Below are 144179 nucleotides of genomic sequence, written 5' to 3' on the forward strand. Positions count from 1 at the left end.
TACCCACAGTTGAAGGTCAACTTGATTTTTCATCTTTTTTGGCTTTTGATTCTCTGATGTCCTCCTGGATATACTATTGATATTTTGGACTTTGGATTTTGGTTTTTGCTGGTAAGATCTTATCAGAATGGGATTGTGTACCTACTCATTCTTTGTTCGTACTGACCACCTCACTAAGGCTGACCTAAGGAAGCTTTGCAGAAAATGGGGCCTTCCGGTAGCAAGAAGATCTACTAAGGCGGAGATGCTACATAACTACATAGTCTGGGGGGAGGAAAGATGGGCAGAGAGAGAGGCAGCAAGAAACCAAATGACTAAGTACCCCTCAGATGAGGAGGAGGACTACGCACATGAGGAGGAAGACTGCTCACATGAGGAGGAAGACTACTCAGATGAGGAAAGAGACCCAGAGATAGATGAATGGCTCCGAAGTCAAAGGTGACAGGAGCAACAATTAGAGGAGTATCTTGCAGAGGTTGAGGCAAAAAGACTCTTATCCCTGGAAGAAGAAAATATTGCAGCTCAAGAGCTGAGCTGTAAAGAGCTGAAACTGGAGGCCGGAAGGGCTGGGTCCAGTTCAGATGGTGGCAGCAAAAATCTTGCATTTAGTACTGCTGAAGAAGGGCACAAGCCCAAAGATGTGGTGCCCAACTTGAAGAAGGGAGTTGACACACCCCAGGCGGTTCAAGGGTATGAGGTAGTTCCCGTTATGCACAGGGTCCCTGAGAAGGATTGGGGAACTGGCACAGGTAGTCATATTCCTACTGGGGGGAGGGACACTTTACTGACTCTAGCAGAGAGTGACAGAGAAAAGGTTTCCCCCCTGGTGGACGTCCTGGATATAGAGTGTAGAGACATCCCAGAAGAGTATGGGTTGAGTGTCAGGGACAGACAGATACTGTCTCACCAGTCTCAGGAGGGTGAGGTAGAGTGCTTTTCCAAGGTTGAGTTACTGGGTGGTTGGGTGAAGGGTACTGTGGTTAATACATGTAAAGGGCAGAATGATGTAATTGCTGGAGAGCATATGTCTGGACCTTATTTTCCAGAGCTACGCCAACACTAGGTGGAGTGTGAGTTCTCTGACCCCAGGGAACTTACAATGGAGGCAGACTTCTGGGTGAGTACCAGAGAGTCTGAAGAGGCATTTGGGGGTGCTCCTGAAGGGAGTGGTCTAGGTGGTTCCCAACCGAGTGAGGTGGGAAAGGATTGTAGTGTCCCAGGTAGGTTCCAGGTCCTAGAGGGTTCCATGAGGGAACACCAGGAGGGAAGCCTAGCTTGTACCGTAGGGCCACCTTTTGAGGGAAGCCCCGCAGTGTCAGAAGAACTTGGGGGGGTGACTGTAGCCAGCATCCCAACAGTTCTGGTGTCTGGCAGTACCCCTCCTAGTGAGGGGGTGCAGAAGTCCAGACATAGGGTTGAGAGGGGGTTGCAGACCCCAGTGGAGGACCTTGAGAGTCAGGGGACAGCTCTGAGAGCAGAGCCCCCCAGGAATGACCCAGGTGAAACCGTTTCTGGTTTGGGGGAAACCCAGACTCTGCCGGATGGGCAGAGGTCGGGAGACCTGCCCCAACCAGACTCTTGTGTAGCCCTTGGGGACGGTGTGTCCCTTGTGGGGGGTGAGAGTGCCCCCCAGGAAGTCCTGGCATGCCAGGCAAAGATTCAACCTCAGGGTGGTGACTCTGGGTTGGATACCCAGGTTCAGAGGTTAAACTCTGACCTGGTGGGAGGTAGATGTGCCTCCCAAGAAGTCCTGCTGTGCCAGGCAATTGTCCAACCTCAGGGTGTTGACTCTGGGTTGGATGACCAGGTTCAGAGGTTAAACTCTGACCTGGTGGGGGGTAGGTGTGCCCCCCAGAAAGTCCTGACGTGCCAGGCAATTGCCCAACCTCAGGGTGGTGACCCTGGGTTGGGGAACCAGGCTCAGAGGTTAAACTCTGACCTGGTGGGAGGTAGGTGTGCCTCCCTGGAAGTCCTGGCCTGCCAGGCAATGGCTCAACCTCAGGGTGGTGACTCTGGGTTGGCTAACCAGGTTCAGGGGATAAACTCTGACCTGTTGGGGGGTAGGTGTGCCCCCCAGAAAGTCCTGGTGTACCAGGCAGTTGTCCAACCTCAGAGTGCTGACTCTGGGTTGGATAACCGGGTTCAGAGGTTAAACTCTGACCTGGTGGGGGGTAGGTGTGCCCCCCAGAAAGTCCTGGCGTGCCAGGCTAATTGTTCAACCTCAGGGTGGTGACCCTGGGTTGGAGAACCAGGTTCAGAGGTTAACCTCTGACCTGGTGGGAGGTAGGCGTGCCTCCCAGAAAGTCCTGGTGTGCCAGGCCGTTGCCCAACCTCAGGGTGGTGACTCTGGGTTGGATACCCAGGTTCAGAGGTTAAACTCTGACCTGGTGGGAGGTGGGTGTGCCTCCCAAGAAGTCCTGCGGTGCCAGGCAATTGTCCAACCTCAGGGTGTTGACTCTGGGTTGGATGACCAGGTTCAGAGGTTAAACTCTGACCTGGTGGGGGGTAGGTGTGCCCCCCAGAAAGTCCTGGCGTGCCAGGCAATTGCCTAACCTCAGGGTGGTGACCCTGGGTTGGGGAACCAGGCTCAGAGGTTAAACTCTGACTTGGTGGGGGGTAGGTGTGCCCCCCAGGAAGTCCTGGCGTGCCAGGCAATTGTTCAACCGCAGGGTGGTGACTCTGAGTTGAATGGCCAAGTTCAGAGGTTAAACTCTGACCTGGTGGAGGGTCAGTGTGCCCTCCAGGAAGTCCTGTCGTGCCAGGCAATTGTTCAACTTCAGGGTGGTGACTCTGAGTTGAATGGTCAGGTGCAGAGGTTAAACTCTGACCTGGTGGGGGGTAGGTGTGCCTCCCAGAAAGTCCTGGTTTGCCAGGCAGTGATCCAGTCTGAGGGTACGGACCCTGGGCTGGAAGACCAGGTTCAGGGTGTCCCCCCGGACCTGGAGGGAGGGGCTACTGATAACAGTGCCCCTACCATGTTGTCTTCTGAGGAGGCCACTCCTAGTTGGAGGGTGCTGGACCCCAGAAGGGAGGGCAGGGGGAGGGAAGCCTCACCCCGGGCCCTAGTCCAACCTGAAGGTACAGACCCCCGGTTGGAGGGCCAGTTGCAGGTTAACAGCCCTGCACTGGTGGAGGAATGGTACAGGGCGACTTCTGTAAACACCCTGACCATGTTGGACTCTGGGGGTACCGCTCCAGGAGGGAGGGTACAGAGCCCCAGAGGGGAGGACCAGGTTCAGGCTGTCATCCCTGACCTGGTGGAAGGGAGAGTGGTTAAAGGGTGCCCAGCACCTGGGGCTACCGCCCCCCACTCTCCACAGCCACAGTAGTTGAACCAGAACCTCAGTGTTTATGCGCTCTCTGCTTTTAAAATAGTCACTGCATGCTAGTGACCATTTTCACCAATTCTGATTGGCACACTGGAACACCCTTATAAGTCCCTAGTATATGGTACCTAGGTAACCAGGGTATTGGGGTTCCAGGAGATCCCTATGGGCTGCATCATTTCTTTTGCCACCCATAGGGAGCTCAGACAATTCTTACACAGGACTGCCACTGCAGCCTGAGTGAAATAACGTCCACGTTATTTCACAGCCATTTTACATTGCACTTAAGTAACTTGTAAGTCACCTATATGTCTAACCCTCACTTAGTGAAGGTTAGATGCAAAGTTACTAAGTGTGAGGGTACCCTGGCACTAGCCAACATTCCACATTGTTCAGGGCCATTTCCCTGGACTTTGTGAGTGCGGGGACACCATTACACATGTGCACTATATATAGGTCAATACCTATATGAAGCTTCACAATGATAACTCCGAACATGGCCATGTAACATGTCTAAGATCATGGAATTGTCCCCCCAAGCCAAATCTGGTATTGGGGTGCCAATCCCATGCATCCCCAGGGCTCCAGCATATACCCCGGGTACTGCCAAACTAGCTCTCTGGGGTTTTCTCTGCAGCTACCGCTGCTGCCAACCCTCAGACAGGTTTCTGCCCTCCTGGGGTCTGTGCAGCCCAGTCCCAGGAAGGCAGAACAAAGGATTTCCTCTGAGAGAGGGTGTTACACCCTCTCCCTTTGGAAATAGGTGTTGAGGGCTGGGGAGGAGTAGCCTCGTACAGCCTCTGGAAATGCTTTGGAGGGCACAGACGGTGCCCTCCTTGCATAAGCCAGTCTACACCGGTTCAGGGATCCCGCAGCCCCTGCTCTGGAGTGAAACTGGACAAAGGAAAGGGGAGTGACCACTACCCTGTCCTTCACCACCCTAAGGGTGGTGCCTAGAGCTCCTCCAGTGTGTCCCATACCTCTGCCATCTTGAATGCAGAGGTGTGAGGGCACAATGGAGACCTCTGAGTGGCCAGTGCCTGCAGGTGATGTCAGAGACCTCTCCTGATAGGCTCTTACCTGCTTAGGTAGCCAATCCTCCTCTGAGGGCTATTTAGGGTATCTCCTGTGAGTTTCTCTTCAGATAACGAATTCAAGAGCTCACCAGAGTTCCTCTACACTTCCCTCTTCGACTTCTGCCAAGGATCGACCGCTGACTGCTCCAGGATGCCTGCAAAACCACAACAAAGTAGCAAGAGGACTACCAGCAACATTGTAGCGCCTAATCCTGCCGGCTTTCTCAACTGTTTCCTGGTGGTGCATGCTCTGAGGGCTGTCTGCCTTCACCCTGTACTGGAAGCCAGAAGAAATCTCCCGTGGGTTGACGGAATCTTCCCCCTGCTAATGCAGGCACCAAACTTCTGCATCACTTGTCCTCTGGGTCCCCTCTCATCTTGACAAGCATGGTCCCTGGAACACAGGAGCTGGATCCAAGTGACCCCGACAGTCCAGTGGTCCTTCTGTCCAAATTTGGTGGAGGTAAGTCCTTGCCTCTCCATGCCAGACAGTAATCCTGTGTACTGCGTGATCTGCAGCTGCTAGGGCTTCTGTGCACTTTTGCAAGGATTCCTTTGTCCACAACACAGCCCAGGTCCCCAGCACTCCGTCCTGCATTGCTCAACTCGCTGAGTTGAACACCGGCTCCGTGGGACCCTCTTTTGTTGTGTTGAGATGACCGCCGTGCTCAGATTTCTTGAATGCCTGTTCAAGTGCTTCTGCGGATGCTGCCTGCTTCTGCGTGGGCTCTCTCTGTTGCTGAGCACCCCCCTCTGTCTCGTTCTCCAAGGGGCGACCACCTGGTCCTTTCTGGGCCCGGACAGCACACAATATCTTCAACCGCGACTCTTGCAGCTAACAAGGCTTGTTTGTGGTATTTCTGTGTAGAAATAACTCTGCATCCTCCAGCATACCGTGGGACATCTTCTGACTGAAGAAGAAGTTCCTAGCACCTTCAGTTGTTGCAGAATCTTCAGCTTCTTCCACCCAGAGGCAGCCCTTTTGCACCTTCATCCATGGTTTAGTGGGCTCCTGCCCCCCTGGACACTTTCACAACTCTTGGACTTGGTCCCCTTCCTTTGCAGGTCCTCAAGTTCAGGAATCTGTCTTCAGTGCGGTGCAGTCAGTTGGTGCCTTTGCAGAATCCCCTATCTCGACTTTACTGTCTTTTGGGGGTAGTAGGTTGATTTTACTCCTACTTTTCAGGGTCTTGGGGTGGGGTATCTTGGACACCCTTAGTGTTTTCTTACACTCCCAGCGACCCTCTACAGACTACACTAGGCCTGGGGTCCATTTGCGGTTCGCATTCCACTTTTGGAGTATATGGTTTATGTTGCCCCAGGCCTATTGTGTCCTGTTGCATCCTATTGTGTTCTACAGTGTTTGCACTACTTTTCTAGCTGTTTACTTACTTGATTTTGGTTTGTGTGTATATTTTATGTATTTTACTTACCTCCTGAGGGAGTATATCCTCTGAGATACTTTTGGCATATTGTCACTAAAATAAAGTACCTTTATTTTTAGTAACACTGAGTATTGTGTTTCGTATGATGTAGTGCCATATGATATGAGTGGTATAGTAGGAGCTTTGCATGTCTCCTAGTTCAGTCTAACTAAGCTGCTCTGCTATAGCTACCTCTTTCAGCCTAAGCTGCTAGAACACTACTAATCTACTAATAAGGGATAACTAGACCTGGCACAAGGTGTAAGTACCACCAGGTACCCACTATAAGCCAGGCCAGCCTCCTACAGGAATGCTGGACAGTGAGGAATACCCTGACCCCTCACACAGTCCTGGACTGTCACCATCTAGCAGCCCCACCCAGGACACCATTGACACCCCTACCACATACCCACCAACATCAGGCCAGGGCAACTGGACCCACACCTGTGTATCCAGGCCACAGACTGGTGGAACACAAAGACAGAGGCCACAGTCACCACCTACCAACAGGCAGGCAAACGATGGCCCTAGTACAAGTGGTACCGCCAGACCTGAGGGGTTCAGTCACAGGGGGCTAGGCCCAGTGGGAGGGCATCAGTGGCCCAGGGGGGAGGCCACAGGTTGGATGCAGCAGCCCAGGACGTGATCTCTGAGGTCCTGAGAGCATACCACCATACCCAGGACAGATTGGCCCAGATTGTGGCCACCCTGAAGCAGAATCAAAGGCTGCAGAGAGCCCAACACCAAGAGACCTGGATCAGTGGAAACTGCACAATACCACCATGGTCAGCATAGCAGGTGCACTGCTGCACCTTGTACCAACCCAGACTGAGACCTCCACAGACCAGGAAGCCCATACTACAGGCCAAGATACAGACCGGCCAACAACAGCAGCAGCAGCAACTGGATTTGTGCCACCATCTGAGGACACACAGGAGACCTGCATCTCAAACTGTACAGGCCAACACCAGGCATTCAAACGGTCCCTCAGGCCCAGATATGGCACTGGAACACCCGCCAAGACCAAGGCCCCTTCTAAGAAGTGACTCTGACAAGAACTGTCCTCCAAGTGTGCCACTGAACCACCATCCACACGTTTCAATAACAACCCCAAAAACCGTAAATAACAGATGGACATATCACCACTGCCAACAAACGCTGAGACCATGTTCCCAATATGGACATCCACCAGTAGCCCACTCCCATCACTGTAAAGTGCATAATGGTATCCCTGACATCAATAAAACACCTGTTCACCAATTTAAATGTCCCCTGTCATTATGTTGAATCAAATGGAAGTGTGCATGCAATTGTCTTTTAAATCTTTTATTCATATCTTAATTGCAGGAATGGCACCGCACGCATAACATGGGGTTGTGCCAACAGAATTGTCAAACAAGTTGTCCATAATGTCACATGTCCCATATAAACCTGGTCACAGTGACGATGTCTATAGACCCAACACCCCCATAGAGGATAAGGCATACTGACAGTATCCCTCACAGACAGCATCAAGTAGTCTCACATAGTTACTGGAAGTACAGTTGGATCAGTTGGTTCCTGGAGTGTACATCTTCCCCCTCCTCATCATCACCATCACTCTCATCCCCTCTCTGTGGTAGCTGGTCTGGAAATACAGCCCCCTCCTCCTCCAAGAGGGGAATATATTTCCTCACAGCCACGTTGTGCAACATGCAGCAGGCCACCACTATTCTACAGACCTTTTCAGGCTCATAGGCCAGGGATCCCCCAGAGATATGAATGCATTGGAAACTAGCCTTCAGGAGACCTATTGTGCGCTCTATCAACCCTCCTAGTACGTCCATGGCCCTCATTGTAATTCCTCTCTGCATCTGTCCTAGGATTCCTCACTGGTGTCAGGAGCCAACGCATGTTGGGGTAGCCAGATTCACCTGCAAAAGAGGGCAAAATAGGACTGTCACAGGCAACCCTCAGTTGCAGACAGCCTGGCTGTCTGCTATGTGCCAAAAAGTGTCAGACACACTTACCTATGATCCATCCTTTGTCCCCTTGTAGTTGTTCCATCATGTGTGGCACACTGCTGTTCCTCAGCACAAAGGAATCATGGACTGATCCAGGGAACAATGCATTCACATGTGAGATGTACTGGTCTGCAGTACACACCAATTGAATGTTCATGGAATGAAAGTTCTTCCTGTTTCTGTACACCTGTTCACTTACTCTTGAGGGGACGAAAGCTATATGGGTTCCATCGATAGCACCTATCACATGGGGAATGTTGGCAAAGGCATAAAAGTCTGACTTGATGGCAGGGAGGTCTGCACTTTGGGGAAATCTCATATAGGACTGCAGGTGTCGTCCAAATGCATTCAGGAGTCTGGACAGTATAATGATAAACATTGGCTGTGAAAAACCTGCACCCATGCCCACTGTCACTTGAAATGACTCCTGGCCAGGAAATGGAGTGCAGAGAGCACTTGCACTTCAGCAGGGATGGCATGCTGATTCTGATTAGCCAGGCTCAGTGCTGGATCCAGTAATGCACAAAGTTCTTGACTTGCAGCACGGTTGAGTGCGTAAGTGATAATGATGTGACACTCCGCCATGGTCCCCAAATCAATAAGTGGTCTGTACACCGATGGGGCCCTCCGTCGCCACATGGATCTGTCCCTAGGAGGAGTTGAGAACACATGTGAGGAACACACATACATCTGCTCAACATGTTGAATATTCAGCACTGCTGGCATACAAGTCGCTGACACATATGCATAGTAGGATGTTAAACTCTAGTGACATGTCCTCAATGATACATCAGGACTGTTGTGGTTAGTAAATGCATATTTGTTCATGCCTATGGGGGTTGGGGACTATAGGGCCTGCATGGGACAAATGAGAAATGAATAACTGCTTAGTAATGGCCAAAATGTCTGCCAGCTGTAATCCAGAATTGTTGTCGTGGAAGTGACCTGATACCCCTAGCGGTTGTCGTAATAGCGTAAGGCGGTGTTCACCGTCATGCGACCATTCATTGGTTAACATGGTTGTCAATGGGGAATAGTAGCGTATCATGATCGCCGCCGGCAGTGACGGTGCACACCACCGCAAAGCGTACGCCATCTCGTCACCCAAACTTCACTTGACTCCCGGATTACGATCATGCAGGTACTCCACTGAGTGCGCTGCTGTGTCCTGCCTCTGGTCCTGGAAATGGCACGAATGGCAGGGGAAAGGGCCCTGACCTTCACCACCAGGGAACTGGACAAGCTAGTGGACGGGGTCCTACCCCAGTACGCCAAGCTCTATGGTCGACCAGAGGTACAGGTGAGTAGGTGGATTGGGGGCATAGATGTGTGTAATGGTGGTAGATGGCTGTAAACATGTGTGCACGTTTGACACTGCACAGTCATGGGATTCATGACATGCTGCATGTGTGTGGTCCTGTTATGCTGTTGTGAGTGTCTGGCCCATAGGGGAAGTATAGCCAGCTATATGTAATGGCCATTGTCTGACCTCTGTGTTACTTTTTCTGTGTGTCCCATATAGGTCAGCACCCATCAGAAGAGGGGACTCTGGCATGCCATCGCCAGGAAGGTGCGGACCCTGGGGGTCTACAACCGGCAGAGCACCCACTTAGGAAGCGGTGGGAGGACCTGCGGCACTGGGCGAGGAAGACCTGCGAGGGCCAGCTGGGGAAGTCCTCCCAACGAGGAAAGGGTGCCCGTCGGGCAGTGACCCCCCTAATGCGCCGCATTCTAGCGGTGGCGTATCCAGACCTGGATGGGCGCTTGAAGGCTGCAAAGCAGACACAAGGGGGTGAGTACAGAAACCATTGTATGCCTCCTTGATGGATTGGTGAGTGTGCTGTAGTATGTATGCTGTCTAGTGACAGGGACTCTGACTGATGTCATTTTAGATAATGGCTCCCATGGGAAGTTAGGTTGTAAGGGTCAGGTCTGCAATACTTCAGGTCCTTCTGTGATGTTGGAAATGGCTGTAGAGCAGGGTTCTGGCCACTAGTCAGGGGCATAGCCATGTGTATAGCGGTAGGTGCTGCATGGTGGAATATTTGCAGGGTGGGTGTATGTGTGAACCAGTTATGTACCTCAATTCAGCTATTTACAAGTGTCTCTCCTGTTTTGTCTCCCCATCCCTGTTCTCTTGTGTTGTCTGTGTACATCAGCATCATCTGGTGAGGGAGCTGAGGCACCAGCGAGTGGGGTTGCAGCGGCCCACGGTTCCACAGAGGCTGAGTCGAGCGACACCAAGGGGACCAGTGGGTTGGAGGACGAAGAGAGTACCACAGGGGAGGCAACTACCACTGGAGGTAGTGACTGTGATACCTCCGCCGATGGGAGCTCCCTGGTGGTGGCGTACCCCAGTGGTCCCACCCATTCCGTGTGATCTTCTGCCACCCCATACCATCACTGTCCTCCCATTTTGTCCCCATTGAGTTGTCTGTGCCCGCTCACCCAGAAGAGTGGGTGTCTCCTTCGCCCCAGGCACCTCGTCCCCTGCCCCAGCCAGCCCTGCTGCCCTCACGGAGGAGGCTATTGACCTCCTGAGGACCATCTCTGTAGGGCAGACATCGACCATCGTCAATGCCATCCAGGGGCTAGCATCAGAGGTGCAGCAGACCAATGCCTACCTGGATGGCATTCACAGTGCCGTGTCTGGCCTACAGAGATCTTTTCAGGCTCTGGCCTCCTCTTTGATGGCAGCCAGTTTCCCTGGTCATTCCGTCCCCCCTCCAACCACCTCTACCCCTTCAAGCACCCCACTCCCTTCACCCATCCTAAGCACTTAATCTGACAGCCATGCACACACCTCAACACACAAGAAGCACACTGCAAAACACAAGCACCACACTTCCCACCACAGGCATGCACATAGCCAACATACACAGGCACACACACCAATATCCACTTCCCCCAATGTGTCCACCTCTTCCGTCTCCATGTCTGTCACCTCTACATGCACACTCACAGGCACTGCACCCTCATTCACTGTTGCTGACCCCATTCTGGCAGTTACCACAACATCAGACATCCATTCATGCACCCCAGACACCCACCTGCACTCACCACAACGACTTTGTTTGACACATGCAGCACACTCACCAGACTTGCAGACACACTGACAACATACATTTACACTGGCAGCCTGTCTTGTCCCACTGTGTTCACCCTCCTGACTCCCAAGACATTCAAAAGTTCCAAAACACCCACCCAACACACATCCACCACACCTCAGCATACTGTACAGTCACTTGCACCAACTTCACGCACACCTACACCTGTCATGCCCACTCCCTCTACCTCCACACCCACTCCTTCCTCCAGGTCCACCCCGATTGCCCCTAAAAAACTTTTCCTATCCCGTGTTGACCTATTCGAACCCACTGACCCACCCCGTCTTGTCCCGAAACGTGCCTACCTCCTTGCCCTATCCACTCCTCCCACATCAAAGCCCACCCTTGTCCGCCCTTCCCATTCCAATGCTACCTCCCCTGTGACCCCATGCTGGCCGAGGTACATCTGCTGCACCCCAGTCCAAGGCCGCTCCACCAGCTTCAAAGACCAGACCCAAGCCCCATCCACCTCCCAAACGAAATGCCAAGCCCCCTCCCTCCCAGTCGTAAGTCCTCACCCCCACCACCTCTGCCCCTGTTCCATGAGGTGCCTGGATGCCCCATTGCTGCCCCTTTGAGGTGGAGTACTATTTGCACTTTTGGGAGTCAAGTTGGGGCCATTTGGGCCTATCAGACTTCGGACTATGGACTGGCCATTGGCTTTCTGTTGGACTTCGGTTGCTCATGGAGCTTAATAAGATATTTTTGGTACTGTGTCACCCAAATAAACTACCTTTATCTTTGGTAACACTGAGTATTGTCTTTACTTGTGTATAAGTACTGTGTAACTATAGGTGGTATTGCATGAGCTTTGCATGTCTCCTAGTTCAGCCTGAGCTGCTCCGCTATAGCTAACGCTATCAGCCTAAGCTGCTAGAACACTACTACATTTCACTAATAAGAGATAACTGGATCTGGTATAAGGTGTAAGTACCCAAGGTACCCACTACAAGCCAGGCTAGTGCAAGGGTGCCCTCACACTTAGTAACTTTGCACCTAACCTTCACCAAGTGAAAGTTAGACATATAGGTGACTTATAAGTTACTTAAGTGCAGTAAAAATGGCTGTGAAATAGTGTGTGCACTATTTCATGCAGGTTGCAATGGCAGTCCGTGTGTTAGGGTTTCTCTGAGCTCCCTATGGATGGCAAAAGAAATGCTGCAGCCCATATGGATCTCCTGGAACCCCAATGCACTGGGTTCCTAGGTACCATATACAAGGGACTTATAAGGGGGGTCCAGTATGCCAATTAGAATTGGTAATTGTAGTCACTAGCCTCTAGTGACAAATTTAAAGGCAGAGAGAGCATGAGCACTGAGGTTCTGAGTAGCAGAGACTCAGTGACACAGTTAGGCATTACACAGGCATACACATTTAGGCCACAAACTATGAGCACTGGGGTCCTGGCTAGCAGGATCCCAGTGAGGCAGGCAAACACATACTGACATACATGTAAAATTGGGGGTAACATGCCAAGAAAGATGGTACTTTTCTACAATGCCAAATTTGCACATATCATTTTAAACAATGCACTGACCCTTGGACTGGTTAGCATTCCCCAGGGCACAATCAGAGTCGGAAAACACCAGTATCAGTTAATAAATGGGGGGGGAAAGTTAGGGGCTTCTGTAATCAGCCCAGTTTTCTCACACAGGAATTAGAGTCCTATGAAATGGTCTCCCCTATTGTTTTAGCTTCTAAATTTGATCACAAATTGAGAGTATGGCCCTGATTCTGAGTTTGGCAGTCTCAGGACCGCAATGTTGGTGGTAGTGTTGTACCGCCAACAGGCCAGTGGAAAAGACGGCCAAATTATGACAATGGTAGCCTTCCCAACACAGTACAGCCAATCCACTGCCGGCACCGCCAGTGCGGTCAGACCAGCGCGGACGGTGGTAGCCACCAACAGGCCGGCGGACACCATGTTCCTACTGAGCAGATTACAAGGCTGCACAACGCCAAGGTTTCCACCGCAGTCGCATTAACACAGAAACCCTGGCCGAAAACAACTCTATGAAAGGAGACACTCACCTTCTGGAACACATACACTTCTGGAGCCACCATGGAACCTGAACTGCATGTCCTCCTACTGCTTGCACAACAACTCCGGAACTAGCGACTACGACAACAACCGTGAGTACACACACCTACCTTACACTGTAGAGAAAAGCCAAAGTACCCATGCACACACAACATTCAAATCCTGGACGGGTGGCAATGGCGACACACACACGTTACCTTACACTGATACGCACATTCACACACAGCCACATACACACATGCACACACATACTACACACACCACGGCCAACACACACGTACAACACACACACCAACCCGCAGACACACAGCACAGGCACAGTGGAACACAACAATACACAACACCACCGATTCACACAACTACACCACAACCTCAACAACATAAAGACCACGGCAAGCAACTACAATACACACCTCCAACTGACACTACATACATATAACAACAGGTAACAACACCTGACAAACAATACACACAATCACACAGGCATATAACAAAACATACATCATACCACGCTAGCACACCACACAATGCTTCTGATATATCCATCACCACACACACACGCACGCACACACTACAACCACACAAGGGCACACAACACCACTATTACACATGTCAACACACACAATACACGAAATACCAGCATACATGCAAGTTCCAAACACAAACATTTCCTACACACAATACACTGCCATCATAGTGGGATAAATGCCAGGGCCACACCCTCACATGCTGCCCAGACACAACAGCCAGCACAACCAACACACACACATATGTCACTCACACACAAACCAAAGCAGTCAAGGCCAAAACAGCCATGTGGAAAGAAAGGCAGGGCAAATATGTGACCATGAAACCAACAACTGGTTGGCCCAGATATATTAAATATATAAATATGGCAATAAATACATTTTTACAATATATAAGGCCATAGGCCAGTCCAAACAGCAAAGTGCATAATGCACAAATAGCACTTCTGTGTGCCCCTACACGACTCCTGACTGCTATATGACCTCCACAGGGTAGCGGCATCTAGGGGGCAGGCAGGCACCTCAGAGATTGGGGGGTGCAGACCAAGGCTTTGGGCTTGGGTTTGGGAGGAGGTCATTGGGCTTGGGCTTGGGAGGGAGAACTAGGGCAAGCTTTAGGGGAGGACTGGTAACACTCGGAAGGGGTCTACTTCTTGGCAGGGGGAGGGGGGTGGGTACTAGCAGGGGGGCAGGGGAGGACTTGGAGGAAGTGGAGGTGGAAGGGCTTGACTTGGGGAGGGACACAGACCATTTGGTCACCTTTTTAGACAGACAGGGGCGGTTGTGGCAAAAGGGTTTGGGAATGGAAGGAGAGGAGTGGTTGGAGGAGGTGTCTTGGTGGGTGTCTTGGGTGCATGTGCGTATGAGGAATGCTTGTGGGTGCTGGGTGTTTCTGTGTCTTGGGAGGAGGGGGGAGAGGTGCGGGGACATGCCATGCTGGATGGTTGAGTGTCTGTTGGGGTGGTGTCTGCAGGTATGGATTATGTGCTGCATGGGGGTTTATTGGTGGTAGTGGCTGCAGACGTGGTGACATGGTGGTTGTCTGCGGGTCTGCTGTTGTGCTGACTGTGGGTAGGATAGGAGTTGTGGCTGGATCGGTGAATGTTGATGTGGTGTCTGCAGGTGTGTTTGGTGTAGTGTCTGTGAAGGAGTAGTGGGGAAATCTGTGCAGATACTGGATGTTGGTGTGTCTGCAGGTTGGTGAGTCTTGTGGTGCTTGTGTTTCTCAGCTATAGCCTTGGATGTTGAGGTGGGTGAATGCTTGTCTGTCTGTGTGCTTTGGCTGGATTTGGGATTGGGAAGAGGTAGGTGGAGGGGTGACGGAAGACAAAGGGTGACTGGCTGCCATCAGTGTGGAGGCCATAGCCTGAAAGGATCTCTGTAGGCCAGCCAGTGCACTGTGAATGCCCTCCAGGAACGCATTGCACTACTGGACTTGAGTCTCCATCCCTATTCACAGTGGGAGGCCACAGAGATGAACCTCAGAAGGTCAATAGCCTCCTCACTGAGGGAAGCAGGGCTGACTGGGGCAGGGGGCAGAGGTGTCTGCGGCGAAGGAGATGCCCACCCTCCTCAGTGAATGGACATGGACAACTGGGCGGGGAGCTACAGGGAGGGCAGTGGTATTAAGGGGGGTGGCTGACAAAGATGGTGCTGGGATGGTCCCAGAAGGGTCCGCCACCACAAGGGAGTGTCCACTGGTGGAGGATTCTGAAGATGATAGTGAAGATCCGGTCTCCCCCGTGGCATTACCCTCACCCTCTGTGCCACTGGGTCCCATTCTTTCGCTGGTAGCAGCACTCTGGGTCCCGTAGCCTGCAGCATCACCATAAGCCTGCACCCTGTCTCCCTTGCCTGCCAATGCTGAGGCACACAAATAGAGAGAGAGGCAAGAGGCAAGATGGTTAACAAATACCTCACATACACACATGTTGACATGCACATCTGTAGCAATATATCTCCTGGCTAGGCTATTTCTGGTGCCAATACACATCCCACATCATGTAACAACATGTCACTACTACCCACCCCTGTATGGCAAGCCACATACCCACATCTAAATCTAAGTAAGTCAGCACGACTGGAGTCATCCACATGATCACCACCTGACCTAACACTCTGTACAGAAAAAACAATAGTGTGCTCGTAACTGATGTAGCCACTAAAAGTTGGGCACACCCATACAGGTAACATCTGATGTGTAGAATACAAGTCAGGGGAACAAGCATGTGATAACTTTGACTTAATAGCAGAGGAACATCTGCAGACACAAAACACATATATACCACTACTATTCTTGCAACTAAGCACATCTACAATGGCACAGATGGCACATATTATACATCCATACTCAATCACTGAGTGCAGTGTCACATGGACAACATACAATTCCATCAGACATGCAGTTTCAATAGTTGGATTTCACAACATGATAACACCATCATCACTCACACCATTCCAGACATGTGATAACCTGTACCTAAGTCCAGACAACACACATGTCAGACGTAAAAGACATGTAAGCATTATGCATGTGATAACTTTGACTTAATAGCAGAGGAACATCTGCAGACACAAAACACATATATACCACTACTATTCTTGCAACTAAGCACATCCACAATGGCCCAGATGGCCCATATTATACATCCATACTCAATCACTGAGTGCAGTGTCACATGGCCAACATACAATTCCATCAGACATGCAGTTTCAATAGTTGGATTTCACAACATGATCACACCATCATCACTCACACCATTCCAGACATGTGATTACCTGTACCTAAGTCCAGACAACACACATGTCAGACGTAAAAGACATGTAAGCATTATGCACACAAGGACCAACATGACTGCAATAGCAATGAAAACAGATCCCACAACTACATAGGGCAGCTACAGGAAAGAATGAACAATAAATATTTCACATCAATATCTCATGAGTCATATAAAAATCACCCACCTCAGCTAGGCCAAAAGTATCAATCATTGTCCCACTCCATCAAATGTGCCCCCAAGTAACCATTGAGACAAAATGTATGCTGCAACTAAACAATGTTGCACTGTAATTGCTAGGGCATTTGCATACATGGCTTTCACATTACATATTGTCAAAGGCAAGGTATGCATAGGCACTTACCACCTTTAGTACTATCTCATTGGGTACAAGGTCATATCCCCACTAGTCTAGCACATCGAAATGCATGATGATTGCAATCATACAGAATCAAACACACACATCAATTTATCCTACTGTTGCAACTTTCACATACCCCTTAGATATAAGATGAACATAATATGGGAATACAACTACCAAGCCATACGTTAAGTCCTATACAGGCCATACCTGTGGTGGAAATGAAATGGCTGCCTCACAGGGAATCAATACCAGTACCAGTACTTGATGTCTATAGTCCCTGTGCTAAAATGAGAGCCACCCAGTTGCAAATACAGGTGAGCAACACAGATGAGAGTGGACTTACACCTTAGAGCCATTAATGCTCAAATGCTAATGGATGGACCAGGTCATACACAATGGATAGGGTGAGACACAATCTCACAGCCATAGAAAAGGCAGGATGGAGTCATACATGTGCCAATGTCATTGGACCATCTCCACACTCAGACATGGAGATGCCTTGATGCAGGAGATGTACATTCACTGACAGCAAACCATGAAGACACATCTACAACTAATACTCAGGCCGGGTGGGTACTACCCATGTCCACTAGTCTACATACATGTTGCACAAACTACACTGTCATAGAAGCTACAATGAGGCACCTAACACCATACAACCAGACCCAAGTCCCAGGAGACAGTCAGTTCTCACCCCCTTGTGGATGCTGTTCTGCCCTCAAACACCCATCCACCTCAGGGTAGGCCACAGCCAAAATGTGGGCCATTAGGGAGGTCAGGGTCTGATGGGCACCCCTCGCTTGTTGGGATGACACCCCCAGCTGGGCCTCCACGCTCTTCTGGGCCCAGCATCTAAGGTCCTCCCACCATTTGCAACAAAGGTGCTCTGCTGGTTGTGGACCCCCAGGATCCGTACTTACTTGGCAGTGGCAAACCAGATCCCTTTCATCTGATGGGTGTTCACCTGCATGGATGACCAAGACAGAAGGAGAAAGTCATGTACACTGGCATCATACCAACAGCAGTGGGCAAAACACATCTGTCTCAGCAAGGGCCCACACATACCCATCCTCTCTGCCTACATGCCTTCACTAAATGTCCTTTGCATGGATATACTCCCTCACCGGTTCACTTGCACGATTGACCGTCACACACAACCACTATCACACATGACTATGGCATTGGACTCACCTGCTCCTCTTGTGCCTCATATAGCTGTTCATACAGGGGTAGGACCTCCTTCACTAGCTTCTCCAGCTCTTCTGGAGTAAAGGCTGGGGCCCTATCACCTGCAGGATGTGGCATGAGGGCTCCCAGAGACAGTACACAGCAGCTCAGGTTGTGGAAGTCTTGCTAGCAAAAGTGTCATGAGTTAAGTGACCAAGGCTGCAGCAAATGGCAGTCACTGCCACCACATACAGAACCATCTCCACCGGTGGTCATTGCCATTGGCCCCAGTCCACCACAGACAGCAATGTTAACCAATAGCAAGTTGCACAGCGGTTGCGACCGCCATGACGACATCTGCCGGCAGACTTAGGTCACTTCCAACTGTCCACTTCAGCAGAACAGGAAGCTGCCATTTTGTGCACACATAAACTATGGATGTCCTAAAATATGTACGCCATAAACAAATACTCGCCCAAATGGCGGCATGAGTATATGTTGTGCCATCATGGTAATACAAAAAATTGTGACAGTCATGACACATAACATGGTGTGGCATTATATATGATGGTGGCCATGGTCAGATACTCGAAGGCAGGCACATAGGAGATTAAACTATATTGGTATATTGCATTACATATCATTTGATCAGTGCAGGACAGCTCAGTCTGCCACATATGGTACATTGCACATGTGACATTTGTCCTATATGTCTTAAATGTACGGCAATGTGCTGTAGAGATGGTGTGCATAGTGCTTCAGCCTGGCTGTTATGGTATGTCAGCAGTGCTACTCATGCCCTACAGTGATAGGTGCGGGTTATTTTGGGTGTGCTTACATGTGTCAACTGTTTTACTTAATGTACATTCTCTCCTATCAACCTAGATACCCTGCCATGAGGAGAATGTGACAACCAACAGTATATTATCCACTAGTTGACCTTGCAACCATGGAGGACAGGCATCTCATCCAGACCTATTGTCTGAATCGTCATACCATCATTGATTTATGTACACAGTGGGAGCCATATCTCTTGCCAGCCATACACAATCCCTATTGCATCCCTCCCACAGTACAAGTCTTGTCAGTGCTACACTTTCTTGCCACAGGCTCATTTCAGAATACAGTGGGCATAACTGCAAGGATGTCTTAGCCCATGTTCAGTCTGGTGTTGAAGGATGTGTGCTTTGTTAAAGCACCTGGATAACTACATCAGGTCCCCCCAACATGCAGACTTGGCCTACAGCTGATTGATTGATTGATTGATGTGAAGGGAGACTTTTATGATATGGGACACATTTCTCATGTGGTAGGGACCATTGATGGCACTCATATAGTCCTTGTCCCTCCCAGTGTCAATGAATAGGTGCATAGGAACTACCACTCCATAAATGTTCAGATGGTGTGTCTGGCAGACCAGTACATCTCAGAAGTCACAGCCAAGTATCCTGGATCGGTTCATGACTCCTACATTTTGAGGAACAGCAATGTCACACACATGATGGCACAACTTAACACAGAGAGGACCTGGCTCCTTAGTATGTATTCATAATAAGGTGTTTCACTATTATGGCACCTGTCATCACTATCCGCCTGTCGCTGTACTTGTAATTTCACTGGTCCTACATTTATGCACACAGGTGACTCTGACTAGCCTAACATTCCTTGGCTGTTGACACCCGTGAGGTACCCTGCCACGGAAGGTGAACACTGTTTCAATAAGGCCCACAGGAGGAAGAGACATGTAAATGAAACAACATTTGGCCTTCTGTTGGCCAGATTCAGGTGCCCTCTACTTGGCTCAAAAAGTATGCCAGATAATCGTTGCCTGCTTCATGCTCCACAAGCTCGCCCTGAGACATCAGACACCATTGCTAGCTGATGAGGGTGAGACTGCTGGACCAGTGGCTGAAATGGCAAGTGATGAGGAGGCAGAGGAGGAAGGTGCAGCTGACTCTAGGACATAGCTCAGCAATCAGTACTTCCAGTTACATACAGGTATGTTTGAATGGGATTTTCAAGCCTTGTTTGTCCACAATCATTGTTGACAATAGTCCTCCTAACTTGGTTAATCAGTGGGGTTGTTATATGGTCCTTTCCCAATGTGTGACATGTGGGAGCTGACTGATAGAATGTAAGGAACAGAGTAAAAGTGTTTCAGCTCTAACAAGTGTTTTCACCGCAGTTTCCTACATTCACATCTCAAATGGACAAACCAGTATAGAGCTATGTTAGCTTCTTTCTCCTGTTCTCATGTTATTCCCCTGACTGTGGTATCTTACTCAGAGTCTCTGATACCTATGGTTGGAGGCATTCATTGTCATTAGCCATTGGTAAGTGATAGCAGAACAGCTTATTGAACATGACAGTTGGGATGTAAAGGGGTTAGTGTGAATAATCTGTGACTGGTGGTGCACAGGTATTATCTGGGGGCCCTTGCCTAGGAGGTATGCTGGAGTGGGCATGACATCAATGACTTGCATATGTGGTATGCGTAGCATCATGCCTTCCTTCCTGATGGCACTCTCTGTCATGGAATTTTTGCAGGTTGGAATACTGACTACATCCTTGTCTGGGCCAGGATTTCAACTTCTCTGACATCTGTCCTGGGACATATCTGTTGTACTGTGTCTCCTGCAGAGGAAGCCTCCCTCTGCTGTTCATTACACTGCCTATTGGATGTAGGGGGGCATTACCAGACCACAATTGTCATACATGACATCAGTTGACGTTTAATTACAGACACATTATCTATGTTCTATGGTTTTTATTATGCATATCATGATACTGTAAGGCAAAACAAAGGTGCACACATTGTCCAGCAAGTGATGAGTGAGGTGATGGTACACGGTATCATCAGAGTAGGTACTACTGCAGTTGGTTGCACAGGTCCAGTGTTCATGTGCCTTTGGAAAATGGAGTAATGTCACTGAACAGTTAACAGGGTGTCTCAGTAGCACACACAGGAGACAAATCAGGAGCGGTTCACTTCCTGGCACTGGGTTTGGTCTTGGCATTAGATCCGGCCAGATGTCTGGATGGACGTCCATGTTTGTGGGGCAGGGGATTCTTCAGCTACAGCTGGAGCGGTGTCTGAGGCCCCTTGCAGGACCTCCATTCCACTAGCTGCCGGTAATGTAGATGGCTTGGATGTTAGGTTGCTAGCGGAAGGGGCCTGCTGGTGGGTGGAGGAAGCAAGAAGGGTTGCGTTGATATCCCTGAGCACCCCTGCAATGGAGGCCATGGTGGCATTGTGGGACTGCCACTGCTGCATGACCACCTGGTGGTATTCCCTCTGCATTCTTTGGTTTTCCCTCAACATGGTGATAATCTGGCCCATCCTGTCCTGGGATTGTTGGCATGCCCCCAGTGCCTCTGCCCCTGGCACGGTGTACCCACTCCCAGTGTCTGCAGGACCTTAATTGTCTGGGGTGTAATGGGTCAACTCAGGTCCCTGTACTGTGGGGCACACAACAGTATGAATAATCCTTGGGACACAGGTTTGTGGACGATGAGTTAGCTGTGAAGTTGATGCCACAGGGTTGGGGGGGATTGATGTGGGTAGGGTGAGGCAGGGATTTGTAGACTGACCAGGTGTCCCAGATGGGCCAGATAAGTCCTCAGTGTCCAGACATCCAGGAGTGTTGTCCTCAATGGGGCCTTCATCCTGAGGAGGGCTGGCCGTTTCTGGTACCCTCTCTATGGTGGCACTGGCAGGGGTGCCTGTGGATTGAGTGACAGACAGAGTTACATATAGAAAGTGTGTTTGGGTATCTGTTTATCAGATACACACAGTAGCTTAGCATGATTCCCAGCAATGGCAATGGCGATGCTCCACAGCATACCATTGGTGGTAGATAGTAGTCTGTGACATGTGTACCATATTCCATGTTGGTTGGTGTCAATCAGGTTTGATAACTATAGCTTTGTGGATGTGTTCAGGTACCTACTGATAGTTCACATGACTGCTCAGCACTGTTACCTAGTGACTAATCAAGCTTGCTAGATGTGACCTGAAATGACTGGACAATTGTAGTATGGAGTATGTGAGTATGCAAGGTTAAATGTCCTGTTTGTGAATGTTTTGCATGTGCATGGAGTCTGCCATCTTACATTCCATACCATGGTGAGTCCATTTCAGGGTTGGAGATCTGGATAAGTGGCATTTGGATTGTTCACAGAGCTGCAGCTGTGTTTAGCCTTGTTTGCAATTTTGGTGTGCCATTGGATTGCTGTCATTTCTATATAGTGGTCCTCATTCATACCATCTAGCTGGTATAGCTAGTACAATTGTCATATGCAAGGGATGTGAGGTGAAGTCCACATTCCAGGTTTTCACATAGATGGGCTAGTGCATTGTGGGAGTCATAGTGATAGTATTAGCCAATGCTATCTATGCCCTTGGTAAGAGCTGTGTGGGCAGCTGGGATGGGTGGAGGTGTGGCATGCAGAAGGGGGCATTAGGTAAATAGGTGGGAGGTATAGTGAAGCATGCAGTGAATTGGGGAGTGTTTGGGTGGTGAGGAAGCATGCAGTGGCTAGGGTAGGCCCCAGACATGGGTCCCTTGCTTGCTGCGCCACTGGATTCAAGCTAGCCTGGTTGATGAAGGGTGATACCCTGAAACGGGTCCCAGGATGCTTGAATCCTCTCCAGGGAGGACCTGGCTCGGCAGTTCAGCTAGACTGCCCCAAAGGGAGCAGGGTCAAGACTGATTTGCATATAGCTGGGTCTGAACTGGGGTGACATGACAAGCAAAATAACGATGGATTAAGCCCAGATCTGTGACTGGGGGAGAGTGTTTGAAAAGTTTATTTTATTCTGTGATATTGCCATGAGAATTGTGTGACATGAAAGTTGTGGGTACTTACCAGAGTCTAGTCAGCCAAGTATTCAGTTCAGGCCCTCAGGATGCAGAATGTCCAAGAACTTCTCCTTCCAAGATGTGAACTGAGGGGGAGGAGATGGGGGCCCACCGCCAGTATTGTGAATGGTGATCTGGTGTGGTGATGCCATGGAATGTACATTCCCCCATGGGTCATTCCACCTCTTCGTGATGTCCTCCCTTGTGCGTGGATGGCTGCCTACTGATTTGACCCTGTGAACTATTCTCTGCCACCACTCCATTTTCCTGGCAGTTGAGGTTTGCTGGACCTGTGCTCCAAACAGTTGTGGATCTACGATGACAATTTCATCCACCATGACCCTCAACTCATCGTTCGTGAATCCTGGGTGCTTTTGTGGGGACATGGTAGTGGTTGTGTTGAGGACGGGGGTGTTGTGTGCGTAAAGGTGCAGTGTTGGGTTATTGAAGGGGCTGTGGGTCATGTGTTGTGAGTGTTTAACACTTGTGGTGTTTGTGTGTGCTTGTTATGTGTGTATTGTGTTGGTAGTGCAGTTGTGTGGTTCATGCTGAGTGAGATGTGTATGTATGCCTACAGTGTATGGGTGCTATATTAGTGTATTTGCCTGCTCTCAGTATCTCTATATGTGGTCTGAGTTGCAAATCATTGTGGGGCGTGTGGGGGTGTTATATTGTGCGGTGAGTAGGTGTCTGGTGTGTGTATGTGTGTCAGGTGTGGGATAATCAAACTGTCCAATGTGGTGTTATCTTCCGACAGAAGTGAGTACTGAGCGCGGCAGTTTGGACTGCCAATGGTTTTCCACTATGAAGAACCGCTGTGGTGATTTGTGGCTCGTAATGTGGTGGGTTGAATTGTGTCGGGCTGGCGGTGCTGGTGGTGGAACCACCTCTTTCCTGCCCTTCTGTGTCCTGGCGGTGTCAGAATTTCAGGTGTTTTTTGGCGGCCTTCACAGTGTGACTCTTAATATGGCGGTTGGATTTCCGCCAACATGGCGATCTTTAGATGGCCACCATCATGGCGGTCTTGCCAAAAGACCCTCAAAGCCATAATGAGGCCCTATGTGTTGATTAGGGGTGTTAAATACTAACTTTGAGAGCGTCAACTACCTAACATTAAATAAATGGTTGCCACTTTCGAAGATCCAAAAATCTTTTCAACTTTGCTCTGCATACTACCAGGTACCCTTGTCTGAAAAATCCTGTTGATTCATAGCTTTCCTCATTCCACAATACAAACAAATGCCCTTCAGGCCAGCATCTGATGCCTTAGTATTTCAGCATTTTATGTTCCATATATTCAACAATATGGAATCCTTCATTAAATGTTTCCAGGATGACATTTATTTTTTTCTTGAAATGAGTCAGAGCATTTAAGTCACATTGAATTGATATGATTGAGGTTTCAGGAAAAGGGACTTATATTAACGGAGCAAAAATGTAAACTCTTTCACAACAAGGTTGACTATTTGGGACACACCCTTTCAGGAGACAGCATTCTTCCAAAATAGAGCTTATTCAAGGCAATCCTGAAAGCTCTGCCACCTTATAACGAGAAAAAATATTGGGCCTGAATACAACTTTGGAGGAGGTGTTAATCTGTCCCAAATGTGATGGATATACCACCAGCCGTATTACGAGTTCCATAGGATATAATGGACTCGTAATACGGCTGGTGGTATATCTGTCACTTGACCCTCACTTTTGGGATGGAATAACACCTCCTCCAAAGTTGTAATCAGGTCCATTATCTTTTGCAGGATTGTTTGAGTATTACAGCAAATGTCTGTGTAAATGTGCTGAGAGGATTGATCCTTTAATGTCTTTAATAAGAAAGGGAGTTGAATTCAAATGGACTGAAGAAAAGTAAGTTGCTTTTGAAAATATTAAGCAAGACATTGCAAGTGCAACGACCTAAAAATCGTTTTGTGTAGGAAAAAAGTATAGTTACTGTAGATGCAGGTATGTATGGAGTGGATGTGGTACTCTCTCAAATATCTGCAAATGAAGAGTGGAATTTTTCCTTTGGCTCAAGAACTTCATCAGGAGTTTAATGTAGATATGTAGCAAAAGGAGCTAGTAGCTTGCATATGGACAGTGGGACATGTCAGACATTATGGTGGTCATTACAACCTTGGCGGTCTTTTTACAAGACCGCTGAGGGACCGCCGTGCGGAAGACCGCCAGTGGTGGCGGTTTGCCGCTCGGCCTATTATGACCGTTGGCAGCTCTCCATCCTTTTACGGACGGAGAGCCGCCAACAGCCATACTGGCGGGAGGCGGGGAAGTGGAGGTTGCTCCACCTCCACCGCCACCGCCACACCAACAGAACACCGCCCAGCGAATCACGTCCTGTGATTCGCCGTGGTGGTGTTCTGTTGGCGGTGTGGTGTTGGCGGAGCTGCCCCCATGGCTCCCGTCCCCTCCCGGAGGATCGACAGAACAGGTAAGTCGATCGTCCGTTAGGGGAGGGGGGTGGAGGGGGTGTTGTGTGTTGTGTGGGTGCATGGGGGTGTGCGTCTGTGCATGTAGAGGGGGTGTGTGAGTGCGTGTATGCTTGCGGGGGTGTTGCGTGTTTTGGGAATGAGTGCATGTTTGTCTGTGGGTATGTCTGTATGGATGTGTGCGTGTATGTTTGCATGTGGGTGTGCGTGTCTGACTGTGTGTGTGGATGTAGGCATGTATGTCGGCGTGTGTGCATGTATGTGTGTAGGTGGTGCCTGCGTGCGTGTCGTGTGGGTATGGGTGATGTGATGTTGGGGGTCGGGGTGGGGAGGGGGACCCTGCCACCTTTGGGGGGTGGCAGGGGTGGTGGGGGGTGTAGGGGAGGGAGTCGGGGTGGGGGTTGGGGGAGACCCCTCTCAGTGCCAGAGAAGGAATTCCCTGGCACTGATAGTGCTTACCGCCATGGATTTCATGGCGGTTCAAACCGCAGGAAATCCACGGCGGTAAGCCGGGTCAAAATACCGCCAGCGGTATAGTGACTGCCGCCGGGCTGGAGACCCGGATCTCCAGCCCGGCGGGCGGAACGGAGATCCGGCGGATGACCATGGCGGTAACCGTCATGGTCATAATACAAAAAAAAAGACCGCCAGCCTGTTGGTGGTCTTACCGCCGCTTCTACGCCTTCCGCCAGGGTCATAATGACCCCCTATATCTGGGGAAGTAAATTTGTATTAAAGTCTGACCATAAACCTTTGGTTAGAATTTTATCACTTGACAGTGATTTGAATTCTACAGCATTGATATCTAGACTAACTTCTCAGTTGCAGGAGTAGAATTTTGTAATCTAATATGAACCCTGAAGAAAAATGTAACCTCCGTTTTTTTTATCTCGGTTGCAAGGATGAAAATGCTCACTCAGTAGCGTGTGCTCTGCATGATGCTATTAAAGGAATTCCTGAGGCTGATTGGCTGGAAGCAGATAAAGATGACAATGTTCTCAAATCTGGTTGGCTATGAATAGAGTTTGTGCTAGCCATAGAAAAATTCTGTTAGAGAGTCTTCGTTTCTGGTTAGTTGAAGATAAAATAAAGAAGAAAGGGTTTCTTGTGTTCAGAGGTAGTAAATGTGTTCTGCCTTATGGCATGAGGGAAAGGATCATTTCAGTGGCTCATCAGAGTCATCTAGGTATGTCAGCATGAAGAGATTGTTGTGTTTACATTTTGGTGGCCAGGCGTCGATAGAAGGGCAGATTGTTGGGCGAATGTCCACGGTGCAACACTACTGAGTAAAAGTATGTTAAACTAACGTGCATGGAGCTATACTTAAAATGGCTACACAACAGGGGTACCCCACTTTTCAGGACATCCTGACATTTGGAATTACCAATTTAAGGTAGGTATTGCCAGTGACTTTACCCCAGCTTCTTTGCTATTCCACTATCGTTAATGCTCAAAGATAATGTGCAAAAGAATATATTTAGTAACTGTGTTACATTAATCCTAACTATACTACAATTTATATCACTTTTTTAGTCCACATTTATTCACTGGTTGTCATGTATGTTTATTTAAATTGTATTCAATTTTCTTTATTCATTAAGGGGTAAGATATGTTGCAGTCTTGTTGTCACTGATCAGCCTTTCAAAACCTCGAGTGCCCCGTTCACCTTTATTGTATGAGGTTGAAAAGGAGATGCATTCTGTTCTGTTTTTCAGAGTATCTCATGCATTCTTTGACTGTATTGGATTCCATTAGCAGTAATGAAGTTTGGCAATTATGAAGCATCATGCTGAATAAAGATACCTGGCATCCTTCGCTCTTCTCTGTTGGCTGCATTATCTGTTATCTGTTGCCCTCGTGTGATCTTCTATAGCTCTGTATCCAATACTTTATTTACTTTGTCTACCCTGCCTCCAGTGCCTGCCAGAGTCCCTGGCAACAGCAACAGCAACACTATCACAGAACAGGTAAACAGTATCAGTGAAGTCTCCTCTCTAAAATAACAAGTACAGTGCAGTCAACAGCAACCATGTAAACACCCTGGCTTTTTTAATGCATATGTTTCTGCATGGTTTGAGGTTTGGTAAGTGCATGTGTTGCATAAACTGAGGGCCTGAGTTATGAAAAGTTAGTGCTTCCTTTACGTCATTTTTTTATGCAAAAGCAGCGCAAACGTACAAAATATTATTATATTTTGTAAGTTTGCGTTGCTTTTGCATCAAAAAATGACGTAAAGGCAGTGCTAACATTTCATAAATCAGTCCCTAAGTCTTTGGCTCAGCTGTACAAATTATGGCCCATATTTATACCCAGTTTGCGCTGAATAGCGTCATTTGTTTTTACGCTAATTCTGCGAACACCTAACTCCATATTTATACTTTGGCGCTATACACATCTAGCGCCAAAGTTATGGAGGTAACGTCGTTTTCTGGACGTGAAAACCTACCTTGTGTCAATGAGATGCAAGGTAGGCATTCCCATCCAGAAAAGGACAAAATGGCCTCTGCGCCTATTTATCCCCGTGCTAAAACCCAGCACAGGGAGATAGGGGCCTTAAATAATGGCGCTAAGCTTGCTTAGTGCCATTATTTAACGCCTGGGTATGGGCAGGCGTAAGGGGACCTGTAGATATATTTCCATGGTCAGAGACCATGGAAAGTGCCCACAGGTGCCCTTCCCTGGCCCCAGGGACACAACAGGATGGGGGACCCAACCCAGGTAAGCCCTGGTATGTATTTTTTTTTTTTTTTTTTTCCCGCTTGGGGGCCTTGACTTGGGGCCCCCTGCACGGTGCTGGCCCCAGTGGCCATGCCCAGGGGTGGTGGGCATGGCTCCTGTCTTTACAAAGACAGGAGCCATGTGCATGGGCGTTGTGCACCAGAAAATGGCGCTACACTGCTTAGAGGCATTTTCCTGCCTCTAAACAGTGTAGCACCATAATTCGGTGCACAAACCCTGGTTTCTCCTATGCCTTCCCTGCCCTGTAAGGATCCTTTCTAAGGACGCTAACAGGGCATTAGCGCGACTAGCACCATTCCATAAATATGGCGCCAAGCCGGAGTCTTGGAATTGCACTAGCCGACGCTATACTTTTTCACGCAAAACTGAGCTAATGCAGTTTTATGTGAAAAAGTATAAATCTGGCGCTATGTTTTCACACCCATGCATGGCACGAGTGATCTTAGTTCAATACACCAGCACTGAATGTGAAAAACAGGTTATGATTGTCCCGCAGAACTCTGCAGAATATATAAATGAGGTGGTGTCTACGCTTTTGGGCTACAGACAGGAAGCAGTGGTAACTCAAACAATCATTCATTAATGATATACACACTCATGATCACTAAAAAAACAGAATATGTATTTCAGTACATTTATTTTAAACTAGTTATTTTAAGATGTGAGATCTAGTGCACATGATACTGGTAACATCACAGGAGATAATAAAATTTAGCTAGGCTTTTCAGAAAAAGTGAAAACAGGGAAAATGTATAACATCACAATATATAGCCCTTACACCCTCACTGTGCTATCTCTAAGAGCTAAGCTAGTTCTAGCAGATGAGTAAATATAATACCTGAGTTTCATAGGTGGTGTGCATAACTTGACAGCTGGGTTTGCTGACTATTTGGAATAGCTTGTCAGCAATTTTGAGCCCAAGGCCAAGAACTAGGAGATTGTGTCTGTGCAAGAATATGATCCTGGCACCAGTTTGTGAAGGCAGAATACAATGCTTCACAGAACTTCGGGGAGTCTTCTTAGAGTCTTCTTCTGTCAAGAGGAAATTTGGTGCTGTGCTCATATAGATCTGCGAACTGCTTCTAGTTGAAGGTTCTCTCCAAAAGAAGTGGTCAAGTGATAGTCCTTATATATTGTATCTCATCTGATATGGAATTTGCAATGTAACCTGTTGAATGTTTTCACATAATCATATAAATCAGTGGACGTGCTAATAAGATGAAAATACTTCAATATAGACTACATTTTTTGTCCTATGGTTGTTATTTGACCTTGAAAAAGGCATCTGTCCCAGAATGATGTCGCACTGGGGATTTTGTTGTTGCCTATTTCTGAATGACCTGACATTTTCACATTTCTTGGAGTAATAGGCAGAGACAACATCTGAATCAAAGGCAGAAATGTTGATGGTTCTGCAGAAATTGGTGGAAATGGCGACTCCCATTACCTAAAATAGAGAAGATGACAACATCTACTACCTAAGAAGGATTTGATGCCTATTTTTAAATGAAGCCAGACCGTAGAAAAGTATGGCAGAATGACATACAGAGCCTGATTTACAAAGGTAAACTTACACTTTTGTGTAAGTATGTGACTATTTGCTATTCACAAAGGGAATTATTAGTAGTATTTTTACAAGTGCAGAATCTCCATACATAAAAAGGATAGGTCTCTTGAAAAGCAAACAATCGTAAACTTACACAACAGTATAAGTTTCACTTTATAAAGCAGGCTTGCAGTATCTGGGCCAAAGCTAAACAAAGTGGACAGGCTCACTAAAATGGAGATTATAACTAGAATGGAACCTGTCCTATATGTGTTTTTAGAAGCTGAAACTAACAAAGAAGAAGCAGAAACTAAAAGGAAGAAGCCTAAAAGCAAGTGAATAAAATAGATAAAATAATAGAATTATGGAGGGAAACAGTTGTAAGACTTATGGCATCCCTGGAATAATTTCTAAGCTACATAGTCACTAAATTATCACTGAATGTATTTTTGCTTGATCTTGCTTGTTAGACATATTCATTGTGCATTTAGAGAATAAATGCATATGCCAGAAAAGTGCAGTTGATGAAATAGCTATTCATCACTTGTTGCATGTTCAATAACACATCTTCAAACTGAAATAAAAAGAGGTGTCTGCACTAGAAGACACAAGCCTTCCAAAACATGGATGGCAGAGTAAGTAAAATGGTTAAGTATAGATGTTTGAGTATGATCATCTGTTATTTCAGCACCAAGAAGTGGTGCACTTGTGCTTACAAACACGTGCTATGTTATGTCATGTTATGTTATGCTATGCTATTCTGTGATAAGTTATGTTATGCTATACTATGCTCTGATTTGCTATGTTATGTGTGAAGTAGTAAATGGATCTATTGATACATGAATAAATGAATGGATAAGTATACAGTGGTGTCAGTTGGTGTCCAGCTGGGTGAGTGTGAGGCTACATGGCTGGTGAATTTTTGTTTTGATGAATTCTGAATTTGTGTGGCCCAAATGATACATAAATTAATGAGAATGTGGGTGAGGAATGCATGTGAAAAGAAAATGCCTGTGTTTTGATGGGTATTTGTGCAAGGATGTTTGATTATTAGCTTGTATGTATGTTTGTATTAAAGATCACTTTGTATGAGTGTGTGCCCAGAAGAAAGTATATGTGGATGGATTGGTGTAAATGACCTTGCTCCTACTGCATTCAGAGCTAGTCTCCTTGTGCATATGCCTAGCTGTAAAAAGGAGCTAGTGACTTTGAAGTTCATGTACATCTACCTGCTGGGTACGGAGGAACACGAAATCTCTGGGATGGGGTAGCACCATTATCAAATCTCATCAAGAATCCTATTATTGTACAGTGACTCAGAGGTCATATGCCAGTAATTTAAGATTCAACAATGACCAAAATAATATCTTTGATATGGCACAGTGACGTGGCCACTGCTGGCTGTAAGACACACTTGTAACAGAAAGATAGGCTATCCTGTTTTAGGCTAAAACCTACATTAACTGATAAAACCCCACTGAAATAGAAATAACCCATATCAGTGTAAACATATTAACACCAATAAACACCTGCATAATCAGAAACTAACATGACATTCAAAGAATGGAAAGTGAGAGAAAATTAGTAATCTACTTTTGTTATTCAAGGTAGCAGCAAGAAAGATTGGTCTAAGATTATTCCGCTTGAGCTTTGTTCTTTAGGGATGTCACTAAAATATATCTTCTTCTTCCTTTTGTTTCCTTGAGTTTTTCATGCTTCGATGAACAGATCATGGTGTAGAACCGTGTTTTAGGTCTGGTCTAATTATTTTATGTACGATAGAACATCTAGGGATAGTAAAATCATATTTAATCTTTTGGCAGTGTTTAATTTCTTCATTGATTAGTGATGGCTGACTCAAGAATCGTGGCCAATATTTAATATTAAATTTACAAACAGACACAGAATGGATAAAACCCTTTGATACATCAACCCTCCTTTCTGACAAGTCAGTGGTTATAGCAGGTCACCCCCCAGAAACCCCATGCTTTAAACATTCAATTTTAAAGGTACCTGTGAAACAAAATGCTGTCAGTATTCACATGGGATATTGGTGAAAATATGCCACAAGACTCCATATACCAATAATCGCTGAAACCATGACTGCAAGGTGTCCCATTGATATGCATGATATCTACAGCTAATCCTGGCTTTTTCGCAACTGCTGGGGTTTTTGAGCCCCTAGTCATATTGTTAGCAGCAAAATTGTAAGACTCCGGATGCAATGTGATGTCTGTTAAATTGCCAGGACACATTTAAAATGAGAGATTTGACATGGGGACACTTGGTAGTCATGAATGTCCACAAAATAGCTGCACCACCTTAAAGTAGTCGAATGCAGACAATAATTCAATATTTTAAAGGCTTCACAAGGTAGTATGCTGTTGGAAGCATTGATCCCCCCTACAATGTCATAATATTCATTAAGGAGTAGGTGAAAGACCCCAAATGTATCCAGAAACTTGTTTATTAAAATATAGTGCTGTAAACCAGAGCGAGTGAGTGTGAAGGGTAATGAGATGTAAGATAGGGCAATGAGAAGTGAGTGTGAGTGAAATACACAGATGCTCTAAACAGTTTAACGTAAGTCCATTGGACACACTGTCCATGGAACGACACTAAGGCCCATATTTATACTTTTTGACGCTAAACTGCGCAAACGCAGTTTAGCGTCAAAAAATGTAGCGCCGTCTAACGCCATTCTGAAGCGCCATGCGGGCGCCGTATTTATGGAATGGCGTTAGCCGGCGCTAGCAGACCGGCGCTGCCTGGTGTGCGTGGAAAAAAACCACGTAGACCAGGCAGCGCCGGCGTAGGGGGAAAATGGCGTTAGGGCGTCTTAAAATGGGGCAAGTCAGGTTGAGGCAAAAAAATCGCCTCAACCCGATTTGCGCCATTTTTTTCGACGCCCAGACGCCATTTAAATGACTCCTGTCTTAGTAAAGACAGGAGTCATGCCCCCTTGCCCAATGGCCATGCCCAGGGGACTTATGTCCCCTGGGCATGGTCATTGGGCATAGTGGCATGTAGGGGGGCACAAATAAGGCCCCCCTATGCCACCAATTTTTTTTTTTTTAAATAAAAATTTATACTTACCTGAACTTACCTGAATGTCCCTGGGATGGGTCCCTCCATCCTTGGGTGTCCTCCTGGGGTGGGCAAGGGTGGCAGGGGGGGTCCATGGGGGCATGGGAGGGCACCTGTGGGCTCATTGTGAGCCCACAGGCCCCTTAACGCCTACCCTGACCCAGGCGTTAAAAAGTGGCGCAAATGCGGGGTTTTTTGACCCAACCACTCCCGGGCGTGATTTTTGCCCGGGAGTATAAATACGACGCATTTGCGTCGCCTTAATTTTTTTAGACGGGAACGCCTTCCTTGCATCTCATTAATGCAAGGAAGGCGTTCACGCAAAAAAATGACGCTATTTGCCCATACTTTGGCGCTAGACGCGTCTACCGCCAAAGTATAAATATGGCGTTAGTTTTGCGCCGAATTTGCGTCGAAAAAAACGACGCTAATTCGGCGCAAACGGAGTATAAATACGGGCCTAAATACTTTGAATGCATCTCCTTTAATTAATTATGTGTTTCATACAAATCACTGCAAAAAACAACATATTTTGTAAACATTGGAAAAACACATTGTGGCCCGTATTTATACTTTTTGACGCTAAACTGCGCTAACGCAGTTTAGCGTCAAAAAGTTTAGCGCCGGCCAACGCCATTCTGAAGCGCCATGCGGGCGCCGTATTTATTGAATGGCGTTAGCCGGCGCTAGCAGACCGGCGCTGCCTGGTGTGCGTGGAAAAAAACCACGTACACCAGGCAGCGCCGGCGTTGGGGAAAATGGCGTTAGGGCGTCTTAAAAATGGTGCAAGTCAGGTTGACGCTAAAAAATCGCCTCCACCCGATTTGCGCCATTTTTAACGACGCCCAGACGCCATTTACATGACTCCTGTCTTAGTAATGACAGGAGTCATGCCCCCTTGCCCAATGGCCATGCCCAGGGGACTTATGTCCCCTGGGCATGGTCATTGGGCATTGAGGCATGTAGGGGGGCACAAATCAGGCCCCCCTATGCCAAAAAAAAATATAAAAAAAATTAAAATGTATACCTACCTGAACTTACCTGAATGTCCCTGGGATGGGTCCCTCCATCCTTGGGTGTCCTCCTGGGGTGGGCAAGGGTGGCAGGGGGGGGTCCCTGGGGGCATGGGAGGGCAGCTGTGGGCTCATTTTGAGCCCACAGGTCCCTTAACGCCTGCCCTGACCCAGGCGTTAAAAAGAGGCGCAAATGCGGGGTTTTTTGCCCCGCCTACTCCCGGGCGTGATTTTTGCCCGGGAGTATAAATACGACGCATTTGTGTCGCAGTCATTTATTTGGACGGGAACGCCTACCTTGCATCTCATTAACGCAAGGAAGGCGTTCACGCAAAAAAATGACGCTCTTTCCTCATACTTTGGCGTTAGACGCGTCTAACGCCAAAGTATAAATATGGCGTTAGTTTTGCGCCGAATTTGCGTCGAAAAAAACGACGCTAATTCTGCGCAAACGGAGTATAAATATGCCCCTGTATGTCCATTTTAGGGGTTAGGCTTCTGGATAAACACTTACAGCACATATAGCAAAAGATTTAGAAAATACTGAGAAAACACAACTGAAATCCACGAAAAATAATAAAAACAGAACAGCCTACATGAAGAAGAAAAGTGAGTTATCTCAAAATGATGTGCAACATGTCGTTGATGTGCACAGTCAAGGTCCAATGTCAGACATGCAACTGTGACTCTTTGTGATTGTTTTAACCATGTGCCCCGATGTAGCAGGACATTCATTATTTTCAGTGCTTCAGAATGACACAATATGAAGGAATAGTTGAACTAATTGTTGGGATGCTACTGGCTTGTCAATAGAGCATACTGTATATATATATATATATATATATATGCAAAAAACAAAGGAGAACTCTGGGAAGTTCCCAATTTTAGGTGGAGAGCTGCTCTAGTAAGGAGCACCTTGCAACACCAGCGACACTCTAGATTTGCTCACCTCAAATGTCTGCTTATCTAGCAAAATCTTTAAGCATAGGATTAGCACAGTGCTATCCTCGCCGAGCTAGATAGTGACAAAGTCTTTTGCCATTTGTACAGCAAAATCTTTAAGCATAGGATTGACATAGTGTCATCCTTGCCGAGCTATAAAATGACAAAAGCCATTTACCACTCCAGGCACAGTATTACAGCTTTGGACTGGTCAAATACCATCCAAGCCAACCTGGAATGAGTAAAGCAACCCCTGACACGTGTTTCGCTCTCATTAGAGCTCTTCAGAGGAGTATAGCTTTGTCCAGACACAAGGGAGCACCCAGTATAAGTCAAACCAAAACCCTTTCAGGGATAGAGCGACGCATAAATTATGCAAAAAACAAAGGAGAACTCTGGGAAGTTCCCAATTTTAGTTGGAGAGCTGCTCTAGTAAGGTGCACCCTGCAACACCAGCGACACTCTAGATTTGCTCACCTCAAATGTCTGCTTATCTAGCAAAATCTTTAAGCATAGGATTAGCACAGTGCTATCCTCGTCGAGCTAGATAGTGACAAAGGGGGTGATTCTGACCTTGGCGGTCTTTTCGCAAGACCGCCGAGTTACCGCCGCGGTAAAGACCGCCGACCGCGCCGGTATGCCGCGGCGCGTATTCCGACCGCTGGGAGCGTTCCGCCGGAAAACCGTCAGCAGCCACACTGGCGGTCGGCGGGAAAGTGGAGACTGGTCAACCTCCACCGCCACGCCAGCAGAACACCGCCCACAGAATTACGACCCACATTTCTGTGTGGCGGTCTTCTGTTGGCGGTCTTCTGTTGGCGGTCACGTCCCTATGGTTCCCGTCGCCTCCCGGAGGACCAACGCACAAGGTAAGTTGATCGTCCGTGAGGGGAGGGGGTGGGGGGTGTTGTGTGATGTGTGCGTGCATGGGGGTGTGTAGAGGGGGTGTGTGAGTGCGTGCATGCGGGCGGGGGGTGCTGCTGTGCCTATGGGCAATGTGTGTAGTTCGGCGGGTGCGCATGTTGGCATGTATGTGTGCAGGTATGTGCCCCCGTTGTGTATGTGTGTGTGTAGGGGGTGTGCATATGTGCATGTTGGGGGTGCGTGCATGTCGGGGGGCGTGTATGTGCATGTCGGGGTGGGGGGGGCAGGGGGTTCGTACCACCTCTGGGGGGGTGGAGGGTGTGGGGGGAGGACTCGTGGGGGGTAGTGGGGGGTGGGGGAGACCCCTATCAGTGCCAGGGATGGAATTCCCTGGCCCCGATAGTGCCTACCGCCATGGTTCGCATGGCGGTTCCCGACCGCCAAAAATCGCGGCGGTAAGCAGGGTCATGATGCGGTTGCCGGTCTTGGGTCGACCGCCGGGCCGGAGTGCGCAAACTCCAGCCCGTCGGTCATGACCGCCGTGGCGGTCGGAGTGGGAAAGTGGCGGTCGATCACGGCGGTGACCGCCGCGGTCAGAATGCCATTTTTTGGACCGCCGGTCTGTTCGCGGTCCGACCGCCGCGGTTAGAATCACCCCCAAAGTCTTTTGCCATTTGTACAGCAAAATATTTAAGCATAGGATTGACATAGTGTCATCCTTGCCGAGCTGTAAAATGACAAAAGCCATTTACCACTCCAGGCACAGTATTACAGCTTTGGACTGGTCAAATACCATCCAAGCCAACCTGGAATGAGTAAAGCAACCCCTGACACGTGTTTCGCTCTCATTAGAGCTCTTCAGAGGAGTATAGCTTTGTCCAGACACAAGGGAGCACCCAGTATAAGTCAAACCAAACACCCTTTCAGGGATAGAGCGACGCATAAATTATGCAAAAAACAAAGGAGAACTCTGGGAAGTTCCCAATTTTAGGTGGGGAGCTGCTCTAGTAAGGAGCACCCTGCAACACCAGCGACACTCTAGATTTGCTCACCTCAAATGTCTGCTTATCTAGCAAAATCTTTAAGCATAGGATTAGCAGAGTGCTATCCTCGCCGAGCTAGATAGTGACAAAGTCTTTTGCCATTTGTACAGCAAAATATTTAAGCATAGGATTGACATAGTACTCATTCCAGGTTGGCTTGGATGGTATTTGACCAGTCCAAAGCTGTAATACTGTGCCTGGAGTGGTAAATGGCTTTTGTCATTTTACAGCTCGGCAAGGATGACACTATGTCAATCCTATGCTTAAAGATTTTGCTGTACAAATGGCAAAAGACTTTGTCACTATCTAGCTCGGCGAGGATAGCAGTGTGCTAATCCTATGCTTAAAGATTTTGCTAGATAAGCAGACATTTGAGGTGAGCAAATCTAGAGTGTCGCTGGTGTTGCAGGGTGTTCCTTACTAGAGCAGCTCTCCACCTAAAATTGGGAACTTCCCAGAGTTCTCCTTTGTTTTTTGCATAATTTATGCGTCGCTCTATCCCTGAAAGGGTTTTGGTTTGACTTATACTGGGTGCTCCCTTGTGTCTGGACAAAGCTATACTCCTCTGAAGAGCTCTAATGAGAGCGAAACACGTGTCAGGGGTTGCTTTACTCATTCCAGGTTGGCTTGGATGGTATTTGACCAGTCCAAAGCTGTAATACTGTGCCTGGAGTGGTAAATGGCTTTTGTCATTTTACAGCTCGGCAAGGATGACACTATGTCAATCCTATGCTTAAAGATTTTGCTGTACAAATGGCAAAAGACTTTGTCACTATCTAGCTCGGCGAGGATAGCACTGTGCTAATCCTATGCTTAAAGATTTTGCTAGATAAGCAGACATTTGAGGTGAGCAAATCTAGAGTTTCGCTGGTGTTGCAGGGTGCTCCTTACTAGAGCAGCTCTCCACCTAAAATTGGGAACTTCCCAGAGTTCTCCTTTGTTTTTTGCATAATTTATGCGTCGCTCTATCCCTGAAAGGGTTTTGGTTTGACTTATACTGGGTGCTCCCTTGTGTCTGGACAAAGCTATGCTCCTCTGAAGAGCTCTAATGAGAGCGAAACACGTGTCAGGGGTTGCTTTACTCATTCCAGGTTGGCTTGGGTGGTATTTGACCAGTCCAAAGCTGTAATACTGTGCCTGGAGTGGTAAATGGCTTTTGTCATTTTACAGCTCGGCAAGGATGACACTATGTCAATCCTATGCTTAAAGATTTTGCTGTACAAATGGCAAAAGACTTTGTCACTATCTAGCTCGGCGAGGATAGCACTGTGCTAATCCTATGCTTAAAGATTTTGCTAGATAAGCAGACATTTGAGGTGAGCAAATCTAGAGTGTCGCTGGTGTTGCAGGGTGCTCCTTACTAGAGCAGCTCTCCACCTAAAATTGGGAACTTCCCAGAGTTCTCCTTTGTTTTTTGCATAATTTATGCGTCGCTCTATCCCTGAAAGGGTTTTGGTTTGATATATATATATATATGTATATATATATATATATATATACACATATGTATATACATATATGTGTTTATATATTTATTTATTTATTTATTTTTCATCTCAATGCGGCCACACACTGCGGCTCGCTCAACAGTTGGTGCGATGCGGGAAAGCCGGCCGTGCTTTCAATAATTATGTAGAACAAAGAGTTCTGGCAGCGCACTCCGTTAAAGAGAATGTTCCTATTTTATTGGTGCAGTGAACAAACAAAGCAACGCGTTTCGACTAAGCAGTCTTCTTCACGGTTTAAAAGTCCTTTCTTTCTGTTGTTATTTATACTTTCAAGATTAGTGAGCTTTTACAATGCATTCTGGATATTGCAGTACATTGTTTTTTTCAAAACACAAAACTATTCTCTTTATACCTATTTATAATAATTACATGGGGGGTTATTACAACTTTGGAGGAGGTGTTAATCCATCCCAAAAGTGACAGTAAAGTGACGGATATACCACCAGCTGTGGTACGAGTTACGAGTCCATTATATCCTATGGAACTCGTAATACGGCTGGTGGTATATCCGTCACATTTGGGACGGATTAACAGCTCCTCCAAAGTTGTAATAACCCCCATGATCTATAATATAACAGATTTCTTATGTGTGCCTCAATGCATTTAACTGGTAAATCATCCACATTTTTTTACAAGAAAGGAACAACTCATTAAAATAATAAGTCTATTCTTAAAAATAAATCATCAGTTTACTCGAAGATGGTAAGTCAGTTTCTACAAGATAATTACAAACTTCAATAATAAGTGTCAACATTTAATTACTTAAATTGTGACCAATTTTGAAAAACAACAAATTCTTTTTTATATTATAGTTGTTAAATTTCAGTATTTTTGATCATCACTAAAATGACACTTTTGATAACATCATTGATAATGTCACTATAACATCATAGGTAAAATTATTGATCAGATAACTGTTTTTGGCGGGGCACAAGTTATAGTTACCTTACAGAGCAAGTTGTAGTTACTTGAAATAACTTTAACAGAGGAATTTTGCACGTTTAAAATGTGAACCTAACTATAACGTCCCTGTAACCTATTTTTTCTTTAGATTTCCATGGGGATTTTTGCATGCTCAGATTAAATATAATCAACGCCATGCACAGCCTACAGCCAGGCCCGGTGGCCAACCCTCCTGCATACACCCAAACCCAAGCTGTGCATAGCCTTCAACCATGCACAGCACAATGTTTTTTTTCTTCACTTTTTCTCTGCATTCTTTGATACACCAGTGGATCTGCAGATCCGTGGATCTACCCGTGGATACGCAGATCGGATGAAAAAAAATAATAGCCATTTTTTTGCCCATGAGTGGTCCTTAAGGGATTCTTCTATGTGTCCTATTGGGTCAGGACACCTATATCCGATCACCTATATATGTGTTTTTCAATATTCTATTCACTTCCCCAGCTGATGTGACAAAGAAAATGGTGACCACAACTTTTCTGTAAGGTTGTGGCCATCCAGTCAGGGCCTTGCTTTTCTCCTGGATCTGTGGATCCGGGTCCAGATCCACAGAGGATCTGCGTCCCTATATATCTATAATGTTTAAGCTTTAATATTTCAGAAAGTACTGAACAGATTTACACCAAATCTCACAAACATGCATTCTGGACCAAGAGCTAGGTTTCTGTCAAATTTGGTGAAATTCTGTCCAGTGAATGAGACTGTAGTTGTTTTCAAAAATTTGAAAAATTCCTTTGACTTAATTGAGGAAATAGTGTTTTTGGGCTTCTCCTTATTCTCTGCCCCCACTTGACAGATCACCCCAACACTTTCAAGACAGCAGCTGAACTGAACAAGGTGTAAGTTTTGACAATTTCATGAAGGTTCATCCAGCGGCACCAAAGGTATTGGGAAAATAAAATTTTTGTCTTAACTATAACTTCCTAGTGGCAGCAGCCAATAGATAAAATATATTTATATTTATATATAGAGTTGGAAAGTGTAAGGGCAGGTAAGTACCTATATTTAGCAATAGGCCACAAACCCCCATTAGGTCCAGTCTGGGTCTCAATTAATTAATGCCAGGTCAAACCTTGGTAGCTTGGCAATGAGCAGTTAGGCTTAATTTAGGAGACAGGTGTGTAAAGCATTTAAAAATAATAAAACAGTGAATAATTAAAACATAAAACACAATAAAAATCCAACACCAATTTATACAACTAGACTATATTTTTATCTTTAAAATGACACTATAATGATACAAATCCAATAAGGCGAACCGGCAATATGATTTTTTATATATTGAATGTTTTCTAGCACATAGAAATCAAAAGCGCTAATCTGGACATCTGGTCACACTTGACCGGGGCAAAATCAAAAGTTGAGGCTGACCGCGATAGAGCCCTGCTCGGCTACACTGATTGGGAGACCTCGGTCAAGGCTTTACCTTCGGCCTTAGAAGAATTTTTAAAGATCTCTCACCAACCGGGACAACATCACAAGTTGAAACCGACCTTCCTGGAGTTCTCTTTGGATACGCATCTCAGAAGGCCTTGGTGAAGAGGTCTGTATTCGGACTTTGATGATTTTTCAGGACAGAAATCTTAGTCCGGGACAAAGTCAAAGTTGAAGCCGACCTCGCTGGAGCCCTCTTTGTATACAACTTTTCACCTTTGAAACTTTTTGGGAGATTTTCCTCTCCAACGTCGGACGACCCTCCACAGCAAGCTGATTTAGAAGCAACATTGTTGGATTGCCTTTCCACAAGCCCCCGGTGAAATCCTAGAAGTCTGGGGCTCTGGAGCTTATCAGCAGAAATGACCTGTAAGTCAGGCCGGTTTGTGGTTGACGTTGGCCCTCTTGACTCATTATGTTGGGTCGGTTTACTGATGGAGCTTTTGTCCAAAGTTGCTCCAAACCTCTCTAAACTTCTGGCTCTTCTTCCAGAAGATTTCCGAAGGTTCTTTAAGTTTCCACAACTCACCCCAAGGTTCCAGAAGCTCTGAATTGCTCCTTGGTGGTAGGACTCTAACTCCCAGAATGCATCTGGTTCAATCCAAAAATGACCACTAGTCACTGGTCAGCTGGTTAATTTCTTCAAGGCTTGATGCAGGGGACTCTGGTCAGCTATTTTCTACCTGAATCATACAGGGAGTTCCTTCTTGGAGTTGGTGAAGTCAGGCACAGTCCTTTTCTTGATGAAGCCCAAGCGTGCAGCTGGTGCAGTCCTTCAGAGTGCAGTGTCCAGGTGCAGGCCAGAGGTCCAGCAGGGCAGTCACTGTTCTTCTTGTCTTGTTCCTTTAGGGATCTGAGGTGGGGTGAAGCTGCCTTTAAAATGACACTGGGCACCCCAGCAGTGCACCAACGGGTACACTACCTATGCTGGAGTCCCTAAACCTACATGCCATACCATATTCTAGGGACTTATAGGTAGGTTGATGCAGCCAATTATAATTAGCCTAATGTGCATAATCCATTTTACACAGATCCCTGGCCCTGGAACTGATGACCAGTACCCAGGGCACAGTCGGAATCAGTAACCACCAGTATAAGTCAAAATGTTTGGAGGTGACCCAAAAAAAAAAATATATATATATATATGTGTATATATATATATATATATATATATACATATATATATATATATATATAACATAAATGGAACCTTCTCCTACAGATCGGAGCCTGGGGACCCACACAACAAATGCAAGAGGCACAGCTCCAGTAAGGCAGCAAATATTTATTTTGAATATTATTTCACATCAACAGGGTAAAGAAACTGATTGATACATTTTGGCTGTAGCCTTCCTCGGGGGTTATAGAGTAGGTGTATACAGAGGAGCCATTTTTAAAGTGGTCCAGCACCCATTTCCTGTGCTAATTAAAAACACGTTATCTGGGCGTTCCATAGTATACATTAGTTTGTAGATTGTTACAGTGGACATCATGCCTACCGGGGGATCAGAGCCTTCTCACAATGTCAAGTTTACAGCAAAACACATTTCATCAGCCTATTGATCTCCTCTGCTCATTCATCTTGTAAATAACACTTGATCCCCCTTATAACTGCAACCTAGGAAGCAGCTAAAGAGTACAATATATATATATTCACTTAAAAAAATAAAGGTTACAGGGACTTTATAGTTAGGCTCACATTTCACTCCCACAAAACCAGTGGAATTCAGCAGTTACAGTTACCTGAGCTAACTATTACTAGAGCCTCCGTAATGCACTGCTTATGACCTCACATATTACATCACTGATGACATGGTCAGTGGCATCACTGATTACATCTCATTTAGTGAATTTCTACATTTTTTTTAATTCTATTTCCTAACTGTAATGTCACTGTAACCTTTGTTTTTCAGTGAAATTTTATAAGGTTTCTAAAAATAAATTTCCTAACGAGAACATCCCTGCAAAGTTTGTTTTTTTCAATGAATTTCTAATGTTACCAGGTGGGGTACGCAAGTATTGCCTGCAAAGAGTTCCAGTTGCCCATTGCCAAAACAATTTTTTAAATATAATTGCAAATTTTGCTATAACACAGATGTTGATACTCATAAATAAACATATTTTAGTTAGTACTTGCCATTAGTAGTTTATTATTATAATGTAGAAACTCACATTTCTGTAACAAATGTAATATTAAAACACTCTTAAAGTACACACCTGTTATCACAATGATGTCGGTATTCAGGGTGACATCTGTGTTTGAGACGACCATGTGACCTAAAACAAAGAGATGTGATTGGCGGAGACACTTTTCATTCATCTTCTCAGAAAGTTCCATCATGTTTTCTTCCTTCTTGAAGATTCCACTGCTGCAAGGATTATCTTTTGAGCTCTCCTGTACTTTATTGTGCAGAACTGTGTTGGATTCTTTTTTTTGTAATTTTTTATGAAATAAAATGGCATCACGTAGAAGTGAAGAGGAGAAGGAACTTCATCAGGGTCTGGGGAGAAGGAGTTACCAGCTACTGCAGATGATTTTCCTGATAAGGAACCACTGGCTAAAAATACAAAGCATAGCATGTATTTCTTTCATCATACCATCAGGTGAATCAAAAACAGTGGCAAAAGTGCACATTGTGCAATAAAACCCTATTGAGGGACAGTGCAAACAAATATTCATGTGGCACAACTTCTATGCTCCACCTCTTGAAAAAGATCATAAAATTCATTTTAGAATGGCATAGAAAGAGAAGGATGGAGACCAACTGTTCACCTCCAGGGCTGCACTACCTGTGGCTGGAGAGAGAGTGCAGTGAAAGTAGAGAGGCAGAGGCTAGTAATGTCACCAGTGTTAAGGAGAGTTGGTACTTATTGCTTTGACTTTACCCTCATAGCTGGTGAGCAGTATGTGGATGTTATTTTGATTGCAGCAAAGAAACACACCTGTTAATATTTATTATAATTACCTTCAGCTTTTGAGCAGTTTTTCTTTTTGACATTAAACGTTTTATTACCCTTGTTCCCATTTTAGTTCACAAAAAATATCAAAAAATACATAGAAGTAAAAAAACAAGAAAAAAAAACAAGGTTCTAGAACAAAAGGGTTCTTCTCAGAAATACCCTTCATGGTTAAAAAATGGTACAAAAAATCATAGGTTGTATGTTTGTATATATGTAAGAAGTACTGCGTGTGTGGGTGACTAAATAAGTACATGATTATGTATGGGTGATTGGCTGAGTGCATCAGTGCATGCCTGAGTGAGTGATTAAGTGCATGAGAGGTGCATGGGTGACTGAAAGTGTCTATGAGTACGTGTATGGGTGAGTGAGTGGGTACATGAGTGGCATATGGATGAGTGACTGAGGACATGAGTGGTGTATGGGTGATTGACTGAGTGCATGAATGTATGAATGGGTGACTAAGCAAGTGCATGAGTGCATGTATGGGTGAGTAAATGGGTGTATAAATGGCTCTATTGGAGAGATGTGCACTGTGCAGAAAGTCCAAGCAACCCCACTTTGGTATCCACAGGTAAAAAGCAGACCAGCTAATGGTCTTTTTTTGTGGTAGTGTGGGCGAGCAGCTATTCTTATCTTGGAGATGTGCTATGCATTTGTTGTACTCTACAGTATCAATAAATGTGGACACACACTCAGAAGAGTAACTCAAGGCCAATTTACAAAAATACTTCAGATGTTTAGAAAAAGAATGAGGCCAAGCTCATGAATATATGATAAGTACTTTTTTAGTTATAATTTTTTGAAGTTTTGAAAATGTTCTGCTTTTGTGCATAATTACTCACCTTAGGAATCAATAGGAACATTTTAAAAATGCATATAAAATCAGTCAATGCTCTCAAGTCTCACCTTCTAGTTTTAGGTTGAGGTCGGCGAGATGTCTGGTAGGCCAGTCAGAGAAGTTCAGACGAGATGGTGCACAATGGAGAGGGGGGCCACTTGGAAACACACTGCACAGACGGACTTAAAGGTAAGCCCAGTGGGTCCCCTTGGAGGTCGCAAGGAGTTAGGAACCCCTATGGCACAACTAGTTTGTCAATGAAGGGGCCAGGGAGGCCGGGTGCAGCATAGATACGCCAGCCAGGAAACGTGCAACTTGGAGTCCTTTGAGCCAGTAGCAGGTCATTTGGAGGGTGGATTTCAGATCAGCAGAACCCCTCTGGGGTAGTTTTGGGTGTCCTGAAGTTCCTCAACTGTTGCTTGCTTCTGGATTTTTGTGAGTCCAGAGTGGAATCTGCTTCTGGGTGTCTAGCATTTGGGGTCCAGTACTCCAGGTTATGTTACCTCTCAGGCCCTGAAAGTTGTAGTACCACCAAACGTGGCACACTGGTAGGTTGTGTCCTTCTAGTCTTTTCTGCAGATTCTGTTTAGGCTGCTGGATTCACTTCATTGATCAGCAGCCAGACAGTGAAATGGACTTCACTGGTTCCTTGCCTTCAGGGTACAGGAGAGTGATACCTTCACTCTGAGGGAGGTTTTTGGTAATTTTCAAAAGCTTGGGGGTTCTCTGGTGTTTTGTACAGTCCTTCAGGTTTCAAGGAGACACAGCAACGGCAATTGTCGAGTCCTTTGGGCAGCAGGCAGGGTTTGGTGCCTTTTTCTTTGTGCAGCAGGACTTCTGTTCTGATGCCTCAGGTCTTTGTTCCTGGTCTTCTTATGTCCATCAAATCTGATCTGTTGGTCTAGGGATGCCCACTAAATGCTGCAGTTGGGGAGTTTTAGGGGGAGTACGTAGGGTGGCTACATCCACTAAGTGACCACTTCTTGTGGGAAAGGGTCACATTCGTAACCCTGATTGACTATTTTACTGCCATCCGAACTGGAGGAAAATGAAATGGAGTGGTCAATTCACCTGCCACACTTTAGGGTTGGTGCAAGCTGGGGATGGCCATTCCTCCTATCCTTGCTTTCCATTGGGTGGCCATTTGCTGCTAGCAGCAGAGGTGGGGGGAGGAGGTGTAACACCTCCATCCAGAAAAGGCTTTGTGTTCTAGTTCCTGAGAGCAAAAGGCTCTCAACTCAGGAGTCAAGAATCATGCCTGGTGGTGGCAGGCATGGCAGGACCTGTCAGTAAACATGCTGGGACATTTTATAATACATCCAACACTGACATCAGTGTGGTTTTAATATTCTGAGTTGTTTGATACCAAACAACCGAGGGTTAAGAGAGGTCATCATGTAGCTTGGGAACTCGTAGTGACCAGTTTCCAGCACATGCATGTGCTATGGCTCCCCTGTACTCTTACTATGCCTTAAGTTGTAGCAAAGACACAGTAGGGGCATATTTGCTCATGCACATATAGGCCCTTACATGCATTGTGGTGCATCCTGCCTTAGGGCTGTAGGGCCTGCCAGAGGGGGTGACTTATCTATATTGCACACAGTGTTAGTGGACACAGGACCCATTCATAGTCAGTATCATGTCAATTTTGCAACCTTGGGTACACCTTGTCATGCACTTGCAATGGCAGCTTGTGCTATCTCTCAAGGTGGCACAATCGGTGCTGAAGCTCTGGGGGTGCATCTCAAGTACTCATGCCCTAGGTACCGGGGTACCATTTACTAGGGACTTACAAGGGTAGCTGATGTGCCAATCACAGTGCAGTTTTGGAAAAGAGATCTGGCCCTAGGATACTGTTTAGCGGAGGCCGTAGGGCACTTACTGTTCGAAAACACATCATGGTACAGGCAAAGAGTGGAGGGCTAGCCATGAAAATGCGGCACTTTCTCACACTATGCCCACCCCCAAACGAAAGTGGATAAAACTACCCTTCCCCTGGGGAATCTTCATCCTCCAAGTGGAAGAACCTGGAAAGGCCATCTACATTGGCATGGGTAGTCCCAGATCTATGTTCCACTTCAAAGCCTATTCCCTGTAGAGACAGGGACCACCTAGAGAGTTTGGAGTTTTCACCTACCATTTAATATAGCCACCTGAGAGGCCTGTGGTCTGTCTAAACTATCAAGTGAGAACCAAACAAGTATGGCCTCAGCTTCTTCAAGGCCCAGACCACAGCAACGGCTTCCCTCTCTATGGCATTCCATTTATGTTCTCCTGGGGAGTAGTTGTCTGCTTATAAAAGCAACACAGTGGTCCTGTCCTTCCTCAGTTGTCTGGGTTAGGACTGCTCCTATCTCAAGCTCAGAGGCATTTGTTTGGACACTAAACTTCCTTGAGTAATCTGGAGCTGTTAGGACCAGGGCAGAGCATATTCAGAGTGCCAAAAGCCTATTGACAACTCGCTGTGCAATTAAGTTTTGAGAATCTTTTTGCAAGTAAGTTCTATGAGGGGGGCATTATGGTGTCATAATCTTTCACAAACCTCCTATGGTACCCAGTCAAGCCAAGGAATGCCCTGACTTAGGTCTGGGTAGTTGGACTTCCCAAGTCACAGTTGTCTGGACATTGGGCTGTAGTGGTTGAACTTGACCTCCACCTACCAGGTGGCCCAAGCATACAACCTTTACCTGCCCTGTCTGCCAATAACTGGCCTTGATAATGAGGCCTACTTTTTCAGAGCCTCAAGGACCCTACCAAGGTGGATCAGGTGATCCTGTCAGGTGTAGTTATAGACAGCAATATCATCCGTGTAAGCTGCACTAAAGGATCCCAACCTAACCAGGACCTGGTTCACCAATCTCTAGAAGGTGGAAGGTGTATTCTTTAATCCAAAGAGCATCGCACGCGAACTGGTAGTGTCCATTTGAAGTGGAGAATATAGATCTCTCTTTTGCTCCAGGGGTCAGGCCTACCTGCCAGTACCCGGATTTAAGACCAAATGTATTCAGATATTTGTGTGCCACTAATCTGTCAAAATGCTCATCTGCCCTAGGAAGTGGATGTGCATCAATTTTTGTTACTGCATTGAGGCCCCTATAATCAACACAGTACCTCATTTCTCTTTTCTTACCCTTAGAGTGAGGCATAGGAACAAAAAATCCTGGGCTGGCCCAGGGACTCTCAGATGGTTCAATGACACCCAAATCTAGCATCCTGGTTACTTCAGTTCGGGTGCTCTCTCTGACATGGTCTGACTGTCTATAAATTTTATTTTTGACAGGAAAGCTGTCTACAGTGACCACATGATGAGTACACCAGCTGGTCCTACCAGGGGTCAGTCAAAATAGGGCTTCAGGATATTGACATGAATGATCTTCTTGAGGTTCTTACAACTGCGAAGGTCAACCAAGTAGGTGACCTCCCCTTTTCTTTCAAGGATAGGCTAGGGTCCAGACCACTTATCCTGGAGAGCCGTAGGAGCCACTGGCTCCAACACCCATACCTTCTGCCCTGGTTGTAATTCCACCATAGCAACTTTCTGGTCATACCAGTGCTTCTGGACCTACAGGGTGACCTGAAGGTTTTTGCTTGCTTTCTCCATGTACACAGCCATACTGGACCCAAGGCCAAGCACATAGTACACAATGACCTGTCTGGGCTCTTTGAGAAGCCTCTACCAGCCTTCCCTTGCAAGACTGAATCAACCCTTAAGAGGATGCCCAAACAAATGTTCAAAGGGGGAAAACCCTACTCCCTTTTGTGGTACTTCCCTGTAGGCCAGAATTAGCCATGGAAGTAAGACATCCCATCTCCTTCTGAGTCTTTTAGGGCGTCCTCCAATCATGCATTTCAATGTTTGGTTAAGTCTTTCACCCAAACCATTGATCTGTAGGTGTTATGGGGTTAGTGAACTTATAAGTCACACCGGATTCCTGCCACATGTGTTTTCAGTATGCAGACATAAAGTTTGAACCCCTGTCTGATACTACCTCTTTAGGAAAGCCAGCCCTAATAAAAATACCCAGGAGGTCCTTGGCCACTGCAGGGGTAGTGATTGTCCTAAGAAGAATAGCTTCAGGATATCTAGTGGCATTAGCCACTGCCACTAAGAGGTATCTATTTCCTGAATCTTTCTGAGGGTCAAGGAGGCCAACAATATCGAACCCTACCCTTTTGAAGGGTACCCCAACCACAGGTAGTGGGATTAAGGGGGCCTTCAGATGGCCTCCTACCTTACCACTGGCTTGACAGGAAACACCGGACTAACAAAAGTCCTTTACCTTTTGGGACATCAAAGGCGAGTAAAAGGAATTTACTAGCCTACTCCACGTTTTGTTTTGGCCCAGGTACCCAGACAGGGGAATGTCATGGGCTAGAGAGAGAAGAAACTCTCTGTACTGCTGAGGTAACACCACCTTCCTGGTTACAATAGGCTTGGGGTCTCTGGCCTCAGCATACAGAAGTCTATACTTCTAATAGACCCTGTTGGTACCACTGACATTACCCTGTTCTTGCTGTGCAGCTTACTGCCTCAGGAGTTCGAGAGTGGGAGAGGTTTTCTGTATCTGACACAGATCCTCCCTAGAGGATCCACCTGGGCCCACGAATTCTGATTGGTAAGGACCAAGCTCTGTAGGCTGAGCCTCCTCAACCACTAACATGTCTTCTTCCTGGGAAAAAGGGTTCTGACTTGGAATCTGTGTACAAGCTGGTCCCTCAGGCTTCTTGCCTTTTCTTTTGGAGAGTTGCTCCATTGTTCCAGGATCCAACACCTCTTGTTCACTTTGGAGTTTGCTTTGTGCTCTGGTTTTGACACAACCCCATTTTGGGATCTCAAGCATTGCTGCATAGGTCCTTAGTTCTACTTCAGCCCAGGGAGAATTTTCCAGATCATTTCCAGCCAGACAGTCTCCAGGAATGGATGTGGACACAGCCACTTTCTTCTGTCCGAGTACTCCACCCAGTCCAAAGATACCAAAGCCATAGGATGGTTCTTTGTGACATTTTCAGCATTGGTGACAATATACGTTTTGCCTATCAGGTACTAATCTGAGTGTACTAGGTGCTGGGTCACAATAGTGACACTAGACCCAGTGTCCCTTGAGGCTTCTACCTTAGTCCCATTAATCAAGGGGTGCTGCCTGTATTTTTGCACATTAGTGGGCCATGCAGCAGAGGATAGGTCTCCCTCAGTGACTAAAGTTGACTAAGTGGGTTCACTGTCAAGATCAGTCCACAACTGTGCTCCAACATGAGATTAGAAACTGTATTTACTGCAGGTGGACTAACTGCATTCTTTTGATTTTTACAGCTAGAGTCTCCAGTTTGGTGTCCTGTAGCTTTATAATTATGGCACCAACCCATTTTGGGATCAAAGTGCTTCCCTTTAAAACAAGGAGTCTCTGGGCCCTGCCTCTTGAGCAGGTTTTTGGGGGTCTGATGAAGACTATGCATTTGTTTTTGTTCCCATCTTTCCCTTGGGAAGACTTTTTGGCCTTGTTCTTGTGGTATCCCCCACCAGTGGTAGTTTTGGTTACCCTTGCTTTGGCCCAGTGGTCTGCCTTCTTCTCCAACTCTAGAGGACAAAGTGGACCTAGGTCTACCAGATAAGTGATGCAGTTCCTCATTATAACAATTACTCAATATCTGTTCTTTCACAATTAAAGCGGAAATCTCATCATAATCATGTACCTTGTTACCTTTTAACCAGCCACCCAGCATGTTTGTGGAAAAATACACACATTCTACCTAGGACTGACTCTGAGTTTTTTTTAGTCTCCCTGAGTTTTATTCTGTAATTTTCAGTGGTAAGTCTAAAGTCCTCAATCAGGGTAGCCTTCATGAGGTCATGAGACTTAGCATCTGCCTCATTCACAGTCAGGAGTCTATCCCTGCATTTACTTGAGAACATTTCCCACAATAGAGAGCCCTAATGTTTCCTATCTACTTCACTTGCTACGCAGGCTCTCTCATAGGTAGAAAACCATTTTTTAGGTTAAAGGATTTCTCTTTCTCTCTAGTTATTTGCATGCTGCCACCAGCGATGGGTCCTAGGCCTAACTCTCTTTTTTCATCTCTATTTCCAAAAGTTGAGCTTCTCATGCCAACCTTTTGGTCAACCTTGCCAAAGCCAAATCCTCCTCTGAGGGGGCTCCAGCTTCTGAGATAGAGGATCCTAACTCCTCCTCCTCATTTGAGTTTTCTTGATTTTCTGAAGATTCTCCTCTTTCTACTGGATTTTCAGTCTCATATTCTGCCACGAGTCTTCTAAGGGTTTCTGTGGTAAAATGAGCACCAGAGTTAATTTTGTATGCTCCGCAGAGAGCTTTTTGCTGAGTGCATTTATACTCCATCCAGGGAGTCAGGTTGAGCTCCTGAAGATGGTTCTCCACATCAGACATTTGATCTTACTAAAGTTGGGAACTGTTTAACAATTGTTAAAAAGAAATTCCAAGTCCTAACTACAGTAAAGTATTTTAACATGTTTAATTACTATGTCAGGGACCTAACCATGGCCAGTAAGTAGTGTGCTTAATACATTTTTTGATTGATTGATTGATTGCAATTAATTTAAATATTTTTGAAAAATAGTCAGATTGAAACAAAATTGCAATTAGGCTACAGACAATTTCTTAGAGTTATTCATGTGATCAGTTATTGACAAAGTGGTATCAGCAAATGCAAAGTCTTATATCCCACCACTGCCACCGAATGTAGGAGGCTGGCTCTCTATGTAGTATACGAAAATGATGAGCACTGTGCAGGGAGTTCAAGAAACCCCACTTTGGTATCCAGAGGTAAAAAGCAGACCACCTAATGCTCTGTTTTTGTGGAAGTGTGGGTGAGCAGTTAGACTTATCTTGGAGATGTGCTAGGCACAGTATCAATAAATGTGGACTCACACTTGTAAGAATAACTCGAGACCAATTTACAAACATAGTTCAGATTTTTATGAACATTTTAAGACCAAGATCATCAATTTACTATAAGTACTTTTTATAATTATGATTTTTCAAATTTGAGAAAATATATGATTTTTCTGCGTAATTAAACACAATAGAAATGAATTAAAAAATCTTTACAAAATCATGTAAAATCAGGAAATGCTTTCACAAGTGTCCCTTCTCTTTTTTAGGATGAGATCATCAAGGTTTCCTGTGGGCCAGCCAGAGAAGTTTGGGTGGTTTCCAGTTCAAGTGGAAACAGCGACTGAAAGTCTTGGAGCTGGTGCACAACGGTAAATGGACCTACTTGGAAACACCCTGCACAAGTGGACTTAAAGGTAAATCCGGTGGGTCCCCTTAGAGGGTAGAGGTTGCAAGTGTTAAGGGACCCTTAGAGCACAGCTGGTTTGAATATACAGGGTTCAGGGAGGCCTGGTGCAGTGCAGATAGGTCAACAAGGAGTTGTGCATCTTGGTGTCCTTGGAGCCAGGAGCAGGTCATTTGGAGGGTAGATTGCAGGTCAGCAGGGCCATTCTGGGGGATGGTTCTTGTGTGCCCTGAAGTGCCTCAAGTGGTGCTTGCTTCAGGGCTTTGGAGAGTCTGGAGTGGACTTTGCTTCTGGGTGTCCGACGTTGGGGGTCCATTACCCAGGGTAATGGTACGTCTCCCGTCCTGAAAGTATCAGTGCCATATAACTTGGAAGACTGGTAGGTTTTTTCATTTGGGTCTGCTGTGTGGATTTTGGTGGGGCTGCTGAGTCTGGTTTATTGGTCAGCGGCCGGTCTGTGAACTGGACTTCACTGGTTCCTTGGTTGCAGTTTGCAGGCGAGTGATACCTTCAATCTGCCACTTAGTGGGTGTAATTACCCTACGGTAGGTGGCACATTAGCTTCTACCAGGTACTCACCCTGACCCCCCCTAAATGTAGTATTTACTGGGCATCCCTAGATCAGATTCTATGGACACAAGAAGACTAAGAACAAAAAAGACCCTAGGCACGAGACCTGAAGTCCTGCTGCACAAAGAAAAATGATCTAAACCCTGCCTGCTGCTCGTAGGACTCGACCATCACCGTTGAGGTGTCACCTGGAAACCTGAAGGATGCTACCAAACCCCAGAGCACCTCCAGCCTTTAGAAAATTGCGAAGATCCTCCCTCAGAGAGGAGGTATCACTCTCCTTCACCCTGCAGGCAAGAAACCCATGAAATCCAGTTCACTGACTTGCTGCTGACCAATAACTTATACCCAGCAGCCCAGCCAAACACTGTACAATAGCTCCATAGGACAAGTCCTACAACTGTGCCAAGTTTGGTGGCACTAGTACTTCCTAGGGCTGTGGTGTACCAGTACACATGGTACCGAACTCCCAACAATATACACCCAGTAGCAGAGTCTATCCTGGACTCCCAAAAGTACAGGAGCAAGCACCCATCCAGGGACTTCATGATACCTGGGATCTACCTCCTGAGCGTCCCTGCTGACCTACAAACCACCCTCAAAGCTGTCTGCCCCGGATCATGAAGACTCCAAGATGTATGACACCTGGCTGACCTATCTGCACACACCTGGCCTCCCTGCCCCCCCACTAGCAACCCAGCTGTTCCCTCATGGTCCCCAAGCCCTTGCAACCTCTGCCCTCCAAAGAGACCCAGCAGACTTACCTTTAGGTCCCTCTGTGCAGTGTGTTTCTATGTGGCCCCTTTCTCCTCTGTGTCAGCTCCAAGAACTTCAGCCACTGCTCCCACATGAACCAGGAACTGGCCGAACATCTCCCGCTGGACCATTGGTCATCTCCACAACATCGACCTAAAATCAGAAAGTGATACTTGTGAGAACACTGCCTGATTTGCTTTTTGTAATGTTCCCAATGATTCCTATGATGTGTAATTACGCAAAAAATAGTACATTTTCTAAACTTTGAAAAATCATAACAAAAAAAAGTACTTACCACAGAATGATGATTTTGGTCTTTAATATTTCATAAAAATCTAAAGTGTTGTTATAAGGTGGTCTTGAGTTATTCTTTGGAGTCTGTGTCTTCATTCATTGATATTGTGAGTACAACAAATGCTTAACACATATCCTGGATTAGCCACATGGAGCTGTCATCAATGCTTCAATGCGGCGGGTGCAGCAGGCACCCATCGTGCATTTCACTGCCTATTAATCAGGCAGTGACAGAGCTGTGTATGGGGAACCCTGCAGTGCCCATGCCAAGGGCCCCGGAGCACCCCTCCCACCATCCTTTCCCTGGCAGGGGAAACTGACAGGGAAAGGCTGGAGAAACACGGGTTCTTTGTCGGATAGAGAACTCCACCATCATCAGGCTGCCTGGTGGCAGTAGTCTGGAGGTGGCGGTGGGCCACCTGTGGTGGTCTCCCTGTGTTAGTAATATGGCGGACCAGACCGCCATGCCGGTGTTGGTCATTTCCGCCACCGCCAGCATGGCGGTCGAGAACCGCCATGTTCCTAATGAGGGCCAGAGTCTTTTTGTTCCTGAGACTTCAAGGAACAGGAGGCAAGCTCTATCCGAGCCCTTGGAGAGCACTTCTCATCACAGCCAAAGAGCAGCAAGGCAGCAGGGCAACAACAAGACATCAGTCCTTCACAGAAAGCAGTCAGGTGAGTCCTTGGGGCAGCCAGGCAGTTCTTCTTGGAAGGTTGCATATTCTGGTTCAGGTTCTCTTCTCCAGGAAGTGTCTTGGAAGGTAGAGTGTCCACCTCAGACGTGTCTAAGTTGGTAGGGAAAGAGGCCCTGTTTAAGTACCTAAAATGTTCCCTTGAAGTGGGGGAGACTTCAAACAGTGGCTTAGAAGTGCACAAGGTCCACTTTCAGTTCCATCGTGTCTGACAGGGTCCCAGTAGGGGGTGTGGCAGTCCTTCGTGTCAGGGTAGGCTACTGTCCTTTGAGATGTAAGTGTCAAGCCCTCCTCCCTCCCAGCCCAGGAAGACCCATTCAAAATGCAAATGCATGCAAGTGAGGCTGAGTGTCCTTTGTTTGGGGTGTGTCTGAGTGAATGCACAAGGGAGCTGTCAACTAAACCTATCTGGTGTGGATTGGAAGGCACAGAAGGATCTAAGGGTGGAGAAATGCTCACTCTCTAAAAGTAGCATTTCTAAAATAGGAATGTAAAATCCAACTTCACCACTAAGCAGAATTTTGTATCACCATTCTGGCCATACTAAATATGACCTTCCTACTCCTTTCAGATCAGCAGCTACCACTCAAACAGTATATGAGGGTAGCCCCAATGTTAGCCTATAAAAGGAGCAGGCCTCACAGCAGTGTAAAAATGAATTTAGGGGTTTTACACTACAAGGACATGTAAACTACAGAGGTACATGTCCTGCCTTTTGCCTACACAGCACCCTGCCCTATGGGTTACCTAGTGCATACTTTAGGGGTCACTTATATGTAGAAAAAGGGGAGTTTAAGGCTTGGCAAGTACTTTTAAATACCAAGTCAAAGTGGCAGTGAAATTGCACACATAGGCACTGCAGAGGTAGGCCTGAGACATGGTTATGGGGCTACTTATGTGGGTGGCACAACCAGTGCTGCAGCCCACTAGTAGCATGTAATTTACAGGCCCTGGGCACAGGTAGTGCACTTGACTAGGGACTTACAAGTAAATTAATAAGCCAATTGGGTATGAGCCAATATCACCATGTTTTAGGGAGAGAGCATATGTACATTAGCAGTGATTAGCAGTGGTAAAGTGTTCAGAGACCTAAAGCCAGCAAAAATGAGGACAGAAAAAGAGAAGGAGGAAGGCAAAATGTTTGGGGGTGATCCTGCAGAAAGGCCATTTCCAACAGTTTGTATAAAGCATCGTCTTTGAACAGTGGGGAAAAAACAATCAATGGAATGTAAAAAAAACAAACCTGCACAGTATCTCACTACAAATAAGTGATACTATGCAATGCACTCGCTACATTTCATTAATTAGTGTTTTTTTCTAGACTTACTACAGTAATCTAAACAACGATATCTTAAAAATATTACTTATATTATTATATCTGGTACAATATCACAAATAAATATGAACCACTTTTCAATTTTAGAGATTCTTTGATAACAGCATCCCTGGTAGGCCAAATTCCATCTAGACTGGTAAAGATCCATGTACGGAAAATCCCACGCAGTAATTCTATTCCATAATTAGGACATTGAAGTTGGTTGGAGAAACAAACGGGGACAATTTTGTAGTTTTGAAGGCAGTTTTTCATTATTGGAATATGTCCGCTCAATTTCAGACTTTAATTGGAGAGTGTTGTATTGGATTGTTATATTAACTCCTTTCTGAAACATAAAAGAACTGGTGAATTTTGAAGATCTTTTAAAAAAAATATTACCCTTAAAAGGATGAATAATGTCTAAAAAAGAAGTGAACCATGTAGATGAAAAGCTGTATGCCACTTCTATAACCAGAATTCTTCCGTAGAACTTCTGTTGAAAACAAAAAAGATGTGAGTTCAGTAATTTGAATGGAAGTTTTGGATTGTATTTTAGGTTGATGTCATTGCGTTCTGTCCTTCCATTTTACTCCTTAAATAGACAGTGTAGTAACTCCTTCATGAAAGATGATAGCCAAAGTAGTAAAAGTTCTTCCTGAAGGTATATTTGTCCAGATTTGACGTTTGTAATCTGAGTTTCTAATTTGGAACCATCTGCAATGCATCATTGTAACATTACCATAAGGTATTGCTCAGAAACAATGGAGAAACAATGTCTGATCTGCAGTTTGGGCATGTCATATTTTAGTTAGAATTTCTATACAATTTGTTAAAAGTCACAGTTTTAGAATCTGGTAATGTTCAGTAAATACATTTTTCAGATTGGTTACAGTGCTAAGCGTGAAAGAGCAGTCTTCGCAGTCATGGTTCCATTTGTAACTGACGCCATATAAATCATCACATTTACTTATTTTTGTCCTAAGGCTCCAAGGATGATCATAATAAATTCTTGTGCATCTTGTTGCATTTTGAGAGTAAATGTTATTTCCCTGTTACCTGTATCCAAAAGATGTTGGATTCCTGAAGCAGAATGGATTGCACTTCTGTCAGCCATTAAACGTTGCAACAAATTACAAGTGTGGAACACATTCTCTTATCTGAATTTTGTTCAATTTGACTTACTACATGTGTTAAATGGAACAGTACATTGAGAATAACGTTTGCATAGCAGTTGACACCTGAACTGTTTTCCAAGTGGTAACCTACAATTTCACTGCCATCTTCCAATTTTCACTTCTTAGCACTGTCTGTGTTCTGTTTTTGTGCTTTTTTTTCTTGACAGTCTGTTAACTGTTTTGTAATCTTCTGCTTTGGACAGATTATCTGTTTCTCATAATTAGGGTACTGGTCTAAATGAGGAGCGTATGGAGTCCTTAACCAATTCTACTCTCTTGCAGAGCTTGTATCAGCACTACATTTCTTCTCATTGAAGCCAATCAAGAACAAACCAGAAAATGTTCTAATTCGCAAAAATGCTACATATGACATTCCTTCTCTGAATACCGAACTTCCAACATTAACTAAAGCTGCATTTACACTAAAACCTTGGGATTTATAGATGGTTGCAGCATATGCCAGAGAGAGTGGGAATTTTTGTCACTGGATATCTAAGTATTTTACATCAGCCAATCCTTTTCACATCATCTATTTGATAAATTTTTATAGCCAAATATTCTACCCCATTTAAAGTTGGAAAAATAATTAAATCAATAACTTTACCTAATGCACCATTTACTAAGTTTTCGTCAACATTTAAATTATGGCACAAAATAACAATTTTTACAGACACGTAAATTATTTTTGAATCCTGCTGTCTTAGATACTGAGGCCCGTATTTATACTTTTTTAGCGCCGCATTTGCGCCGCTTTATGACGCAAAAATGGCGCAAACATACAAAATACAATTGTATTTTGTAAGTTTGCGCCGATTGTGGGTCAAAAAACGACGCAAATGCAGCGCTAAAACAGTATAAATATGGGCCTGACTCTCTAAAGAAGCTGTAGTTTCCAAACTCTCTTCTTTCTCCACTTGTAGTAATTTTTCTTTAAAGTTGGAGCATTCTTGAAGAGTTGGCAGTAAACAGACTATAGATTTGTCTACTTGAATGAAAGAACATTAGTTCTGGTGTTGTAATGTTAGATGGGAATAGTATATTGATAAGGCAACTTTCTAAAGTACATTTTCCCTCTCTTGTGAGCACTTTCACTCTAATGCCTTTCAGTATATCTCGATTTCCCAGATCAGATACTTGGTGCATATTTTTCACTAATTCTTTTACTCAAAGTTTAACCACATATTCAAGTTCCCAATACTTCCAAGGGGAATTCTTGCTTTCTTACACAGAAATGTTTTGAATTTATTGGAGTAAGTTGGAGTAGGTTACCAAACACAATTCAATGGTTTCTTCCAAAGAGTACATCATAGTTTTTTCTTAAAATCTGCTGTATCATTAAGTGTATGAAGGCAATTATTATGTTTGTACCATGCTGACTTCATCAATGACAACAAGCTTTAATTTATTCAATTCTCTTGATACTTCATGGCAAGCATCACTACATAATTTCTGACATTCCAGTTAATTGTCATGTTCAACAGGTAGCGTAAGTAGTCACCATAGAGTAATTATTTTCAAGTTATGTGCAGCTAAACCTATTGGTGCTGTTACTACACATGGCAAATTTGAATCTGTAGCCTTCTGTAGTTGAGAACTTTAATTAGAAAGATGTTGCCAGTGCCAGCTTGACCACTGATGCATAGTAATATTAGTTTATATGAAAAACAATCATATTGTTTCTTCTTGTGAAGAAATCCATGCCCTATTTTATCTTTAAATTCATTGTAAATTTATCTCTGTTCATTGTTCAGCTGTCCCACTAACTTTTCAAAATCCACAGTTTCCTCACTTGCCTGTTGCATTGCAATCTCCACCTCATTCATAGCTATAGCTGCTTCATTTTGAATTATTGGTTCTCCAAGAGGATCTTGACTTTCTGGTGAAGAACTTTGGCTGCTTTGTGAACTCTCCCCAGCTATCTCAGCATGAAGGATTTCTTCCTGTTCAATTTATTCTTTTAACATCTGCAAGTCATTGGAAACAGAGAACACTCAACACTGTCTTTTGCAGCTTTAAATGAGTATTCATAACAGTCATAGGCCATCATTTTGACATTGGCGGTAAATCCCACTTACTGCCACGCTGACCGCCGCCAACTTACCGCCGCCGCAGTGGATGTCCGTTCACCATATTATGACACACACACACACCAATCCGTCAGTATTCAGCCACATACACAAATCCGCCACACCAAAGATCAGTGCAAAAGTGGCGGTATCAAAACCCACACCGTTACGCCAACAGATCAACGCCCACCACAATATGACCCATGAATCACCACAGCGACCATTCAACGGCGGTAATCCATTTGCTGTACATACCGGTGCGCTCACAATGGACACCTACATACAAAACAATACCACATTGGACAATTCAAACAACACACACCTGACTCCCATACACACACCACACCCACACCACCATAAAACACACAACCACATTACCCACAACCCTCTATGATTACAAACCATTGCCAGCAGAGAGACACCAAGACCAATGACACAACTAGAGCCACAGACTATTAACACCTATACACCACTCAAGCACCCCACATAACACACCCCAACACATCACCCAACACACCCTCACCAACACACCTCACACAACACCCATGGCACCACAAAGACACCGTCATTTCACAGAAGAGGAGTTAAGGGTCATGGTGGAGGAAATCGTCAGGGAAGAGCCATAGCTATTTGGAGCACAGGTGCAACAGATATCTATAGCTAGGAAGATGGAGCTGTGGCGCAGAATCGTGGACAGGGTCAACGCCGTGGGACAGCACCCTAGAACTAGGGATGACATCAGGAAGAGGTGGAATGACCTACGGGGGAAGGTATGTTCCATAGCAGCAAGACACCAGCTCGCTATCCAGAGGACTGGCGGTGGACCACCACCTCCTCCCCCACAATTCACAGCATGGGAGGAGAAAGTCTTGGCAATACTGCATCTTGAGGGCCTAGCTGGAGTCGGAGGAGGACTGGACTGCATGCCATCACATACCCTCACATTCACCCTCACACCATCACTCCACCACATCCCACATACCCCACCATTACAACCCACTCCTCCCAATACCAAGCCCTGCATGCTGTACTGATGCGTGAACACCCCTCACAGCCATGCATGGGCACTCATCACTGAAGTATGCACACCATAGAGATTTAGCTATCCCACCATACACTAACAGACACAAGTGAAAGCTGACAGGGCAAATCCAACCATAGCGGGGAGGCCATGGATGTAAAATATGTCAGACACAGAAACCATAACACATCATTTACATCAACACATATACCCAAGCCAATGTCAGCGGAGAGGAAGTGCAGGCACTATCCAGTCCCACAACAACAAAAGAGGCCCACAGTGATGACAGCAACTCTGGTCTTCAGGATCTGGATGACCTACCTGCCCATCAGGGACCACTGGAAAGCTGGTTACCCAGGCCCAGTCACACACCAGCACAGAGCCTCCTCCATCAGGAAACATCACCACAGCAGCCATCCAGCGTACCCATACATCCATCCCCAGGACACATCAATCAGCAGTGTGTCCACCTCTACAGGGACCCCAGGGCACACCTCACCGAGACAATCAGGGACCTGGGGTCAGTGTTCAGGGGACAGAGGCACAGGCCACCAGGGACACTGGGAGGATTGCTGTGCACCAAGGGGAGGACAGGCCCAGAGAACCACCTCTCCAGGAGGCACTCGCCGAGATCCTGGGAGCCTATCAACATTCCCAGTACACGATGGGCCAGATCCTGGACAATGGGCAGGAGATCAGGCAGCTGCAGGAGGGACAGTACCAGAGGATCAGGGAGGACTTGCAGGCCATTAACAACACCCTGATATCCATAGCAGGGGTGCTGGCAGACATGGCCAACATTACGAGGGAGGCAGTCTCACACCAGTGGGTCCCTGCCACTAGCCAGACATCTGAACAGCCTTCCACCTCCGCTGCCGCTAGTGGCCAGGAGGCCCTGCCACAGGATTCACAGGCCACCAGCACCCCTCTCCTGCAGAAGGTGAACCACCCCGCAAATGTTCCCTGCGATCCAGACAGAAGCCAGAGACAATTGCCAAGACCCCACAGGAAATGAGACTCTCCTGATTGTCCCCCCTGTGTCCCACTCAGTCACCTTGTCCACCTTTAACTGCAATTGTTCCCCTTCCTATGTCCCCTTGGACAATCCACCTGTGCTACAAACACACTGGAAAAATACCCTGGACTTTCCTCCATCATCACCCCATCCCATAGCACTTGCCCCTCTATTTCTTTGCACTTCAATAAACACCCTTTGAAAAAACAAAAACGTTTGGAGTATGTCATATATATCAAATATGTATTCATTGATACAGGTATATAAATTGCAAACCAACTGTACAGAGAATGAGCATTGACTAATTACCTGTAGCTGGTTGTAGTGATCACACCAGGAGTATTTGTCAAATCACCAACACCTGCAAAAGGTGGTGCCAGATGAAATAGTAAGTGGGCATAGAGTGGAAAATATCAGCATGCCATTGCAAAACAAATTACAACCAAAGTCATTGAAATGTGAAGTAACACTGTCCTACCTTTGTGTCATTGGAAGTGTTGTCGGATCACAGATGTTCTGTTCTCCTCATCCTCATGCTCTGCCTCCTCATCCTCACTGTCCACAGGGTCTACTGCTGCCACACGGGCATCTCCAGCCTCCTCCTCCTGCAGGAATGGGACATTGCATCTGAGGGCCAGGTTATGCAACATGCAGCATGCCACCACTATCTGGCAGACCTTCTTTGGTGAGTAGCACAGAGAACCACCTTTTTGATGGAGGCACCAGAACCTGGCCTTCAGGAGGCCAAAGGTTCTCTCAATCCATCTGGTTTGCCCATGTGCCTCATTATAACGATCTTCTGCCCTTGTCCTGGCATTCCTCACAGGGGTCAGCAGCCATGATAGTTTTGGGTAACCAGAGTCACCTGCAGATATTGTGGGACAACATTTAGCCACACACTATCCTATATGGCCCACACCATACCCATACACCACCATATGCTAGGTAGGAACCAGGGCTCACCTGTTAGCCACACCCTGTGCCTCTGTAGTTGGCCCATCACATTCAGAATGCTGCTATTCCTCAGGAGAAAGGCATCCTGCACAGAGCCAGGATACTTAGCATTGACTTGGGAGATGTACTGGTCTGCCAAGCACTCATGGAGTGGAAACTCTTACGATTCCTGGACACATGTTCATTCTGCCGGGGAGGGAGACAAATGCAATATGTGTACCATGAATTGACCCAATTATGTTGGGGATATGTCCCATTGCATAAAACTCAGCCTTCACAGTGGCCAAATCCTAAACCTGGAAGAAAAACAATGTAGCTGCACATGTGTTTTATCAGGGCAGACATTACCCTTGTCAGCAAGTTTGAGAACATTGGCTATGACATTCCTGCTGCCAAGCCCACTGTCACTTGGAAAGAACCAGTTGCCAGGAAATGGAGTACAGATAGAACTTGCACAAGAGGGGGGATCCCAGTTGGGTGACTGATAGCAGATATCAGGTCAGGTTCCCACTGGGCACACAGCTCTGTGATTGTGGCCCTGTCAAGTCTATAGGTGAGGATAATGTGCCTGTCCTCCAGTGTTGCCAAGTCCACCAGGGGTCTGTACAAGGGGGTGTGTCTCCATCTCCTATTCATCCGCAGCGGTAGCAACCTAAGGGACAAAAGAGTGAGGAGCCTGTCACAAACTGAACAATGGAGCTACAACAGTAGTTTGCATCCAGTAAACATGTAATGGGTCAGTGTGATTTGTTCAGTATGTGCTACTTTCTCTTGTGACGCAGCATTATTCCATGCCCCCCCTTACATGGCGTCCGCCGCCCTGTGTAGAGGGACAGGAGGAAGTGAGGTAATTCCGCTGAGGTTGTGCGCCGTTGTGGGAGGCGGTCGGGAACCACCATGCAACTCCTCTTTGGTTACCATTGGGCCCTCTGGGATACAGTGGCCAATGGTGATCTACACCGCCGCGGACGTGACTGCCATTTTCTATCATATTCCTCACTTGCTACCTGACCTTTCATAGGAGAGGACCTACACTGCATGTTCTGCTGTGACCTGTGTCTGGAACTGACCATGGCCCGTGTGACTGGGGAAAGGGCCCCAGCCTTCACTTCGGAGGAGTTGGAGAGACTGGTGAATGGGGTCCTACTCCAGTACGAACTTCTGTATGGGCTTCCAGACCAACAGATGAGTACACTGTGGGCATGATGCATGTGGCATGAATGTATGGAGTTGTTTGTGTGAAGGCCATGTGCAAAGGGGGTGGGTGGATGTCCTCTTTGTGGCATACAGGTTGTGTGCTGGCCCATAAGTGTGGAAATGGTGATGGAAACGGGTATGGTGGGACATATGTGTAACAGGCAGGACTGTTTGCCTAATGGTATTTTCTTGTGTGTGTTACCTTTGCAGGCCAGTGCCCATCAAAAGAAGGGTATAAAGCGTGCCATCTCCAAGGATGTGTGGACCCTGGGGGTCTATGGCAGGCAGAGCACCGACTGTCACAAACGGTGGGAGGACCTGAGACGCTGGGCACGGAAGATGGCGGAGGCCCAGCTGGGGATGGCCTCCCAACGAGGAAGGGGTGCCCGTCGAACCCTGATCCCCCTGATGGCATACATACCAATGGTAGCCTATCCAGAGCTTGATGGGGGCTTGAGGGCATCACAGCAGCCACAAGGGGGTGAGTACACTGGCCATCATTGAAGGAAACGGCTGGAGAGGCGGTATCTGGGTGGTGGCTGTGTGTCAGTGGGTGCCCCTAGGCCAGGCCTGTCATTACAGCGTAGGTCCTCTGGTGGCTAGGGTTCTGAAAGGATAATCCTGCTACCTAGCTCGTAGGCATCCATTACTGGTGAGGGGTGCGTGGGTCCCAGGTGTGCTGCATTTGGCGGTGTGTGCCCCTCCCCATATCTTGGTGGCAAGCTATTTCTCCGCTAGTGCTATGGCATACTGAGTAGGCCTGTTTACTGGATGTGAGGGTGCTCTGTACGCCAACGGTGGTGTTGGTGCAGTCATTAACCCAGTGTATTCTTTGTCTCTTCCCCCCTTTCTTTTTTGCCATCCTGTCCTTATGTGCATTAGCATCATCTGGTGGAGGAGCAGAGGCACGGGCAACAGAGGGAACTGCATCCCACAGGACCCAGGATGCAGAGTCCACCAATGGTACTAGTGGGATGGAGGATGAGGGGAGCACCACGGCGGAGACTGGAGGGGACAGTTTAGACACAGATACCTCCTTCGATGGAAGCTCCCTGGTGGTGGCGGACAATTATGTGACCACCCCAGCTACAGGTACAGCCTCCACTTCCATACCAGCATTGCCCTCCCAGCAGCCCCTCATTGAGTTGCGCGTGCCTGCTCACCCAGGAGGGTGGGCATCTCCTTCGCCCCAGGCACCTCACGCCCTGCCCAGTGAGCCCTGCTGCCCTGAGTGAGGAGGCTATTGACCTCCTGAGATCCATCTCTGTAGGGCAGTCAACCATTGTGAATGCCATCCAGGGTCTGGAAGCCCAGATGCAGCAATCTAATGCACTCCTGGAGGGCATTCACACTGGATTGGTGCCCCAACAGAGATCGATTCAGCCCACAGCCCACCTCCCCCACCCAGATACCTCCACTGCACGCAAAATCAGTAGAATGAGGGTGTACTCACCCCCTTGTGGCTGATGTGAGGCCCTCAAGCGCCCATCCAACCCCGGGTACGCCACCGCCAGGATCCTGAACATCAGGGGGGTCATGGTGCGACGGGAACCCCTCCCACGTTGGGAGGCCATCCCAGCTGGGCCTCCGCCGTCTTCTTGCTCCGGCGGCGAATGTCCTCCCATCTCTTACGGCAGTGGGTGCTCCGTCTGTGGTAGACCCCCAGGGTCCGGACGTCCTTGGCGATGGCACGCCAAATATCCTTTTTCTGGTGGGCGCTGACCTACCTGAATTGTACAGGGGGAAAAGAAAAGTTATTACCAACTGCACCATCACAGTCATTGGCCTCCATCCCTAACCTTGCCATGTGCCACATGCACTCACCGTCGTTTCATGCATGCCTCAATCTCCCACGCCATCTTTCATCCACCCCACTCCACACAGGCATAGCCCATACAGCATGCTCCCAGTGTACTTACCTGTTTGTCTGGAGGACCGTAGAGTAGCGTGTACGAGTTTCTCCAACTCCTCCGATGTGAAGGCAGGGGCCCTTTCCCCAGACAATCAAGCCATTGTCTCTTCCAGACTGAGGTCACAGCAGCACTTGCAGTGTAGGTCCTCTCCTGTCGAAGATTGGGTATCGAGTGATTGAACAGATAGAAAATGGCGGTCACGTCCATGGCGGTGCGTACCATCACCGCCGGCGTACATCTTCATTGGCCCCTGGGACCCATAGGGTCCAATGTTAACAAATGCAGAATTGCGCCACGTTCTTCGACCGCCTACCGTGATGGTGTACAACGCCAGTGCAGTTATCTCACCTCCCATTGTCCCACTTTACAGGTCAGGCAGCCGCCATTTCAGGGGCCAACATTGCTTAATTTCTAACTGCGTCACACATACCTAGGCCTTGCCTCAACACTCATACAGGTCAAATTTTGGGTTACGATTCGTGTTCTGTGTATGCTGTGGATACGTACCTCTGAGTTGGTTGACTCTTTGCTCGCTGTTGTCCTTCATATGCACCACCCGTTGGGACATGTGAGGAGTTGGCGGCATCCTCCAGTGTACAGACCGCTGGTGGACCTGTCGACAATGGAGGAAAGACATTTGATCCTCACCTACAGGCTTGATCGTGCCACAATCCTGGAACTGTGTGCCCAGCTGGAGCCAGACCTGATGTCAGCTATCCGCCATCCCACAGGAATCCCCCTCAATGCAGGTGCTGTCAGTTCTCCATTTCCTTGCAAGTGGTTCATTTCAAGCAACAGTGGCCATAGCATCAGTTGCTGTGTTGTCTGCCCTGCTGAAACACATGCAGAGCTACATTGTTTTCCCTCAGGTGGAGGAGTTGCCTACAGTGAAAGGTGACTTCTATGCCCTGGGACATATCCCCAACATCATAGGTGCCATTGATGGGACACATGTGGCTTTGGTACCCCCCGAAGGAGTTAACAGGTGTACAGAAACCGGAAGAGTTATCATTCCATGAATGTGCAGGTGGTGTGTTTGGCCGACCAGTACATCTCCCAGGTGAATTCCGAATTCCCTGGCTCAATGCTTGACACTTACATCCTGCGGAATAGCAGCATCCCTTATGTGAAGGATCAACTCCAGATGCACCGTGTGTGGCTATTAGGTGAGCACCTGGAAGCAAGTCAGTGGGAATGGTTGTCTGGGTCTGGGGATATCCCTACAGGTTAGTGTATGTCTAACAGTTGTCCCTCGCCATTTGCAGGTGACTCTGGTTACCCCACCTGTCATGGCTACTGACCCCAGTGAGGAATCCCAGGACAAGGGCAGAGGAACGCTACAATGAGGCCCATGGGTGAACTCGGCGGATTATAGAGCGGACCTTCGGCCTCCTGAAGGCCAGGTTCCAGTGCCTCCATATGTCAGTTGGATACCTATTCTACTCACCAAAGAAGGTGTGCCAGATCATCGTGGCCTGCTATATGCTTCACAACTTAGCTTTGCGATGACAGGTGCCTTTTCTGTAGGAGGATGGTCCAGATGGCGGTGTTGTTGCAGCTGTGGAGCCTGTGGACAGTGAAGACGAGGAAGCAGAAGAAGAGGACATGGACAACAGGAACTCGGTGATCCTGCAATATTTCCAGTGAGACACAGGTAAGAATACAAACCTGCTTACTACATGTACTTTACCACTACTACCTCTCAACTGCCTGTCGTTTTCATCCAGTGTATGGTCACTGAGTTGTCACTTTCCCTTACGATTTCACAGATGTGGGTCCCACTGTGTGACATATGCTTTGTTTCCTCATGGACTAGAGCTGTGTGACATAGGTATGTTGACATTACATTTGAAAGAGCATTTTGACACTGTAATTGCTAATACACTATTTCGAAATCACTGACTGACTCCAGATTGTTTTGTGCTTCAAGGGTGTTTATTTAAGTGCTCAATATTGGAGGGGGTTGTAAAATGGTGAGGGGTGATGGTAGAGGAATGTCCATGGCAGAGTCCAGTCTATTAGTCTCACAGGTGCATTGCCCAAATGGGCATAGGAAGTGGAGCTGGGGCAGTTTGAGGATGGACAGGGTGACAAAGTGGGACAGAAAGATAACATTCAGGGTGGTCTCATTACTTGGCGGGGATCTTGGCTTCGTTCTCTGACTTTGTCCTGGATCTCAGGGACCGTTTGCGGGGTGGTTCACCCTCTGCAGGGGTTGGGGTGCTGGTGTGGTGGTCCTGTGGCGGTTCCTCCTGTCCACTAGCGCCGGCGGAGGTGGTGGGCAGTTCATCGTCCAGGCTAGTGTCAGGGGCCCTTTGTTGTGCCACAGTGTCCCTCCTGGTGTTGAGGACTTCCTTCAGCACCCATACAATGGTGCCCAGGGTGGAATTGATGGATCTGAGTTCCTCCCTGAATCCCAAATACTGTTCCTCCTGCAGGCGCTGGGTCTCCTGAAATTTGGCCAGTACCGTTGCCATCGTCTCCTGGGAATGGTGGTAGGCTCCCATGATGTTGGAAAGGGCCTCGTGGAGAGTGGGTTCCCTTGGCCTGTCCTCCCCCTGTCGCACAGCAGCCCTCCCAGTTCCCCTGTGTTCCTGGGCTTCTGTACCCTGGACCGTGTGCCCACTGCCACTGCCCCCAGGTCCCTGATTTTCTTGGGGTGGTGGGTTTGCCTGGGTTCCCTGTAGTGGTGGACACACTGCTGCTTGACGTGTCCTGGGGACAGAGGGATGGGCCCGCTGGGTGGGTGCTGTGCTGGTGTTTCCTGAGGGGGGAGGCTATGTGGTGGCACATGCCAGTGTCAGGGGAACCAACTGTCCCAAGGTCCCAGATGGGCCGGGCTGGTCATCTTGATCCAGTTGGACAGAGCTGCTGTCATCACTGTAGGCCTTTTCTGTGGGGGGAGTGGACATATCTGGAACCTCCTGTCTGGTGACATTGGGTAGGGGTCCTGCAGGGGTGTAAAGGCATGTTTATTGCACCTCTGTGTGCCATTGTGTGCAATGGGTGAGTGACCCTGTACTCCAGTGATTGCATTCTTGTCTAGGAAGGACCTAGTGTAATAATTGGTTTGGGGTCTGTGTGGGTATCTGTTGTGGACATGCTTTGGCGATTGGTGTCCATGCTTTGGTGTTGCATGCAGGGCTTGGTGTGTGGGATGTGTGGGATGTGATAGTGGGACATTTGTGAAGTATTGGACTGATGGAGGTGAGGGTGGGGGTATGTGATAGCATGCAGGTAGAGTGGGGGATGTAATAGTTAAGATTTGACTTACCAGAGTCCATTCCTCCTGCTACTCCTGCGAGGTCCTCAGGATGCAGTATAGCCAAAACTTGCTCCTCCCATGTTGTTAGTTGTGGGGGAGGAGGTGGTGGTCCGCCACCAGTGTTCTGTACTGCAATCTGGTGTCTTGAGACCACGGAACGCACCTTCCCCTGTAGGTCATTCCACATCTTCCTGATGTCATCCCTAGTTCTTGGATGCTGTCCCACCAATGGAATACCGTGGTTGAAAGACTGCCGCGCGGATTCGTGGGTCATGATAGTGTGGGCGTATTCCTGTTGACATGACGGTGGTGGTTTTGTTATCGCCAGTTTATCAATGACCTTTGGTTTTGGCGGATTCCGAGCTGTGGGTCGTAATAGATGTAGCGGAATTCTGCCGCCACAGCGGTGTGTTGGCGGTCTTCTGCACGGCGGTAGGCGGGATTTACAGCCAATGTTGTAATGAGGGCCTATATCTATTTACAGATTATTATTTTCTGCTGCCCTCACTAACATCTACTATTTTTTACGCCGATGAGCGCATTTGACAGCATTTCTTGTTTTGACATATGAGCAATACACCTACATTTCAAGATGGCCGCCGTCTTTTCCTGGATTTTATGTAGATTTATGGGCACGCTTAGTCCTTTTTCTATGTTTTTCCCGAACACATGCTGCTGTGAGACATCCAGATTAGATTATAAAAGCGGCGTCCATTCGGGTCGCTGAAGGCTTGACAAACTTGTTCTACCAAGTCACAGGATGAACTGGCAATAGATGCAGTGATTACTTAGTTAATCACTGGTCTTATGGAGAAAGTAGGTTTTGCCACTGTTGAGGACAGGGAAACTTTGTTGGTGTTGAAATAGTGTTTGAGGTTCATACAGTAATTTTATTCCTGTTGTTTGGTCTTTGTAGAGTCAACTAGTTCCTCCTACCCCTGTAATTGGTTTTTGGAGTTTGTTGCCAGTGGTTGGCATTGTGAGGTAGGATCTGCATGAGTAATATATAGGCTATTATCCATTATTGATATATATTTTGCATGGTGTTTTAGACTTGCTTGGGTGCGCACTTGGGTTTTGCACATTAATTTTGTTTCTTTCTTAGATTTTTTCCATAACATTCACGAGGTTTGATGGTTGTGTTGTTTATTTTCTTTGTCACTTTGTGGAGTAGTGTCTGTTTGTCACGGGAACGGACATGACAATCCCTGTATTGAACCAAGGGGCAATAACCATACAGGATTCGGTCGTCAAGCAGGTAAGTGATGTTTATTGGGTATTAATTGGAATTGTGCCTGTGGGGTTGTTTTTTCTCTTTGCTCTTCTTGTCTTTGTCTGTTGTTGCTACGCAGGTCCCTGGATCTTATTCTTCTCCTTGGTTCCCTCCGTCTCTTAGGTCTCCCGGGAAGCGCATGTGGAGCGAAGCAGAAAGATATCGGTAAGTGGTTTATTCCACTCGTTGTTTCCCCCTTATCTGTTTCTTGCTTTCACTCTTCTTATTACTTTTCTTTCTTTCCTGGCCTCTATCCTTTCGTATATCCTATGTTTTCCTGGTCTGTTGGTCTTCTCTTTTCTTTCCCTTCCTGCCAGCGGCTTTTCCTTATTCTTCTCCTGTCTTCCTCTTTCTTCCTATTCTCATGCTTCTGTGGCCCTGTTGTCTGATGGTGTATGCTCTCTTTCATTTATGACTTGTGGCTTTGTTACTGCATTATCTCATTTGTGGTTTTTCCTGGAAAATGCCCCTTTTCCCCACCAGTGATAGCAGACAGTAATTTCCCAGTGTTCGGCTCTTGTTTTTCCCCTCCCCTTTTCTACCCTCCGTCCACAACCCCTTGTTTCTCCATATCCACTCCTCCCGTCCTTTCTTCCCTCAATTCTGTATTTCAACACACCTGGCTATTCCACGCTTCTCCAGAAGCGTGGCAGGATTCTGAGCCTTCCCGGGTCGCCGCAGTACTCAGACCACCGTCTGCCGCTTCATCGTCCTCTTCTCCCCTGTTGGGGGGAAGCCACTCTCCCGACACCAAAATCCTCTGGTCTTGATTAGCCTCCTCATCTTCCTCTCGTCCCCTTTTCAGTTCCGCATCGTCCTCCTTTCCGCCTTCCTCTGCCGACCTTCTTGTCCCTCCTCCTTCCCGCGTCGATCCTGAAGCACGCTGCTCATTGGTGGTTGCCCCGTGGTGTTCCTGTACACCACAGGCACCGGCAGCACAAGTCAGTCTTGTATGCGGGCAGGTTGCGGCCAGCCCGTCACATACACTCCCCCTAGAGAGCGGCTGATAGAGACTCTCTGCTGCAGGATATCGGGATAGAAAGTCAGCGTTCGTCATTTGGTTACCTGGGGAGTGTTGTATCTGAAAGGAGAAAGACTGTAGTGAGAGGATCCACCGCAGGATACTGGAATTAGTTTCCTTGTTGTGAGCGAGCCAGGTTAGGGGAGCATGATCGGTTACAAGGGTAAAAGACCTGCCTGTGAGATAGTATCTAAGTGACTCCACTGCCCATTTAATTGCCAAGCATTCTTTTTCGATTGTGGGATAATGTTTTTACCTCAGGCGGAGCTTCCGGTTGATATACAAAACGAGATGCTGTGTCCCATCACCTTGTGCCTGGGAAAGCACAGCCCCAGGACCCACATTGGAGGCGTCAGTTTGTAAAATAAAGGGCTTCTGAAAATCCAGGGAACACAACACTGGACCCGAAGTTAGTGTTGCCTTTAGTTGGTCAAAGCTTTGACGTTCTGACTCAGTGAGAGGGGAAAGGGTGTTGGGACATGACTTCCGTAGAAGGTTAGTAAGTGGTTCTGCTAACGTGGAAAATTGTGGAATGAACCGTCTGTAATAACCCACCAGACCTAGGAAGGCTCTAATGTTTTATTTCTTCCGGGAAAAGGGTATGTTCATGATGGCCTCTATTTTCTCTACCTGTAGTCTGACCTGACCTTCCCCCAAGACATAGCCCAAATATTTGATACTGGTATGTCCCAATCTACATTTCTCTGGATTTGCAGTTAGATTAGCTGTTCTCAAAGCCTGCAAAATGTTGCCTAAATGTTTCATATGTTCTTCCCAGATCATACTGTGTATAACAATATCATCAAGATATGCTGCTGCATATTGACAATATGGCCGTAGGATCCTGTCCATGAGCCTCTGGAAGGTGGCTGGTGCCCCATGAAGCCCAAACGGAAGGAACGTGAATTGATAGAGTCCAGATGGTGTTGCGAAGGCAGTCTGTTCCTTGTCCTCAGGTCTCACGGGTATTTTCTAATATCCTTTTGTCAGGTCCACTGTGGACATATATTGGGCTTGGCCTAGTCTCTCAAGAAGTTCATCAATATGTGGCATTGGGTACGCATCAAAGTGTGTCAGCTCGTTGACCCGTCTGTAATCCACACAGAAACTGGTGCTTCCGTCCGGTTTGGGTACTAGTACGACAGGGGAACACCAGGGACTAGCTGACGGTTCAATAATGCCAGCCTCTAGCATGGACTGGACTTCCTGTTCTCTTATTTCCTTTTTAGCTTCCGGGATACGCTATGGTCGCTGTCGGGATACTCTATCTATTTTAAGCCGAATGGGGTATTGCACTAAGTCCGTTTGACCTGGACTCTTGGAGAAGAAATCTTGGTTCTCATCTATCAATTGGGTGAGCTGCCTACGACAGGGTTCTGTGAGTGCAGGTTTTATCAGAGGGGACTGAGTCCCATAGGGGATTCTTGAGGGAAAGGAAAGGTAGGGGATCTCCTCTGTGGTATCATGTGTAATATACCTGAGGGGCTGCTCACACGAGGGTTCCTGCAAGTTCTGAAGGAGATTTATGTGGTATATTTGCTCCCTTCCTGGTCCTTGTGGAATGGCTAGTTTATAGGTGGTGGGATTGATTTGTTCAATAACATCATAAGGTCCCTGCCACCGGGCCAATAATTTGTTTTCACAACTAGGTAGCAAGACTAACGCCGTGTCTCCTACCTTCAAACTATGATAAACACTTTTAGCGTCATACAATTGTTTCTGTTTCATCTGGGCATCTCGTAGGGTGGTGTGGGCCTCTTCCCACACCGTGTGGAGATTTTCTCTTAATTTGCTTGTGTACATCAAAAGATCTTTTACTTCTTCCTCTGTTTTTTCCCACTGTTCAGCCAACATTTCTAGCAGGGTATGGGGTTGTCTACCAAACAACAACTCGAAGGGGTTATGTCCCGTGGAGATCTGAACATGGGTGCGCATGGCGTATAATACGAGAGGTAATTTCTTCTCCCAATCTTTCCCCGCCTCCGAAATGCTTTTTCTGAGGAGGGATTTAATTGTCCTATTATACCTCTCTACTACTTCATCTGTTTGGGGGTGATAAACAGATGTCCTAATTTGTTTTACCCCAAGTGATCGGCTCACCTCTGTGATGAGTCTGGACATGAATGGAGTCCCTTGGTCGGTAAATATTTCTTTAGGAAAATCTACCCTGGATAAGAATTCTATCATTGCTTGTGCAATGGCTTTTGTGTGTATGCTGGGAATGGGGATTGCTTCATGATAACGGGTGACATAGTCCACCAATACCAAAACATATTGTCGTCCACTGATCGAGGGTGTGAGGGGCCCGATAATATCCAATCCTACTGTGGAAAATGGGGTGTCTATGATAGGAAGGGGTTGGAGAGGAACTGGTCGGTGAGGAGAGGGGTTAAAGATTTGGCATTTTGGGCATTCTGAGCAATGCTTACTTATCTCCCCAAACACTCCAGGCCAATAGAAGAGCCACAGTACTGCTTCCTCCGTCTTCTCCCTTCCAAGATGCCCTTCCTCATTATCCCCATGAGCTAGGTGTAAGACCTGCTGTCTATGACTCTTGGGGACAACTAGTTGTAAGTCTTTCCCTCCCGCTATGGTGGGTCTCCTTTACAGTAGGTTGTTTTGTATTATGAACCTGGGACCGACCACATGATCATCCGGATTCAAAGCTTGATGCCATGCATGTTCCAGGGAGGGGTCATCATGTTGACTCTGCCGGAAATCCCCTGTAATGGTGCAAACACTACTGGCAGCTTCTGGGATGTCGGATTTCGGGGCTTTCTGAGTCTGTATATAGTTTTGCCGCTGTTCCCTTTTTTGCTTCCTACTGGGGATAACTCTGGGTCTTCGGCTCTCCTCCACAACTGCTCCAGTAGGTACCTCCTCCCACCAAGTCCTAAGGATGTGTTCCTGTCCTGCTTTGGTTAAGAGAGAGGGGAAGTCCTCATAGTCAGTCCCGAGGATGATATCCTCGCCCAGATGGGGAAGTACTCCCACCCGTATTGTCTCATTTTGTCTCTCCAATTCAGGCGTACAGTGGCTACAGGATAATAACTTTGATCCCCATGTACGCATGCGATTAATACCTGTGCCTGTGGATCCTCTTGACCTGGCAATACTAACTTCTGCCTGATTACGCTCTGACTACACCCTGAGTCTATTAAAGCTGTTCTTTCAACGTCATTGATGAGGATCGTTAGGGTATATTTCGGTCTCTCCCCTCGTCAACCCGATCTCCATGGGTTCCTCAGTATCTTTTTTTAGCAGGCAATGTCTAGCGATATGGCCCCATTCGGAGCAGTGGTAGCACTGGGGTCCTGTGGTCGGATAGCTGGGAGACGCTGTTGCTGCAGGCAGGGAACGTTCAGGACCATGTATCATCACTGGTCGTTGGGTGGTACTTTTTGCTATGGTTGGGTGGACAGGGGAAGGGAGAGGATTCTGCTGGATGTAGCACGGAAACCTGGAGCCCGGGTGTTGTCTGACCCAGCTGCGCATGTTAGAGGGTAAGGCATCCAGATACTGTTCAAGAACTATAGTATCAAACATTTCTTCCCGGTTCTTCTCTGTCGGATGTAACCATCTCCCTGCTGCACGCTGAACTCTATAGTATAAGGTGCGAGGGTTCTCTTGATGCTGCCATTTGATTTGGCGGAACCTGGTGCGATAGCTTTCACTATCCAGCCCGACGTGTTCCAAGATAGTTTTTTTTTTTTCTCTGTAAGGAAGAGTGCCATCTGGGTTAATAGCTTGGTAGGTGGCTTGCAATGCCCTGTGAGTAGTGGCGCTATATACTGGCCCCGTTTGTCCTCCGGCCAATTTGCCGTGCTGGCAACTCTTTCAAAATTCAAGAAGAATGAGTCTGGATCTTCCTGTTCTTGATACAGCTGCAGCACACTACTTGGTACATTTGGATGAACCTTTGTATGGGCAATGGTATCTGTAAGTTTCCCCAGGGCTGTTTCGTGTACCAGCTGGTAATTCGCTATAATTGTGGCCTGACTTTTGAGAGCTGTCTGCAAGGCCTCGCGTTCTTCCTTGCACTACATCCTCTTCCATTACCTCCATCACCATCACGCCTATCACTCCACACCCCTCACTGGCAGCCGCCACCCCTACATCCATGCACACGTCCCCTGTGTCCTACCTCACTGTGTCTGTGCCTCCTCCTCCCAAAGTACACAAACGCAAGCACTCAGGCACCCAACAGCCATCCACCTCACAACAGCATCTAGCCCATCCACCACACAGCAGACTGACACCTCGTACAACCACTTCCTTTTCCTCCACTCCCAAACCTTCACCCTCTTCCCACCCCAATGTCCCTAAGAAGCTTTTCCTCGCCACCGTTAGCCTCTTCCCTACCCCACACCCCGTCCCTCACATCGGGCCAGGGTTGTCAGAACCCAGGCGAACACCTCAGCCAACCAGACCATGGCCACTGTAGTGTCGAAAGCTACTGCAAGTGGGAGAGGCTCCAGTGAATCAGGCAGCAGCGCTGAAAGTGTGCCTGCACCAGGTGCGTCAATGAAGGGAAAGGAGGCACCACCACCTGCCAAAGGGGAGGGCAAGGAGGCACCACCACCTGCCAAAGGGAAGGGCAATGGGCTTGCACCAGCATGCAGGATTGACCGGAGGCCTGGTTCTTGGACTGATTCTGAGCCCCTACCACCAACCATGGTGGTTCAACCATCAGAGGCTACAGGGGAAGGGCTGAAGCCTCCCCCCACCACTGCCAGCACCGCCACCAGCACCACCACCAGCACCGCCACCAACACCACTGCCAGCAGCAGTAGCCCCAGTGGACAGCTATCCAAGGTTGCAGGGGAAGGGCTGGAGCCTCCCCCCACCACTGCCAGCCCCAACACCAGCACTGCTACTGCCACCACTGAACAGCCATCACCGCCTGCGGGCAGTGTGTAGTCCTTCCTCCATGGGCAGTAGTGCATCCTGGACCCTGCAAATTCTGTAGGTGTGACACCCAGGTGAGAGACTGTGACCCTGCACTCCCCAAATGCTTCATCACAGGGCACAAGGACCCCTCTAGAACCAGTGGAAGAAGCCATCCACTCACCCCATCCTTGCCAGGATCAACCACACTGGGCACAAGGCACCCTCCAGAACCAGTGGAGAAGCCACCCAATGAGAGACTGTGGCCTTGCACTCCCCAGGACCAAGCAGTGGGCAAACCACCCACCATAGAGACTGTGGCCTTGCACTCCCCAGGACCAAGCAGTGGGCAAACCACCCACTACAGAGACTGTGGCCTTGCACTCCCCAGGACATCTCACAGGACATGTAGCCCCCTCCAGGACCAGTGGCACTGTATCATCTTCCGGCTGAGATGCCCCCCCACACCCCCATCCCCCTGAGGTACCTGTGTATTTTCGACCTAATGCCCCTGCAGAGTTATCTCCGTGTTGTTACAGGAGTGAGGTGGGGCCTTGGCCTATGTGTTGTGGCCCTGTGGCCCACGGACATTGTGGACTGGGCTGTGTCCCTCCATTTGTAAATATGTATGTAGATTTTGAATTTGAAGTATGTACTTATACTATTTTGTCTTATTACACTCACTTTAATCAATTCCTTTTGTCCTTGCATTATTCCTGAGGGGTACGGGGTGGATATGTAATGTTAGTGCATCTGGTTGTTTGTATGGTGTTGGGGTGGGGGTGTTGCGTGTGTGTGTCACTCCCCCCCTCCCTTGTGTGCTAGGCGGCAGTACTCACTGTGGTCGTCTTCGCCAGCGTTGATGTGCGTAATGCAGGAAAAGGTATACAGGCATGGGGAAGATGTGCAACTTGGGCTCCATTGTGTTGTGGTTGTTCCCCGAGTCTCTAGAGGTGAGTCGTTTCCCTTCTGTTTTCTGTTTCTGCCATGCTTTTTATGTTGTTGGTACCGCCCCAGAAAAGGTGGCAGATAGGCCTGTCTTAATACAATGGGCAGGACATTTCTTCCGCCTAGCTGTTGGCGATTACCGCCATAGTGCTTCTTGCTACCGCCGTGGCGGTCGGTGTGTTAAAGTGGCTGTCTGTGTGAGCGTTTTCCGACGTGGTCATAATTCCATTTTTGTTACTGCCAGCCTGTTGGCGGTATTACCGACGCTTTATCACCGACCGCCAGGGTTGTAATGAGGGCCACATTTTGAACACTTTGTTCTTAGAATTAACTGTAGTTCACATATCTAAAGATTGAGTTCATTGGTGAAATGGTTTTTTTTGCTCTTACCAGATAGATTTATTAGTCTCAGCCGTTGTGAAAACTATTGGCAACCTTTTCAACTTTGCACTGTCTGATACTGTGGAACTCAGCCAATAAAAATATAGCATTCTAATTTTACTATTGTAAACCAGTTCTGAATGGTTAGTATGTGTCAACTCTTTCATGCACTTTTCTAAAGAATCTCAGCATGGCAGATGTTTTGTCCATATTTGCATCATAATTGCGATTACCGCAGTGAATTTGCAAAAAAGGGTGTTCAAAAACATATAGAGCTTGATTTTTTTATGACTTCACACTACAGTACAATTCATCAGCAAATCTCACTAGGAAGTTAAACTCTTATTAATCATTAATGAGTACCAGTGCCTTAAATTGAAAAAAAGGCAGAACTTTCTCTTTATCACCCTTCCCTTAACACACTCTTAGCACAGCCTTCATAGCAACCCACTACAAGCAGTAGGTCCCAAGTTCACAGTACATTCTAGAAGGGGCATCCTAGTTACAAAAAGAGCTACAGTAGATATGGGTCATTGTACAGACTGAAAAGCATATCTAAGACTATATTACAATGTTTTATTTTTACCAGATCCAATCATAGACCAACTTACTAATCCTCTAAAGACACTACCTATTTTTTCACTAGCACATTTACAGCATTCAGTTAAATATGTTTTTTATTCAACCTGAAGCACACCTCCATTTTAACTACCTTTCATTTTCAAAACTACCTCATTTACCCCAGACGTTTCCTGTCTGCTACTGCTGCTTCACTTCAAAATGGTTAGAGTGTGGATTGTGGGCCACAACTATGTTTTTGGGATAGGGAGGCTGTTAAAAAGAATGGTATTGACAGAGACTTGGGTTTGGCTAATGTGGACATTATTTGGATTGGCCAGAGAGGGATAAAGTGATATTAATTGCTCCCTGTGGTTTAAAGCATTAGGGATTCCCAACCACCTGATCTCATGATTGAGCACTGAAGTGAGAATGACCTAGGCAACTGACTGGAGTAGGACTGGAAACCGTAATGAAGGATATCTTTGCACAACTATTGTCACTTTTCCCTCACACTATCTTGGCATACTCCTGCAGATGCCAAATGCAGAAATGGAAGTGGTCAAATCATTTCTGTCCACAGATTGACAAAGTCAGGAAACATTTTGATAAAAATGTTCTGCATTCCTTAGAGACTACCACATAGACTGTGTTAGAAATTGGGTCTGTAGATGGCAGATGTATGCATCCTGTCCAAGTAGGGACCACAATCCTGTGCTCACTGTCCGGTCGCTTGGCACAGAGCAGGCAGGCTTAACTTAGAAAGTAATGTGTAAAGTATTGTATGCAATAACTCACACAGTAACACAGTGAAAAAACACAAAAAGATATTCCACACCCATTTAGGAACATGAATAATATTTATCTGAATAAAATAAAAGCAAAACAACAAAAATCCAATCTGCGCAAGTCAAGATATCACTTTTAAAAGGTTTAAATGAGTCTCAATCCCTAAGAATCAATGGTCGAATCCTTGTAACACACAGTACCCTGGATGCATCAAAAATAACAAAGCAGGGGGGCCACAGAGGAGATGCGTTGAAAAGTAAAGCAATGTGCCTTTTTTCCGGCATGGTAAAGGCGATGCGTTGTTTCTTTCCATGCTGCTAGTTGATACATTGGATTTAAGGAGCGCAGCCTTGGTTCCTCACTGTGATGCAGGGATATTTTGATGCCCAGGGATGAAACCCAGCACATGTTGAGCAGATGCAACAGGTATTGTATCAATCCGGCAGCTGATGCAGTGATCTTTCAGCTGTGGAGCAGGTGCTGAGTAGATCTTCTAGGTGTTGTATCAAATATTGCAGGCGTTGCATCGATTTTCCAACACCCTAGATTATATCTTCTTTGGTGAAGTCTTTGATAGACCTGAGACCTCAGAACAGGAGGCAACCCCAACTCAAGCCCTTGGAGAGCACTTGAGGAGGAAGGCAGAGTCATTCAAGCAGAATTAGGAAGCAGCCGGGCAAAAAGCAGACCAGCAGTCCTTCCAGTAAAGCAGTTCAGATGAGTCCTTGGGGCAGCCAGGCAGTCCCTCTGACAGAATCCAGTTGTAGGTCCAGAAGTGTCTGATTTGGTGGGGTCACAGACCCAGTATATATACATCCAAAAGTGCCTTTGAAGTGGAGAAAACTTCAAAGAGTGGTTTTGAAGTTTACAAGTTCCCCTTTAAACCCACCCTTGTCTGCTAGGATCCCTATGTGGGGTTAGCAGTCCTTTGAGTGAGAGCAGGCCACTGGCCTTTGAAGTGTAAGTGGGAGCCCCTCCAACCTTCCTGCCCAGGGAAACCCATCTCTATGCAGATGAATGCGGTTACAGCTGAGTGCCCTGTGCTTATTGCTATCTAGATTTAATGCACAAGGGGTGCTGTCAACCAGCACAGACAAGATGTGGATTGGAGAAAGGCTGTAAGGCACAGATGGCACTGAGTGCAGAGAAATACCTACTTTCTAAAAGTGGCATTTCTGAAATAGAAATGTAGAATCCAACTTCACCAGTCAGTAGGATTTTTCACTGCCATTCCAACCATACCAAACACAACAAGTCTATTACTCTCAGATCAGAAATTTCCACTTAAAGGTTTATAAGGGAATTTCTAATGCTGGTCTATGAGAGGAGCAAGCTTCACAGTAATGAAAAATGACTTTAGTAGTCTTTCGCTAACAGGACATGTAAAACCTATATATATGTGTCCTACCTTTTACTTACATAGCACCCTGTCCCATGGGCTACCTAGAGCCTACCTTAGGGGTGAGTTATATGTAAGAAAAGGAGAATTTAAGGCCTGGAAAGTAGTTTTAAATGCCAAGTTGAAGTGGCAGAGGAACTGTACACATAGGCCTAGCAATGGCAGACCCAAGACGTAATTAAGGGGCTACTTATATGGGTGAACAATCAGTGCTATAGGTCCACTAGAAGCATTTAATTTACAGGATGGAAATGGAGGGAGGTAGGCAAACAGTTGAGGGAAGACCACCCAAAGGCGGTCAGGTTTAACAGGCTGTGTCTACAACAACAACCTGCGTTTTGACATGGCTGGTATCTATAGAAGTGACAGTGTGCACCTCACAGATGAAGGCATCAGGGGTGGTTCTTTCCAACCTGAAACTGTGGATCTGGTCTTACACGTTGCTGTCACATACTCACAATGAACACAAAGGCTTTTCTGAGGGCCACCCTATTGTCCAAATGTTTGCAAATTTTCTACATTAAAATATATATTTTAAAAACTTTTTTAATAAAATATTTGCATTGCAGTTATTTTTGTGAGATAGTTGCGACTACACAAAACAAAAGCAGGCATTCAATAGACACCAGCCCATTCAAAATGTATAACTATATATATAAGAAATTTTCTACATCACACCATGGGCATCACTTTCTAAATATCTTCATAAACACATCTATCAATCTCTGAGTGTGTCTGTGACTGCCCATATAAGAGTTATAGTGTGTCTGTGAGTGGGTGTGTCACTATAAGAATAAGACTGTGAATGAGTGCATCAGTGTATGAGTCTGCGAGTGTGTACATCAGTGTCTGAGTGGGTATGTGAGTGGGTTTATGAGGGTCTTAATGGGTCAGTGAGTGGATGCATGAGGGTCTGAGTGGATCTCTGAGGGTCTGAATGGTTCTGTGAGTGAGTGCATGAGGGTCTGAGTGGGTCTGTGAGTAGGTTTGTCAGTGTCTGAGTGGGTATGTGAATGGGTGTTTCAGTGTCTGAGTGGGTCTGTGAGTGGGCGCATGAGAGTCTCAGTAGGTCTGTGAGTGAGCACATGAGTATCTGAGTCGGACTGTGAGTCGGTGCGTGAGGGTCTGAGCTGGCCTGTGAGTGGATGCATAAGTGTGTGAGTGTGTGAGTGGATGTGTGAGTAAATGAGTGGGTCAGTGAGTGGGCACATGAGGGTCTTAGTGGGTCTGTGAGTGGGTGCATCAATGCCTGACTGGGTCTGTGAGTGGGTGCATGAGGGTCGGAGGGGGTCTGTGAGTGAATGAATTAGTTTGTGAATGTCTGCTTTTCATTATTTTCATTATTTTCCGCTGATATTCACAAATTCGTCACATCATTATACGGGGGCCGCGCAGAGCATTGCAACGTATTCGCAAATATTACAAGTCATGAAAAAAAAAAACATTTTAAGGTCATAATGTCACCCTGAAAGAGCCCTAATTAACATCTCTGAGGTCAGGGTACTTCCACCCTGACCCCTTATACCACTTTTGCTTTTAGATTTCAGGCCCAAGGCACCATGTCTCATTAACTAAAATGGCAGCTGAAAATTTCTAGCCAGGTTGCAGCCAGCCAATCACAGCATTCCTGACTTTCCCAGCAGCGTGCTCAATCGCAAATATGGCACAATCGCCGCAAAAACATTGTGATTGATTTGCTGCCATAGATATACAAATTTATTTTCCTTTTAATTTCTCAAAAAGTACTGAATGGATTTACAACAAATAATTAAAAGTGTAATCTGCGTACCAAAGCCTACCTTTCTGCCAAATTTAGTGTAATTCCATTCAGCGATTTGGGCTGTAGTCATGTTCAAAACTCCTGTGGGAGGTGATGGTCCCCAGGGCTGTGGGGGTTCTGCATGGCCCCCCACTCTAATGTTGCTTAAAGCCTCAGGGAGGGGGCAGTCCCTGGGGCTGTGGGTGGGCCCCGTGCACCCTGAATTAATGTTGCTGAAAGCCCTGGGGAGGTGGCGGCCCCTGGGGTTGAGGGGGATTCATGAAACGGTGCCAAAGATATATGCAAGTCAAAGAATAAAAATGCTTTTTCTATGGAAACATGGTCCTAACTATATATATATACTACTTGTTAGACTTTGTTTTTGATACTCTGAGCACTTTACCACTGCTATCCTGTGTTAAAGTGCAAGTGCTCTTATGTAAAATGTATGTGTAATTGGCTTTCCATGATTGGCATATCTGATGTACTTGTAAGCCCCTAGTACAATGCACTAGAGGTGCTCAGGGCCTGTAAATCAAATGCTACTAGTGGGCCTGCAGCACTGGTTGTGCCATCCACAGAAGTAGCCCTGTAAACATGATTCAGACCTGCCACTGCAGTATCTTTGTGTGCAGTTTTAAACTGCCAAATCGACTGAGCAAGTGTACCCACTTGCGAGGCCTAAACCTTCCCTTTTTATACATGTAAGGCACCCCTTAGGCAGGCCCTAGGTAGCCCCATGGGCAGGGTGCGGTGTAAGTAAAAGGTGGGCATGTACTTATGTGGTTTACATGTCCTAACAGTGAAATACTGCCAAATTCATTTTTTACTGTTGCAAGGCCTATTTCTCTTATAGGTTAACATTGGGGCTGCCTTTCAATCATTCAATCAGGGATTTGTATAGCGCAGCTATTCACCCGTGAGGGGGAGTTGGGGTGGTGCTGAGGATCAGTCAAAAGTGCCAGGTCTTGAGGTCTTTCCTGAACTGTGACAGGGTGGGAGATTGCCTGAGGTGGACGGGGAGGCTGTTCCAGGTCTTGGCAGCGATGTGGGAGAAGGATCTTCCTCCGGCTGTGGTTTTCTGGATGTGGGGGACGTTGGCGAGAGCCTAGTTGGTGGAGGGGAGTTGTCTGGCGGGAGTGTAGAAGGAGAGTTTGTGGTTGAGGTAGGCTGGTCCGGCGTCCGAACAACCTCACTGACCTGGTAAGTGCACTGCTCTGCCACCGGGTAGCTCCACCGGCAAGTGAAGCCCTTCTCTTCCCTGAATTCTTACCTCTATCAGGAGTTTGAGGCCCTCCTCCACCCACAGTCTTCTGCCTGCGCCTCATCCCTGGTGTCTAGTGGGAGAGCTCTGCTCTTCAGCTAGGCTGCCCTTTGCCTTTTTCTCTTTGCCTCTTTTTATTTTTTGTGTGCTGTTCCATTTGTGCCTTTCGCTTTCTGCACTTTTTCCCTATCTTACACCACTCTTGCTCTCCCCCCTCTCACTTCTAGCTGTTGCTGCCCCTGCGGCCCTGCCCCCCTCCTCTCTCTCATTCACCCTTCCCACCGCTGTTACCCCCGTGACCCGCCCCCTTTTTTTGTGCCATTTCCCGCTCCCAGCTGTCCTCTCCTCCCCCCTTCCCTACTTAATGGCAGCCGCTGCGTGGTAGGAAGAGCAACCTCATTGACCTGGTCAGTGAAGTGCTCTGCCACCACACAGCTCCACTGGCAAGTGAAACCCTTCTGTTCCCTGAACTCTGACCTCTGTCAGGAGTTCAAGGCCCTCCTCCACCCGCAGGCTTCTGCCTGCGCCTCATCCCTGGTGTCTAGTGGGAGAGCTCTGCTCTTCTGCTAGGCTGCCCTCTGCCTCTTTTCTCTTTTTTCCGTCTTTTTATTCTTTGTGTGCTGTTCCTTTTGTGCCTTTCGCTTTCTGCACTTTTCCCTCTCTTCCTCATTTTTATTCCCGTCACTCTGCTCTTTCTCACATCACTCTCGCTCTCCCCGCTCTCTCACTCCCCATCTCGGCTTCTTCACCCCTCCTCTCTCTCATTCACCCTTCCTGCCGCTGCTGCCCCGCAGCCCAGCCCCCTTTTTTCACACTGTTTCCCGCTCCTGCCTCCCAACTGTCCTCTCCTCTGTCTGCGCCCGTCCGTGGCACGAATGTGACCAGCATCAGGATCCCTGGTCCTGCCACCCACCACTTCTACACATCATCACACTTAACCCAGGACGCAACAACAACTACAAGCAAGTATGACAAGCCAACAACCCATAGTCCTTTCAGCTGCCTCCGCTGCGGCCAAACCTACACCACCACCATGATCTTGGACCGAGCACAACCCACCTACAGCAACACTCTGACCCCGAAAACTCTGAAGTGCATTCTCAATGTCAATTCCCTCAACCGAAATCTGGGACCTCCTTGACAGCACCACACCGGATGTTGCGTTTCGAATCGGGACCAACACCACCCTAGGCCTTGCCATCGCCATCCCCCAGGGATACAAGATCACCCGGAAAGACCACTCCAGCCGCCCTGTGGGGGAATCGCCATTGTCCACAGGTCAAACCTCCGCCTGAACACACACTCCGAAGACTCAGAAGAATCCACAAGCCTGATGGAATACCTCCACTTCAAGCTACACACCAGCCCGACATCCACCATCAGGGGAACCCTCATCTACCACCCTCCCGGACCATGTACACCCTTTGCTGACTCCATCACGGACTGCATCTCCACACAAGCCATCACAGTCACCAACAACACCTACATGGAGACCTCAATTTCCACCTGGAAAATCTACAATACCTTAACACCGCATCGTACCTAGACAACTTCCACAACTTGGGACTCCGGCAGATTGTGACGGAGCCAACACACTCAGCAGGACACACCCTCGATCCCATCTTCACCACAGTAACCTCCGCTACCTTCAGTCACACCACAGAACTCCCATGGACTGACCACCGATGCATCCATTTCACCTTCAACACTCTCACGGTCATCAGACCCCAACACCAACCATCATATAGAAACTGTACAAGAATAACCGACGATCGCCTAACCGCCGCCCTCACCATCACCGCCCCTACCATCACACACGATGATGACCCAAACACCGCAGCACGTACCTTCCACAAATGTTTCCTCGACTGTGCCAACACCTTAGCCCCCCTCAAAAAGTACAACAGCACCCACGCAAAGAAAGCCAGCTGGTTCACCCCCGAACTCCGAGAATCTAGACGCACTTGTCGTCCCCTTGAAAAAACCTGGAAAAACACCATATCCACAGAAGCCCAGAGCAACTTCAGAGCAGCCACTGCTGCACACCACAAACTCCTCAGAAACACCAGAAAGAAAGCTATTCAAGACAGAATCTCCTCACACGCACACCACAGCAAGGAACTCTTCAGCATCATCAAGGAGTTCGCCCTACCCAACAGTGAATCAACGGACATCCCACTCTCACAGGATCTCTGCGACAGACTCAACACCTACTTCCACCTCAAAATCAAGACCATCTAAGAGAGTTTCAGCATGGACAACCTACACACAGAACCCCTTATAGCAAAACCCGACACCAACAAGCCAACAATCTCCACCTGGACCCCCCTCACCACCGAAAATACAATGAGAACAATGAGATCCATTCACTCCAGGGCCCCCACGGACCAATGCCCCGACCACATTTTCAACAGAGCTACAGACACCATTGCCCCCAAGCTCTGCCTTACCATCAACCGCTCAATAGCTGCTGCCACCTTCCCCCATGACTGGAAACACGCTGAGATCAACCCCCTCCTCAAGAAACCCTCGGCAGACCCCACCAACCTCAAAAACTTCACACCCATCTCCCACTCCAATTTCCTGCAAAAGTCATCGAAAAAGCAGTCAACAGCCAACTCGCCACATTTATAGAAGACCCCATCCTCAACATCTCCTAATCTGGATACAGGAAAAACCATAGCATCGAAACAGCCCTCCTCGTCGTAATAGACGACATCTGCTCCCTTCTGGACAAGGGAGAGATGGCAACACTCATCCTGCTAGACCTCTCGGCGGCATTCGACACAGTCTCTTATCACACCCTGATAAGAAGACTCCATGAAGCCAGCATCAGAGACAAGGCCCTCAACTGGATCCAATCCTTCCTCTCTGGCAGAACTCAACGAGTGAGACTCGCCCCCTTCCTCGCAGACCCCACACCCACCACCTGCGGAGTGCCCCAGGGATCCTCCCTTAGCCCCACATTGTTTAACGTCTACAAGGCCCTGCTACCCACCCTCATCAGAAGCTATGTAATTAACATCATCTCCTACGCCGACAACACCCAACTCATCCTCTCCCTCTCCAACGAACCTGACAAAGCCAGACACAACTTCCATGAAGGCATAGAAGCAGTCGCCAACTGGATGAGATACAGCTGCCTTTAACTGAATGCCAACAAGACAGAAATGCTCACTACACCCCCCACCAGCCAAGCCCGCAACCTCGGAATCATCCTGTACTCCAACCTCAGCATGAACCAGCAAATCAACTCAGTTACCTCCACCTGCTTCCACACCCTCCGCCTCCTACGCAAGTCCTTCAAGTGGATCCCCCTCGAACATAGAAAGACTGTCACACACGCCCTGATCACTAGCAGACTGGACTACGGCAATGCATTCTACATTGGAATCAACAAAAACTCACCTGCAAGCTACAAAACATCTAGAACGCCGCCGCCAGACTGGTCCTCGACCTACCTCAACACTGCCACATCTCGCAACACCTGCATACACTGCACTGGCCTACCGTAGGAAAAAGAATCACCTTCAAGATCCTCACCCACCCAAACAAAGTCCTCCACAACACTGGAACAGCCTACCGGAACCAGCGACTTAACCTACACGTACCCCACAAGGCCCTACGTTCAGCCCTGCTCTCTCTCGCAGAAGTACCCCACATCAGGAAAACCAGAACAGGAGGAAGCTCCTTTTCCTACCTCGCAGCCACCGCTGGGAACGCCCTTCCTCTCCACATCACACAAACACCTCCCTCCTTAGCTTCATGAAGGAACTGAAGACATGGCTTTTTCAATAACCACCTCACCGCTATATGCTACTCTTCCCCCCCATTGCCTTGAGACACTAACGGGTGAGTAGATGCGCTTTACAAGTACTGATTGATTGATTGATTGGTTGTGTAGGGCCCTGTAGGTGTGGGTCAGGAGCTTGAAGGTGATTCTCTTGTCGCTAGGCAGCCAGTGTAGGTCTCTTAGAAGGGCAGAGGTGTGGCTGTGTCATGGGGTGTTATTGATGAGACGGGCGGAGGCGTTCTGGATGCGTTATAGTCTTTTCCACATCTTGGTGGTGGTGCCAGCGTAGAGTGCATTGTGGTAGTCGAGGCGGCTGCTGACAAGGGCCTGGGTGACTGTCCTTCTGGCTTTGGTGGGGTCCAATTGTCGATTTTTTGAAGCATGCACAGGGTGGGGAAGCAACCTGATGAGATTGCGCTCACCTGTCGGTCCATTGAGAGCGATGAGTCTAAGATGACACCAAGGTTAAGGGCATGGTCAGTGGCACGGGGGCGTTTCTGAGGGCGGTGGGCCACCAGGACTCGTCCTAGGCGGAGTGTGTGGAGAAGAGGATGAGGACTTCTGTTTTGTACGAATTTAGTTTGAGGTAACAATCTTTCATCCTGGCGGCGACTACTTCCATTTCTTCATGGATATTGCTCTTGGTGGTGGTCAGTTTGTTGGTGAGGGAGACTATCAGTTGGGTGTCATCAGTGTGGGAGACAATGTTGAGTGTGTGGCTTCTGATGATGGTGGCCAATTGGGTCATGTAGAGGTTGAAGAGGGTGGGACTCAGCAAGGATCCTTAGGGGACGGCGCAGCTGATCTTGGTGGCTTCCGACAGAAAGGTGGGGAGTCGGACTTTCTGTGTTCTGCCGGTGAGGAATGAGGTGAGCCATTGGAGTGCTGAGTCTCAGATGCCGGCGTCTCACATGCCTTTATGTATTATTAAAGTGCAGATTCCCTTTGGGAGTAGATATACATTTGGAGTTTGGGGTCTCAGAACTCACAATTTAAAAATATATGATTTAGAGAAGTTGGTTTTTACATTGTGTGTTTTAAAATGCCACTTTTAGAAAGTAGGCATTTTTTTGCTTAAACCATTCTGTGACTCTGCCTGTTTGTGGATTCCCTCTCTGGGTCAGTTCACAGTTAGGCTATTTGCACCTCTCTCTATTCAGTGACACAAAGGGAGCTGGGGTGCAGCCTGCACATCCTGATGAGACATTTGGGCTAAAGTAGAGGGAGGAGTGGTCATTTACACCTAATTGGGCTGTGCCCGACCTCACACAATGCAGTCTCCAACCCCCTGGTGTGTGTCTGGGGCCTGGTCTGGGCAAGACAAGATCTTACAAACAAGAGAGACTTTCCTTTGAAGTTTGCCTACTTCAAAGGCAGAAAGGGGCATAAGAAGAGCACCCAAAACCCCTGAAGATTAGATCACTTCTGGAATCAAGAGGAACCTCTCCCAAGGAGAAGAGTTGAAGAGCTGAGGAGAAGTGCTGCCCATGCCTGTAACTGTGCTTTGTTGGGCTATCCTGCAGTTGCTGCTTCTGCCTGTGAAATGAGACAAAGACTGGACTTTGTTGTGCATTCCTGCTTGAGAAGACTCTCCAAGGGCTTGAACTGAACTTGCCTTCTGTTGTTGAAGTCTCAGGGCTATCCAAGACTTTCCTTGCCAGGACCTGGACTCTCTGATGAGACTCCTGCCCTGCCAAGTGTTGCCCTATTTAGTTCCTGGGACCTTGAAAGGTGAAGTTGGTAGACAATAATTATAGATACACACACAGACCACTGTACGGGGAAACATTCGATGCACCTTCCATGAACCGGCTGATAAACTATGCACCACCGGCTTTGCGGCTGAAATCAACGCTCTACCTGCATCACGGCTGGAAGTTTGATGCAACACAGCTGGAGAAATGACATGCATCACCCACTAACAGAGACTGATAATGACGCAAACGCCACGCAGAATGCTTTTGTGATACAGTGCGACCGGATTTTACACACATCATCCCTGGGCATCAAAGTCAACCCGCCTCTGTGTAGATCCGAGGTGCCCCGTCCGGAAATCGACACATCGCTCTCTTGCGGGACGAAAATGACACATCACCAACCCAACCGGAGAAGGAAAGGACACACGGCCTCATTTGCGAGTAAGAAATCAACACATCGCTGACTTTTCCGATGGAGTCTGACTCGCTCAGCTTTATTTTTGACCCTAACCAGGTACTTTGTGTAACAACAGCATTCTCACTGTTTTTTAAGGCTTAAGACTTAGGTCCTCATTATGACACTGGCAGTAAGTCCTGCTTACCACCATGCCGACTGCTGCCAACATACCGCCGCTGTGGCGGTATACCGCAACCCATATTATTACCCACACATAACAATCTGTCACTGTACAGACACACACAAGTCAGCCAACCCAAAGGTCAGTGATAAACTGGTGGTAGCAAAACCCACACCGTTATGCCAACAGAACTACGCCAACAGCATTATGACCCACGAATCACCACGGATGACATTCAACTGCAGTAAACCATTGGCAGTACATACCACTGCACTCAAAATACACACACATTAACAAAACAACACTACATTGGACAATTCATATTACACACACCTGGCACACATACACACACCACACCCACAAACCCACACCACTATAAAACACCCACCCACATTACCCACAACCCTTTACGAGTCAAAAAAATGACAACAGAGAGAGAGGCACACCAAGAGCACCCACAGAACTATAGCCACAGAACACCATCACCCATACACCATCCACGCTCCTTACAGCACACAACCTAACACATCACCCCACACACCCTCACACACACCACACACACTACACCCATGGTATCACAAAGACACCCCAGGTTCTCAGAGGAGGAGCTAAGGGTCATGGTGGAGGAAATCATCCAGGTAGAGCCACAGCTATTCGGATCACAGGTGCAGCAGACATCCATTGCTAGGAAGATGGAGCTATGGCGGAGAATCATGGACAGGGTCAACGCCTGGGACAGCACACAAGAAGAAGGGATGACATCAGGAAGATGTGGAACGACCTACTGGGGAAAGTGTGTTCTGTGGTAGCAAGACACCAGATAGCAGTACAGGGGGCTGGCGGTGGACCCCCACCTCCTCCCCCACAACTAACAACATGGGAGGAGCATGTCATGGCAATACTGCATCCTGAGGGCCAGACAGGAGTAGAAGGAGGACTGGACTCTGGTAAGTGAAATCTCTATTACTATCACCCCCCTACCTGCATGCCATCACATACCCCCACCTCCACCCTCACCTCATCACTCCACACCTCACATACACCCAATCATCACAACCCACCCATACCAAAACTAAGCCCTGCATGCACCACCAATGCATGGACATCACTGACAGCCCTGGATGGACACCCATCCCTAAAGCATGCACATTAGAGAGAATCACAGAGCCCACAAAATCACTACTCACACAAGGCAAAGCTGACAGGGCAATAACAACCATAAAGGGCAAAACACCCATGAACAAGCTGTCACACGCAGAAACAATAACACTGCATTTACATCCCCACAGGTCCCCCACCCAACGTCACCGGAGAGGAGGTGCCAGCAACATCCAGTCCCCCAAGAGACGAAGCCCACAGTGATGACAGCACCTCTGGTCGCCTGGATCTGGATGACCAACCTGGCTCATCAGGGATCTCCAGACAGTCGGTTACCCAGGCACAGTCCCATGCCACCACAGAGTCTCCCCCCTCAGGAAACACCAGCACAGCACCCACCCAGCGGGCCCATAATTCTAGGACACGTCAATCAGCAGTGAGTCCACCACTACAAGGACCCCAGGCATCCCCACAAACATAGGACGATCAGGGACCTGGGGTCAGTGGCAGTGGGCACACGGTTCAGGGGACAGAAGCACAGGACAACATGGAAGCTGAGAGGACTGCTGTGTGACAGGGGAGGACTGGCCCAGGGAACCGACTCTCAGCGAGGCACTCACCTACATCCTGGGAGCATACCACCATTCCCAGGAGACAATGGGCCAGATACTTGACAAGTTGCAGGAGACCCAGCGGCTGCAGGAGGGACAGGGAGGACCTGAAGGACAGCCACACAACCCTGGTCACCATAGCAGTGGTGCTGGCAGACATGGCCAACACCATGATGGAGGCAGTGGCACGCCAACGGGCCCCTGACACTAGCCACACCGATGAACAGCCCTCCATCTCCGCAGCCGCTAGAGGACAGGAGGCCCCACCACAGGAACAACAGGTCACCAGCACCCCTCCCCCTGCAGAAGGAGAACCACCCCGCACATGGTCCCTGCAATCCAGGCAGAAGCCAGAGACTATTGCCAAGACCCCCGCCAGGAAATAAGACTCTCCTGATTGTCACCCTTGTGTCCCACTCTGTCACCTTGTCTACCTTGAACTGCCATTGCTCCTCTTCCTATGCCCCCTTGGACAATGCACCTGTGAAACAAGTAGACTGGACTCTATCCTGGACTTTCCTCCACCATCACCCCAGCCCATTGCACATATCCCTCTACTTCTTAGCACTTAAATAAACACTCTTGGAAAAAATACAAATATGGAGTATGTCAAATGATTTAACTATGTATTTGTTTAACAGGTTTTAAACACAGCAATACAACTGTACAGTAATGTATACATAGGAATGACCTGTAGTTGGCTGCAGTCAACATAGCAGGAGCAATAGTGGTGCACAAATATCTACATATAGAGATGCCAAAGGGTACAGTAAGTAGCCATAGAATTGGGAGAATCTGCCTGCCATGTACAATGGCAAATACAAAACTGTCAATGTAAAGTGAAGTAACAGTGTCTTACCTGTGTGCAACTGGAAGTGCTGTCGGATAATAGCTGTTCTGTTGTCCTCATCCTCTGCCTCCTCATCTTCACTGTCCACAGGGTCCACTACTGCCACACGGCCTTCTCCAGCCTTATCCTCCTGCAGAAAAGGCAACTGGCGTCTCAAGGCAAGGTTATGCAAAATGTAGTATGCCACGATGATCTGGCATACCTTCTTGGGTGAATATTACAGGTATCCACCTGTTAGATGGAGGCAACGAAACCTGGCCTTCAAGAGGCCAAATGTCCTCTCTATTTTTCTCCTTGTTCACCCATGTGCCTCATTGTAACGTTCCTCTGCCCTTGTCCTGGGATTCATCACAGGGGTCAGGAGCCATGAGAGGTTGGGGTAACCAGAGTCACCTGCAAATATCGAGGGACACCTGTTAGATACACACAAACTTTTAGGGCCCACACCACACCCATACACCAACATCCACTGGGTAGGAACCAGGTCTCACCTATTAGCCACAACCGGTGCCTCTGGAGTTGAGCCATCACATACGGGATGCTGCTATTCCTGAGGATATAGGCATCATGCACAGAGCCAGGATACTTTGCATTGACATGGGAGATGTATTGGTCCACCAGGCACACTATCTGCACATTCATGGAGTGAAAGCTCTTTCGATTTCTCAACACCTGTTAATTTCTCTGGGGAGGGGGACAAATGCAATATGTGTACCATCAATAGCCCCAATAATGTTGGGGATGTGTCCCATTGCATAGAAGTCAGCTTTCACTATGGCCAAATCCTCCACCAGGGGGAAAACAATGTAGCTGTGCATGTGTTTAATCAGGGCAGACAACACTCTGGTCAGCACTATTGAGAACATTGGCTGAGGCATTCTTGCTGCCAAGCCCACTGTCACTTGGAAGGAGCCAGTTTCCAAGAAATGGAGCACAGATAGGACTTTCACAAGAGGGGGGATCCCAGTGGGCTGTCGGAGAGCAGATGTCAGGACAGGCTCCAATTGGGCATACAGCTCTGTGATTGTGGCCCTGTCCAGTCTATAGGTGAGGATGATGTGCCTGTCCTCCATCGTTGCCAAGTCCGCCAGGGGTATGTACACGGGGGATGTCTCCATCTCCTATTCATCTGCAGTGGTTGTAATCTAGGGGGCAAAATGGGGAGCAGCTGGTCAGTATACCACATTTCCAAACACTACACTGCATTGTATGTTGTAACACAATATTGTTGGATAGGCCCAAATGGTGCATATGTGTACTGTGAAAAGTTAGTTGCCATGGCCTGCCTCTCCCCCTGAAATGGTGTCCGCCTGTCCTGTGTGGATGGACATGTGGAAATGATGTAATGCCGCTGATGTTGTGTGTGGTTGTGGGAGGCGGCCCAGTACCGCTGGGAAACTCCTCATTGGTTGTAATTGGGCCCTATGGGTTACAGTGGAAAAGGTGATATACACCAGCGGTGACGGTATGCACCGCCGCAGACGTGACTGCCATTTTCTATCTGTTCACTTACTTGCTACCTGACCTTCAACAGGAGAGGACCTACACTGCAAGTGCTGCTGTGACCTGTGTCTGGAACCGACCATGGCTCATGTCACTGGGGTAAGGGCCCTTGCCTTCACCGCTGCAGAGTTGGAGATACTGGTGGATGCTATATGGGCCTTCAGACCAACAGGTGAGTACACTGTGAGCACAATGCAAGGGGCATGGATGCATGGAGTGCTGTGTGTGAGGGCCTTGTGTAAGGGGGATGGTGGAAGGGTCCTGGGCAGCGTGCTGCATTTATGGTGGGCAATGTCTGTGCGTAAGGGGATGTGAGGGCTATGGTGGGCCATGAGTGTAACAGGCAGGACGGTATGACTGATACCTTTTTCTACGTTTCTTTTTCTGCGGGCCAGCACCCATCAGAAAAAGGGTATATGGCATGCCATTGCCAAGGACATGCGGACCCTGGGTGTCTACGGCAGGCGGAGCACCCACTGTCGTTAACAGTGGGAGGAACTGAGACACTGGGCAAGGAAGATGGGGAGGCCCAGCTGGGTATGGCCTCCCAACAAGGAAGGGGTACCCGTCGAACCCTGAACCCCCTGATGGCCCACAATACTACTTCCGCGTGGTGGGGTGGTCTCCAGCTGGGGGATTTGAGCCTGTTGGTGCCCCTAGGCCGGGCCGGACATTGCAAGGTAGGTCCATTGTTGGGCAGGGGCAGATGAACACCACCTCCTACCAAGCTAGTAGGCATCCACTACTGGGCAGGGGTCTGTGAGTATCAGGTATGCTGCTATTGGCATTAGGTATTGCTGTCAATGGGCTGGTAACTAGCATTGTGGTTGTGCTTTGCCTAGCGCGTATGGCTGTTCCCTGTGTGTGTGTGTGTGGCATGTACGGCAACGGTGATGTTGGAGCAGCGATTGACCAAGTGTATCCTTTGTCTCTTCCCCCCCTTTTTTTTGTCATCCTGTCCTAATGGGCATTAGCATCATCCGGCGGATGGAGGGAGCTGCATCCCACAGGGCCAAGGAGGCCGCATCCACCGACAGTGAGGGCACCAGTGGGACAGAGGGCGAGGGGAGCACCACGGCGGAGAGAGGAAGGGACAGTTCTGACAGTGATACCTCCTCCGATGGAAGCTCCCTGGTGGTGGTGGACACCTCTGTGCCCACCCCAATTACAGGTACAGCCGCCACCCACATACCAGCACCGTCCTCCCAGCAGCTCCTCATCAATTTTCCCTTGCTCCGCTCACCCAGGAGGGTGGGCATCTCCTTCGCCCCAGGCACCTCAGGCCCTTTCCCAGTTAGCCCTGCTGCCCTGAGTGAGGAGGCTATTGACCTCCTGAGATCCATCTCTGTTGGTTCAGTCAACCATAGTGAATGCCATCCAGGGGATGGCAGCCCATTTGCAACAAACAAATGAATTCCTGGCGGGCATTCACTCTGGCATGGTGGCCCAACAGAGATCAATCCAGGTTCTGGCCTCCTCCCTGATGGCAGCCATTGTCCCTGTCTCAAGCCTCCCCCCTCTAACTTTCTCTGCCCAGTCGCATTTCCCTCAACTCCAACCTATCCCAAGCACACATTCAGACCAGCATGCACCCAAGACAAGACACAGGAGTGGCTCAGGCAAACACAAGCACCACACATCATCCCACAGGCACTCACACAAATACCATCCAGAATCAGGCATTCCAACATCCACTGCCTTCACTGTGTCCCCCTCCTCCTCCTCCTCCTCGTCCACCACCCTCCCAGTAGCGTTTCCCCTCACACCTGCATGCACTACATCCAAATCCACTGCCTCCATCACCAGCACGCCTATCACCACACGCCCCTCACTGGCAGTCACCACCCCTACATCCAGGCACACATCCCCTTTGTCCTCTCCCACTGTGTCTGTGCCCCCTCCTCCCAAAGTACACAAATGCAAGCACTCAGACACCCAACAGCCATCCACCTCACAACAGCATCCAGCCCATGCACCCAAACACAGCAGACAGACACCTCCAACAACCACTCCTTCTAACTCCTCTCCCAAACCTTCACCCTCCTCCCACCCCAGTGTCCCTAAGAAGCTTTTCCTCTCCGCCATTGACCTCTTCCCTACCCCTACCCCCACCATCCTTCACGTCAGGCCAGGGTGGTCAGAACCCAGGCTAGCACCTCAGCCACCCAGTCCACAGCCACAGTAGTGTCGGCAGCTACTGCAGGTGTGAGAGGCTCCAAGGAAACACCCATCAGCACTGGCAGTGTGCCTGCACCAGCTACCACGGGGAAGGGCAAGCATGCACCACCAGCTGGTAAGGGCAAGGAGGCACCACCAGCTTACAAGGGGAAGGGCAAGGAGGCACCACCAGCTGGCAAGGGGGCGCCCCCAGCTTACAAGGGGAAGGGGCAGGAGGCACCTCCAGCTTACAAGGGGAAGGGCAAGGAGGTACCACCTGATGTCAAGGGCAAAAGCCTGCCCCTGCAGGCAGGAAGGACAGGAGGCCTGGTGCAGGGACTGATTCTGAGCCCCCACTACCAACCATGGTGCTTCAGCCATCCGAGGCTGCAGGGGAAGGGCTGGAGCCTTCCCCCAACACTGGCAGCCCTGACACCAGCACTGCCACCAGCACCGCCAACTGTACTGCCACCTGCAGTGCTGCCAGCACCGCCGCCAGCAGCAGCAGCCCCAGTGGGCAGCCGTCCGAGGCTGCAGGGGAAGGGCTTAAGCCTCTCCCCACCACTGGCAGCACCGACACCGTCACCAGCACCAGCACGCCACCTGCACAGCCACCAGCACCGCCCGCCAGCAGCAGCAGCCCCAGTGGGTAGCCGTCCGAGGCAGCAGGGGTAGGGCTGGAGCCTCACACCACCACTGGCTGCACCGACCCCAGCACCGACACCAGCACCGCCACCTGCGCCGCCACCAGCACCACCGCCAGCAGCAGCAGCCCCAGTTGGCAGCTGTCCGAGGCTGCAGGGGAAGGGCTGGAGCCTCCCCCCACCACTGGCAGCACCGACACCCACACTGCCACCATTGAGCAGCCGTCGTCGCCGGCGGGCAGTGTGTAGTACTGCCTCCATGGACTGTAATGCTTCCTGACCACTGCAAATTGTGTGGTTCTAACACCCAGGTGAGAGACTGTGACCTTGCACTCTCCAAGATCTGCATCACAGGGCACAAAGCCCCCTCCAGAACCAGTGGAAGAAGGCATTCACTCACCCCCTCCTTGCCAAGATGAAGCACACTGAGCACAATGCCCCCTCCAGAACCAGTGGAAGAAGCCATCCACTAATAATAATAATAATAATAATAATAATAATAATAATAATTTCTTAAGCGCACTACTCACCAGGTAGGGTCTCAAGGCGCTGGGAGGGGTAGTGGGGGGATGCCGGTTACTGCTCAAAAAGCCATGTTTTATGGTGCTTTCTGAAGGTTCGGAGGTCCTGTGTCTTGCGTATGTTGGTGGGGAGGGAGTTCCAGGTCTTGGCTGTGAGGTGGGAGAAGGATCTGCCGCCGGAGTTGATGCGTTGGATGCAGAGGACTGTAGCAAGGGTGAGGTCTGCAGAGCAGAGCTGTGGAGTTGGATTGTGGAAGTTTACTCGTTCGTTGAGGTAGGCCGGTCCAGTGTCGTGGAGGGCTTTGTGAGCGTGGACGAGGACTTTGAAAATGATCCTTTTGTTGATGGGCAACCAGTGTAGGGATCTGAGATGGGTGGATATGTGTTCGTGGTGAGGGAGGTTGAGGATGAGAGGTGTTGCTGCATTCTGGATTCGCTGGAGTTTTCTTTCAAGCTTGGCTATGGTCCCTGCGTAGAGGGGGTTGCCGTAGTCCAGTCTGCTGCAAATGAGGGCATGGATGACTGTTGCAGGGACTGATTCTGAGCCCCCACCACGACTCACCCCCTCCTTGCCAGGATGCAGCACACTGGGCACAAAGCCACCTCCAGAACCAGTAGAAGAAGCCATCCACTCACCCCCTCCTCCTTGCCAGGATGAAGCACACTGGGTACAAAGCCCCCTCCAGAACCAGTGGAAAAAGGCATCCAGTCACCCCCTCCTTGCCAGGATGAAGCACACTGGGCACATAGCCTCCTTCAGAACCAGTGGGAGAAGCCATCCACTCACCCCCTCCTTGCCAGGATGAAGCACACTGGGCACAAAGCCCCCTCCATAACAAGTGGAAGAAGCCATCCACTCATCCCCTCCTTGCCTGGATGAAGCACACTGGGCACAAAGCCCCCTCCAGAACCAGTGGAAAAAGGCATCCACTCACCCTCTCCTTGCCAGGATGAAGCATACAGGGCACAAAGCCTCCTCCAGAACCAGTGGAAGAAGCCATCCACTCACCCCCTCCGTGCAGGATGAAGCACACTGGGCACAAATCCCCATCCATAACCAGTGGAAGAAGCCATCCACTCACCCCCTCCTTCCCAGGATGAAGAACACTGGGCACAAAGCCCCCTTCAGAACCAGTGGGCACACCACCCACTTGAGAAACTGTGGCCTTGCACTCCCCAGGACCAAGCAGTGGGCAAACCACCCACTAGAGAGACTGTGGCTTTGCACTCCCCAGGACCAAGCAGTGGGAAAACCACCCACTTGAGAGACTGTGGCTTTACACTCCTCAGGACCAAGCAATGGGCAAACCACCCACTAGAGAGACTGTGGCTTTGCACTCCCCAGGACCAAGCAATGGGCCAACCACCCACTAGAGAGACTGTGACTTTGCACTCCCCAGGACCCAGCAGTGGGCAAACCACCCACTTGAAAGACTGTGGCTTTGCACTCCCCAGGACCAAGCAGTGGGCAAACCACCCACTAGAGAGACTGTGGCTTTGCACTCCCCAATACCAAGCAGTAGGCAAAGCACCCACTAGAGAGACTGTGGCTTTGCATTCCCCAGGACCAAGCAATGGGCAAACCACCCACTAGAGAGACTGTGGCTTTGCACTCCCCAGGACCAAGCAATGGGCAAACCACCCACTAGAGAGACTGTGACTTTGCACTCCCCAGGACCAAGCAGTGGGCAAACCACCCACTTGAAAGACTGTGGCTTTGCACTACCCAGGACCAAGCAGTGGGCAAACCACCCACTAGAGAGACTGTGGCTTTGCACTCCCCAATACCAAGCAGTAGGCAAACCACCCACTAGAGAGACTGTGGTTTTGCACTCCTCAGGACCAAGCAGTGGGCAAACCACCCACTTGAGAGACTGTAGCTTTGCACTCCCCAGGACCAAGCACATGGCATGTTGCCCCCTCCAGGACAAGTTGTGTTGTACCATCTTCAGGCTGAGGTCCCCCCCATTCCCTGTCCCCCTGAGGTGCCTGTGTATTTTCCGTGTTGATGCAGGAGTCAAGTGGGGCCTTGGCCTATGTGATGTGGCCCTGTGGCCCACAGACATTATGGACTGGGCAGTGTCCCTCCATTTGTATATATGTTATATAATACTGTTTTGATTTTTGAGGACATATTTCTAGTATTTTATCTTATTGCACTCACTTCAATCACTTCCTTTTGTTCTTGCATATTCCTGAGGACTATGGTGTGGATGTGTAATGTCGTTGCATAGGTTTGCGTGTATGGTGTTGGATTGGGGTGGGGGTGTTGTGTGTTGCATTTTGCATGTTGTGTGTGTATGTCACTCTCTTTTTCCTCCCCCTTCCCCTGTGTGCTAGGCGGCAGTACTCACCGTGGTCGTCTTTGCTGGTTTTGGTATTCCTGGTGTAGGAGGAGGTAGACCAGCATGGGGAACACCTGCAGTTCGGGCTCCATGACTCCCCGAGTCTCCAGAGGTGAGTCGTTTACCTTCTGTGTTCTATTTCCGCCGTGCTTTTGATGTCGTTGGTACCACCCAGGAAACGGTGAAGGATAGGCCTCTTCTAATACTGTGGGTGGTACATTGACTTTCGCCTGGCTGTTGGCGGTTACCGCCACAGTGCTTGTTGCTACCGCCATGGCAGTCAGTTTGTTAAGGTGGCTCTGTGAGGGTGGTTTCCGCTGTGGTAAAAATTTGATTTTTTTTACCGCTGGCTTGTTGGCGGTATTACTGCCGCTTTATCACGGACCGCCAGGGTTGTAATGAGGGCCATTGTGATGGGTAGTCTAGAGTTTAAGTATGGATCTAATTATTTATTTTACTTTTCATAGTTTTTCATCTTTTGTAAAGGAAAATTGTCACATAGCTCAATACCTGTCTCTTTCTACATGTTTGTAACATTTGCAATATTATTTTACTATGTTTCCTAGATTTCCAAAGGGCCATCTAGCCAATAGTCCCAGTATTAATAGTTGTTAGTGGATGAAATAAATGTTTCAGTGGTATAAGTTTTTAAAACTTCACTTAGAGCAGGGATGGTATTGGATTAAAGTAAAAATGTTGCCTATTTTTCACATCATGTTTGTACCTCAGATAATTTGTGTGTTTTGCATTGCTGAATTGATGTTAGTGTTTTCTTCAGTGTTACCACCATGCCTCCTTATGGCCAGTGTGTGTGCATATGTGTATGTTTGTTATTGTCCACCATTTGTCTTTGTTATCCATGCAGTGTGTCCAGGGTGCATTTTGTGTAGCCTATGACCATAGACTTGCATGTGTTCTTTGTTCTCATGCGTTCGTGTTCCCAGTTGTTGTTTGACCATGTGGCTGGCAGCCATTTTCTTTATCTCACCAGTGTGTCTTTGCCATAGGCTTGCACTTGTTCTTCTTTGTTCTCCTTGCTCCTTGTTGTTTGACTGTGTGGTTGGCAGCAATTTTGTGTCTGTAGCCAGTGTTCCTTTCCTTTGCCACAGGCTTGCATGTGTTCTTTCTTTGTTCCTCATGCCTCCTTGCTCCTTTTTGTTGTTGTTTGACCATGTGGCTGGCGGCCATTTTGTGCATGCAGCCAGTGTTGCTTTGCCATAGGCTTGCCTGTGCTCTTTCTTTGTTCCCCATGCTTCCTTGCTCCTTGTTGTTTAACCACATGGCTTGTGGCCATTTTGTCCATCTAGCCTATGTCCCTTTACCATAGGATTGCATGTTTTCTTTGTTGCCCATGCCTCCTTGCTCCTTGTTGTTTGACCATGTGGCTGGCATCCATTTTTTGTGCATGGAGCAGGTGTTCCTTTGCCATAGCCTTGCACGTGTTCTTTCCGTGGTCCCTATGCCTCCTTGTTGTTGTTGTTTGACCACATTGGCTGACAACCATTTTATGCCTGCAGCCAGTGTTCCTTTGCTGTAGGCATGCATGTGTTCTTTGTTTGTGCCCCATGCCTCCTTGCTCCTTGTTGTTTGACCATGTGGTTGGTGGCCATTTTGTCCATCCATCCAGTGTCCCTTTGCCATAGGCTTGCATGTGTTCTTTGTTTATCATGCCTTCTTGTTGTTGTTTGACCATGTAGCTGATAGCTATTTATTGCATGCAGCCTGTTCTGCTTTGCCTTAGGCTTGCATGTGTTCTTTCTTTTTATTTCCTGTGCCTCTTTGTTTCTTGTTGTTGTTGTTTGACCATGTGGCTGGTGGCCATTTTGTCCATCCAGCCAGTGTCCCTTTGCCATAGGCTTGCATGTGTTCTTTGTTTACCATGCCTCCTTGCTCCTTGTTGTTTGACAATGTGGCTGGTAGCCATTTTGTGCATACAGCCTGTGCTCCCTTGCCTTAGATTTGCATGTGTTCTTTCTTTTTATTTCCCATACCTCCTTGCTTCTTGTTGTTGTTGTTTGACCATGTGGCTGTTGGCCATTTTGCCCATTCAACCAGTGTCCCTCCCTTTGCAATAGGCTTGCATGTGTTCTTTGTTTGCCATGCCTCCTTGCTCCTTTTTGCTATTTTACCATGTGACTGTTAGTCACTTTGTGCATTCAGCCAGTGTGTCTTTGCCAAAGGCTTACATACAAACATGGTTAATTATTGATCATGTGTTTATTTTATGTTTATATTTTAATTTATATTTTATATTTAAATTTTTAGATTGTTTGAGTTTTTCTTTTCTTTTCTTTTTTCTTTTTTTTATTTAGTTCTGCATTTTGCCTTCATCCATCCAACCTTCCACATTCATAGCCATTTCCCAGCCATCAAGCCACCAAAGGCGCACATCTGCAGTACAACATTCAGTTTCTTTAGGTGTATATAAATTCCATTTCTTCCTGGACACCCTGGCTGCGGCACACTGTGTATAAATCACTGCAGGATAATTCATTTTTTTTAATGATTATTCCATTTCAATTGTACAATCTTGCCGCCCTAGGTTTTTTAAGGATTATTCCATTCAACCATGCACCTCTCTCTGACTATTACAGGTGTATCCTTTAAAACAGATAGAGATAAAGCAAAGAGTCATATCTGCATGTTGTGCTGCCTGATTTGAAATGAAATTGGTCTGGTGGTGTGGTTTGACTTTGCAATGTTTGATTAAATTGGTATTTATTACATATGTAACCAGGTGCACTACAATTGCATTTGTCTGTACTATTTCAATCTGCAACAGTGCCAGGTTTCACTAACTACATGTTTTTCTTGCCTGGCTGCTTTTAGGTGCACAAGAGAAGAGACATCACATCACCCGCCTCTACAGTTAAGTCCTCAAATCTCTTCTGCTTATGCAGCTTAGTGCAACAGCCAACTGAGAGCTCCAAGATAGTCCCAAAGAAAGTTGCTCTGAAGAAAGTGGTTAGTGAGGAGAAACAACTTTCCACCAGTGGTGTACTGACCACTACTTTTTTGGGGAGATGTGTACCTGCCACACCGGCATCCGGGTAGGAACCTGGGAGCAGCATTCCCGCATCTACAGCACCACCTCACCTTAAGCCCAAGACCATATCTGCCAGCGCGGCAACCACTGCAATCATGGCGATGCCGACAAGCAGTGACATTGAATTGGATTCATCCCTTTCGTAAAGTAGTACCCAATCGTTTCAGGAAACAGAGCAAAGTGGATACAGCCACAGCCAGCAATACTGGGTCTTCCCAAAATTAGAGCAGAACAGGTGGTTGAGCTTCCTGCCGAACAAGAATCTCCTTTTTTAGAATCAATGCCTCCCAGAGCTCTAGTATGAAAAATGAGGGGTACTACTCCAGCATATTCTCCAATCACCACTTCTCATGATGACGATAAGGACATGGAGTGGACCCCGGCAGAGTCTGAGAGATGCCAGGAGAGGCAAGGGAAAAGAAAATTTCAGAAAGCCTTAGAGTCATAAAAGGGGATGATGAGGTGGATAACAATGACGAGACAGTCATTGTGGAAGCTGGCACAGTGTAGTCCAACATAACTATTCAACCTACTCTGAGGGATGTGTCACAGGGAGAACCTCCAGCTCCCATATGTGTAAGGCCTCAGCAGAGACCTGCATCAACCTGTACAACAGTAGAAGCATGCACTGCAGAAAGGAAATCAACATATTCATCTATTCCCAGTTCTTCTTCAGGCATTGGCCCAGTAAGAAAGTACTTCTCCTGAGTTTGGGACTTTTTATACGATTAGCAAACAGGAGGAGAACATTGCGATATGCTACATTTGCCAACCAAATGTTCATTGCGGTTAGCCTGGTTCACATTATGGTACTGGAGGCCTGACGACCCATTTGAAAAGACATCAGGCAATCTGGTGGGAGGAGCACCTAAAAAAAATGCTGGACATGGTCATTGTCGTGAAGGTGGGGAGAGCTGGGAAACATCAGCTACAACTGGTCAAATAACATTGGTTGGTGAGGAAGAAGAGGGTGACAGCCTCAGGCAGAGCAGCCATGTCCTCAGCAGTGCACCAGAATCACCCACCTCAGTTACCTCACAATGGTACAGGAAGACTTTGAGTCAGATGGAGACACCACAGCATGCGGTGACTGCACCACAACACACATTGAGGCTAGCACAACATACATCTCAAAGGTTGTCTGCGTCATTGGCTACAGAAAAGAAGAAAATGTTGACATGTTTAGGCAGGAGGAGTCCCACGTCTGCAACCGCCCAATGGCACGTTTTTTAAAATGGAAGGCTGGCAAAAACGTTAGCACTGGACCTCCTCCCTTTTTCTTTTGTGGAAGGAGTGGGATTCTTAGAGTTTGTGGCAGCCATCTGCCCAAAATGGAAGGTTCCAAGTCAGACCTATTTTGCCCTAGTTGCTGTTGCAGTGCTACATCACAATGTGCTACAATTGGTTGGACAAGCTTTTCAGCAAAGAGTTGTCCACACAATCCACCTGATTACAGACATGTTGACCGTTGTCAGGTAACTGATTCTATGTGCATGACTGCACAATCAATCTCTCTGCGGAAGTAAAGCTATCTACAGGTCTTGTCCCTGAAGATATTTTTAAGCACATTCAGCAGCATGCAACAGTAGCCATGTTGCCTATGGAGAAATCACATACAGCTTCAAACTTCTTGAACAATTTTGATAGCAAGGTGTCTGAATGGCTGTGATCCATAGGCCTCCAAATTGGATTAGCTTCCACGGCCAGTGACCGTAACATTGTCAAGGAGATGGCAAACGGGGGCTAATTCAGGGTCCTGTGTTTGGCGCACTGCATTAACCTGGTTGTATAAGATCTTCTTAAAATAGAAGACATAATCAGCAACATACTGACCACCTGCAGATAAATCTGCACGCATTCCAGCCATTCGCAGTTGGATATTATTTAGCAAGGCAACAGAGTACCAGTTAAAGCCCTTATACAGGAGGTGCCAACACGTTGGAACTCACCCTTTTATATATTGCAATGTCTGTCTGAGCAGTACAAACAGAACAATGACTATGTCATCCTAAGAGGGAATGCAATTGGACAGTTTTGACCATGGATGTGGACAAATGGGGCCTAGTCAGATGCCTGACACAGATGCTGTTCCCTTTTGAGGCTTTCGAATTGGAATTTAGCAAGGAGGACCATACTATGGGCCGAGCTCTCCTGTTGTTGCATCTGCTCCAGGAACAGCTAAAGAAGGTGTCTGAAAGGTTCTCACTCAGAGGTGTGACCAGAAACCCAGAAGTGCATGCCTTAGTTGAAAGCTTAATCCTTCGCTTGGCTTGTAATACAAGGCCACAAAATGACATTATCTCACCCAAAGAGTACATTTGTGCCACCCTACTAGATCCACACTACAAAACAATTCTTCAAATGTTTGTTCCTTTTTCTGATGGGGATGTTTCAAAATACAATAGGTTGATTGTTGAGCAAGCCGGAGAACTGGAAGAAGAATGGATGGAACTTAGGCCAAATCTTAAGAGGGCCTTGCATGTAATGCAGTGCCACTTTTCTTAAATGTGGGCCTTAGAGTACCACTCCGTAGTTCTGGGGTGCCATCTTTAACTTCCAGGCAGGGCACTCTTGACTCACAACAGCCAAAACCAGCAACAAGAACACTGAGAACAATAACATCAGAAGAATTGGACCCAGATTCTTCATTTGCTTGGTTTCAAGAGGCAGGTCTTAAGTCCAGTGCAGTGGCAAAGGCAACAGAGGTTGAGCAAGTAGCAGCATCAATGCCAACACTTCCGAGGATGTTCCAGGAGTATCTGGAAGACCCAAAGATATGTGTATGGCTCAAAACCCATTGTATATTGGTATGAGAAGATGCACCAATAGGAAGTGCTCAGCAGGCTGGCAATAAAGCATCTGGCTTGTCCTGTAGCCAGTGTGTGTGCTGAACATGTGTTCAGTGTAGCCGATGCAGTTGTAACAGTGAGAAGTACCAGTATCTTGCCTCAAAATGTGTAGAGATTAACCATGATCAAAATGAACCAAGATTTCATACCACTTGATTGCACTGTTCCCGAAGCATCACAGGAGGAATAAGAGGATGATTGGTCAGAATCAAGTGTTCTTGCTGACCAACTTCTGGGTGAACCACCTGAGTCAGAGGATGAACTCTACTTCCCGGACTGAGTATGTCAGTGCCACCATAGAACTTTTTAATTATTTCTTGTTGAATGTCTTTCTGTCCTTGCAAAAACAAAAATGCTAGTGAAACATTAGTTATTGTCGGATTTATACTGTCCCACCATTTTTAGTCACATATATGACCAGATTGTAGTTGGACCCATGTGTAGTGAAGAAGCCCCCACTTTCACTTCAGGACATTGGAGACGATGCCTGTCTCCCACATATGACATTTCCCATCCTTTTTTTTTACACCACCTAGCGGGGCTGCCCGAGAAGATCATTGATTAAACGACTGCCAGTGCCATTACCACATTTCAATGTGTTGCTACCATCAAAAAGGAGAACATATTTTGTTCAACCACAGTGTTTGGATTGGAAGATATAACTACTAACTATGACACCAATGAGTGGTGATATATTGAGCAATTGTAAGTGATGATTGATAATGAATGTGGTGTCTGACAGCGAGGGAAGGAGTTCAACAAATTAGTAAACTTGTTTCCGATGATTTGTTATGTTTGGGGGCTAATGGGTGATCATGTTTTCCTTAACATGATTGCCTTTCAAATTTAGTGAAATTTACCTGCAGAGCCCACTCCTTTTTCCTGGTTCCTCAGACCAGTCACTTTAGTTACCACAAATCTACATAAAATATTCCAGTTCTATTTCTTTATTTGTTCTTCAAAAGTAGTGCTCTACACAGGACTACCTCACTCAGGTTGGGCCTGGGACAAAGTTACTCAGAATTAGGAGGAGGAGGATGGAAGGATTCAGGTGGGACTACTTCAACAGGTAGACGGAGAAAGTTATCTGCTTCAAAGAGAAATCATGATAATGGCGAAGACTGTGAGGCCTAGTACTTGATCAGCTCTGTGGACTGGAAAGTGGTGTGTTGCTGACTATGTGTTTGCTGCATTGCTGGCTGAAATGTTAAATTTCTCCACTGTTATTGCTCTGCCACTGAGACTTCTTGGTACACTCCAGACTCCTCATGAAGCTTACCTTGCTTCCTTTTGTCCTTCTCCTTTACTCTGTCACACAGTTACTGTTTTTCAATGTGCAGGCATTCTCCTAGTCCTCTCCTGCATGAACAAACCCTGGTGAAATCGGAACACTCAAGCTTACCTACTGGATGTATTCAGTCATGCACCCAAGAGCTATGAACATTCCAAGAAGAATGGAGATGCATCACCCCAATTAGCAATACAGTATCATTTTCCATGTAACACTAATTATTTTTAGAACTGGGTAGGTTAACTGCAATTCTCCATAATTTGTGTTTTTTAAGCCTAGAAGACATAACATTTAGAGATATGCAATTTTGGGTCTCTGTGGAGCAGAAGGACTGTTTGCAATGCATTTAACTGAACTGTGTCTTACATATCCCTTCATTGTTCCTGTTCTCAACAGATTGATGATGATGTGCTGCTCAGTGCCCCAATGAATATTGTGGTGGTTTCTTTTGTATAGTGTTTGTCTTTGACACACGTTTCCCTAAATCCATTTGCCAGCCATTCATTGAGCCCTTAACCCTCTTCCCCAGGGTGTGTGATATTGTGAGGTGTGACATAATTTTATACCATAAATGGATCACACACTTGCTGCGGCAAATTTGATGAAAGCAACACCAACTCACTGCATGACCTTGTACTACCTGAGCAATATTCCACACCGGCCACATCAACATCATCATTAAGGCCCTGTGTGATATGTTGCATAAACACTTAACCTTGTCCAACCACTTCCAACTCTGAGCCCACTTCTCCTGACTCAAGGATTTCATTTCCTAAGTTTAGTTTTTAAAAACTAGCTCCCCATTGCTCAGAAGAAGATGATATTGTTATTTTATTACCATATCAGGTCTTCTTTGTTGTGTGTCAAATTCAGTCATTGAGGTAGTCTGGTCTCAGTCTTCCTAAAGTTATGATATAATATAAAACACTAAGGGGGTCATTCTGACCCCCGCGGGCGGCGGGAGCCGCCCGCCTGGAGGGAGCCGCCCGCCTGGAGGGAGCCGCCAGAAGGCCGCCCGCCAGCCCAGCGGGAAACCCCTCCCCACGAGGAAGCCGGCTCCGAATGGAGCCGGCGGAGTGGGTAGGTGCGACGGGTGCAGTGGCACCCGTCGCGTATTTCAGTGTCTGCAAGGCAGACACTGAAATACAAAGTGGGGCCCTCTTACGGGGGCCCCTGCAGTGCCCATGCCATTGGCATGGGCACTGCAGGGGCCCCCAGGGGCCCCACGACACCCCTCACCGCCATCCTGTTCCTGGCGGTCGGAGCCGCCAGGAACAGGATGGCGGTGAGGGGGTCGGAATCCCCCATGGCGGCGCAGCAAGCTGCGCCGCCATGGGGGATTCCCAGGGCAGCGGAAAACCGGCGGGAGACCGCCGGTTTTCCTGGTCTGACCGTGGCCAAAGCGCCGCGGTCAGAATGCCCTGCGGGGCACCGCCAGCCTGTTGGCGGTGCTCCCGCATCCCCGGCCCCGGCGGTCCTTGACCGCCGGGGTCGGAATGACCCCCTAAGGGCCAGATGTAGGAAATTCATGAATTGCGACTCCAAAATTGCGAGTCAGAGAGACTCGCAATTTGCAAGTCGCAATTCAGGATGCAGAACGGTGTCTCAGACACCTTCTGCGACTCGCTATGGGGTCGCAAAGACCCACCTCATCAATATTCATGAGGTGGGTCGCATTTTGCGACCCAGTAGTGAGTCCCTGCACTCACAGGGATGGTGGCCTGCTGTAGTCATCAGACCTCCATGTCTGTGACTGCTTTTTTCAATAAAGCAGTTTTTTTTTTCATTTTGCAGCCCGTTTTCCTTAAAGGAAAACGAGTTGCAAAATGAAAAAAAAAACAAAAAACCATTTGTTTTTGTTTTTTTCAGAGTAGGCAGTGGTCCATAGGACCACTGCCTGCTCTGAAAAAATATTTATGTCGACATTCACAAAGGGGAAGGGGTCCCAATGGGACCCCTTCCCTTTTGTGAATGTGTTACCACCAGTGTGACACTGGTGGTAACTGCGAGTTGGTTTGCGACCGCATTCACGGTCACAAAGCAACTCTGAATTGCGATGCGAGTCGCAAATAGGAAGGGAACACCCCTTCCTATTTGCGAGTCGCATTCCCAAATTGCGAGTCGGTACCAACTCGCAATTTGGGAATGTGCATCGCGTGAGGCCATTTGCATGGCGCAAACTGCGTTTTTCGCAGTTTGCGCCATGCAAACGGCGTGCTACATCTGGCCCTAACTCTCTGTTTTCTTTCAATCTACTTGACATTGATGAATAACCCTTTGATTAATTCTGCAGTTGGAGTTTGCATAGGTGGGAGTTGCACCTTGTCTCTCACCTGTTAGTGAGCTTGCCTGCTACTACTACTATCACCCCTTAAGTTAAGATGCAACCTTGGGAAAAACATACAGTAAGAAGTCTGAGGAACAGCCCTCACTTCATCCATAAAGGTAAGAGAAGAACAATGGATTTAAGGGAACCTATTTAGTTAATAATTAACTTCTACTAATGAAAGATGTTGTTTGTCTGAATCTAGGTTTTTGTAGACAAAATAGCCAATGCAATTATCTTCTAGTGGTCAATATAGTTATAGAGGACAGTAGAGCTAGGGTATAAGTAAATGGCATACACATTTCTTAGCATATTTTAGAAAACAGCCTACAATAAAATAAAACAGCAGTGCAACATAAAAAAAACAAAATAAACATTTGAGGCATAAATAAGTAAAATAAATGTTCACTTTTTATTTTCAACAAATAAGAACTACCCACGTTCAATCCACAACAGGCCCACTCCTCTCCCTAAACAAATTGCCCCATTCCCAAAAAGAAAAAGGAACATCCAAAGTGAAACTCCCTTCCTACTCTCACCACCCACAAGTCCCTCCCACCAAAACAAAAATGTTAAAAACGTTTTCAAAGAGGGCACTATCTATTTGGGCCCGGAACTGCTCCAGGCTCAACTCAATCCTGGCTCCCCATCTGTCCATCTACTGCAGTATAGGGTAGAGCAATGCTCTGTCAGAGTGGGAGGGAGGAGCAGCAGGTGCAATCAGGGCCCTTGCCAGCTGGTGTTGGCGCCGACAATGTGATGGCCAGGGAGCTGGAGCCTGGGGCTGATGTGCTACTGATGGACTGGCTCCTGGGTCAGAGGCAACAATTTCTGCCTCTTCATCCTCCAGGACCACAAGCTGCCAATATTCAGCCTGGGTGTTCTCCAGCCTCTGGCACCACAGACGGGCTGCTATCCCATGCCTGGTAGGTGGTGCTGGTCAATCAGCAGGAGTAGCTATTTTTAGAAAAAACATACATGAAAATGATAAATTGTAAACAATACTCTGAGCAAACACTTAAAAAAGTAGTGGGTGGCACAATAACAGAACATTGCTAATCCCGTAGGACTTTGGAATTTGATGTGATTATTACTCTGTACCCACACATGCCTCACATAAATCACTGACTGTCTGGTAGAAAAGAGTTAAAACAGATTAACACCAGATTAAAAAAAACAGTGATTTGATTATCTTCCTTTAAAGGCTTTTCTAGTAACTAAACAGACACTTTTAGAGGAAAAATAGAAATATATTACCTCTCATTTAGGAGTAAGGCATTACGCACTATGGAGGGCAAGTTGTTGTGCCAAATTAATAGAAGCATGCTAGCCAGCCCTTCGGGTACCTTGCTATTGTCTGCAGCTGGAGCAGCTGTAGTTAACAATTATCTATCTTTGATTCCAAAGTCCCTGCTCAACTCCAAATGCCTTTCACTTAGTTTCTACCCAGACTCCAAAGAGGCAGATGAATAATAAATAACATAACTCACACACGTTGTTTGGCGCTGCACGAATAAAGTGGCAGCCCCTTTGAGGTGGAGCACGTTGCCTTTAAGGCTGCGCACTGCATGGTGATGACTGCTCATCGTCAGCTTCCCTCCCCCTGTACTTCCCTGTGTGGAGGCTTCATCCTCTTCTCATTGGGTTCTTCCAAGTGTTCAGCATCTTTGTGTGGCAGTTTCTCTCTTCTCCATCGGGTCACCAGTTTCTCTGCTTCTGTGCACGGTAATCAGCTGGCAACCAGTAAAAGAAAATCAAAAGACATTATTCGGGAGCAAACTATGCATTTTGGTAGCATTTACGAATTGTACTAAAAAACAAGGAAGAAATACTTATCTGATAGAATCCCATTGAAAAGAACCGGTGAAGTCAACCATTTGTTTGTTGTTGTTTACAAAAAGAAACAAAAATACATTTATTATTGTTTCAGCATCGTGTTGTTAAAATTTCAGACTCATATTAAGGTTGTTATTAGTACAAATATAAGATAGTAATTATTGTGGAGTGACTCATAGCTAGAGTAATTAAATGCTGTGTATTTTATGATTTCAGGACTTGAAAGCTGATTAAGCCTCGGAACATTTAATTGAACCTTGATTCACTGCAAAGGACTGATTTTTAATTACCAAGATTTGTAAAGACAGTACACTTAGGGGGTTAGTGTGAAACGTCATTTCTGTTTCTGCAACTATTACTTGTGGAATTATTTATCGGGAGTTTGTCTTCTAGAAGCATTGCATAGCAACATTCAGTTTACAGGAACAAGAAGCTAAAAAAAGGGAGAAGGGACATTAGGTAATTGAACATGGGTTACATAAAATTAGGAACAAATGAAATTGAGAATTCTAAGTACTAAAGGTTGTTCTTATGTTTTTAGACACTGAAAAGACACTCAAAATCGCACAATCGATAGCTGGTCTTGTCCTGGTCAAAGTTTGTCTCTTCATCCCAGCGGGTCATGTGTAATTTCTTTGGAGTCTGTTTGATTCATAGGGAAGTTAGGCACTAGGTCATGTCCATTTTTCTCCTGAAGAAAGGTACAAGCCTGACAACCTTCATGTATAAAATACGGATTTATTATCCTGTCTGCGATGAGTAGATGGTGGGGAAAACAATGCACTGGACTACAGGAAAGGGGACGGGTTATATAGATTGTATTTGGCACGTTTGTCACAGAATATCTCTTATGCCAAACTTCAAATCAAATCAGGCACATTCACCTCACTTAACAAATACATTGAGATAAGGGATTAGAAGGACACAAATTAAAATACCCCTCCCACTTTAAACCATAGCTTCAATAACCATAAAACAAAGTAGTGAAGTAGGTGAGCAGCATTCCCTCTCAGAGGAGATCCCTTGTTTACTCATCCAAGCAATTATTCAATCATCCTTTCATTCTTCCTAAGTATATTCACCTATCGCCACCATGATTTAAGCTTTACTTTCTCTCATTCACTTTCACCAAAATTTGCAATCCATTATCAATCTTTCAGACTCCACCCTTTCAATCATCCCTTCACCCACCCATCCATTTACCCAATACTCACCCATACATCCCTTCACCCACCCAGGCACCCTCTCATTTCACTCATTTCACCCATCCTTTCTTTCAACCTTATTTTTCATCAAGCCATCATATTTAGCATCTTATGTGAGCTTTTGCTGAGTGGCAGATGGAAGAGGGATCTACTCAACCACTGCTGGAAGAGTCGAGACGGGCCACTCACCTGAAAAGCAGGGTGTCTGCAGGGGCGATGGTATGCCCCCAACCTTCTGGAACAACTCTAGGCATTTCCTGGTGGACACAGGAACCCCGGCAGGTGTCCCAAAAGGAAAGGGGGAGTGGAAGAGAAAGAGACAAAACACTGCCATGTCTTGCCGGTCCAGCCAGGCACCCTCTATCTTCGGGGGGCAGGTTGTTGTTGACAGAGTGATAGTAGAGTTAGTGCACTCAACTTCCTTGAAACGGAATCTCTCTTTCTGATATGGGCACAGGAGCGGTAGAAGAACATTGGGATGCTCCAGCACTTTTCTAGGATAATAATAACTGTTGGCACAGTTACTAACACTGCATTACCAAAAACCCAAACTGAGTACCATAACAATAAGTACTGCAACGCTAGGGCTGGCTTCATAGAGATTCACTGTTGCACACTACAATTAGAACTGTGGTTGCACTTATCATGCACAAGAAAGAAAAACAAGGGTATTAATATATCACATATAACTTCCCTGCATGCATAGGATTAAACTAAAAGGAAAAAAAACAATCCAAGAAATACAAATGTCCACTCTGGGTTTAAACAGTTAGGGTGGCCCAGTTTGGTTTGATTTCACTGTGTGTGTGAAAAACCCTTCAAAAGCAAATTCCTCAAACCTGAAACACAGGCATGAATGACACAATTTAAATCCAAGAGTTATGCTATTAGAGAAATAAAAGTCATGTAAATGCTCTTTTAAAATTGCACTGTCACTTTTTGTAGTACTTGAGATCAAGCAGATTTCCTGAAGCACATTTAGGCAAGGAACTACAATAATAATGTAGAATGTTCAGAGATACATTTGTCTCTTCAAGATAAGCACTCTGCCAAAATACGAGAATTGAAATACAACAGCTGTTCTAGGAAAGCGTGGCGCTCAAAGAACAAACTCCCTGGAGAATACTAGTCACTTAGCTGCAGTCTTTTCTGGATGAATGCCTGGCGTCAGCTAGTACAGGGACAAAGGAAAGAATTGCCTTCAAAGTCCTGAACACGAGGATGACAGCAGGGGCAGGATTGCCAAATCAGATGCTAAGATCAGGAAGCAAAACAAAGCCAAGCAGGAAGGCATGCTTCACTCTGCTATTTATAGCCAATCAGGAAAGCAGTTGAGTTCCACATGTGGATGAGTCACCACACCCAATTAGAAGCACATGTCTACACCACACCCAATTAGAAGCACATGTCTACACCTTCTCACATTAGCAAACAAGCATTGGTAAAACAAGCATTGATAAAACCAATTGTGTAACACAGCACATTGTGTTTACTTAGAAACATGAAGGTTTAACCAAGAACAGAGATATTATTTAACCCTAATCCCTGGGAATGCTGACAGATAACACAGGAGGCACCTCGGGGATTCCTGACAGTAGGTGGTTCACAATCACGAGTCATGACGACACTCTTGTAGCAAGTGAGTATAATAGTAATTGTGAATAAGAAAGCAATGTGACTTATCTCACTGCCTCCTTTTCTCCCCGCTCCTTCTGCTCCTGCAGTGGAACTGGAACTGGTGGCACTCTGTGTGGCTAGAAAAAATATACTAGACATGTTTTAGATGTCTTGATTCTTAATTCCCTAATTTCCTTAATTTCTTGAATCAAAAAAGTACAACTGTAATACATCACCACAGTTCGGTTACCACTGCAAAGGCTTCCATCAAAATTATCACTCTGGACATTTTGTTGTTTCACATTGTTAGAAAAGCCAGGTAGTCAAGCTAACCCAAAACTTTTTGTAATGAAGGAGCAGAGCTATATAGCCTATGGTGATGAGTCCAAATCATTGAAGCGCAATGAAGGGGTGGAATAATAAGTCAATAAATAGGGTGGTTGGCAAATACAATGGGGCCTCATACTGTCCAGCCATGCTGCACTGTCTAGGGGACTGCTGGTATACTGTATCATTCAATAACAAAGCACAGCACTGGGGGGCTGTGGGGGTGGTCCATGACTAAGGCCATTCTCTTGTTAACTGTTAGAGCATGTGCAAGAAAAATAAAGCGTACTCAACAAACATACATGGTGAATATTATTAATAATACCAGCTTGGTTGATCCTGCAATCTTCACAGTAGACAGTAGAATATCAAAAATCAGTTCCCAGTCTTACAGTACCACAACATATATAGGGTAGAGGGAAAGATTACCAACAAAGCAGAAGAAATCTACAGATTAGTACAGACCGAAAAAAGTCTGCTAACAATAAAAAAATGAAATAAGAAAAAAAATGGTAATGCAGGGATAACAGGAAAATAATAGAAATTATATAGGGGAGAAAATATTTATTTTTAAAACAAGGAGAAATCAAAAGTTGGATAATAGTAAGCAGAGAGAAAAAATAGAAAATTGTTAATAATAAATAATAGGTTTTACTGGGGTGAGCAGAGCCCTCAGCAGAGGCGCTGGTGGTTGGCGCCTCAACCCCTTCTTCCCAGACCCATCTAATTGCTGCCCCTCTTCTTGGCTTTGGGTGCTGATGTAAGAAATAAAGAAGATAAAAATATAGATTAGTGGTACAGTTAATCTCCACAAACGTATTATAGCAGGGAAGCACAGAAACATTGTACTTATCGAAATCAGATTGCCTATGGTACTAGTATCGACTATTGTTGAGTTGGCTATACTAATCTTAAAATCCCTATTCTAAATATCCTTAACAAAAACTACATTTGGGACTAATGCATTGCAACGAATGATCTTTGACTCTATTCTTATTTCTCAAACACCTTGATGGACCAACTCAGTCTCCCTTTTTTGCAATACATTGGTGCATACTAGTATTACACTTCACTATGAAATTGCTTGGGACTGTATGAGCTACGTAAAAAAAGTCACAGAGAACGCTAACTCACTGATATCACTAATTCACTTGGTGACAGGAGGACAGAGGATTCCACATTGCAATGGCTTCTTAAATAATCGGTCAAAGCGAGGACCAACAAGTATGATGAGGTAGTGTTGAGCACCTACCTAGTCTAACTGAATCACATTCTTAATATTCTTAACGTAAACTAAACATAACTTACCTCTGAGAAGGAGAAGCATGCTATTCAGATAAAAAAGTTAGCAATGTAAATCACAAACTGATGATGTAGTTAATACTCACTGATCCCGTAATCTCGACTCCTAGCAGATCAAGCAGGTCCCACTCGCCGTTGATGATTTCTGCCCAGTGGTGCATCAACTGCAGGGTGGTGTGCTGGGCCTGGGTGGTACGTCAAACATACCTGCACACCCTCCCCCAAAGCAACTGATGCTCCTGCAGAAGGTAACTACTGCCAGGCCTGCTGCCTGCTTCCAGCATGGAGGGGAGATGGTGCTGCATATAGAAAGCCAGTGCTGCCGCCTCTGCCTCACAAAAGATGGGCCGGCGCTTCACCCCTTGGCTGCCCTGCTATTCACAAGGTAGACGGCTGCTGCCTCCTGCTAAGAAGGGCCTGATGCTGCAGCTCCCCTGTTTGCTAAGGCCGTCCTGCTCTGCCATGGCGCTGGATGGTGTGTTGAAGAAAAAAGAAACAGGAGAGGGAAGGAAGGAAGAAATAACTAAAGAAGTGAAGGGAAAAAAAAACAAAAATATAAAAAGTCGTCAAAAAAAGTAAAAATCCCCAGACACAAAAAGGATCTCTAATACAATAAATACAAATGAGGGGTAGGTTATTTAGAATTGTGGAGGATTGAAAAGATTATTAAGGGATAAAGAAAACAGACCCAGAACCATAAACAGAGTAAAAAACCAGATGGCCACGCCCATGTGAACTGTGTGGTACCTTCCGTGTTCGATTTTGAATCGAGAACATACTTCATGTTGCATTTGACGTAAAACACAATGTGAACGAGTATGACTCTGCCTGCTTGGGGAACTCCGTGTAGTGCAGCTGAGTTTTTTTACCACTTCGTGGAGTTCCACGTAGCGTTACTATGCAAACTCTGCACACCATTAATATAAAGGCCTATGCTTGCTAGTTCTCTTCTTATTTTCCCACCCAGATCAGTTTCTTGTTTTAATTTCTTAGTTTAGAGAGCTCAGTCCTACGCAGGTCAACCTTGTTACTTGATTTGGATATAAGTCTAGCAAATGTTGCCACTTTTCTTTCATTATTGTGTAGGGAACCTGTATACCATGACTTAGTTCCCTTTAATAAAGGGCTTTTGTTAATGTGTGGCTTGCCGGTGGAGCTAGTTAGTTTATATTATTAATTTGTCATTACATTAGACTATGTTAGTTAGCTGAACTGTTTTTTATCAAGCCAATTGTTTTTTTCAATAGTTAGTGCAATCATACTCAGATTTTTTCTTCCATTCTTCAAAATGTTTTTCCACATTTGTTGGCCATTTGACACGTCCTGCTTTTGGACCAGTTGAACCATCTTCTATCTTGTTGAAAGGGAAGTAGCTGTAGTGCTGAGGGCTCTGAAGCTCTATTTGAACCTGGTGAAAGTGTGCAAAGATGGATTTTAAAAATAAAAAGTTTGCTTCATTAAAAAGCAATCACAGACATGGTGGTTTGGTGATAGCAGTGAATTGTAGTGGGTCAGAATTTGTGACCTATCGTATATTCGTGAGGTAGGTTGAAATGTGACCCACTACGATGAATTCTGCAACCAGTATTCTGCAACCAGTGTTTAGTACTTTTTTCTCCTCACCTCTTTCTGACATCATTTGCATATCTCAAATATCTTTGATTTTCTGTTCACACTGTCCCGTAACTCTTGTCTTCTCTACATGTCTGTTCATCTCCTTACTTTGTCTCCCCCACCACAGAACCCACCAATTCAGCTTTACGGACTGCATTTTATTTTATTTTGATGCTGTCAATACTTTGAAAGTTGTGTACATTGTTCATGCGCTTCACCACAAAATCAGAATGAAAATTTACACATATGTGACCATTTCTCTGTATGCTCTGAAGAGGGCCAAAGAATGAATGTACATGGCATTTGAACATCTTTATGACATACTAACAGGCACTTTAGGGAAAAGTTAAGCAGGGGCTCATCTTGAGGTCTTCTTGGAGCCTCAAGCCCAAAATGGGCTGAGCTTTCATGTGGCTTCTGCCTGCCCCTAGTTTTAACCTCACATGCCAAGAATTAGCAGCTAAGCTGTGCCCTTGATGTAGAAAAGGCAATAGAAACAGATACACATCAAGTACTTGAATTGCATGATGGGAAACCAGATAATCTGGGATCAAGTCTGGCTTCCCTACTTTAATATGTAAAAAAAACTTGTGTTTGATTAAAAGGACTAGACTGTTGCTTCATCTACAATAAGAATCTAGGCCACATATAAGGTGCACATGGCAACTGGGGTGTCTCTGACTTTATTAATTGCATTGTCCTCATGCTGGGGATGCATGGATATTTCTAAAATGATGTTTTGAAGTTACCACTTTAATAAATGCCTTTCAGTTCAGTGATACCTGAAGTACTAAGGTGATATGGTTCAGCATTTTGAAGAAATATACGTTTTCGAAAGTTGAAGCAACCTTATTATATTTATGCATGATGTTTGTTGCATGATTTAAATGCAGAATATTTTCAGCGTTCCCCACATGCACCCTTGCCTAAGACCCCTCTGTTAATATGTAGATTCACTCTACCCAGTCTGTAGCAACTTTTATCTGATATTACTGTTGCTGCAGATGACCGGTTACCCAGGTCAAACAAGATTACTTTAGAAGCCACCCCAGAGTCATTAGATGATCATCTCACTAATTTAGAAGTCATTTTCTTGTCATCCTACATCATCAAGCTCTTGAAGTCATCAGCTAGGTTTGGAAACTTGCCCTGACAATTTGAGGATGAGTTGAAAATGAGTTGTTGATTACTTCAAAAGACGTGACTGTACCTGATGATCTCAGGATGACTTGAAAATTAGTTTCCGATTACTTCACAAGATGAGCTTGTTTGTGATGTTTTTATGACAATTTGAAAATGAGTACTGATTACTTCCCAAACTCTAGTTGCATTCAACAAGAGGACAGGTTTTACGGCGGTCTGGGGAAGAATTGTTGATTACTTGTAGAGCATATCTACAATTTTGGTTTATTTTTTGTTAGGAACATTTTTACCCATTATGCTATTTGCGATTTCAGAATTCCCTGCTGATTACTGCACAATGTACACCATTTTAAATAATACATGTATCTTTAATTATATACAAATAATCATCCAGAGTATGACACTACTGTGTTTTAGGCAAATCACTGTTAATCACTGGCATTTTTAAATACCTTTAAACATTTTTAATAAATACAATTGATAAAACAAAGATTCAAGCATTACAATAACATATAATTAATATTATTGATGCAAACGAAGCATTGAAGACAGGACCACTATAGTATGCAATAATGCAGCAGGGTAGACTAAATTAAGCAGCAGGGTGAGGCAGAGTATTGTGCATATACTACAATCAAATACAGCAAAAATATAAAGAATATGTTGTGTTATCTAACACATGCATACTCAGCAGTTTTTAACCATGCTGCACCCTAATAATGCTATACCATCTACTTCCCAAGAGAAAACCCAAATTACCTATTTTGCATTCCACCCATCTAACCTTAAGGGGGTTTCCAAAAATGTGGCTTTTTTGCAGCCCTCAGATCCTCACCCCAGCTTTCAGTGATAATATTATCAAAACTAAAAAATGGGTGATGCCACAGACAAATGCAAGATTAAATGTTTGCACTAACCCTGGACGTCAACATGTAAGGCCACACCACATATCCTATAGCAATGCTTGAAATGAAAATCTAGAAATGCAGGGACTAGCCATCAAACTATCTGTCCCATCCAAGAACTGTCCATTAAATGGATGTCTCACAGATGTGTAGGGCAAACTAGACATAAGAAATACACGAAGGACCAGCGCTAATTTGCATTTGAGTTATAGAAGGTGCGAAAAATTGCATTGCTTTCGGACGGGAATTGTTTGCATTAATCCTATGCAAGGAAACAAAAACAAATTAGTCAGGCCCCCTTTTCAAACCTAGCGCAGCATTCAAATTGTGTCAGTTTGCAGAAGACTGATGGACAAAAACACAGTCAAGTTTTGTTTCCAATTAATAACTTTTCACCTTTTCAGAATGTTGTTAGAGTCAGAGGAATGCAGGTGCTCCGTGTTCCTGTCTGTAACACTCCAGTGTCCCCAGGCGTTTCACACCCCTTTAATGCCTGCTGTACTGCATGAACAAGGAAGGTAGCATTGCAGGTGACACATTAAAACAATTAACTTCTTTTCATGGTGTGCTGTTAGGTGAGAGGGAAATCTGAGTGTGTCCAGGATCGTAACTAATGTGTATGCTGCTGGAATCTCTTTACTAATTTGAGTTTAGAACATGTGTTTACATTAAGGAAAAGTTAGGAGACAAACCTGAGAAAAGCAAAACCTTTCCAGCAAAATATTTGTTGGCTGGCACTACTCATAAAATATAAGATTAAATTCAGTTAGAGAAACACAAATGCTTTGACACCTGGCATACGCACATCCTGTGGCACTGGAAATTATGTCACTGCCTGCACCGGCCGGGTCTCTTGTGGGAACAATGCAACATCAAGGGATCTTCATCAGGGTGTCTTTGGGCAATTGATATGGCGATTCCTTGCTCTCTTATTTCTGCCACCTTCAGGAGTTTCACAGTGTATGGCAAGATTTACTCAGCAGGCAGACATCCGGTTTCTGGCAGCAGGAAACAGGGGCATGCTTTTCTTCCTTAAGAAGATTGTTATCACCGTCTAAACGGCATCTGACAAATAAAATCCTTATATTTCTGTTGCAAAGCTAACTCGGGCCTAAAATGTACCCTTTGGAGTTAGTTCACTTTATGTGATTTCTGTGGCGTAGGAGTTTAGATCTGCAGAGTTTTAGTTGGCAAAGCTCTTATTTTAAACTAATGAAAAATCTAAAATATTTATAAATAATTGTATTTTTTCGCTCCAGTATATTTTTTTCCTTATGTTGCAGAACAACAATGTTTATCCGGAGAACAGCAGAAAAAAATACCGGCCATCTTGTCATGTTTTAAAAGTCTGCTATCATTCTTAAGTAGAACTTTATATGCCTGTATTCATTGTTAACACAGCCTTTCTACCTTTGTTTTCTTTAACTGTCGATTTGGGGTCTTTAATGATGTCACAGAACACATTTAAAATTGTTTTCTTCTTACATGATAATGTGTAATTAGGGGAAAAAATGGTCATTAGGGAATTATTCTAAATTTTATACCACCAGGAAGATTTTAATACTGGCCGTGCTGTACAAAACTGGTCAGGTGGCAACCCTAGCAATGATAGCAACACCTACCAAGAGACATTCCTTTACCAAATTTGTAGCTAGCTATTATTTTCAGAAATGTATCCTTCACTTTCTTTAATTTTACTGCACTGACCACCACAAGCATTGTCACATAAATGACTACAAGTATTGTCTGAATAACAGTCAATCAATCAATCAATCATTGGATTTATAAAGCGCACTACGTACCCATGAGGGTTTCAAGGCGCTGGGGGGGGAGCTGTTGTTACTGGTCAAAGAGCCAGGTCTTGAGGAGTCTTCTGAAGGTGAGTAGGTCTTGAGTCTATCGCAGGTTGGTGGGGAGGGTGTTCCAGGTTTTGGCAGAGAGGTATGAGAAGGATCTGCTGCCGGAGGTCTTTCTTTGGATGCGGGGGACGACGGCGAGGTTAGTGGAGCCGAGCTGACGGGTTGGGGTGTAGAAGCTGAGTCTGTGTTTTAGGTAGGCTGGTCCGGTGTCGTGGAGCGCTTTGTGAGCGTGGGTAAGAAGCTTGAAAGTGATCTTTTTCTCCAGGGGGAGCCAATGAAGGTTTTTCAGGTGGTGGGAGATGTGGCTGTGGCGGGGTATGTTGAGGATCAGCCGGGCAGAGGCGTTTTGGATGCGTTGGAGGCGTAGTAGGTCTTTTGCTGGGATGCCTGTGTAGAGTGTGTTGCCGTAGTCCAGCCTGCTGCTGACGAGGGCCTGTGTCACTTGTAGATTCTGAGGAGCATGCGGATTGTGTTGTAGCAGGAGGAGGAGACTGCGTTGACCTGTTTAGACAAGGTGAGGGAGGAGTAGAGTATGAAGCCCAGGTTGCGAGCGTGGTTGGACGGTGTCGCGGGGTTCCTAGTGCGGTGGGCCACCAGGAGTCGTCCCAGGCGGAGGGGGTGGGTCCGAGGATGAGGACCTCCGTCTTGTCCGAGTTCAGTTTCAGACGGCTGTTTCTCATCCATTCGGCGATAGATTTCATTCCCTCGTGGAGGTTGGTTTTGGCGGTGCGTGGGTCTTTGGTGAGTGAGAGGATGAGCTGGGTGTCTTCGGCATAGGTGAGAATGTTGAGGTTGTGTTGTCGGGCCACTTGTGCGAGGGGGGCCATGTAGATGTTGAACAGCGTCGGGCAGAGGGATGAGCTTTGGGGGACGCTGCAGATGATGTCGGTGGCTTCAGAGCGGAAGGGGGGGAGGCGGACTCTCTGGGTCCTGCCGGAGAGGAATGAGATGATCCAGTCGAGGGCTTTTCCTTGAATTCCGGTTTCGTGGAGGCGTGATTTCAGGGTGTGGTGGCAGACTGTGTCGAAGGCGGCAGATAGGTCCAGGAGGATGAGGGCTGATGTTTCACCATTGTCCATTTGGCGTCTGATGTCATCTGTGGCGGCGAGAAGGGTGGTTTCGGTACTGTGGTTTCATCTGAAGCCGGACTGGCAGGGGTCTAGGATGCCGTTGTCTTCAAGGTGGCTGGTTAGTTGTGTGTTGATGATTTTTTCGATCACCTTTGCTGGGAAAGGGAGCAGGGAGATGGGTCGGAAGTTCTTGAGGTCGTTAGGGTCTGCTTTGGGCTTCTTGAGGAGGGCACGGATTTCGGCGTGTTTCAATTTTTCAGGGAATGTTGCTGTTTCGAAGGAGATGTTGATGAATTTCTGTAGTTGGGGGGCGATGGCGGAGTCAGCTTTGTTGTATACGTGGTGGGGGCAGGGGTCTGACGGAGATCCTGAGTGGATGGAGTTTATGATCTTGGTGTCTCTGTGTCGTTCACGTTGGTCCAGGAGGTCAGGTGGTTTGCACAGGTGGAGTGTTCGGGGGTGGGGTCTGGTGTGGGAGTGGCGTCAAAGCTGTTGTGGATGTCGGTGATCTTCCAGTGGAAGAAGGTGGACAGTGCGTTGCAGAGTTCTTGGGATGGAGGGATGTCGTTGACGTTGGCGCTGGGGTTGGAGAGTTCTTTCACGATGCTGAAGAGCTCTTTGCTGTCATGTGTGTTGTTGTCCAGGCGGCCTTTGAAGTGGGATCGTTTGGCTTGTCTAATGAGTTGGTGGTGCTTGCGGGTGGCGTCCTTGTGGGCTGTCAGGTGTGTGTTTGAGGAGCCATTCCTTTTTTAGCTTTAGCAGTCGCGTTTGGAGTTTAGGAGCTCGTCGGTGAACCAGATGGCTTTTCTTCTGGCTTGGTTGTCGGTGTGTTTTTTGAGTGGCGCGAGGGTGTTGGCGCAGTCATTGATCCACAGGGTGAGGTTGTAGGCGGCGGTGTCTGGGTCGGTGGAGTCTGGGGGTGGGTTCTGGGCGAGGGCGTTGGTAAGCTGGTCTTCCGTAACTTTGCTCCAGCATCGGCGGGGTGGTTGCTGGGTGCGATGGTGCTCGGTATGTTTCTTGTAGGTGAAGTGGATGCAGTGGTGGTCGGTCCAGTGGAGTACGGTGGTATGGTTGAAGGTGACGTGGGCGCTTGAGGAGAAGATGGGATCAAGCGTGTGGCCGGCGATGTGGGTTGGTGTGTTGACGAGTTGTCTGAGGCTGTGATTGGTGAGGTTGTCGATCAGAGTAGTGAAGTTGGTGTCGTTGTTGTTCTCCAGGTGGAAATTTAGGTCCCCGAGGAGGATGTAATCCGTTGAGGTGAGTGCGTGGGTGCTGGTGAGGTCGGCGAGGGATTCGCTGAATGGTGCTCGTGGTCCGGGGGGTCTGTGGATGAGCGTTCCTCTGAGAGTGGTGTTGGGGTCAGTGTGGAGGCGGAAGTGTAGCTGTTCGGCGGTCTTGAGGGAGTCGTCAGTGTGGGTGTCGACCTTGAGGGAGGATTTGTGGGCGATGGCTATGCCTCCTCCGATTCCGTTGTTGCGGTCCCTACGGATGATCTTGTAGCCGTCCGGGATGGCTATTGCGATGTCGGGTGCCGAGGAGTCGTTCCACCAGGTTTCAGTCAGGAAGGCTACGTCTGGGGCGGTGGAGTCGAGCCAGTCCCAGAGCTCGATGGCGTGCTTGCGTGCGGAGCGGGTGTTGAGGAGTATGCAGTGGAGGTGGTTAGTTTCGGTCTTTGTTGGTTTCGTTGTTCTGTCGCAGGTGAATCTGCGGGTGCGGCATGCAAAGGGTCCGTGGGTGTTCCTTGGTGAGGGCTGGGAGCATGCTGTGATGTGGCCGGGATTGAGGGCGTTGAGTTTGTCGGCCATGTAGCGGCGTCTGGAAGAGCAGGGGTCTCGCGGACCGGGGGGTGGCGCTGGGCAGTCTGTGGCATGCATTCTCAGATCAAAACCCTTAACAGAATTTTGCGTGAGGTTATTTGCAGCAGGCACATTAAACCATTGAGTTCTGACCACACCCTTTCTAATAGTATATGAAATTTAACATGTACAATGAGCGATAACTCAGTGGGTTGAGCGCCACAACTTTAGGAGCTTTCTGGAACCTTGTGTGGTGAACTCAGCCTTTCATCTTTCCAATATTATTTTACACCACTACTCTACCACTCTCTATGCCACTCCACTCTGCTTTTCTCCATTCCATTCTACACCTTTCAATGCTACTCTACTCACCCTCTCCCCTTTACTCTATGCCACCCCACTCAATGCCTCTCTACATCACTCTGTTGTACTCTACTCTACTCTACGCCACTCAACTCCACCCAATGCCAATCTGCGTCACTCCACACAATGTCCTTCTATGCCACCCTGCACCACACAATGCTATTCTACACCTCTCTACTCCCTGCCACTCGACTCTGACTTTCTACTCCACACTACTCTACGCCACTTCACACATTCAATCAATCAATCAATCAGAGAATTTGTAACGTGCACTACTCAGTCCTGAGAGTCTCACATTGACATTCTACACCACTCTGTGGCACTCTACTCTGTGCCACTCTACTCCACTTTATGCCACTTTACTCCTTGCCACTCTACTATACGCCACTCCACTCTGCTTTTCTCTACTTTATGTCACTCTACTCAACCCCCCTCTACACCACTCCACACAATGCTATTCTATAACACTGTATGCCACTCTACTCTACCTTATGCCACTGCATTCTATGCCACTCTGTCCCACTCCACTATGCAGCAATCTATGCCACTCCACTCTATGCTACTCAAATCCACTCTGCGCCACTCCACCCCATTCTATACTACTCAACTATATGTCACTATGCCACTCCACAACGCACAGAGCCACTCTATGCCACTCCACTCTATGGCATTCTGTGGCACTCGACACCCCTCCGCTTTATGCCACTCCTCTCTACTCTTTGCCACTCTACTCTATACAACTCCACTGTATGCCACTCTACACCACAACACTCTACTCTGTGCCACTCCACACCACTCAATGGTGCTCTACACCACTCCACACAATGTCACTCTATGGCATTCTATACCACTCTACTTCACTCCCCTCACCGCCACTCTGCTCCATGCCACTCTATCCCACTCCACTCAGTGCCACTCTACTCTCCGCCACTTTACAATACTCTACCCTATGCCACTCCACTTTACCCCACTTCACTTTGCTCTACATAGCTTGACTAGGTTTTAGCCATACTGTTGTACAGCATGGCTGAAGGACATTGGCAAAGACAATAGATCTCACATAAGCATTGGCAAAGTCAACAGGTTGTGTCTGTTTTATTGTGCCTGCATACCAATTTAGGGGCATTTTTATACTTGTTTTGTGTACACCGGTAACGCACCTTGCAGTGCTTTTTTAACTTTAAGAGCACTGTCTGAATCTTGTTTTTGCTTGCAAGTGGTTTCCAGCTGAGGATTCTCTGAAGTCTCCTCTTGTATTGGTTTGGCCACCTCAATAATGTCACTATTAGTAGCAAATACTATCTGTATGCCCCCTGACAGCAGTGCCAGTTTCTCTCAAGCCTCTACCTGCACAAAGCCCTCGGCAGCTTCTTCTTAGTAGTGATTCACAGGGTCAGAGTTTAAGATTCCCAAATCCGTTTGAGAGTATAGCATCCTTTGTAGTTTTTATTGTGTTTATTTAACTACTTGTAGTACGATGAACAGGGCTACACATGTAGAATGGAAAGCAGAATCATGGACTTGATGCACTACTCTGACCCGGCGCTGGTAAGGAGAGTCAGCACAGACCGAGACCTGGTGGGGCTTTTGGCATCATGAGTGGGATAGCACATGGGGGGTGGTTTTACAGAAGTACTGCGCTCTAAGACACAGCCGACTCCAGTAATCCATATACTATGCAGCACTAGAGTATCATCAAGGCAGGAAAGAAGAAGATTGGAGTCTGCAGCCAGACCTGCAGTAAACTGGATTGGCCCAGAGAGCACAAGAAAAATGTAGTAATACAAGAAAAAGTAAGATCTTCACAGGGTGAAAATGACTACTTAAAAGGTAAGTGAAACTGATAATATAAAACCAGGTCACATAACCCCCTACGCCTAATTCTCTGACACTTCCTTTTCCACCTCTCACTTGTATAGCTCAAAAGTATGTTTGCGTTTACCAAATGTAATGACTTTAAAAACATTACTGCATGGTAGCACAATTATGAGACACATGGAAATTATTTGGCCGTTCAACATTTGTAAGGAGCACTGTTTTTGACATATTCAGGGACACTAAGAATGCAGCATTATCTAAAATATGCAGTGTTTTTTTTATAGTACAGAAGGTGACTTGATTTATTTTCCACTCTCTTACCATATTTTTTCTCTTAGACTCATATACTATTCCTGTAGTACTGATAGTTTATGTTTGAGAAACAAAGATTTCCTGCATAAGAAAAGGGTTAATGGATTGATTATGGCTAGTATGTATTTTTAGTGCTAACCATCTGATTTTATTTATTGTTACACACACCGTATGAATTTCAAAACACCATTCACAACTTCTGCTTTTATTCTTTTACGGTATGTATATATACAGACATGTATGATGATACTATATTATATGCAGGCTGATCTGCAGCACCGACTGAAGAAATCTAATGGGCCCTCCTGAGTACCAAATGCTCTACTCCTGAAAATAGCATTGCACAAGGATCACCTAGTAACAACCATTCAAGTCAAAGGTATTTATTGTTTGCGTAAAAATGGTAATGATATCTTTGTTGTGAGTCTTAAAACCTTTTGACATATGTTGTCCTCCTAGCAAATCACATTGGAAAAGCATTCCATCATTGCTGTTTTGTATTCTTTCTCTCTCCGTTCTTACAACCACTCGTTTTCAAAGTCCTTCCTGGTCTCATGAAAAAGACTCAAAACCATAGAATCTTAGTGCAAATTACACTGATGGCACACTGTGTTCTCAGCTTTATTTCAGACTTTGCTTGGCAGAGTGTGCAATTGTGCAGGATGAAGGCTTCTATTTGCCGTACAATACTGGTAGCCAGAGAGGTTTCTTAACTTTTTTCTAGACAGGGGTGATGCAAGCAAAGTTTGATATCAAATCTCCTTCAGTGCCCATCTTGAAGAAGCCATATCTTGAGGCAATGACTGTTTATCCTCTGTTTGCATAGGTGACATCTGTTGACTGCAATTACAGGTAGTGGGAAAACAAGCTTTTGTGTTTCACTTTTCTACATTTCAACTTTAGCCTGTCTCTCTTCTTTCCTGCTATGACCCATACATTTCTAAATACAGAGAGACAGTGTCTAACAATGTTACTATGTAAAACTATTAAAAAAAAGGACAGATGATGGGCGGAATGTTGAACAAATCAAACATTCACCCCAGTGACAGCTCTGGGTTCAATCCATCGTTTTTTTTTGTTTTTCTTTGCTCACCACACCACCCCAGTTTGGACCCAGCCATATGAAAATAGGTCTTGGCCCTGCTGCCCATGGGAAGAGTCCAGCCCAGATTGCCAGGCCGGGTCCTCCCTGGACCAGAAACAAGCATTCTGGGACCAGTTTTGGGGTATTACCCCTCATAAGCCAGGCTAGCTTGAATATTGTTGCACAGTGAGCAGGGGAACCACATCTGGGCATACCCTTCCCACTTAGGGTGACAAAAGCAAAAAGAACAGATGCTAGATGGAATGCTGAACAAATCAAACATTCACCCCATCACAGATCTGGGTTTAGTCCATCGTTTTTGTAAAACATATTGCATACCCTGGGGCAGAGCTAAGATCCTCCTCACTTGAAAACAAAACAAAAATAAAAAAGTATGTTCTCATATGAGCCTTTTCTAACAACATCCACATGCTGCCCCATCACTTGTCAAGATCAGGGAGAGATATTTTCTTTTGTTACCTACAATCTTATAAATGACTTAAGTGTGCATGTGCTCTTTTTTTGCACCTATGCGATTTGCATGTACTGTTAACTTTGGAACTCTTATGTCCATAACATCTTATCATGCTCAATGTAAAGACATTTGCTGCTTTTTGAAGGCAGGGCAGCCTAATAGAAGCAAGGTATTAATATATTCTTTTTGTTTTCTTTTTTTTTACCGTTTACAACACCTGTGTATAAGGTCCAACAGCTTGTGATCTCCAAACAATAACTCTATGAAGAAAAAGCTCCTTTGTCTGCGAAGGAAAAGCTGTCTTGCGGGCGCGTGGGCCCTTGTTTTGAAGGCACCGGAAGTTCTGTTTCCCACAGTCAGAAGCTTCGACTTGCCTAACGGACTGCAAAATATTACGCAGACATTCGAGAGCACAACATCTTCTTCCTCTGAAAGTTGTTTGTCATCCACGACACTATCTGTGCTGGGAGGTAATCTGGATAGGCAGTCTGCTGCTTGTTTTTTACACCTGGGATGTAGTCAACTGTGAATGTGTACTCCTGCAGATTGATTATCCACTTAAGCCGTCGCGGGAAGCGCATTGAGAGGTGTGTTCGGGGGCAGGAGCCCTTTAAATTTCTACAGCGCTTCTGAGAGGTGTGTCCGGGGGCAGGAGCCCTTTAAATTTCTACAGCGCTCCCGCCGTCGCGGGAAGCGCATTGAGAGGTGTGTCCGGGGGCAGGAGCCCTTTAAATTTCTACAGCGCTCCCGCCGTCGCGGGAAGCGCATTGAGAGGTGTGTCCGGGGGCAGGAGCCCTTTAAATTTCGACAGCGCTCCCGCCGTCGCGGGAAGCGCGCTGAGAGGTGTGTCCGGGGGCAGGAGCCCTTTAAATTTCGACAGCGCTCCCGCCGTCGCGGGAAGCGCGCTGAGAGGTGTGTCCGGGGGCAGGAGCCCTTTAAATTTCGACAGCGCTCCCGCCGTCGCGGGAAGCGCGCTGAGAGGTGTGTCCGGGGGCAGGAGCCCTTTAAATTTCGACAGCGCTCCCGCCGTCGCGGGAAGCGCGCTGAGAGGTGTGTCCGGGGGCAGGAGCCCTTTAAATTTCGACAGCGCTCCTGCCGTCGCGGGAAGCGCGCTGAGAGGTGTGTCCGGGGGCAGGAGCCCTTTAAATTTCGACAGCGCTCCCGCCGTCGCGGGAAGCGCGCTGAGAGGTGTGTCCGGGGGCAGGAGCCCTTTAAATTTCGACAGCGCTCCCGCCGTCGCGGGAAGCGCGCGGGCGGCGCCCGGGCGAAGCCCGGGCCAAGGGCGGGCCCGTCCTTGCCCGTCATTGCCAGGAAGAGGCAGGGCAGGGCCACCCCCCTAACTTCCACATCAAGACGCTCGGTTTAGGCAGCTCACAAGTAGCTGGCCGCCTGAAGGTACTGTGCCAATACCTACCCCTAAAAAAGGTCCTTTTATAGAGGGCCTTAGAACGGAACTCAACCTTTCCCAGCATAGTGCTTTTCTCATTATTACCTGCTAGATTTGAAGTGGGGCCGGGCCGGGTCGTTGCCTCTCTACTTTATTGCAAGAAGTTTACTTGTAATTTTTGAGTGTAAAACCTTTATTTAAATACTTGTCATATTCATTGTCAGTATTTATCATTTAGGCTTACCCCCACTAGACCTACTTCTATTCTTGTCCATAAATACATATTTGTGCTCTGGTTTCATTAGAGCTGAAGTATCATATAGGTGGCCCAAAGTATGGGAAAACGTAAGGCATCAGAACCCCCAAGGGGGAAAGAGAAATCTACAAAAAAAACTCAGGAATGCGGGCGAGAATTGCACTATAGACGAAATTGATGATCTTATTGAGGAGGTAGAGTCATTATTAAGTAGTAGGGCCACTGTCCGGGAGGGACCTGATAAAAAGATCACCTCTTACTACACAAAAAAAGTTGAACTAGAGGAAGATATAGTGACAAAGACTATTAGTCAGCAAGAGGGGGAGGTATCACCCGATATTAGGACTGGTAGCCCTAAGGATGCTACAACTCGATCCAGACATCCATGCACCATAGATAGTACTTGGAAGAAGGGCCACAAGCAGGAGTGTGAAGTTGTATGTTCCAATAAATATGCAGTTTTGGCAGAACTTGATAGTAATAAAGTGCAGAATACACAAGAGGGGGAATTGCTGAATGAGTTATACCCAACCATTCCAATTGTACAGTTACCTAGAGAGAGGATCTCTCCATGCAACTTAGAACCAATGAATCCTCCAAAACATAAAACAAGAACTATAGCAGATCTCTATGACCTACTCTCTGGATTAATACAGGAAGTTAAGGACCTGAAACTTGAAGTAAGAACCCTATCAGATATTGTGGAAAAGGAGGGGGGTAGGGGTACCCACAAAGCTCAGTGCGTAAAGGAGACCCCCCTTATATCATTTCAGCCACAAGGTAGATCCACACGTTCTCAAAATGTAAATACTAACCCCAACCCTACCCCAGCTATAGCTAAGATTCTACAGCAACCGCAGGGTTATACGAGAGGGGTAAACGGGGAAAATACAGGTCCACGCAATTACACTAGAAGTAATGCTAGTGATCTATGGCAAAAAATAGGGAATCCACGAAGAGAATCCTGCTTGGTAAAAGGGCCCCAAAAGGGGAATGTGGAGCTTACTCAGATCACCCATCCCCAAGCATCTCATGACCGTAACCATTATACTACATGGAATCGACATTCTGTGGGGGATAGGTTTCCCATTAGGACCAATGTTGTTTATCTGCTAAATGTCCCAAAATTGGCCTTAGATAGTAGTGAAGACGAAGATTCTCTAAAGAATAAGCTTACACATTGGATTAGGACTAAAAGACACTGTTTATCCATAATTCATTCAGATATAAAGAGGGCAGAAAGAATCTCAGGAGGGATGGGGCAACATGATGTTATTGCATTAACATTTAAGGATGGAAGCTTATCCAGAGGCCTGATTGACATGGAACAGAGAACCGCCGCCCCCACGATCAATGCCATGAGGTTCAATTCGGATCCTTACATTACCAAACCCCTAGTCCCGAGGCCTAAGTATAATGTCATGGAGGGATCGCAAAAGAGAAGCTGTGATTCCAATCTTGAAAGAGTAGATTGACTACTCCAGATTGATCAGGCACAAGTGGGACTAATTGGGGACCCAACAGTAGGTGAGCCCCTCATAGGGCCTGATCCTCATGTTACAGGGACAGGGAATATAGTGGAGTCTTTGCCCCGTAGGAAAGACTCAACAGCATATTTGAGCCCTACTTCTAATGTTACAACCCCAAACGGGAGGGGTCCTATCACTATGATCTCCTGGAATGTAGCAGGCTTAAAAAATAAGCTTACAGACCCGGAATGGCAGGACTATATTGATCAATACCATGTCTGTCTCTTCCAAGAGACTTGGCTTAAAGACCCGCCGTATAAGCTAGGATATAAAACCTACTTTATTAGTGCAATTTCAGCTGCTAGAGGGAGACCGTCGGGGGGACTGGTTGTTTGGGTGAAAATCTCACTAAATGTTGAGATACGTATGCAAGCCACAGAGTCAGATGACATTTTATGGTTGATAATGGGGGGAAAAAATAAGATAATATCCCACTTGTTCAATGTATATATAAGACCTAGAAGGACAAACTTGGAGTCGCCTGAAATAACTCTATTAGACGACCTGCTTAAAAAGATCCCAGGAGGAGAGACAATTATGATAGGGGGTGACCTTAATTGCAATTATGAACCCATAACTGGATTTGAACATTTAGCAGAAGAAGAAGATCGAGCCAGAGCAATTCCTTATCTAACAATAGAAAAAACTGTCCCAGGCACAGTGGCTGCATTGCAACTTATGGGCCTTACATTAAAACATGGACTGAGGGCATGTAATGGTAGAGTGGGTGAAGGAGGCCTTAACTTGGATACCTTCCAGAGAGGCAACTCTACCTCGAAAATAGATTATATTTTACATAGTATAAGTACATGGGGAAAATTAATGACTTTTAAAATAGATAAAAGAAGGGAAAGCGATCACTTCCCGTTAATAATTGAACTTAGCGCCCATCTCCTAGATTTGGATTTGGAATATGTAGAACATAATAAGGTGGAGTTACAACCCTTCCTCAGTAACAACAGACGGGATATAAAATGGCCTGCAATAATAGGCAATCTGGAGACTATGACAAATATTTACCATACATATTCTCCTAGAGCCTTATGTTGAAAATGAACTTACTGATATCCACCAATCAATGAGTATTGCACTAAGACCCTTCCTGACCAAACAGCCACGGTACAAGCCCAAAAAGGAGATTGTGCAGATCACCCCAAGCAGCCCATGGTACACTACCATATGTAGGGAGAGGAAAAGGGAGCTGATAGAGGCTCTAAAGCAAAAGAACCAATTGGCCATACAGCAGGCAAGGGCCAGTTATAAGAAAACACTGGCAACTGCCCAAAGTAACTGGGAGGATCAAAAATGGCAAGATCTCCTGGAAGCAGCAAAAACCAGTGATGCTAGGATCTTCTGGAAAATAGTTACCCATGGTAGCAAAGAGGGGAAAATTTCTACTGATCATCATATAGATCCCAATACATGGGTTAACTATTTTACACACCTTTATTCTGATCCCCCCAGCCTTGATTTCTATCCCTCAAGACATAAAACATTAGCCACTCAGGGCATCTTACCCGAGTTACAATTTAGCCTGGAGGAGACGGTGAACGCCATTGAAGCAATCAAGCTGGGGAAAGCCCCCGGTTTGGACAAGATCCCGGGGGACCTGTTCAAACATAGTTTAGAAATTTGGGCACCTTATCTAAATCTTTTAAGTAACGCTATATTAAGGGGAGGTCTTGTGCCCGAGACATGGAAAGGGGCAGAAATAATCCCAGACTTCAAAAAAGGTTCCAGGGATGAACCAGGGAACTATAGACCTATTAGCCTCTTAGATGTCACGCAAAAAGTATATGCTAGACAGCTGCTGAATAGGATTAACAGCTGGATAGATGGAAACAGCATACTGACTATATACCAAGCTGGCTTTAGACAGCAGACGAGCACAGTCGATCAGGCCTTTAGGCTATTGACGATAATGTGGAAATATACTAGACTAACGAAAGGCCATCTCTATATCGCATTTGTGGATCTGCGCGCAGCCTTTGATCTAGTGCCAAGAGCCTCCTTATGGGCTGCACTAGGGAAACAGGGTATGCCAGGGAACCTCTTGAGCCAGCTAGAGAGACTACATGAAAATACATTTGCAAAGGTTCGGTGGGGGCCAAAGGGTGAGTTGACAGACCCAATACCTATTAAGAGGGGGGTGAGACAGGGTTGTGTGCTTGCCCCAACCCTCTTCTCACTATACATTAATGATCTGGTTCACTATCTGAAGCAAAGCAACCATGACTCACCAAGATTGAACGGTGATTCTGTCCCCGCCCTCCTCTTTGCAGATGATACCATCCTATTATCTCAAACTCCCATGGGCTTGCAAACTTTATTAGATAAATTTAGCGAGTACTGCTGCCGGAAGGGATTAGAAATCAATACGAACAAGACCAAATACCTGACTGTTGACCCTCATAAAGCACTCAAGAGAAACATTCGGATTAGAGGGCAGGCATTGGAACGAGTAACAAATTTCAACTATCTAGGGATACTCCTTGATGCTAAATTGTCATGGGCACCGCATGTTAACAAAGCTGCTATTTCCTTAGCGCATAGCTCCATGGCAATTAGCAAAAATTATAAATGTTCAAGGTCTAGTATTGTTTCACCAGTATTTGAGATCTATAGGTTCAAAGCACAGGTTGCTGCCCTATATGGTGCTGAACTCTGGGGATTCATAAATCTAACCCCATTGGTTACCCAGGAGAATAATTTTATAAGGGGGGTACTGGGTCTCCCTCCATCTACTCCACTGATTCCTTTAACCTATGATATTAACATGAAACAAATAGGTGTATTGGCAGCCTTGAGGCCCTTGCTTTACTGGTGCAGACTCTGGTCTACCCCTGAATTAATCCATTATAGGCAAGCGCTAATTGAGATTATAGACTTGGACAAGGCAATTTCCCTCCCGTGGCTCCATTATATAAGACAATGCTTTTACACTCTTGGCCTAAAATTTTACTGGGAAGAACCACATACACTAACAAAACAATCTAAGATTCAACTAAAACAAGTATTTTGGGACTTTACCCTTAACAGCCCTCTCTACAGCAAGGATCTAGGCAGACTTACTTTAAGTTTCCTGGATATCAAACCATTACCGTATGCTGAGGAATGGATAGATACTATCCAACCTAGACGAGCAAAAGTTTTATTTATGAAGCTTCGATATGGGACTCTCCAGGTTAAGGCTTTTACTTCTAAATGGGGTCCCTCCAATGGGAGAAGACAAGAGGTGATTTGTGGGCTGTGTAATATGGAGACTCCTGAAACGGCGGACCATGTCCTTTTAAACTGCAATGCCTATGATAAACCAAGGAGGAAATGGCTTCGACCTATTTGCAGGAACGTTGGAATCAGGAACTATAATGAAGCAGCAAGATTCTTGAGATCTAGTACGATACCATACGTTGTTTTTGGTTTAAGCCGGTTTTTACTAGCAATTTCATTTATTAGAGACAAGGCGGGCCTAAGGCTCTAGGATTCAGTTATTTATTCATTTTATTTTAAATAGTCCTCCCCTACCAAAACAAAATAAGTGCCTGATGGCACTGGAGGCAAAATCTAAGGGCTTTATAAAAATGTAATACTGTAATTGATTCTTATTTATAGATTTTAAGATTAATATTTGCTTCTATCCAGACAGTCGGTTTTAGTAGCTAAATGAATATTAATTGTTGTTGGAATAATGTGTCTTTTGTAATACTTGATTGTCTGCCTTTTTTGGCCTTCAGCCGAATTTAGGCATGTATGGGAAAAAGAAATCGTTGGGCATTAGAGATTTTCACTCAGCTCTTAAAAACTAGCAAATCAAGACCACATGTGATGGTGGTAGGCACATTGCCAAGATTCTTAGAGGCACTTTGGTATGCTAGGGACAAATGTCTTACAAAACAAGCACGAAAATTCTATCTTTACAATGGTCATTTTTTGTGCTTACTTATAGTTCTAGAGACCAAGTGAACTTTCTTGCCAGTACACAGCCATTCCTATTAACAGTCAGATATCAATCCCATTTGTTTTGTGCACACAGATTGTATTTATGGTTATTCTATAATATTCTTGGTGTTTTGTAAAGTGATGTGTACTGTGTATTTCTACAGTGTTTTAATCGATCATTTGCTTATTCTTTTCTTTTATCTAACTGTACTGTATGACCTTGGGGGAGTCCTGGATTTTATTTTTTTTAATCTTATGATGGGTCTGGTTTTACTGTTTTAACCAAATCGCTTTTGTTTTCTTTTAGAAATGTATGAATTGTGTCGGTATGCTTTTATGGTATTGTTTTACCGAAATAAAGCTGAAATTGAATTGAAAAAGCTGGCAATAAAAATGCTGTCAAAGGAGAACTAAAGAATATTCTGAATTTGAAAACTTAGAATAATGCTGCTCATTTCCACTGACTATTTTTATTTTTGCATAGCTTTATAATTGTCTTGTATAGTATTCTGAATTGCTATGGGGTGAAGCATGTGTTTTAGCTTAATAAAATTAAATGGCAATATGTTATTCGTGTCCATTTCGTTTCAATAAGCAATTCACTATGTTAAAAAAAATTGTATAATAAACTGTACCTCAAAGGCAAACCCCTGTTAGTATGGGTGAACGTCACAAGATGCAATGCTGCTTTTAAATACAAACTATATGACCTTTTTGCTGGCATGTACTTTTCGCACAGTTTCATATCAATGTCCAGCTTTTACTGTGAAGAAGAGCAAAATTACTTGTAGGGCTCCCAGTTTTATGTCTTTCATTGTTCAACAGTTCTGTCCATATTTGTCCACATTTATTTTTTGGCCATTCATTTGGTGTTTATCCAGATTTATTTAGTTTTTTGAGAATTTATGGAGTTGTAAAATGGTAGATTTCCGTATTTATCTGACTGATAAACATGCACTCAAACTTTGATGCCTGTCACATTTTAGCAAATTAAGAAGCCCCATATAATAAAACACTACACCCACAGATAAGTATTAGTATTATATACAAATATATGTTAACATATACCTGTACGTAAGGAAACTTCATTCTGTTTTTCAACTCCCCATGCTATCTATCTTTTCAGAGGTTTGCCTGGAATTCATAGTGGACAGCATGAAGAGTCTCTCTTAAAGGGACACTTTTCTGTATTTTTCTGCTTTTAAAAATAATTACAGATCTTCAACAGACTGTTTTCCGTTTTTATTTATCTTTAAAAATCAGTAAAAACTGAAAACAGGGAGCCTTAATTATATGTCAAAGAAAGCTCGTTGGTTAGTCTGATTACTGGTTATTTTTTAAATGGCTGAATTGTAAAAGAAGGAACATTTGTTACACCCAAACGCAATTGCCGTTTTTAAAAGGAGGTGGTGCTTCTCGGAGTTATTACTTACAAATAATTTTTTCTAAATTCTTCCTGATGGACCCTAGATGGGCAAAGTGTCAGTCAGAGAATACATGCCAGTCACAGAACCCTTATGGTGATCCAACCCTATCTGCAATCATCTAAACCATCATTGGGAATCATAACATAGTTGTCAGTAAATCATTCAAAAGTGTTCCATAATATTTTGCAAGATGAAAAAATATTCATAGAGTTATCCATTCACATTTTAAAGTTCTCATAACATCATCAAAGAGTAGTACTCACTCATTCTTACGTTATTGTAATATAATCCTCAAGTAATACACAGCTATCCTGAAGTTGTCCTGAAATTATTCTGGTGTAATTAAGACTCATCCAGAAGTTGTCCAGGAATCATCCTGATGTAATTAAGACTCATCCTGAAGTTGTCCAGAAATCATCCAGATGTAATTACGACTCATCCTGAAGTTGTCCTGGAATCATCCGGGAGTAATTCACACTCATCCTGAAGTTGTCACTTAGTATTCCTGGAGTAGTAGGAGATCATCACACACGCTAAAATGAAGTCATCAGAAACCCATCCTGGGATAGTTTTAGTGATGACTTTAGAGTCATCTCATTTAAATATTTCGCCCTATACACGTACTTCAGGATGGCTTGGGATGACTTCCCCAGATAATTGCAGGAATAGCTCAGCTGAAGTCATCAGATGACTTCAGAATGACTCCAGGAAGATCTTCCTTTTTGACTTGAGTAGTTACTGGTGTAACTGCCAACAAAAACATAATACCGACTGAAAAAAGTTGTCTATGGTCAACAATGTGGCAGGGCCTATCCTCAGAAATATAATGAATATGATGTTTCTATTGCTGTTTTTAAGGAGGCAATCTGGCACCATTTAGTGGGAGTTGCAAAAACACTAATAAGAGAGGTCGCTGAGTGTAGGAGGCTGGACTGGCTTGTAGTGAGTACCTAGGGGTACTTGCACCTTGCACCAGGCCCAGTTATCCCTTATTAGTGTATAGGGTGTCTAGCAGCATAGGCTGATAGATAATGGTAGCTTAGCAGAGCAGCTTAGGCTGAACTAGGAGACGAGTGAAGCTCCTATAGTACCACCTAGTGTCATATGCACAATATCATAAGAAAACACAATACACAGATATACTAAAAATAAAGGTACTTTATTTTTATGACAATATGCCAAAAGTATCTCAGTGAGTACCCTCAGTATGAGGATAGCAAATATACACAAGATATATCTACACAATACCAAAATATGCAGTAATAGTATTAGAAAACAGTACAAACAATGTATAGTTACAATAGGATGCAATGGAGACACATAGGGATAGGGGCAACACAAACCATATACTCCAAAAGTGGAATGCGAACCACGAATGGACCCCAAACCTATGTGACCTTGTAGAGGGTCGCTGGGACTATTAGAAAATAGTAAGGGTTAGAAAAATAGCCCACCCCAAGACCCTGAAAAGTGAGTGCAAAGTGCACTAAAGTTCCCCAAAGGACATAGAAGTCGTGATAGGGGAATTCTGCAGGAAAGACACAAACCAACAATGCAACAACAATGGATTTCCAGTCGAGGGTACCTGTGGAACAAGGGGACCAAGTCCAAAAGTCACAAGCAAGTCGGAGAGGGGCAGATGCCCAGGAAATGCCAGCTGTGGGTGCAAAGATGCTGCTACTGGACAGTAGAACCGTAGGTTTCTGCAAGAACGACAAGGGCTAGAGACTTCCCCTTTGGAGGACGGATCCAACACGCCGTAGAGAGTCGTGCAGAAGTATTTTCCCGCTGAAAGACCACCAACAAGCCTTGCTAGCTGCAAATTGTGTGGTAAGGGTTTTTGGATGCTGCTGTGGCCCAGGAGGGACCAGGATGTCGCAAATTGTGTCAGGGGACAGAGGGGACGTCGAGCAAGACAAGGAGCCCTCTCAGCAGCAGGTAGCACCCGGAGAAGTGCCAGAAACAGGCACTATGAGGATGCGTGAAATGGTGCTCACCCGAAGTCGCACAAAGGAGTCCCACGTCGCCGGAGAACAACTTAGGAGGTCGTGCAATGCAGGTTAGAGTGCCGTGGACCCAGGCTGGACTGTGCACAAAGGATTTCCGCCGGAAGTGCACGGAGGCCGGAGTAGCTGCAAAAGTCACGGTTTCCAACAATGCAGTCTGGCGTGGGGAGGCAAGGACTTACCTCCACCAACTTGGACTGAAGAGTCACTGGACTGTGGGAGTCACTTGGACAGAGTTGCTGGATTCAAGGGACCTCGCTCGTCGTGCTGAGAGGAGACCCAAGGTACCGGTGATGCAGTTCTTTGGTGCCTGCGGTTGCAGGGGGACGATTCCGTCGACCCACTGGAGATTTCTTCGGAGCTTCTATTGCAGAGAGGAGGCAGACTACCCCCACAGCATGCACCACCAGGAAAACAGTCGAGAAGGCGGCAGGATCAGCGTTACAGAGTTGCAGTAGTTGTCTTTGCTACTATGTTGCAGTTTTGCAGGCTTCCAGCGCGGTCAGCAGTCGATTCCTTGGCAGAAGGTGAAGAGAGAGATGCAGAGGAACTCAGATGAGCTCTTGCATTCGTTATCTAAGGAATCCCAAGAGACAGAGACCCTAAATAGCCAGAAAAGAGGGTTTGGCTACCTAGGAGAGAGGATAGGCTAGCAACACCTGAAGGAGCCTATCAGGAGGAGTCTCTGACGTCACCTGATGGCACTGGCCACTCAGAGCAGTCTAGTGTGCCAGCAGCACCTCTGTTTCCAAGATGGCAGAGGTCTGGAGCACACTGGAGGAGCTCTGGGCACCTCCCAGGGGAGGTACAGGTCAGGGGAGTGGTCACTCCCCTTTCCTTTGTCCAGTTTCACGCCAGAGCAGGGATAAGGGGTCCCTGAACCGGTGTAGACTGGCTTATGCAGAAATGGGCACCAAATGTGCCCATGAAAGCATTTCCAGAGGCTGGGGGAGGCTACTTCCCCCCTGCCTTCACTCCATTTTCCAAAGGGAGAGGGTGTAACACCCTCTCTCAGAGGAAGTCCTTTGTTCTGCCATCCTGGGCCAGGCCTGGCTGGACCCCAGGAGGGCAGATGCCTGTCTGAGGGGTTGGCAGCAGCAGCAGCTGCAGTGAAACCCCGGGAAAGGCAGTTTGGCAGTACCAGGGTCTGTGCTACAGACCACTGGGATCATGGGATTGTGCCAACTATGCCAGGATGGTATAGAGGGGGCAATTCCATGATCATAGACATATTACATGGCCATATTCGGAGTTACCATTGTGAAGCTACATATAGGTAGTGACCTATATGTAGTGCACGCGTGTAATGGTGTCCCCGCACTCACAAAGTCCGTGGAATTGGCCCTGAACAATGTGGGGGCACCTTGGCTAGTGCCAGGGTGCCCTCACACTCAGTAACTTAGCACCCAACCTTTACCAGGTAAAGGTTAGACATATAGGTGACTTATAAGTTACTTAAGTGCAGTGTAAAATGGCTGTGAAATAACGTGGACGTTATTTCACTCAGGCTGCAGTGGCAGGCCTATGTAAGAATTGTCAGAGCTCCTTATGGGTGGCAAAAGAAATGCTGCAGCCCATAGGGATCTCCTGGAACCCCAATACCCTGGGTACCTCAGTACCATATAGTAGGGAATTATTAGGGTGTTCCAGTAAGCCAATGTAAATTGGTAAAATTGGTCACTAGCCTGTTAGTGACAATTTGAAAGTAATGAGAGAGCATAACCACTGAGGTTCTGGTTAGCAGAGCCTCAGTGAGCCAGTTAGTCATAACACAGGTAACACATTCAGGCACACTTATGAGCACTGGGGCCCTGACTAGCATGGTCCCAGTGACACATACAACTAAAACAACATATATACAGTGAAAAATGGGGGTAACATGCCAGGCAAGATGGTACTTTCCTACACAACCCCCCCCCAAACGAAGGACAATAAGACTAGCCATGACCTGATGAGTCTTCATTGTCTAAGTGGAAATATCTGGAGAGTCCATCTGCATTGGAGTGGCTACTCCCAGGTCTATGTTCCACTGTATAGTCCATTCCCTGTAGGGATATGGACCACCTCAACAATTTTGGATTTTCACCTTTCATTTTATTTTAGCCAAAGTAGAGGTTTGTGGTCTGTCTGAACAATGAAGTGAGTGCCAAACAAGTATGGCCTCAACTTCTTCAGTGCCCAGACCACAGCAAAGGCCTCCCTCTCAATGGCAGACCAACGCTTTTCTCTAGGTGTCAACCTCCTACTAATAAAAGCAACAGGTTGATCCTGGCCCTCAGAATTAAGTTGTGATAGGACTGCCCCTACTCCTAATTCAGATGCATCAGTTTGGACATAGAATTTTTTAGAGTAACAAGGGCTTTTCAGGACAGGTGCAGAGCACATGGCCTGCTTTAGCTCCTCAAAAGCTTTCTGACAGCTAGCTGTCCACAATACCTTTTTAGGCATCTTTTTGGATGTGAGGTCATTAAGAGGGGCTGCAATGGAGCCATAGTTCTTAATGAACCTCCTGTAATACCCAGTGAGGCCTAGGAAGGCTCTCACCTGAGTCTGAGTAGTAGGGGGAACCCAATCTATAATAGTTTGGATTTTCCCCTGAAGTGGTGCAATCTGTTCCACACCAACAAGGTGTCCCAGATAAACCACCTTTCCCTGCCCTATCTGGCACTTTGAAGCCTTGATAGTGAGGCCTGCCTTTTGCAGGGCCTCTAAAACTTTCCATGGGTGGACCAGGTGATCATCCCAACTGGAGCTAAAGACAGCTATATCGTCCAAATATGCTGCACTAAAAGTTTCCAGCCCTTGCAGGACTGTGTTCACCAACCTCTGAAAAGTGGCAGGTGCATTTTTCAATCCAAAAGGCATTACTGTGAATTGGTAATGTCCTCCAATGGTTGAAAATGCAGTTTTAGGTTTAGCATCTTCTTATACTTTGATCTGCCAATACCCTGCAGTCAAATCAAAAGTGCTTAGATACTTGGCAGATGCCAGTGTATCTATGAGCTCATCTGCCCTGGGTATAGGGTGAGCATCAGTTTTGGTTACCTGGTTGAGACCTCTATAATCTACACAAAACCGCTTTTCCTTCTTTCCATCCTTGGAAGGAGGTTTTGGTACAAGTACCACAGGAGAGGCCCATGGACTTTCAGAGTGCTCAACCACTCCCAGTTCTAACATTTTCTGCACCTCTTGCTTTATGCAGTCTCTGACATGGTCAGGCTGCATATAGATCTTACTTTTGACAGGCAAGCTGTCTCCAGTATCTATAGTGTGCTCACACCAAGAAGTGGTACCTGGCACAGTAGAGAAGAGTTCAGAAAACTGACCCAGGAGATTTATGCAATGGTCTTTCTGCTCAGCAGTATGACAATCAGCCAAAACTACCCCTTCCACAAGAGCATCTTGTTCTGTGGAAGAGAAGAGATCAGGTAGAGGATCACTGTCTTCTTCCTGTCCCTCATCAGTTGCCATGAGCAGGGTGAGATGAGCCCTGTCATAGTAGGGTTTTAGGCGATTGACATGGAGCACCCTAAGGGGACTCCTGGCAGTGCCTAAGTCAACTAAGTAGGTGACTTCCCCCTTCTTTTCAACAATTATGTGGGGTCCACTCCATTTATCTTGGAGTGCTCTTGGGGCCACAGGCTCCAAGACCCACACTTTCTGCCCTGGTTGGTACTGAACCAAAACAGCCTTCTGATCATGCCATTGCTTCTGGAGCTCTTGGCTGGCCTGAAGGTTTTTACTGGCCTTTTTCATATACTCAGCCATTCTTGATCTGAGGCCAAGTACATAATCCACAATATCTTGCTTTGGAGCTTTTAAAGGTTGTTCCCAACCCTCCTTGACAAGTGTTAGTGGACCCCTAACAGGGTGTCCAAAGAGGAGTTCAAAGGGGCTGAAGCCCACTCCTTTCTGGGGTACCTCCCTGTAGGCAAAAAGGAGGCATGGTAAAAGGATATCCCATCTCCTGCGGAGTTTTTCAGGGAGTCCCATAATCATGCCTTTGAGAGTTTTGTTAAATCTCTCTACCAGTCCATTAGTTTGTGGATGATAGGGTGTAGTGAACTTGTAAGTCACACCACACTCCTTCCACATGGCCTTTAAGTAAGCAGACATGAAATTGCTTCCCCTGTCTGATACTACTTCCTTTGGGAAGCCCACCCTAGAAAATATTCCTAGGAGGGCCTTTGCCACTGCAGGTGCTGTAGTGGTCCTTAAAGGAATTGCTTCAGGATATCTTGCGGCATGGTCCACTACCACCAAGATAAACCTATTGCCTGAAGCAGTAGGAGGGTCAAGGGGGCCAACTATGTCAACCCCTACCCTTTCAAAGGGAACCCCAACCACAGGCAGTGGAATAAGGGGTGCCTTTGGGGTGCCACCTGTCTTGCCACTGGCTTGACAGGTTTCACAGGACTTACAAAATTATTTTGTGTCCTCAGACATTCTAGGCCAATGAAACAAGGGAACAAGCCTGTCCCAAGTTTTCATTTGTCCTAGATGCCCAGCTAGGGGAATGTCGTGGGCTAGAGTTAGGAGGAACTTTCTGTACTCCTGAGGAATCACTAACCTCCTGGCAGTTCCAGGTTTAGGATCCTTTGCTTCAGTGTACAAGAGGTTGTCCTCCCAGTAAACTCTGTGAGAGTCACTGACATCCCCATTAGCCTGTTTGACAGCTTGCTGTCTTAGACCCTCTAGTGTGGGACAGGTATGCTGTGCCACACTCAGCTCCTCCCTGGCAGGCCCCCCTTCACCCAAAAGCTCAGCAGTGTCTGCTTCCAGCTCCTCTGGTGTAGGTTCTGCACAGGGTGGAAATTCTTCTTCCTCAGAAGTAGAATCCACTGTAGAGGGAGGGATAGTAGGAAGTGCTTTACTTCTACTAGCCCTAGCTTTAGGGAGTACTTGGTCCATTGTTCCAGGATCAAAGCTTCCCTGTCCTTTTTGATTTTTGGCCTGAGCCCTGGTTAAAGCAAAAATATGCCCTGGGATGCCCAGCATTGCTGCATGGGCCTCCAACTCCACATCTGACCAAGCTGATGTCTCCAAATCATTCCCTAATAGACAGTCTACAGGTAAATCTGAAGCTACCACAACTTTCTTTGGACCAGTAACCCCCCCCCCCCAGTTGAGGTTTACAACAGCCATGGGGTGGCTAAGTGTGTTGTTGTGAGCATTGGTTACTTGGTACTGGTGACCAAGTAGGTGTTGTTCAGGGTGGACCAGTTTCTCTATGACCATAGTCACACTGGCTCCAGTGTCCCTGTAGGCCTGAACCTCAACACCATTTATTAGGGGTAGTTGCTTGTACTTATCCATGTTAAGGGGACAAGCAACCAAGGTGGCTAAATCAATAGCCCCCTCAGAGACTAACACAGCCTCTGTGGTCTCCCCAATCATACCAACCCCAACTAAGTTACCAAAAGTGAGCCCAGCTACTCCCTTGGATTGGCTATTAGTAGGTTTGCTCCAACCACCACTGCTATTAGTAGGGACACTAGGTGTAGCAGTAGGGGTTGTAGTGGTAGGAGGCTTGGTGCTTTTCTTTGGACAACTGGGATCTGTTGTCCAATGGCCTTTTATTTTACATAAATAGCACCATGGTTTCTTTTCTTTGTTTTGATTTGAAGAGGATTTGGGCCCACCACCCCCACCAGAGTGTTTTTGTGGGCCTGATGAAGACTCATTTTTAGATTTGTCCCCACCCTTGTCAGAAGACTTACCATCCTTCTTCTTGTTGCCATCTTTGTCACCCCCTGTATGAACTTTTCTGTTCACCCTTGTTCTGACCCATTTGTCTGCCTTCTTTCCCAATTCTTGGGGAGAGGTCAGATCAGAGTCCACCAAGTACTGGTGCAACAAATCAGACACACAATTATTAAGAATATGCTCTCTCAGGATCAAGTTATACAGGCTGTCATAATCAGTAACTTTACTGCCATGTAACCACCCCTCCAAGACCTTCACTGAATGGTCAATGAAATCAACCCAGTCTTGTGAAGACTCCTTTTTGGTCTCTCTGAACTTTATCCTGTATTGTTCAGTGGTTAAGCCATAACCATCCAGGAGTGCATTCTTAAGAACTGTAAAATTATTGGCATCACTTTCTTTCACAGTAAGGAGCCTATCCCTACCCTTTCCACTAAATGATAGCCATAGGATAGCAGCCCACTGCCTTTGAGGGACATCCTGTACAACACAGGCCCTCTCAAGTGCAGCAAACCACTTGTTAATGTCATCCCCCTCCGTATAAGGGGGAACTATCTTGTGCAGATTCCTAGAATCATGCTCTTTTGCAGGATGACTATTGGTAATACTGCTGCTGCCACCATGGGTTTCTAAACCCAGTTTCTGTCTCTCCTTCTCTACTTCTAAGGACTGTCTATCCAAATCCAGCTGTTGCTTCTTGAGCTTCAGTCTGGTTTGTTCCACTCTCAATCTATTGAGCTCCCTTTCTAACAATCTGTCATCAGGGTGGGTGGGAGGGACATTCCTAGACACAGAAGTATGATGAGAATGAACAGAAGGAGACCTGTCCCTTACAGAGGGCACCCTAACAGCTTGGCTGACAGTGTAATGTGAGAGCACACCATCTGTATGATGTGACTCCACCTCAGTACCAACTATGCTAGACTGTCTAGTAATGGGCAGGCTAAGAAGTTTCTTTCCTGAATCTTTTCCTGGGGGAGTCCCTGGATCAGATTGGGAACCATTAGCTACTTTTTCAACAGATGGGGCACTTTTAGCCTTATCTTGTTCTCTAAGCATGTTAAGTAACAATTCCAAGGAAGGATTCTTCCCTACACTCAAACCTCTCTCTATGCAGAGACTCCTTGCTCCTTTCCAGCTAAGGTGGTCATATGCAAGTTTGGACAGATCAACATTTTGGCCTGTGCCAGACATTTTAGAAAGAGTTTAAGTGACAGAAAAAGTGATAAAAAAGTTTTTAGAGCTTTTAGAAAGACAGAAAAAAAACTTTAAAAACTTTTAAGAACTTTTAGAAAGTTTAGAAGTACTTTTCAGCACTTTAGAAAAGAGTGAAAAGAGGAAATGCAAAACTTTTTGGTTATGTGTACATACACTGAACTTGTTTTGAATATTTTTCTCTTATGAAAAGTACAATGACAAGAGTGGTAAGTAGTCTCAAAGCACTTATCCCACCGCTGCACAACCAATGTAGGAGGCTGGACTGGCTTCTAGTGAGTACCTAGGGGTACTTGCACCTTGCACCAGGCCCAGTTATCCCTTATTAGTGTATATGGTGTCTAGCAGCATAGGCTGATAGATAATGGTAGCTTAGCAGAGCAGCTTAGGCTGAACTAGGAGACGAGTGAAGCTCCTACAGTACTACCTAGTGTCATATGCACAATATCATAAGAAAACACAATACACAGATATACTAAAAATAAAGGTACTTTATTTTTATGACAATATGCCAAAAGTATCTCAGTGAGTACCCTCAGTATGAGGATAGCAAATATACACAAGATATATGTACACAATACCAAAATATGCAGTAATAGTATTAGAAAACAGTGCAAACAATGTATAGTTACAATAGGATGCAATGGAGACACATAGGGATAGGGGCAACACAAACCATATATACTCCAAAAGTGGAATGCGAACCACGAATGGACCCCAAACCTATGTGACCTTGTAGAGGGTCGCTGGGACTATTAGAAAATAGTAAGGGTTAGAAAAATAGCTCACCCCAAGACCCTGAAAAGTGAGTGCAAAGTGCACTAAAGTTCCCCAAAGA

This window comes from Pleurodeles waltl, chromosome 4_1 (genome assembly GCF_031143425.1).
Source record: "Pleurodeles waltl isolate 20211129_DDA chromosome 4_1, aPleWal1.hap1.20221129, whole genome shotgun sequence".
NCBI lineage: Eukaryota > Metazoa > Chordata > Amphibia > Caudata > Salamandridae > Pleurodeles > Pleurodeles waltl.